The sequence below is a fragment of the Meles meles genome, chromosome 3 (assembly GCF_922984935.1).
Source record: "Meles meles chromosome 3, mMelMel3.1 paternal haplotype, whole genome shotgun sequence".
In the NCBI taxonomy this organism is placed as follows: Eukaryota; Metazoa; Chordata; class Mammalia; order Carnivora; family Mustelidae; genus Meles; species Meles meles.
In genome coordinates, this window is record NC_060068.1 from 107,168,758 (window position 1) to 107,310,268 (window position 141,511).

At 44.1% G+C, this 141,511-nt stretch overlaps 5 protein-coding genes and 1 pseudogene across 19 annotated transcripts in view; 1 reads left to right on the top strand and 5 right to left on the bottom strand.

Annotated features, from left to right (window-relative positions):
• Positions 1-605: 605 nt before the first annotated feature.
• On the bottom strand, positions 606-4,449 carry EGR1 (early growth response 1). Its single transcript, XM_046000937.1, has 2 exons — positions 3,873-4,449; positions 606-3,174 (listed from the first exon to the last, which is right to left on the bottom strand). The coding sequence occupies exons 1-2, from the start codon at positions 4,180-4,182 to the stop codon at positions 1,847-1,849; spliced, it is 1,638 nt and encodes a 545-aa protein (XP_045856893.1). The 5' UTR covers positions 4,183-4,449; the 3' UTR covers positions 606-1,846.
• Positions 4,450-17,850: 13,401 nt separating this feature from the next.
• On the bottom strand, positions 17,851-23,855 carry REEP2 (receptor accessory protein 2). Of its 5 annotated transcripts, none has more exons than XM_045999033.1 (8): positions 23,695-23,855; positions 21,757-21,908; positions 21,391-21,467; positions 20,152-20,272; positions 19,802-19,915; positions 19,339-19,486; positions 19,113-19,246; positions 17,851-19,038 (listed from the first exon to the last, which is right to left on the bottom strand). In XM_045999033.1, the coding sequence occupies exons 3-8, from the start codon at positions 21,456-21,458 to the stop codon at positions 18,970-18,972; spliced, it is 654 nt and encodes a 217-aa protein (XP_045854989.1). In that variant the 5' UTR covers positions 21,459-21,467; positions 21,757-21,908; positions 23,695-23,855; the 3' UTR covers positions 17,851-18,969. The 5 variants fall into 5 exon arrangements, with proteins under 5 accessions (XP_045854989.1, XP_045854987.1, XP_045854985.1 ...); XM_045999031.1 differs by having other exon boundaries at positions 19,339-19,480; positions 21,757-21,829; positions 23,695-23,854; XM_045999029.1 differs by having other exon boundaries at positions 21,757-21,829; positions 23,695-23,850.
• Positions 23,856-25,685: 1,830 nt separating this feature from the next.
• KDM3B (lysine demethylase 3B) lies at positions 25,686-94,664 on the bottom strand. 2 transcript variants are annotated; one of them, XM_045999027.1, is made up of 24 exons: positions 94,380-94,664; positions 78,118-78,285; positions 73,325-73,438; positions 71,974-72,079; positions 70,166-70,290; positions 68,080-68,154; positions 65,140-65,739; positions 59,848-61,084; positions 58,757-58,958; positions 53,943-54,157; positions 53,105-53,257; positions 43,457-43,564; positions 41,537-41,664; positions 40,210-40,486; positions 39,233-39,489; positions 36,095-36,361; positions 35,132-35,303; positions 34,620-34,710; positions 34,359-34,489; positions 32,243-32,362; positions 31,093-31,232; positions 30,412-30,588; positions 29,134-29,268; positions 25,686-27,113 (listed from the first exon to the last, which is right to left on the bottom strand). In XM_045999027.1, exons 1-24 carry the CDS (start codon positions 94,566-94,568, stop codon positions 27,033-27,035), a joined length of 5,268 nt encoding a protein of 1,755 aa, XP_045854983.1. In that variant the 5' UTR covers positions 94,569-94,664; the 3' UTR covers positions 25,686-27,032. The 2 variants fall into 2 exon arrangements, with proteins under 2 accessions (XP_045854983.1, XP_045854984.1); XM_045999028.1 differs by lacking the exon at positions 65,140-65,739.
• Positions 94,665-99,847: 5,183 nt separating this feature from the next.
• On the bottom strand, positions 99,848-108,234 carry FAM53C (family with sequence similarity 53 member C). Of its 3 annotated transcripts, none has more exons than XM_046000350.1 (5): positions 108,213-108,234; positions 104,630-104,859; positions 104,182-104,239; positions 102,178-102,962; positions 99,848-100,745 (listed from the first exon to the last, which is right to left on the bottom strand). In XM_046000350.1, exons 2-5 carry the CDS (start codon positions 104,705-104,707, stop codon positions 100,485-100,487), a joined length of 1,182 nt encoding a protein of 393 aa, XP_045856306.1. In that variant the 5' UTR covers positions 104,708-104,859; positions 108,213-108,234; the 3' UTR covers positions 99,848-100,484. The 3 variants fall into 3 exon arrangements, with proteins under 3 accessions (XP_045856306.1, XP_045856305.1, XP_045856304.1); XM_046000349.1 differs by lacking the exon at positions 108,213-108,234 and adding an exon at positions 107,760-107,897; XM_046000348.1 differs by lacking the exon at positions 108,213-108,234 and adding an exon at positions 105,935-106,026.
• Positions 108,235-109,016: 782 nt separating this feature from the next.
• LOC123939262 lies at positions 109,017-113,074 on the bottom strand (annotated as a pseudogene).
• A 533-nt stretch (positions 113,075-113,607) lies between these two features.
• The window catches only part of CDC25C (cell division cycle 25C), a 32,639-nt gene continuing 4,735 nt past the window's right edge, over positions 113,608-141,511 (top strand). For 3 of the 8 annotated variants that reach the window (XM_046000339.1, XM_046000347.1, XM_046000343.1), the window contains exons 1-10: positions 113,608-113,772; positions 114,350-114,554; positions 115,278-115,375; positions 116,476-116,521; positions 117,380-117,413; positions 117,528-117,617; positions 119,275-119,373; positions 122,074-122,232; positions 138,606-138,758; positions 140,114-140,215. In XM_046000339.1, coding sequence (XP_045856295.1) covers positions 114,361-114,554; positions 115,278-115,375; positions 116,476-116,521; positions 117,380-117,413; positions 117,528-117,617; positions 119,275-119,373; positions 122,074-122,232; positions 138,606-138,758; positions 140,114-140,215 — 975 coding nt within the window. In that variant the 5' untranslated portion in view covers positions 113,608-113,772; positions 114,350-114,360. Of the gene's footprint in view, positions 113,773-114,109; positions 114,220-114,345; positions 114,555-115,277; positions 115,376-116,475; positions 116,522-117,379; positions 117,414-117,527; positions 117,618-119,274; positions 119,374-122,073; positions 122,233-138,605; positions 138,759-140,113; positions 140,216-141,511 lie in introns of all 8 variants that reach the window. The other 5 variants (XM_046000342.1, XM_046000340.1, XM_046000341.1 and 2 more) reach the window with 5 other exon arrangements.

A 141,511-nucleotide genomic window follows, 5' to 3' on the forward strand; every position in this document is an offset into this window, starting at 1 on the left:
GGGGAGCCTGCTTCCCCCTCTCTCTCTGCCTGCCTCGCTGTCTGCTTGTGATCTCTCTCTCTGTCAAATGGATGAATAAAATCTAAAAAAAAAAAAAAAAAGGAATTTCCCTTTCTCAGTAAAAGCCCTTCAAAGCCTTCAATAAAGATGGAAAAAGTGGGGTCCTGGGTGGCACAGTCGGCAAAGCAACTGACTGTCCATTTCAGCTTAGGTCCTGATCTCCCATGGTGAGATGGAGCCCCAACTCAAACCCTGGCTCCAGCCCCACGTGGAGCCTCCCAGAGGGCTCTGCTTAACACTCGCCTTCCCTGGGGTGCCTGGGTGGCTCAGTCATTAACCTGGGGCCCTGAGCCGGGCATGGGCATCACATCGGGCTCCGCTCAGCGGGAAGCCTGCTTCTCCCTTTCTAACTCCCCACCCCCCTTGTGCTTCCTCTCACTGAGTCTCTGTCAAATAAATAAATAAAATCTTTAAAAAGCCCTTTTTTCCCTGCCCCTACTCCCATGCTCTCTCTTCTTCCTCCCTCAATAAATAAATCTTAAAATAAAAAAAAAAATAGCAAAAGGCCCCCACCCCAGCCCAGGAAACACGCACCCAACCGCAGCTATTTTATTTTCCTTTTAATTTTTCTGAAGGATATACACCACATATCCCATAGGCAATAAAGCGCATTCAATGTGTTTATAAGCCAGTCACTTTGTTTAAGCAAACACAAGTACAAAGTAAAATAAAACCACAAAATAATGAACTGCATGTTCATAACATACAAAAATCGCTGCCTACTCAGTAGGTAACTACAACATTCCAACTCCTGAATATATTTATAAATTTACATCTTCAGTTAAAAAAATAGACTTTTGAGAGTTCAGATTTTGTTTTAGATTTTGTTTTCTTACATTCTGGAGGACCGAGGCTTAGCTCAGCCCTCTTCCTTATTTTGCTCCCAAAGCCTCCCCCGAATCATCACTCCCTGCCCCCCTTAAGGCTAGAGGTAAGCACATCCCTCACAATTGCACATGTCAGGCTGTCAGCAAGGCGCATCACACAAAAGGCACCAAGACGTGAAACTTTTTAAACCAAAAGGACAAAAAGGAAGGAACACTTTCAAAAAAAAGGAAGAAAAACCAAACCGTATTTTGTCACATGTGAGAGTACAGTCGGGCAATATTTACAAAAAGGTTAACGGAACGTCACTCTGACACATGCTCTGATTAATACCAAGGACTGCTGTTTCAAAAAAAGCTTCAAACTTAATCATCACAGCATCATCACAAAATAAAGGATCACCGTTGGTTTGCTTGGCTTTTCTTCCCCCCGCCCCCCAAAGTGAGGACCTAACTCCAAATAATACAATAGAATATGCAAATTATCTTCACATCAAGAGTACCCCAAGAAAAACAAAATCCATGGCACAGACACTGTACAAGGATGCAGGGCTGGGCTCTGAGAGGCCCAAGCCCCATTTTTGCCAACTTGATTTTCTAGCATTGAAGGGAGCAGGGGGTCAGGCATACGATGGAGATGATACTGAAATGATATATCCAAAACCCATGCAAATCAAGTTCTTTGGATAGAGGTGAAGAACTTGGACATGGCTGTTTCAGGCAGCTGAAGTCAAAGGGCGTAGGAACTGGGGAGGAAGGACAAGTGGGCAGAAAGGACTGCAGGCCAACAGACCTTCCACGCCAACCTTGGGGTGGAGTAGAGGGGGAGGATTTGGCTCTGAGAACCTCCATCTCACTTAAGAGGAACCCCCTCCTGTGGCCATCTCCTCCTCCTGGCCATTAAGGTTAAGTCTCTTGTGTGTTTTTTTTTTTCTCCCCTTTCCCTTCTTTCCACTTTCCCTTTAGCAAATTTCAATTGTCCTGGGAGAAAAGGTTGTCGTCATGTCCGAAAGCCCTGTGGAGGCGCTGAAGGAGTTGGTGACAGCTGAGGAAGGGAAGCTGCTGACTTGGGCCGGGAAAGCAGGGGGAACAGAGGAGTATGTGGTGGCCACTGAGGGTGAGGGGAAGCCGCTGTGCACAGGGGATGGGTAGGTTGAGGACCCGGGAGAGGAGTAGGAGGTGGGCACAGGGGATGGATATGAGGTGGTGGCTGGGGATGGGTAAGAGGTAGTAACTGGGGATGTGTAGGAGGTAGCCACCTGGGAGGGGTAGGAAGAGAGGGAGGTGGCGGCAGAAGAGGCCACAACACCTTTGTCTGCTTTTTTGTCCTTCTGCCTTAAGTGGATCTTGGTATGCCTCTTGCGTTCATCGCTCCTGGCAAACTTTCTCCCACAGATGTCGCAGGCGAAGGGCTTCTCGCCTGTGTGGGTGCGGATGTGGGTGGTGAGATGGTCACTGCGGCTGAAGTTGCGCATGCAGATGCGACACTGGAAGGGCTTCTGGCCGGTATGGATGCGGATGTGGCGGGTGAGCTCATCAGAGCGGGAGAAACGGCGGTCACAGGACTCCACCGGGCACGCATACGGGCGTTCATGAGGGGGCGTCTTGCTGGGCCGGTTGGGGTACTTGCGCATGCGGCTGGGTTTGATGAGCTGGGACTGGTAGGTGGTGTTGAGGGCCTTCAAGTCCTGGGAGCCCGACTGTGTGGCAAAGGCCTTGATGGTAGACAGTGGAGTGAGTGAAGGCTGCTGGGTACGGCTCTCCAGGCCCTGGAAGGGCTTCTGGTCTGGGGTGCCCAGGCCCAAGTCCCCCTGCTGTTGTGGAAACAGATAGTCAGGGATCATGGGGACTTGGAAGCCACCCTTGGCAGCAGGGTAGGCAGGAGGCGGGTACTGGAGTGAGGTGCCCGCAGAGCCGGGAAAGGCCTGGCTTTGTGGCTCAGGGAAGATGTCAGTGTTAGGTGTGGGGAACGTTGGTGCCGCTGAGTAAATGGGGCTGCTGTCACTGGACTGGACTGCACAACTCAGGGGTGGGCTCTGAGAGGCGGAGGAGGAGGAGGACGCTGCCGGAGATGGTGCTGAAGACGAGGTGGCCGGTGGGTTGGTCATGCTCACGAGGCCGCTGACCAGGCTGAAGAGGGGCTCAGGCCACAAGGTGTTGCCACTGTTGGGTGCAGGCTCCAGAGAGAAGCGGCCAGTATAGGTGATGGGGGGCAGCCGGGTGGTTTGGCTGGGGTAACTTGTCTCCACCAGAACCTTCTCGTTATTCAGAGAGATATCAGGAAAAGACTCTGGCAGGAGAGAGAGAAGGGGGAGGCCTGGTTATTGGAGAGCAATTACTGGAGGACAAGAAGGACCCAAGCTGCCAGGCAGGAGGTCGGGCTGGCTACCATTGACTCCTGAGCTGGTTAATAATTGATAGCAGCAGATTGCAATGTTCCTGGACCCGCTCCAGCGGCAGAGCCCATTTCAACAACAGCTGACGCAAATACGGAGAATCCCCCTCCACTGCAGCTCCCAGCGCTCCGCAGCGGCGGCTGCGCCACGGAGGGATTCCCGCCAGCACCCTTTCCGGCGCTGCTAGTGCGCGCCCCCTACCCCCAGCTGCCAGGACATCCCTGGGCACGGATCGCGGCCCTTCCTTGGGGACAGGCGGCTGGCAAAGCAAGCCGTCTGGATAAAGGGGGGCACAGCTCTGCTTTTCAAAACAAGTCCTCCCCCCTCTCCACCCACCCACGCAGCCCGAGCGCTCCATCCAAAACAGAAGCTAGCTCCTCTGGGCACCGCTAGGGACCAGGCGGGTGAGGGTGGATGTCCCCAGGCATCCCTCTAACACATGACCCTGAGGAAGGGAAGGGAAATCCCACTTGCATCCCTGAGGTCCAGAACACTGCTGCTGCGGTGAAGAGGGCGCTGCAAGGCGGTGGGGAAGGACTGTTCGCCAGGATCCTGGCGAAGGGGCTAATCCTCGGCGTAGGCCACCGCTTACCTGCGGTCAGGTGCTCGTAGGGCTGCTCGCCCGCCTCCCCCTGAGGGTTGAAAGCGCCGCTGCCGCTACCGCTGCTGCCGCCCCCTCCACCTCCACCGCCCCCGCTGCTGCTGCTGCTGCTGCTGCTGTTACCGCCGCTGCCCTCCGAGGCCCCGGCGGCACCGAGGAACTGGGGAGCCCCGTTGCTCAGTAGCATCATCTCCTCCAGCTTGGGATAGTTGTCCATGGTGGGCGAGTGAGGAAAGGAGCCGAACGGGTCGGAGATCTGCAGCGGGGACATCAGCTGCATCTCGGCCTTGGCTGCGGCCATCCCGGACGGGCGGGCTGGAGAGCTGGTGTTGGGGCGGGCGGGCGCAGCCCGGAGCCGTGGCTGAGGGGGACACACTCTCGGGGGGCCTGGCCGGGTCACATGCGGGACGCGGGGGACACTGTGGCAAGAGCAGGTGGGGCCTCCAGGCTCGCCCTCGCCGCCGGCCGGTGTGGACGCTGCGCTGCTACCGAGGCTGGGGCAGGGGCCGGTCCTGCGGCGGCGGAAGCTGGCGGCGACGGTAGCTGGCGGCGGCGGCGGCTCCCCAAGTTCTGCGCGCTGGGATCTCTCGCGACTCCCCGGATCCGCCTCTATTTGAAGGGTCTGGAACGCCACGGGCCAGCCTCCGTCGTGACGTACATGGCCATATATGGGAAGCAGGAAGCCCTAATATGGCAAGACCGGCCGGGAGGACCCGGAGTGACGTGAAGCCCCCTATCCCAGAGCTGTGGGCACCGCCGTCCAGCACTCTGGCCCCCGAGCCGACTCCCGCACCCTGGGCGCCCAGGCCTCGAGAGAGCTTAGGACCCAAGCCTCAGCAGAGGACTCCCGGACCCAGGCTGCTCCGGAGTTCCCAGCGTTACCCCCGCCTCTTCCCTCCGCCTTCTTCCCTCCTCCCGGAGCCGGAAGCGGCCGGGCCATATCAGGCCGTTCCAAATAAGGTGCTGCCCAAATAAGGGTTGTTCCGGCGGGGGATCCTTCCTGCTCCTTATATGGCATTTCCGGGTCGTTGCTTGCTGCTCCCTGGCTCCCTCCCTCCTCCCCGGTTCCAAGCCGGGAGCCCGAACGTGCGCAAGAGCTGGGGACGCCCAGGTGGAGGTCTCGGGGCGCGTAGAGCTAGGCGCACCGCGGCTCAGGCGGCTCCCGGGCGAGGACTGGACTGGGGAAGCCCGGGGCGGGGGCGAGGGCGAGTCGGGCCAGGGTTCTGCCACCGTCATCCAGGGCCCTCCCGCCCAGCTCTGGGACCGTGGGAGCCGGGCGGGAGCTAAGGGGAGGAGTGACTGGGCTGGCCAGGGCAGAGGCCGCCCAGGAGAGGCGGAGCGTTGACCCTCCGGCCTTGACCAATGACACTATGGCTTTCCAGATGCCTTTGGGGAAACTGAGGCTAGGAAATAACCGCTAGATCATCCGCAACGTCCCTTAGGGTTGTGGTGGGCCACCTGCTTCTCAACCAGGAGCTGGTGGTCCTTGTGGTGGTGGAAGACTTTCCCACCTTTATCCAGAACAAATGGAAGTGGGGCGGGCAGTACGGCAGTCTTAAAAGGGGGCTTCCCTATGGGTTGTCTGGAGACCCCCTAGGCTGGCACAGAGAGGACGTGCTTAGCGGCCCGGTGCTGCCCCCTGGAGGTCCCCTCTCCAGCTCGGTTCCCCGGGCCCGGGGCCGAGTGGGCTCTTCCGCCGCCTTCCTGCTCCCCCTCCCTGCTCCGGTGCTGGGCTTGGAGCCAGAGAGGGGGAGCCTTAGACGCAGTGAGCACAAACTGAGCAGGCGCCGCAGCCTGGGCGCTCCCTGCAGTCCCTGGGGAGCCGCCACCGCCGAGGCGCCCAGACTCTGGGCGGGATAACACTCCCCTCCCGGAGCCAGGCTAAGGGCGGTGGTGGAGGGGGGCCGGGGGGAGTAGACGGGAACGATTTCCGCAGGTCTCCTGGGAGCCGGACGTGAACGGGGAAGCCCTCTCGGTGCCATTACTACCCCCAGCTTCAAGTGCGCACCCCAAAGTAAATAGGGATTCCGAGAGAGGAAGGTTCTTGCTCTAACTCTGAACCCAGGGGAGGTGCTCTTTTTCTGAATTTAAAAAGAAAGCAGAAAGTATGTATGTGAAAGGAGGGTGCTGAGGACACCGGGACAGAAGGGAGAGGGGCTGGGGTCTCTGAACCCAAACAGGTCGGAGTCAGGGGGTTTAAAGGGGGGGCATAGCTCTCTGGGGCTTCATCCGCCTATATCTCTTACACACACACACACACACACACACACACACACACACACACACATTTTCTGATAAAAATCTATTTAAGGAATCCCGCGATGAACGCTGTCTCTGTGCTCTGAGTTCCCCAACCCAAAAACCTAGGGTGGGGTGGAGGGCCCACTCCCACCCTCTACCCGTGTTTTTCATTAGAGGCATGAGTGATGCACCTCTCTGAGGCCTCCTGCTAGTCAGGATCAGATGGTCTTGTGTCTCAATGCCCATTTTGCCACTCCCTGGTGGGGTACGTTGGCCAGGCTTTTCAAATCTCGCTTTCTTCAACTGTAAAATGGAGCTAATGTTAATGATACCCACGTGGAAGGATTGTTTGTGAAAAAACTGAAACTTACAGGGACTGAGTCTCTGAAGTCCCAAAGCACAGTGCCTGCCTTGAGGTTGCCATTCAATAAACAGTGGCTATTGTTATTTTCAGGGGCTTTTGACCCTTGGGATCACCCACAATTCACCCACCCATCTTCAGCCTCTGAGCAAACTCCAATGACCCTTTTCAGAAAAGTTGTACAGAGAGGGAGAAACATTCCAATTCTAACACAGGGGACGTTGTCCTGAAGCGCTAATCTGAATCTTTCTTGCTACAGTAGAGCATCATTTCCCAGAGCAGAATTTTCCAACCTTGCTGATATAACAGAGTCACCTGTGGAACTCTGAAAAAAAAAGAAAAATGTTTTAACCTTAGAACAACTGAGTCACAATTTTTCTGAGCTTGTAAGTGCCAGAACTGAGTCAGTTCCTCATCCTAGGATCCTCCTTATGTCCCTGGGCTGCTGTCCAGACCCCAAGAGCACATCTCCCAAACCCAGCCAGAGCAAAACAATTCCCCTATGAGTCTAATGCTCAAGATGACCTATGGTATCTTCAGGTCCTTGCTGAAGGTGGACACTGGAAATCCTTATAGTCTGCATCTTTTGCTTTGCATATGCAATAGCAATTCCCCTTTATTTTTTGTTTTAAGATTTTATTTATTTATTTGGCAGAGAGAGAGAGATCACAAGTAGGCAGAGCAGGCAGAGAGAGATGGGGGAGCAGGCTTCCTGCTGAGCAGGGAGCCTGATGTGGGGCTGGATCCCAGGACCCTGAGATTATGACCTGAGCTGAAGGCAGAGGCTTAACCCACTGAGCCACCCAGGTGCCCCTAGCAATTCCCCTTTCTTTTCATAATAGCTCCTAGCTAGTAATTTCCTTTGGGAAACCAATCCAGTCTATGCGGTTGGAAGTAGATAACCCCATCCAAGATCTAGGAGTGGGTATGTCACCCATACCTAGCCATCCATCTAGGATGCTCCAGCGGTTGAGTCAGGATGGGCACATGACCCAAACCAGGCCAGTGAGAAGCACCTCCAGGATTTTTTCTGGAACCCTTGAAAAAGTTCCCTCCCTAGTGGTACTAGGCCAATGGAAGGTAAGCCTGGAGGCCATCTTGCCATGAGGACTGGAAAGCCTTACCTGAAAATGAAGCCAATGCAGAGGGAAACAGAAGGTATCTACAGGCAGAAAGTGAGTGTTTGATACAATCTGGACTTCTAAGTTACGCAGGCCAATACATCCCTTTTTGATTTAATAAAATAGGCTCACTTCAGTTTCTGTTCTCACAACCCAGCAGTTTCTGATTAATACACCCATCATCCACAACAACAAAGAATTTTTCTGAAGACTCTATGGGCAAGGCCCGGGAAGGCCTACAGAGGCCCTGCCCCCTAAGGAACTTCCACTTGGGTGGAAGGAAGACTGCATTCCATGTTGTAAGAGAATTAAGAATGGGAAGCTGTTAGCCACCAAATGTCAGTTATGCTGAAGAACACAGAAGATAAGAGGAGGGAAAGATTCCAGGGAAAGGGGCAGGAATGACGAAGAGATCTTGGAGGAAAGAGAGCATGAGAAGGACAGAACTTTGTGGTGAGGAAGTGAGGCAGTTGCAGGTCAAGGTTGAGAGTAGGGTGGCCGGGACAGTCCTTGTGTGCTCTGTCTGGAAGAAATGGACTGGGAGAGAGAGGGTTCCAACTGGGAGATACAGTAAGGGGTAAGGTTGAGTAAAACATTCATTTTTTTAAAAAACAGGTTAATTGGCCACTGCTTACAACTGAGGTAGTGCTAAGTCTTAGGGATTCTGCAATGAAGGAGGCAGATGTAGTTTTACCCTCCTGGAAATTGCCATTCAGTGGGTTACTTGTATCCAAGTTAAACAGCTACATAACTTAAAAGGATGATTTCAGATTATGGTAAGTATAACATACTGGAGAGGTGAGGGAGGACTTCTCAGAGGAGGTGACATTTATTCAGAGACATGAAGGATGACAGGAAACCAACTCTGCATAGAGGAGGGTGGAGGGGGAGGGTGTTCCAGGCAAAGGAGACCACTGGGCAAAGGCCTCAGCAGGGGGAAGGCCTTGATCAGTCTAGGACCTCCAGCTAAGGTGTGGGCTATGAGATGGGATAAACTATATCCCCCCACCCTCATCTCCCTCATTCTGCCCTCTACAGCTCCTACAGAGGAGGAGGTGGCCTTCTCAGCCCTGCTCTGCCTTCAAGGTTGTGTGGCCCTGGGAAGACAGCTTCCACAGAAATAGTGAGAGGTGCTGGCTCAAAGCCCCTACACACCCCCCAGACCTTAGCCACAGGGAAACCGATGAGAAGAAGGGCCCGAGACGCTTCTCCCTGGATAGGGTTATGCTTCAGGCCTGACTTCTCAGCGATAGGGCTGAAGGAATCTAGGTTATCCCCATTCTAGTATGGTCTGTCTTTTGGCCAATGGCACATTCCCGTTTGCTCTGACTGGGGGCACTGAAAGGGGAGGAGACAGAGAAAAAAGACGCCTCCCAAGGAGCAAAATCTCATTTGGGGGTTCGAGTACCTAACTTGCGACCAACAACCCTCATTGGTCAACCAGCCTGGAGCCTAAAGGGAAAGACTTTTAAGGAAGGTTGGGGGAAAGACAGACTCAGAACCACTCCTGCAGTCTGGCCCGGGTATCCACAAGACTTAAAGAAGCATTAGGGATGAGGCTGGGACTCACACTTCACCCCTGGGGTGACTGGTGCCAGAAGTCCAGGGAAAGAGGAGAGGCTCTCAGAGGGTGTGCAGGTTTGAGCTGCCCTCTACACTCTGACTTTCCTTGCAAACAAGAGGAGTAGGGGGCAGAGTCTGAGAGCAGGATGGAACTTGTCCACGGCAGCTGAGGCTCTAGGCGAAGGCCAGTGGGAACCATCACGTCTCAGAAACTCGAGCCATGGCTGAGCAGGCTGCCGCTCTCAGAGGAAAGCAAGCCCCTTTTTCCATTGCCACTTCCTCCTCCCCAGCCCTGGACTACGTCAGCACCCACATGTGCTGCTCAGTTCGTGGTTTGCCACGGTGGTGGCCCAGCCGGGGGCTCAGGAAGTGACTCTCCCTTCGGTTCTATATGGGGTGCCTGTCACTCTTTCCGATAGCTGATGGGCTCTGCCGGAAACATGGAGGGCCTGGCCTTCAGCAGGTCTGGGGGCATCTCTGCTCCCACCCTGTGAAGGACTGTGAAGGGTGAGGAGAAACCTGAAGAGGCCAGGTCTGGCGGGGGGGCGGGGGGGGCGGGGGGGGTTGGGGGGGGGAGGCCGAAGGTGAACTGACGGAAGAGAACGCTTGGAGACATGAAGAAGGACCAGGGGAGATGAAAAATCACCCTGGAGTGTTCGGGTGTGAAGCCATCTCCTGCGCTCCTATTACAGATGGGGAAACTGGGTGCCAGAGGAGAACCCTGAGTCCTAGGACAGGTGGAGAAGCGCAAGTTCTGAGAAGGGCTGATGCAGAGTGATGCTGAGGCCTAAGGCGGAGGGGGCCCCTGGCTCTGAAGAGGGGACCTGGCAAACTCCGATGGAATCCAGGAGCTGCAGGAAGAGACCGTGGAGGATTTGGCCAAGGTTGGGGGATCTGCCCAAGAGAGTTGGGGTTTGGGTTGCTGTCCTTAGAGTCTGCCTAAGGAGTCACGGGTCAGACATTGTTAGGTTGGGCCTGAAGGGGAGAACCCCGAGGTATAATAATTTGGGGAGGTGGTACAGAGAATCCGTTAAGGGCAGAGAGTGGGTGAACACTCAGGTGGGGCTCTCCGGGTCCTTTCCACCCCAGAGTTAATGAGCAGATGCTAGAAAAGGGGACATTAGTCCCTTTACCCTGTGCTGTGTGGCCCCTGTCCCAGGCCTGGCGCTGTCAGGACCCTGGGCTTAGAGGACAATCTGGCCTATGGTAACTTCTTTGCTTCCCCCCACTCCCAGCTGAGTGTGCAGCAAAGCTGGCTGCAGAAATCTCTGGAAGCTCGTTGGGCAGGCAGAGGGAGGGGAGCGTTACATAAGAGCCCACTGATGTGCAGGAAGTCTAGAGCAGCCTTTAGATGAGAGAGGCAGCGTTCCCATCCAGCCTAGAAAAGCAGGAATAGCAACCATGGTTATTTCTGGCCCCTCACCACCGCCCAGCCCAGCTCCGGGGCTGCTCAGCTTCATGGTGGGTGAGCTTGGACTCTGCCGACCTGGTGGGAGGGGGAGGGAAGGTGGGGACGGGCAGCCCCTGGGGTTACCCCACTGTGGCACTGGCTTCACTCCCCCTACCCCAAAACACCAGGACGCAGCAATCAGTGGTGGGTGCTTGTTTCTTCTGATTTTCCTTAATCTCTAAATGGAGTCTCTACCCCCAGCTCACCCCCAAGATACATTGACTATGTGACAGGCTCTGTGCTGAACAACTGGACAGGCATTGGCCTTCACAATGCCTTGTGAAATAGGTATGATTCTCACCCCCATTTCATTAATGAGGAAGGGGGCTCAGAGAGGGCAGGTGACTTGATTAAGGTGAGAGAGCTGGGGAGTCGGGGAGCCAGGAGTTCAATCCACATAGTCTGGCTTCTGAACCTCTGGATGAAACCTGCCTTATGCCAAGAACCACAGGTTCTCTGGGGGCCCAGAACGAACTGGACAGAGCTTTTACCCTCTAAGGGTGAGGTTACGCAGGGCAGAGAGACTTGTGAACAAGTCATTTCAACAGTTACTTATCAAACATCTGCTCCTCTAGGCATTAAAGATACAAAAAGAGGGCGCTTGGGTGGCTCAGTGGGTTGGGCCTCTGCCTTCGGCTCGGGTCATGATCTCAGGTCCTGGGATCGAGCCCCACATCGGGCTCTCTGCTCAGCGGGAAGCCTGCTTCCTCCTCTCTCTCTCTCTGCCTGCCTCTCTGCCTACTTGTGGTCTGTCTCTGTCCGTCAAATAAAGAAAATAAAATAAATCTCTAAAAATTAAAAAAAAAAAGATACAAAAAGAAGTAAAAAGGTGACTCCCTCTTTTGTAGTTCACGACCGGTGGGGGAGACAGACAAACAGGCAATCATAACAGTGTGAAATGTGCTATCGTGGGGAACACACAGTGATTGTGGGAGCCCCTTATCTGGTTCCTATCCACTGAAGTTCTTCTGAGCAGTCAGAGAGCCAACGGGCCATTCTGCAGGAGGCTGGGTGTGGAGTGCCGGTGTGAGACTAGCCAGGGACTCATGTGGTCGTCCAGGAGAGAGGGTAAGGTCTGCAGGCCTCAGCATCGGCTATCACACACTCCTTTCAGGGGCCTCCCAGCCAGAGGCAGAGAGCAAGAATACTGGACACCCAAATTTACTGACAGGCAGCTCAGTCTAAAGGCGCTTCCCTTCCCCTCGGTACAGTGGCAATAGGGTAGTTGGAGAGACTGGAGGGAAGGGTCTTCTCTTTTTTCCTTATCTAACCAGCCCCTTATCTACTTCACCCTTAAGGCAACTCTGTTTTGGGCGAAGTTAAAATGAGTGACTGAAGAGGAACCTGGAATACAGAACCAGGAAGAAGAGCTTCCCTCCAGATAATCATACTGATAAGAGGAGATAAGAGGTAGGAAGCCTTAGCTCCATCCTGCAGAATGGGGGCCCCTGGGTGGCTCAGTCAATAGCACATCTGAGTCTTCACTTCTGCTCAGGTAATGATCTCAGGGTTGTGAGACTGAGCCCCACATTGAGTCGTTCAGCGGGGAGTCTGCTTAAAGATCCTCTCTCTGCTCCACCCACCCCTACTCTCCAGTGCGCTCTCTCAAGTGAATAAATAAACTTTATCCTCAGAAATGTCCCCAGAGGAGTGTTCCTTGCACTCCAGGCAGAAGTGGCACTTCTGTTCCTATCAGCAAAGGGAGGGATCTTTGGAAATTCTAGGACTAGATTTGCCTGATTTCCCTCGTCAAGCCTTAGAAAGGGCCGTCCTGGCAGGACGACCTAGTCTTCAAGCTGACATTAGACTCAGTGTCTTCTTTTTTTTTCTTTTTTCTTTTTTAAAGATTTTTATTTATTTATTTGACAGAAAGAGGGAACACAAGCAGGGGGAGCAGCAGGCAGAGGGAGAAGCAGGCTCCTACAGAGCAGAGAGCCCGATGTGGGGTTCGAGCCCAGGACTCTGGGATCATGACCTGAGCCAAAGACAGACACTTAACCGAATGAGCCACCTAGGCGCCCCCAGACTTTGTTTTTATTCATCATCCATCAGCTATTGCAAGAGGGATTAAAGTTAGATTTAAGAAGGACTTCCTGATTTTGTACTACCAGTGACCAAAGCAGCAGCATCTCCCTCTTTTCATAGTTTTAATAACCACAATTTTCTCAGCTCCCCTCATCCTATCCCTGGACTGGGGTAATGCCCCGAATGGCTGCACTTGTATGGGAAAGAGGCTTAACAGGGGTCACTCTGGGGTGACAGGATAAACCATAGGATGGTTTATTTTTAGGAGCTGGGTGGTAAGGGTTTCATTGTCTTCCCTTGGGCTCTGGGTATGTTTGCCCCCACTCCCCCACCCCACACCCAGCTTTTCTCCTTTCTTTGGCAAATCCAGGCTGTCTCCCTTTTTCTCTCCCAGGCTAAATTGGGAGTGTGAAGCTGTTCTTCTTCCCAATTTAGCTTTTGAATTAAAGTGAGAACTGAATGTGGCTGGGAAGCTGACTCCCATCTGTGTGTGTGAGAGAGAGAAAGGAGAGCAAGTGAGCATGAGCACAAGCAGGGGGAGTCAGAGCAAGGGAGGCTGATCTGGGCTGCTGCTGTTTAGTTTGGACATCTATTCTCAGGTGCAGGCAGACAGTTCAGCAAAGAGACACCGAGGTTTGACGGTTGGCGTTTTCTCAGGAGTGGAAGAATGCTAGAGGGACAGCATTCGAACATTCCACAAAAATGTGCCGAGGGCTTATTGTGTGCTAGATGCTGGGGAAACGGTGAGCCAGGTAGTCACATCATCTATACTCTGGCTTTCAGTCTGGTGGGGAAATAGGCAATGACCACCAGGGGGAAGTGTTGGGAAGAGGAGCAGGATGCCACAGGAACCCATGGGATGAGGTGGGGACATGGCATCCAAGCTGAGACTTAATGTGCAGGCAGGAGCTGACCAAGTGGAGCAGAACAAGAGTGCCTGGACAGAAGGCACTGTGCACACAGAGATCTGAGTGTGCCTGGCTTCTGCCACGGAGGGCGCTGGCACCAGGTGAATTGGGCTCAAGAAGGCTCAAGAGTTTCCACCTGCTCCTCTTCTCTTCTCCCCTTCTTCCAGGGACAACAAAACCAGATGACAGTGATGTGGGCCAGAGAAGTCTGGGAGGCTGTGAATCCTTGCTGCTCATGCTCTAAACAGTCAACCTAAGGGACAGGGAATGTGCAGTTCTCCTTCTGAGTCATCACTCAGGTCCAAGGTGGATGTGGAACACAGGAAATGGGATCTCTTTGTCTTGAGGCAAAAGTATCATGAAGGGTCTCTGCTTGGTTTAGCTTACCTGATTCTTGCCAGGTTGGAGGTTGCTGCCTGAGTCTCTGGGGGACCGTCCCTCTTCTTACTTGATGGGAGTGAGTCATGATTCTGGCTGAGATGGGAACAGGTTGAAATCTTGGCAAAGATAGACCCTCTGTTGGCAGAGAGAGGAGAGAGCTCTCTGGGGGGTCATGCAGTTCTCTGTCAGCTCTCGAGTTCCCCAATGACAGGCACAGCTGAAGGATGCTTGTGTAAAACTTGCCATCAATATTTCAAGCAGCATTATTTATTGATCACTCATCTGGCTGGGACAAAAGGAGAGGGTAATTCATTAGGGATGCAGGGCTGGTGGGGTCATTTTGGGGAAGAGGTCAGAGAAAGGTAGGTCACTAAGGAGCCCCAGCCTTGGTTCTTGCAAAAGTACCTTGGGATCCCAGCGTTTGGAAATTAGGGTCTTTTCTCTCCTTTTTTAATCCTGTAGTGCCCCAGATGAAAATAAGGGAAGCGGCAGGGAATAGGAAAACCTGGGGCGGCCTGGAACTGCCACTGTGGCCAGCAGAGAAATCATATCCAGAGAATCCTGCGGCCAAGTGTGCTTCCTTCCCTCTGGGCCTAACCTGCCCTCCCAAGTTCCCTACCCTTTGCCACAGTTTGGGTCCCTCTCCTCACCTGACCTTGAAATTAGCTCCAGCAGTCCCTCTAGATGTCATTTCAGAAACCATGTTGGGTCCCTTGGGCTGCAGAGCCCTTCCAGAGTCAGCTTGGCAACTCCCCTGATCCCAGGAGGGTGCCTGATCCTCACCCAAGGGGAGTACCTGCCCTTTGGGTCTGACCATCCGCTGGTGAGAATACTGGGTGTAGGCACACAGGCTGGGCTTGGGAAGTGATGGCTTGAGAATCCATCTCTGTTTCATGCACCTGTAAGGATGTTTTCTTCATGAATCTCCAACTCCACGGAGTGGGGCATGAGGCGCCCTGCTCACCAGACCTTAGGCAGACTGATTGCATGAAGAGTCTCCCCTGCAGGGGTGGGGAATCCCACACTGAGAGTGAGCTGCGCCACCTAGTGGGCTTCTCCATCCTTGCAGGTATCCCTCTGATCCCTCCCCGCCTCCAGCCTAGATACGGGACAAGTTCTCAGGCAGAACCCAAATGGCTTTAATACTTGAGGTACCCTCCTCCACCATGAAGGCCTGACTCAGCGCAGAGAGGAAAAAACTAGATAAACTGGGGAGGGAAATGACCACGAACTGGCTGAAATTTACGGCTGTGAGGAAGCCAGCTGTGGCTTTAGCCTGCCTCTCCCTATTACTGTCTCTCCCTACTATCATGGATTGCACTGATATGGGGACCATGATCCAGAGCCCTCAGAAACCCTCCCTCCTCTGCTAACCCTCTTTCCTCCAGGCTGAGCAAGGATCGGCTCAGCTCTGCTGATCAAGGAAGAGCGGGCACAGGCTGGAGCTGCTGCTGGCTTTCCTCTGACGTCACAGCCTGGAAATCCCATTTTAAGCAGGTTCTCAGGGTGTGGGACACACACAAGAAAGGGAGGGGGAGCCAGCTAAAGCAGCTCCATCCCTGAGGACATTCTATCCAGGGATCTCAGGTCTGGAGGGCTGCCCAGTGTCCCCAAGATGGGGCACAGGGCTAGACAGACCTCAGCTCCCACCCAAAAGCTAATATCCCTCAATGCCCCCTGGTGACCCAGGCAGTGATCAAGAATCCTCCACAGAGCTCTAGCCTCTGTTCTGACATCTCTTCCCCACTGCTCAGGCCTAGAGGTCTACTGAGGCAGACGGGAGAGGGTGGTCCCAAGGAATGAGATAGCAAGATGTCACCTCGACCCAAATGTGTCCCACCAGCCCCTCCCAGAAGCCTTTCCCTGCATCTCGTTGTCACCCTCCACCTCTCCTCTCCTCCCCTGCACCACAGGGGCCAGGCCCAGTGCCGAGTTCTAGGAGACTGACTGAATGTTCCCATGGCAACAGACTAAGGAGCTTGGAAATCTGAGCATGTTCCTGTTGACACACAGAAACCCAGATGTGCACAGAGAGCCTGGCATGGGGAAACTGGCAGTGACCTCCTTAGCCACCGGTCATTGCAGGGGTGTGTCTCTGTGTGTGTGTGTGCGTGTGTGCGCGCGCGCGTGTGCATGTTATGCAGCAAATGGGATTTAGGTTAGAGAGGGCCTAACCTGATTTCTTCACCATATGGTAGCTGCTAGCTTGAGACTGCAGCATCTTACTCTCTGGAGATCTTTCTAGAACAAGCAAGTCTCTCCCCTGAATTCTACCCTGACACGTCCTCTCCTTTCAGAGAGAGAAAAGGGCCAATTTGCCCAGAGGCCAGTGGTAAAAGGAATAACCTTCCAAGGTCTGTTGACCGGAGGACTCTAGGGAAGATGAAAAGGACCGTTCTGGGCGCCTGGGTGGCTCAGTGGGTTAAGCCGCTGCCTTCGGCTCAGGTCATGATCTCGGGGTCCTGGGATCGAGTCCTGCATGGGGCTCTCTGCTCAGCAGGGAGCCTGCTTCCCTCTCTCTCTCTGCCTGCCTCTCTATCTACTTGTGATCTCTCTCTGTCAAATAAATAAATAAAATCTAAAAATAAGAAAAAGAAAAAGAAAAGGACTGTTCTCGCCTCACCTCCACTGTGACCTCAGTTCGGGAGGTTCTTGGCCAGTTGAGCACAAGTGTGGCAGGAGGACATACCTCTGTGATGCTGGGGAAGGGACAGGAAAGTCGGTAGACTTTCTGCAGACCTGGGGCCAAGCCCCCACACATGCTGTGCCCCACCCTGTGCTCTGCCTCCGTTTTCCTTCCACAAGGCTGTGCATACGACTGTTTCTCTGCTCCCTCCTCCCTTCCTCCTCCTTGCCTTGCTCTCTCTCCCCCCTCCCTCTCCACTCTTTTCCTTTGTTTTTCTCCTCCCATGCTGCCTCTGCTCCTGTGCCATCCTTTCCCTTCCCCTGGGCACGGCCTTGCAGGTCTCACTCCCAGCCGGCTGTGCCCCTTGGCCCCTGGTGGCCTTGGCTTTAGCTCCAAGGACTCAGACCCCATACTCTCACCCTCCCTCCCTTTCTCCTCCAACCCAGCCCAGCAGCCCAGGGCTAAAGGCTCCCCTCCAGGTGCCCCAGGGGACGGCCTCTCTGGCCCCAGCCTTTGGTCCCCTGTCCTCCTTCTGTCCCCAGGGTCAGACATACACCATGAGGCTGGTTCCCCATTACCCCGTCTTCCCTCAGCCTACCTGTTTCTTCCTTTCAGAGTCTCTGGCTCACAGCCCCCTCTCCAACATTCTTTAGCCTTTCTGGGCCCTGTGGCCATCCAATCCCCCCGCCCTGCCCAGCAGCCCCCAAGTCCTGTCCCTCCTTCCCTGGGAGCCTTATGAAGGTCTTCGTCCTTAGAGCTTACACTGGCACTTTCTATGAGGTACCGGAAGGTCCACTGGGGCAGGAGGTCTCTGTGCAAGTCTCTGTGCCTCAAGGTTGGGGCCCCCAGCCCTCAAGTCCTGATCCCTCCTACTGTCCTGGCTGTATCTTTTTTTTTTTTTTTAAGATTTATTTATTTATTTGAAAGAGAGAACAGCAAGCAAGCAGGGGGGAAGAGCAGAGGAGAGAGAGAAAAAAAAATCCTGAAGCAGGCTCCCCGCTGAGCACGGCTTGATCCCAGGATCCTGAGATTAGAGCCTGAGCGGAAATCAGGAGTCGCTGCTTAACTGACTTAGCCACCCAGGCCCCCTCCCCTGGCTGTACCTTGAGCTTCCAAACCATCTCCCCAGATGGAACCAGCTGAAGCCCATCTCATATCTTGGAGAATGGAACTCCTGGGGTCCACAGTCCCACCTCTTCCCCCGCCCCCCACAGCTGGGCCCTGCTTTTCACTTGAGGTCCTTCTCACCTGTGGACGGGAGGGGTGAGAACAAAGCACAGAGGCTGAAATGCGTGAGGTGCCAGAATTCGGTTTATTGGCTCATTCAGGGCCAAAGGTCCAACGGGCACCCTCTTTCCACAGAATTGGAAGCCTTTTGGCTCCTAAATTTTTTTTTTTCTTCACACACTCCTCCTGGCCCTGACTGAAGCCACGGCAGAAGCGGGGGTAGAGTGTGGGGGCAAAGGCTGGGCTCCTAAGAGTCTGCTCACGTGGGGCCCAGTTTGCTTGGCACAGGAAGAGGGCTCTGGGGGAAGGAAGATGAGCCCCCAGGTGAAGAGGAAAGGAGCTGGCTCAGCAGGGGCCTCTACAGTGGGCCCTGAGGCAGAGGAGCCCAGCACAGGGGCAGGGCAGGAAGGGGAGGAGGCGAAAGGCTATCAAGGGCAGAGGAGGTGAGAGGCCCTCAGAATCCCATCCTCTCAGCGTTGTCTGAGAGTAGAAAGGAAGGCCCACAGCAGGGAGGGGCTTGTGGTGGGGGGTGGTAGCTGCTGGCAGGAAAGTCCTTTACCCAACCCCCCCCAGCCCTAGACCCAGAAATACACACACACACACACACACACACACACTCTCACACGCACACCCCCAGAACCCCACTTCTTTTTAGTGGAGACATATAGCACACAGCCCTACCCAGTACCCCTAACTGCAGCTCTGGCCTGGCCATACTGGTCCTTCAAACACACATTAAGGCCTGAGCTCTTGCCCAGGTTCTCTGAAGCCTTCTCCACTCCCTCCTGGTCTCCCAGGTGCCTTCGGGCCCATCTCTGGTCATTCTGGGCTGTGAGTAACCCCCACCCCCACCCCAGAGAGAGCAGTGGGGGCATGTTAGGACCTCAGAAAAGGGAATGGCCATGGTCTTCAGCAAGGCACTGGGCGGGTGGGGACAGGACTGGAGCAGGGAGAATAGCAATTTGGCTCTATGGAGCCCCCACCTCCTTGGGTGGCTCAGTCCTCAGCAACTCCTCCAGCCGCTACCCTCCACCCCCACAGCAGGGCCTCCCTCCTCTTTTCCAAGCCCCTCCAGAGGAGTGGTCACTGGGCAGGCAGCCATCAGAGGGGACCTGGGGCCTGAGACACATGGGCTACTGGCACAGTGTGGAGCAGGGGCTCTGCAGCCTGTGGGGCATCAGGACCTCAAGCCAAGTCACCCCCACCAGAGGTCTTCTTCTTGGGCCGGGTCTTCAGTGTCTTGGAAGCCAGTGGCTGTAGGAGGGAGAGAGGATGTCAGAGGGCTCAGCCTGGGCTCACATCCCCTCCCCATGTCCGCAAGCTCTCACCTCAGCTTTGGGCACTTTTTTGATGGGTTTGACCCGCTTAGGGGCCTTGTCTCCCATATCATCTTCAGAGGTCTCTGTCCGGGGATCTGTCTGGTTCGTGCTAGACCTTAAACTCAGTGCAGGGTCATCTCCTGCTTTGGGGGAGCAAAGGAGAACAGAGGTCTGGCGGCTCTCCCACCTGGCCTCCATGCCCTCTAGCCCTCCCAGCCTGGAGCCCTGCCTGTACCTAAGTCCTCGATAGTGTCCAGGAGGCTGCCGGGGCTGGATCGGAGCCGGCTGTCAGGCCCCTGCAGGGGCAGCGCATCATCATCCCGAATCAGGGTCAGGTCTTGCATGCTGAAGCTCCGGAGCTTCTCTGATAGCACCCCCTGGCCCTAGGGTGACCACCACGCACCGGGAGAACCGGAGGAAGGGGCGGGGTGGAGAGAGAGGTCACCATGGAGCACGAGCAGCCCCCGAGCTCAGTGTTTTCCCCACACTGTCCTCACCCTGTCCTACAGCAACACGGACAGGCTGGCGTCGCCACACACTATCCCTTTGGACAGATGAGAAATCTGGCCCGGGGAGTGGAAATCACACAGCCTGGGGCTGGCAGAGCCCCAAGGACATGGTAAACAAAAAGGGGCTTGGCCAGGGGCATGAAGCAGGCAAGGTGGAGTCCTGGGAGCCTGGGTCTGCCCCCATCTCACCTTGGCAGCGGCTGTGACCGCGGCATTGGCAGCCAGGTTCAGGCCCCTCTTGCCCACCCTCATCATGGTCTCATAGCTCTTGTCTCGGGCCTGAGTGATGTACTCGTCGATCTCCTGAGGGGTTGGAGGGAAAGAAGCGGGAGGTGAGGGGTGGGCCCCACTGGCCAGGCCCTGCCCTGCCCTTGTTCACACCCGGACAAAAGCACAGCCTGCTCCAGGAGGCCAGGGCCCTGGCAGATCACTTCAGGTTCTGGGCACCCACAGGGAGAGCCACAAATGTACACAGCTACAGGCACTAGGCTGCCCCGGCCTGGGGCAGGCAAGGAAGTCAGCTGAGAGTGGGGGCAAACCTTCTCCTTGTTGGACAGTGTCGGGTGCACGAACTTGCGGTAGAGCACACTGGAGCCCTTGGTGTAAGGGGACAGCAGCCATATCACAAAGGCGATCTTGAGCTCAAAGTAGAAGGGGAACCTGTTGGTGGGAGAGAGGTTAGTGGTAGAGCCTGGGATAGGGACTCAGGGGGTGAGCTGATCCCCTGCGAGACCTTGGCTAGCACCCCACCCCTTAGTGCACTGGAGTCCCCACGTGGCTCGGGTGACTGGGAATTTTCCATGTCCAGGAGAGTGGGAGGCTCAGCTGAGACTCCAAGTGGGTTGGTGAGAAGTGCCCCCAGCAGGAATTAACCACCCCCCGCTCAGCCCCCGGCAGTGGCTCTCTGCACACTTCACTCTTAGAGTTCCAGGCATCTTACTCGGACAGAAGACTCCTACTCTTCTGTCCTGGGTCTGCTCCTGGGTCCTCACCCCTTGTCTTCCTGACCTCCCCCGTCATGAGGAAGACTCCCGTCCCTTGCTGTCATGACTTGCCTCTTGCTTTTAAGGATTGTCGTCCATTCCCTTGATCCTTTTCCTTGGGCCACAGACTCCTTCACATCTCCTACATCCTCACAAAGCTTTTTGCTTTGTTTGTGTCGAGAAGCATATACGCTCACTGTCCTTAATTTCTAACCCATTATTCTTTCCTAATCTGACCCCACTCAATTTCTGCTAAAACTGTTTTTCTCAAAGGCCACTGGTCCTTACAATCTGCAAAGGCAGTCATCTTTTTTCCTCTACCTCTCCATAAAACTCTCTTCTCTTTGTCTTACAATATTCTGTGCTGTTAGTCCTCTCTTCCAAGAGGCATGTGCTCACCTGATGAACATTTTTTGAGCTCTTGCTGTGAATATACATATAGGCAATTAAGACATTCTCTGTGCTCCAAGTGCTTGTAACATAGTCTCGTAGTGCTTTGAAATACCAGCATTGGAACTTAACAAGACTGAATCCTATTTTACAAACAGGGAAACTGAGACCTACAAAGCACAATCTGCATTCTATGGGGGTGCTTTGGCTGCCACCAGAAAGAAAGGTGGGGGCTCTGTCTCTCATTCTACTGATCAAGCCAGGCCTATGTCAGGGAGGGTGGATATTCAGGACCCCATGGGACTGTCGGGGGCTCCACCCCGGCTCTCAATCTTCGGTTGGCTGGGGGGGTAGAGAGTCTAAACCCTGACCTTGGGGTACAGGGGTGGGGATGCTGGACCTCACCAGGAAAGCACAATATCCGTGAGTGTCTCAGCCGTGGTGAAGAAGGCAAAGACGATCCAGTACATCATCCATTTCACCTGAAGGCACAGAGGGTAGTGTCAGCTGGGGTATCAGGGGAACACCCAGGAGCCCGTGTCTGATGCCAACTATGCTGGAGGTGTGGTAGGGAAGGGACACTCAGGATCTCAACTTTGCCTGTGGATCCCACCAGGCCTGGGGGAAAGGAACACAAAGGAAACTTCTGAAAGCAGGGTCTCCTTAGTGCTGAGGCATTGGTACAAAGTCACCCTGTCTGTAATGTGACCCATGGTCCTCCCGTATCTCTGCCACGTGGGTTGGATGGGAGATGAAGTGTCACAAACTCACATATTCCTTCACGTTTTTTGTCTTCACGGCCTTGTAGGAAGAATAGGCTGGGTACAAGGTGCCAAAGATGAGCCTAGGGAGGCAGGCAGGGTTACTGGTCCCCTCGGCCAAGAGCAGTGGCCTCTCCCTCCCAGCTCTGCATCAGTCAGTCCCTGGGTAGGTAAGGGGAGAAGGACAGAACTCCAGAGTGCCACATCGGCTGGACTGATGAATTCAGATCAGTGGTTATGGTCAAAGTAGTTCAGCCTTGGATAATACACAAGCGTAGAGGCCTCCGGGTGGTTAGGGTGATGCCTTTTCCCCTTTATTGTTCAGGTTTTCTCCAACCCCTTAGGTGAAGAAAGACCCAGAGGCCAGAGGGTCCCATGTGGTCTCTTTAGCCATGATTGCTGGTTATGCATAAACATATGGAGGGGGGGGCGCGTCCGGTCACCACCACAGGTGTCTTCCTTCTCCAGATATGGTGCTCACTCATACCCATCTGCCCTTAACCTCTACTTCCCTGTCTCAGAGCCAGGCTGGGAAGGGCCAGGTCTGTAAGGGAATGTGATACCACCTAACAGGGCCCTCTATGTGGCAGTCAGAGGCACCGCTGTGGCCCTGGGGACCTGGGGAGCAGAAGGCACAGGGGCAGGAGGCCCTAGAGGAGCAAAAAGGTTATTACCTCATGTAAGCAGCCTTGGAACCAAGTTCAAGGGGGTGGGAGGGCTGGGCTGGAGACTCTCTGGCTGGAGTACAACCTGGTAGTGACCCCACTGGAGACCACATAAAGGGCACAGGTGAGGGAATAAGAGGAATGATGCTCCCAGGGAGCTCATCCAGGTAAGAGAGAAGCAGCCACTCTGAAGGCCACAGGGAGGCACAAGGCCCCAAGATTCCCTCTGGGGTGGGATAGGGGAGGAATAAGGGAGATCCTGGTAGGTCTAGAGGGAGCCAGAACACAAGCATCTAACAGAACTGAACAGGAACAAGGCAAGAGGGAGGGAACCCTGGGCTGTCAGTTCCCCACAGTGGAGGCTGAGGGACAGGGTCCTGAGCCCGGACAGGGGTTAGCTGAGGCCCAGGCAGAGCCCCTCCCAGGCCCAGCTCCTTGACAATGTGCGGGTAGTGCCTGTTCTCACAGGAACCTGCCTCATAGAACAGGACACTTCCGAACTGACCTGTGGAGATAGGGTGGCGGTGGACTCCTCAAGGACAAAGTGTGGGGTGTGGGAGCAGGCTTCCCTCCTGGGGCCCGGGGGGAGGAGGGAGGGACGTAGCTCCACACTGTGGCTGGCCTGGAATGAAGGCCACCTAACACAGTCCCCTCTGTGGCTTTCACAAATCCAGGCTGAACACACATATCCTCTCCCGGTTCCCTCCCACACTTTGTTCTCCGGGGATCTCTGCTTCCCAATACCCAGATGTCCTCCCTGGGGGGCTGCCAGCCCAAGTGCCCTCATATCCAGTGTCCTGATAGTGGAAGAGGGTGGAGGCCAAGGCTGCTAGCTATGGCCCCAAGCTATGGACTGAAGAGGCCCTGCTTTGCTCTCCACTCTGCCATTAGCTCTCTCCCTGCAGGGAGATGAGGGCCCAGGTCTGAGTTACCCCTCCAGTGGACATCTGCTAGGTGGGGGAGGGGGCATGCCACCTCCCCTCATAAATCAGGCCATGCTGCCCAGCCCTAGGATGAGGGAGGGCAAAGGAGCAAGAAAATTAAAAATAAAAGGGATGAGAAGCCGGGCGTGCTATGGCTCCTCTAATATGCCCCGCTCCGGTCCTAGGTCCTACACCCCATGTTTTGTCTCCGGGGATCCCAAATAAGGACGATGTGCCTTTAGGTGACTGTTGTATGAAGCCACGGAGCGGTCCATCCAGGTCTTCAACACACCCCTCACCCCCCAACCCTATTCCCCCTCCCCCTCCCAACCGGCCGCGCCCCGCCACCGCCGCACTCACACCACCAGGCGGGAGATGATCCAGGACACCATGGCGGGGCCGGGTGGGGCGAGGGCCAGGGGAACCCGCCCGGGCTGAGGATGCAGGTGCTGGAGGTCGGGCGGCAGCGGCGACAGCAGGAGCCGCAGTAGCAGCAGCAGCCGCAGCCGCAGCAGCCGCCGCGGGGGCCGCGGAGCGCCGAGCAGCCGCGGTTAAAGGGGAGGTCCCTGCCGCAGCGGCGGGCCGTGGGCGGTGGCGGCTCTTAAAGGGGAGGCCCTGGCGGCAGTGGCGGCAGCGCGCCCCCCTGCACCTGCCACCACCGGGCATGCGCCTTTGACCCTAGCACCCTGCCTTCCTCTAATCACTTGTTCCTTTCTCGGATTCCAAGCCCTGGTTTGAGGTCCTCACAGGCCTTCAGGTTCCATCCTGACATCCTAATCCCCAGATCTTAGCCCTCCTGCCTTGAACACGCCAGGCTGAAATGCTTAAACAGCCCCTGAGGAATGACTTACTGAGTGCTTACTAACGGCCAGGCCCTGAGGTAAGAGCTTTACCTGCATTATTTCACGGAATCCTCACTATCATTCCACACGACAGAGGTTAGAATTATCCTCATTTTGAAGATAAGGAAATGGGATGCTTAGGGAAGTTCAATAATTTGCCAAGGTCACAAAACCACTAAGTCATGCTGCTAAGATGTAACCCATAAAATCTACTTTAGTCAGGCCACTTCTCCCAACTGCTGACCAGCAAACTGTCCTCCCCCATTACAGGCCCTGAAGACACCTGCCCAGCAACTCCTGAAGTCAAGTATGGCTGCACCTGTCCACCTTACCCCTTCTTGGCCATCACCAATCACCCCAGTTGGAGAAGGACCCCCCCCATCTGCTTTTTTTAGGTTGTCATTTGCTCAGCTTTGCAGGGTAATGAGTCCATGCTCTCAAGGGGAATACCCCAAGGCAGACCCTCTTTAACCAGAAGGGCTGGAGGCCTGATGTCTAGGTTGGAGATGGATCCAGGAGCTCCAGTTCCACCCCCATCAGCAAACACTGGCAGCAGTGTATGCCCTAATTCTGAAGACATTTATATCCAGAATGTAGGCTAGCCCGCCTCCTGATTTTCACCAAAGCAACAAAGCTCCAACCTCTGCAACCCCCTTTTCTCCCCAAAGCTTTCCTTTCCTGTCCCATTTCAAAGCTTCTGCATTCTTTAAGTGGAGGTGTAAGTCTTCTGGTGATCACAGCCTCGACCCGTGCCCACCCAGGCTGAAAGGACATGCTCAGAGTTCTGTATTTCAGTTATGGTCCTATTCAAACTCAGTATCCTTGAACCACACAATGGTCTATTTCCACCCTGATAATTGTATTTCCAGGCTCAAACACTTTGGAAGATGTTTTCCAACAGGGTCTGGAGAAGCAGCCTCTGATGACCCCTCTTGCTATTCTTTACAACTTCCTTTTCAAAAGGCCTTTTCTAATGGGAATGTAGTCTGTCCTCACTCTTCAAGCCATTTTAATTACTGCTCAATTAAAAACAAACAAACAAACACAAAACCCATTTGAGTTTTTTCCCATCAACTCTGAGGTAGATCCAGGGCCGTAAGTTTCCTATGTGGGCAACCAGGCCTCCTGCTTTGAGGAACCGTTATTAATTGCCCAAAACCTTGCTCATGCCACCCCCCATTCCCCTCACTCCTGACTGCTGCAGGAAGGTCAAGACCTCACCTTTCCCATTCCATTCACACAGCATAAACTGTGGAAAACCCATCTTTTCTCCCACCTTCTAACTCAAGTAACCTTTTCCCTTCACACCCCCCACCCCTCAGCCCACAGACCACAATGACCTGGCACTTTCCGCTCTCAAAAAGGCACAAATTCAGGAAGCAAAGGGTAATCGGAAGCAGCAATGTAATGAAGATATGAAAATGAACCATCCTCCATCTTCAACCCACACTCAACCTGCCTTCACTTTTTAGAATGGCTGGCACATGAAGAATTTAGTCCACTCCAAACAGATTTGTTAGATTTTTAATAAGAACATGGAAATCCCAATCAGCCCTTCAACAAATTAAAATACAGAAAGTGAAATTAAAAGTATTCTACAGTAAATGACTTTTATTAAAAAAAAAAAAAGTAACTGTGAACATATAAACAAGCCTGCAGGGCACTACAGTACAGCTGAAAAGAAGATAGATACATTTTCCAATGTATCTATGGGCCAATGAATTCCATAATTTTCAAATAAATTCTTAATAAAACTCCACAGAGTTGGAAAGTTTTGCTTAAAATATTTCTGGACAAAAAACCCAAAAACCAAAAGCCTCAGGTAGGAAATCAAACTTTCCTTCGCATTTGGAAGTGTAAGAGGAGTCCCAAGGGAACGCTGGTAATAGGTGAAAATGGTTCCTGTGTCATGAGTGTGCATATTTGTAAAACACACCACAGCTCAGACACGACAAAGTTCTTTCTCAATTGGCTGTTCCCTCAAGATACGACTGAGATGGGAGGGGAAGAAAACTAAAAGAATCCTAAAAAGCCAATTCTTTTAAATTCTGCTTTGGCTGATTTTGTGCTATAATGGGCAGTTGATTTCTAAAAATCATATTTTTTCAAAGATTTTTATCGAAAGGAAGACTAAATGTAATGTGCCTTTCCTCATAATCCAGGAAAACAACTGTGGTATTTCAAAAATTCTAAAAATATCTACTTTCATGAAATAGTAACTATTTCACTACAAACCTATTTTTCACTAAATACACACATTTCCTAATCCTGGAGCCTCCTGGGAAAAGCAGTGGGTTCTCCCTAGGTCCTGTAAGACTCCAGTGTTCATGGGACAGATTGTGGGGAATGGCTTCACCCCGTCTCCTGGGATGGGCTGTATCAGAGGTCACGTGCAGAGACACTGTCAGGATTCCACCAGGCATGTTTAAGCAGTTAGCCCCTACTTGTACCAGTTATGGGATTCCCCCTACCTCCAAACACATTCCCACTTCACTAGGCACGAGAGAAAAAAGAAAAGAAAGGTGTGCCCACATTCCCAGTTTCCATGGATCTCAAGTCACGAGAATGTGCAGGAAAGCCCAGCAACGTTCAGGCAATTCAGAGTCCCAAAAGACCACAGGATGGGGACGCGGCACCCTTGGCTTGGAGTCTGAAACTGTGTGTGTGAACAGTGCGACTTTCCTGTGTCAACCTTCAGTGTTGAGGCAGCGTAGAAAAGAGTGGCTGGAGAGTTTAATACTGACCACACTGGCTCCAAGTGAAGGGCCTCTGCTCCAGCAGAGAAGCCCCACCGTTCCCTGTACGTGTTATGAGTGAAAGACCTGCTTCACAGGGGAGTCTGGAGTTTCTCCGTGCCTAAGACCTTGCCAGTTTGGATTCATGAGCCTTGAGGGTGCCAACAGCATCTTTCACTGCGTGATAAATGATGTTCTTCACCTGGAGAGAGCAATCAGCAGTCAGTTCATGGTGGTCCCATATTATATTCTCAAACAAAAATGTATGTTGTGTTTTTTTCTTTAATATTTTATTTATTTGACACAGAGAGAGAGAGTGAGCGAGCACACACTCTTGAGAGCACATGCTGGGGAAGCAGTAGGCAGAGGGAGAGGGAGAAGCAGAGTCCCTAGTGAGCAAGGAGCTTGATCTCAGGCCCCTGGGATCATGACTTAAGCCGAAGGCAGACGCTGAACTGACTGAGCCACCCTGGAGCCCCACAAAAGCATATGTTTTACACAGCCTATAAAGACTAATTAATGAGGAAACCTGTCAGCAAGCACCGCATACTTCCCAAATCAATTCCAAAGAGGATTCACAAATCACAGAGGCTAAAAGGTCTATAATCAAAAAAGAACGATGAATCCAACTGAAAAGCTATATAGTCACTTTCATCTAAGTGCTAAGTTAAGTGCTGGACACTACTGGTAAGCTTTTTTTTTTTTTTTTTTTAAAGATTTTATTTATTTGACAGAGAGAGATCGCAAGTAGGCAGAGAGACAGGGGAAAGCAGGCTCCGAGCTGAGCAGAGAGCCTGATGTGGGACTCGATCCTAGGACCCTGAGATCATGACCTGAGCCAAAGGTACAGGCTTAACCCACTGAGCCACCCACGTGCCCTACTGGTAAGCTTTTTACACGAACTTTCATTTCATCCTTTCCACATCTTATGAGGTCGATTCTCCTATATCCCCATTTTTACCCTGAGAATCTGAGGGAACCAAGGTCTGGTGGTCAAGAACCTTGCCTAAGGTCGTAAAACTAACAGGAATGCACTAAAACAACAGTGGGCAGGTCAGATTATTGGAAATTTTTTCCCTTTGTGCTTGTACGTATTTTCTAATTGTCTAAGAGGGACACAATCTACACATCAAGCAGGAAGAACAGTTACTAAATAATAGGCTGAAAAGAGTTTTAAACCAAGATAGTGATGATTTCTGGGGAGGGAAAGTAAGGAGACAGGATGGGAAAGGGTACATGGAACCTTCAATAATGCAGTTGTTCTGTGTGTTAATATTGTTTGTCTGTATGTATAGGATGCTCTAATTCTTAACCTGAGTGATGGGCACACAGCCCCCTTTTGCTATTCTTTATTAAATTTTTGTACTAATTCAACAAATATTTACTGTGTACCTAGTATGTATCAGATATTGTGCTATGGAAAGGCAGTGAATAAAACAGTAAAATCCCTGCCTTCATGGAGTTTAAATAGCTTACATTCTAGTAGGGATAGAAACAAACAGATAAAATGCATGTTAGTGAAAACTACTACAGAAAAAAATTAGGCAGTGACAGAGGACCGGGAGTGCTGGAGGTGACACATCCCAAGTAGACCTGATGGCAGTGAGGTCTGCACACGTATGCATTTTATCTGTAGGGTCAGTGTTACCTACTCCACCCATGCGAACGGACTTTGTCTAACAACTTTTATGGCTGAGATGTAAATTTTAAAAAAGGAATAGCAAAAAAGATCAGATCAGGGTTGAAGGTGACTGAATCTACTGGCCGGTGGCGGAGAGACTGCACATCTGCCCGGGGAATCTTGCTTCCTTATTCTGTTCTTTAAATGCCACGGCAGCACCCAGTAATTCTCAGGGACCTGAACTGCAGTCCTAGCAGGGCTTTAGGGAATTGAATATGTACCAAACGTACTGTGAGAAGCAGCTCTGGGGAGGTGCCCTTCTTGGAAACATGCTTGTAACACACTGCCACAGTGCTTTTGCCACCTGACTGGAAAAGTCAGTCCAGTCAGTTATCAGAGAGAGATACTCTAAATACTAAATACTCTATCTCCCAGAGAGAAAGAGGCGGCGATGGCAGAAATGATTATTTTGAAAGATGAGTATTCTCTAAAAGCAAAATGTGACAAGGACTGATGTAGAATGTACGTTTTTCATATGTAGCCAAGTAGGAGATGAGGAGACCTGGGGTGGGGGGTGAGGGGTGATGGAGGAGTTATTTACCTGCAGTTTATCCTCATGGTTTGTATGAGTGTTAGAGAGATGCCTGAATTCCTGTGTCAGGCGGAAACAGTGCTTTACATGTTCTGGAGATACAAAGTCTTCTGCTACTTTTATGCAACTGTATAGATTATGCACCTGGGAGGGGAGAAGTACAGAGGGAGAAGAGCCACAGAGAGTCAGCAACACCTGGAAAATGTCTATGATACGGTTTAAAATACAAACAAAAAAATCCCCAAACTTGGGGGATAGGAGAAGAATAAATGAAACAAGATGGGATTGGGAGGGAGACAAACCATAAATGACTCTTAATCTCATAAAACAAACTGGGGGTTGCTGGGGGGAGGTGGGGTTGGGAGAAGGGGAGGGGGTTATGGACATTGGGGAGGGTATGTGCTATCATGAGTGCTGTGAAGTGTGTAAACCTGGCGATTCACAGACCTGTACCCCTGGGGATAAAAATACATTATATGTTTATAAAAAAAAAAAAATTGGAAGGGGAGGCGAACCATAAGAGACTATGGACTCTGAAAAACAACCTGAGGGTTTTGAAGGGTCGGGGGTGGGAGGTTGGGGGAACAGGTGGTGGGTAATAGGGAGGGCACATATTGCATGGAGCACTGGGTGTTGTGCAAAAACAATGAATACTGTTACGCTGAAAAAATAAATAAATTAAAGAAAAAAAAATCCCCAAACTTAAGAAATACTTCCAATATTCCATTTTCATAAAAACAAATGCAGAAAAATTGTGAGTATAAATTTATAAATGAAAATGTTAGCAATTGTACAGAAAAAGATCTGGAGAAATACACACCAAACGGTTAACCACCGGCTACCTCTGGAGAAGGCAGGATGAAGGGACCGAATAGGGGTATGGCACAGGGAGGTGAGCTGCGACTTTCACTTTTTAAAAAATGGTCTCCCTTCTTCAAAAAAATCTTAAATGTGCATTTAAAATTACACAGAAGGAAACTAAAAGCAAAAAATAAGCTGCAGTTTAAGAACAGCCAGTCCTTCAGTGGGGAGGGGGTAGGAGGATGGGGTAGCCAGGTGACAGATATTAAGGAGGGCACCTATTGTCATGAGCACTGGATGTTATACGCAACTAATGAATCGCTGATTTCTATATCAAGACTGATGATGTACTATATGGTGGCTAACTGAACATATGAAAAAAATAAAATAAAAAGAACAGCCAGTCCAATCCAGCCACTTATACCTCTTGCTAGATTACTAACAAAATCAGAAATACAGAAGCCCATGGAACCAAGTAGAACCTACCTGGTGTGGGGCTCCAGCAGGTATGAAGACAGCATCTCCCAGGAACTGAACAATGGCCCAGCCTTGCACACCATACTCTTCATAGAGTCGCTTACGGAGGGTCTGGTCCAGGTACCAACTTTGGTCGTGAATTGGGTCGTGATCAGGGGGATTCTCTTGGCCTTGCTCTTCTCCAACCTGAAGCCATAACCAAACCCAAAGATGGAAAAATCAATACATAAATATTACTAACAGCATAAATCCCGCTTATAGAGGCAATGTCCCTAGTGGGCCAAATCTGCTTTGTTCTCTTCAGCATCCTCCAGGTGTGGATTCACACCATCAGGGAATTTTTTTTTTTTTTAAAGAGGACTTTTTTAAGGAGTTTATTTATTTGAGAGAGAGAGAGAGTGAGAAAGTGAGAGAGAGCATGAGAGGGGAGAAGGTCAGAGGGAGAAACAGACTCCCCAGAGAGCTGTAAGCCTGATGCAGGACTCGATCCCGGAACTTCGGGATCATGACCTGAGCCAAAGTCAGTTGCTTAACCAACTGAGCCACCCAGGCATCCCACCTTCAGGGAATTTTGACAAAAGGTACAGGTCTTTAAAGCAAAGAGAATGGACAGGAGAAACCCAAAGCAAGCTGTGTCAGCAGCATCCCAGACCCTTAATCTGGGAGCTGAGAGTCAACCCAGGGGCATACCTTTCGGAGCAATTCCCGGATCTTTTCTGCATCCTTGGCTGCATAGATGTGCCACAAAGCACCAGGCTTCTCCTTTCCATCATGAATTCTCTGCTTTGTCACCTCATCAGCATCCCCCTCATCAATGGTCTTGAGTACCTCTGAAAATAGCAAAATTACTTTTCAGTGTAACCAGCTATTTCAGTACCTGAGTCAAGTGAAATGTCCAACTCAAAGAAGTTTAGTCTCTACAATTCTCCATCTCTCTGGAGTAATATAAAATAGAATCAAAGAATCAAAACTCAAATTTGTCTAAGCTTCCTATACACAGGAAGAACAACCCTAAATCTTCTTAAGAGAAACTCAGCATTTTGGGGGGTAGAGTTTTCTTTTAAAACTATTTCCTGCTCAAACTGTGTAGCCACATCTTATGTTCAAATTGCAGGTCGTTTCCCACTGTAAGTAGAGAGACTCATACACTTCCTCAAGACCTCTTCAAACTCAAGGGTTCTATGGATTTAAAGCCATGAAATGTAAAGCATCTCTGACAAGTTAAGAGGATCGGCTTCTAATGCTTGTCTACTTTAATCCCTTAAGGACAACATCATGGAAAGATCTGCAGGTGTGTAGCATTAAAAGCAAAATCGTGGCAGCAAATATACCATAATGATGACACTGATAATCCCTGAACCGTGAGACTCTGAGTTAACTTATTTTTCTTCAAAATTTTCTGTTTTCTAAAATGTCCATAATTAACACATACTAAAGTTTACACTGAGATGAAGGGAGTGCAAATGCAGCAAAATATCACTGTGATGCTTCAATTCTGTGCCAGTGAGCTGGCCTTATCATCTGTCACCTCATAGGTGATCTGGCTGATGGACCAAGTGAGCCAGGTGATCCTTCCTCCTTCGTTCATCTTTCTGATGCTATACACTTAGTGGGAAAGGGAGCATTCCCATAAAGAGGATGACTGGTCAAAGATACATAAGTACCACTCCTCTCTCCTAGAACCTCCTTTCATCTAGCAACATCCACTGGGTGCCTACTATGCATCAAGTCTGGAAGAGAGTTAAGAAGAAACCACTGGCTCTAAGTGAGGAGGAAGATTCTGATTCTACTCCTGAGGCCAAGCCTCACCATCCTGAAGTATGGCTTCTAGAAATCATACCTTCATCATGGGCACCCTCCCCGATGGGGATCCCAACATACACCATCACATTAACTGCATCAGACACATCTAAATGAAGGTTTGTTGTGCCAACTCTTCTATCTTCCGCAGTTATCAAGCCTGAGAGAAAAGGAGGATATGAAGGGTGAAAGGGCAATACTGAAAAATCCAGAGACCCTACAAGTGCAAACATACTCAAAGATGTTCTTAAATGGGTAACAGTGGGAGAATGAAGTCTGTTTATTAAGAAATCATTCTTTTCTTCTCTTTTTTAGTGTTTTAAGATTGATTTCTAGCTTGGCTGACACTATCATTAGATTTGGGCACTGAACTGACTCACCCCCCCCCCCCACAACAATCTCTCCTTAAAAAGCAAAACTGATATGGGCATTACTGACATTCAGTAGAAGCTTGGCTTTCACAGTGATTTATGGCCCTATGCTGACTCCACAAAGAACAGGCCGGGTAGCATGGTACTCAGATCTCTTCAGTTTTTTTTATCAAGTCTCTTAAAAACTAAGAATCATGTCTTCTTGCACAGAATATTTGATAGGAAAATTTCCAATTATTGGAAATAGACAAGTTATAGATGTGACATAAATCAATATGACAAAATCATATTGACAAATCAATATGACATTATGACAAAAGATGCGGCAAACACATCCAAAACCATCCTGGGGTGCCTGGCTGCCTCAGCTGATAAGAACATGTGACTCCTGATCTCAGGGTTTTAAGGTTAGCCCCAGGTGTAAAGATTACCTCAAAGTAAAAAAAATCTTTAAAATAAACAAACAATAGGGGCGCCTGGGTGGCTCAGTGGGTTGAGCCTCTGCCTTCAGCTCAGGTCATGATCTCAGGGTCCTGGGATCGAGTCCCACATCGGGCTCTCTGCTCAGCGGGGAGCCTGCTTCCTCCTCTCTCTCTGCCTGCCTCTCTGCCTACTTGTGATCTCTCTCTCTGTCAAATAAATAAATAAATAAATCTTTAAAAAAAAAATAAACAAACAATAAGTAAAATCTTAAAGAGATGGAAAGAAAACAGAAAAGAAAAGAAAAAGGGGTGCCTGAGTGGCTCAGTCAGTTAAGTGTCTGCCTTCAGCTCAGGTCATGATCCCATGATCATGTGGGATGAAGCCCCATACTGGGCTCCCTGCTCAGCAGGGAGCTGGCCTCTCCCTCTCCACCCTACTTGTGTTCTCGCTGACTCTCTCTCGCTTAAATAAATTAAAATTAAAATTAAAAAAAAGAAAGAAAAGGAAAGGAAAGGAAAGAGAGAAGAACCTGGGTGGCTCAGTTGGTCAAGCAACTGCCTTTAGCTCAGGTCACAATCTCAGGATCCTGGGATTGAGCCCCAAGTCAGGCTCCCAGCTCAGTGGGGAATCTGCTTCTCCCTCTCCCTCTGCCTCTTCCCCTCCCACGCCCCCCAATCATGCTCTATCTCTGTCTCTCTCAAACAAATAAATAAACTCATAAAACAAACAAAAAAGCAACAAATAGGAGCGCCCATGTGGCATAGTCAGCTAAATATCCAACTCTTGGATTCAGCTCAGGTCATAATCTCAGGGTTGTGAGATCCAGCCTGGGTCAGGTTCCATGCTCAGAACGGAGTCTGCTTGAGATTCTTTCCCCCTCCCTCCCCTTCCCCTCTGCACCTTGCCCTGCTCATGTTCTCTCTAAAATCAATCAATCTATCTTCTTAAAAACAAACAAATAAATAATTAAAAAAGAAAGGGAAAAAAAACCAGCGCTTGTGCGCGTGCACACACACACAAACACGGTCGCCTCGATGGCTTAGTTGGTTAAGCAACAGACTCCTGATTTCAGGTCAGGTCATGATCTCAGGGGCATGAAATCAAGCCCTGCGACAGACTCAATGCTGGGCGTGGAACCTGCTTAAGATTCTCTCTCCCTTTCCCTGTGCCACTCCCCCTCTAAAACAAAACAAAACAATTCAAAACAAAACCCCAAACCATCCTGGACACTGTTAACTTTTCTATCATCTGTCACTTTGCCCTCCATTAGCTCTACAAATGACCTTGCCTAAATATCTCCCTCCATAGGTGAAATGGGGAATGGCAATGTCCAAAAAGGGCAATATGGCTTCTCACTCATACCGTAGGCATTGTACATCTTGGGGCCCAGATCCGGCCTTACAAAGTAGCTGGGTAGCCTAGAAGCCAGATTGAGCCTGCCATCTCGTTTGGTATACTCTGGCAAGGGAAGGTTCTCCATTAGATCTTCAAACCTACAAAAGATCAGGAAAGATGACTTAACTTGTTACGGGGGAAAAAAGCACAAAGTCCCCTTTTTTATAATTACTTTGAGATGCTCCAGCAAGGCCAGTGTCTCAAGATGACCCACTGTGGTTCACTAACCTTGTTGGCATCATGTCCCGAAAATCTTCCCCAGGAGGCCAGTCCTTGAGTTTAAGCACCATTGGCTGCCCATCTTCTGATCTTAATCGCTCTGGAAGATAGAAAGCACTCCCATAATCTGCTAGTTTGGCTGCTGCCTGATTTTTCCCATGACCAAAAGTTTTAACTTCTTATTTGCAGACTTGTAACCTGTCATAATGGACTATGTGGACTTTGTTTTCCTCACCTACTGCTTTAGCACATGCTATATTTTTTTCCATCTCACAGGGATTCCACCCCGTTCCTCAGTGAAAGTAATCCACACAACCCAAGGGAGCATGGGCTTATGCCCAGGTGTGCTCTGGGAGCCATGTGATTGCCATAAGAGTTGCCTGGTTGGCACCAGGATAGAATGTGCTCCACCAACACCTCCCCCCCCACCTCCACTGCCACATGCCAAGAAGATTTATTTTGAGTCCAGGGGTAGTGCTGGGTGTATAGATGCTCAGTCAGCCATTACCAAAGCTACTTACTGCATATGATCTCGAAGCCATCCCAGAAATCCCGAACTTTCACATCAGAAATTATAGCACAGTTCCTGCAGTTCACCAAGTCCACATCCTGGTCCCCAAATTCCTGGCTAAAGGCTTCTGGCTTCCAGAGTTCAGACTTGAGCTTTTTATGTACCCCTGAAACCAGCACTGGCTGTGGAAAGAAAAATATCCCAATCAGAACCATTTAGGAATACCTTTAGCTCAGGGCTAAGGGACAGAATAGGTTTCTTGGGACAACGTAGTCTTCCACACCATGTTCTTTCCCAGTTTCAGAATCTAAAGATTTGAACATGGCAGTTGCAGGAAATGGAGACTACTTCTACCCTATCATTATTCTCGATTCTCACCCTGGGAGGCAGGCCACAGAAATCACTTCTGTTGCTCTGGTATCTACCACTATTCTGGGGTGAGAGAACAAAAAGCTGACAAATCCACCTTTGAGAATACTTCCTCACATCTAGAATGAAAAACTATCCAGACAATTCTATAACCTCCCCCTTTCTCAAGCACCTGCTGAAGTATAAAAATTAGTAAGTGTTATCACACTATCCTTCAAATTTGTGTGGCCTTGAAATATTTACCTTGAAAAGTACCATTCACTTCCACCCATCTTTGCCTTACCCCTATGTCACACTTAAGGATTTTCCTCTAAAGGTGTCATTAATGGCAGTCACCACTTCACAGAAATTTCAACTGTCCTTTTAAGAACACAGAGCTACATACTATATCGAATTATAGAAATACAAGGAAACATGATATGTTTAGGAATCTTTTGATTTTTTTTAAATCTAAGAAAACCTGAAGTAGTAAGGTTGTCTAAAATGAACTTACTATGTCTTACTCTCCCCGGCAAAAAGGCTCCCAGACAGAACTGAAACTGCCCTGGCAGCTGTGGTGGATAAGCAGCCAACCGGCCTGGCTAACTGCTTATTTCTTACTTACCTGCCCTTGCTTCCAACACTCCCGGAAGATCTTCCAATTATTTTTGTTGCTGGGGTCATGAAGACACAGAAGTCTGCCATCACAGAGCCAGGAATGAGAGGTATGGGGGTCCAGCACGTTTAACCCCATCACCATCTCCTTCACTTCCTTTTGGGTATCAGTCAAGTTGCAGGCCCGCTTTGCAGCATCTGAGGTTTTCTTATTTTCTACCACCGAGGCAATGATGTGGTCAAGGAAGTTGGGTAGGCTGGCCTTGTTCTTCACTCCCTGCCACATACAATTCCATTGGGTAAGTGTGACTGAGGCGCCATGAGAAGAGCATTCACAAAACTGTTTCCCAGTTGTCTTCACAAGAAGGAGTTCTGATTTACCTCATTAAGTTTCACAAAACTTACTGAAACACCTTTGTAATTGAAGGGCAGGATCTGTTAAGTCAAGATCTTAAATCTTCCTGTCCTTCAGATCATGCTTTACGTTTATAGAAGTACAGAAAGATCCCCTCTGCCTCAGGAGACTGGAGTTCTAAGAAATATCTCTGGCATCCAAGCATTCCAAGCAATGGAAGAATGGTATTAAGGATTTGCATGGAGACCACAGGGATCACAAAATACTGTAGCTGAGTGGAAAAGATCATTGACTTTGAAGGTTATAAATGTTTTTTTCTCGCCAGCATGCCCAAGGGATACAATACTTCAGTTAAGTAATAAAGTGACTTATCAAGGCAGTGCTTTTTTTTAATCAGGGAGTATACCCCAATAGAGGGGTAAACCAAAGTATTCAATTGGAAACATATATTCTGAAAGAAGTCTCCTAATCCCAATTCTACCCCCACTTCTCACCACAGTGAGAATCTCTCACGTGCTTCAGGTGATGGGAAAGCTCAGGTTCAGAAATCAAGGTGACATCTGTAATGCCACAGAACTCAGAAGGCTTTTTTTTTTTTTTTTAAATTTTATTTATTTGACAGACAGAGATCACAAGCAGGCAGAGAGGCAGGCAGAGAGAGGGGGTAAGCAGGCTCCCTGACGAGCAGGAAGCCTGATGTGGGGCTCGATCCCAGAACCCCGAGATCGTGACCTGAGCTGAAGGCAGAGGCTTAACCCACTAAGCCACCAAGGCACCCCTCTCAGAGGGCTTTTGTACACCTGATATTCCTATGCCTGAAATATCACTACTCATTATCAGTACAGAGTACATGTAATCATGTAACTTCCTGGGAACACTAAAAAAGGAAAAGGAGAACTGACAGAGCACGTACAAATAAAGCAAAGCCAAAAGTGACTTTTTTAAAACTCATGAATCTAAAAGAGAAACAAATATTCACATCATACAGGGCTCAACAACCCACAATTCATTGAATTTCAGCCATTAATCACAAAAAAGAATGACAAGCATGTTTATGTACTTACTTGAAATGATCTCAAAGATAATACAGACTGAAAGCAGAAGAACAAGGTGTACAACATGTGTGTAAAAAGAGGGAGAAGAAACTATATATATATATATATATATATATAGTAAAGCCCCTGAAACAATGATGACTGACCTACAGAAAGGAAAACAGGTGGCTGGGAGACAATGAGAGGAAGGAGACTTCTCACTCTATCTTTTAAATTTTCTATCTTGTGAATTCCTTCATTCAGTAAATGCTTACCAAACACCTATTATGTATCAAACTCTGGCACTAGTGATTTAAAAGTAACAATTAAAAATTCCTTAAGGAGAGGTAAGACAGAAAAGAAATTAAACACGGTTGTGAATGCTATGGAAAAAATATCAAGTGCAGGGAAAAGAGTTATGAAGGATGGGAGTGTGATGGACTTTAGAAAGGGTGATTTAAAGGGGTGTGTCTGGGTGGTTTAGTCAGTTAAAAAGGGTGATTTAAGAAGAAGGCTTACAGGATGTGACATTTTAGGAGGGAGGAGACAAAAGTGATGAAGCAAGCCTGTGGTTACATGGGAAAGTTCATTCCAGGTAGAAGGACAAATGCTACGGCTCTGAAGAGGGAGCCTGCCTGGTCACATTCAAAGAATACGAAGGTGGGTATGGTCAGAGCAGCTTGCACAAGGAGAGTGGTAACTGAAGTCAGAGAACTGTGGGGAAGACACACAGACAGGGCTGGAGCCTTACCATCCACAGAAAGAACTCTGCTTATACTAGGAGTGTAGCCCCTGAAGGAGTTTAGGCAGAACTGACATAAATCATGGCTAGGAGATCACTTATATTTTAAAAGAATCACTCTAGTTGCTGTGTTGACAACAGACTATATAGAGTGGAAAAGGGAAGAAATAAAGGGGACCTGTAAGGAGTTTACTCCAAATATGCAAGAAAGAGAGGATGCTGGCTCAGACCAGATAGGAAATGGTGAAGCCAATGAGAAATGAGTGGACTCTGAATACGTTTTAAAGATCAAACTGAGGGGCACCTGGGTGGCTCAGTGGGTTAAAGCCTCTGCCTTCAGCTCAGGTCATGATCTCGGGGTCCAGGGATCGAGTCCTGCATTGGGCTCTCTGCTCGGCGGGGAGCCTGCTTCCTCTTCTCTCTCTGCCTGCCTCTCTGCCTACTTGTGATTGCTGTCTGTCAAATAAATAAATCTTAAAAAAAAAAAAATCAAACTGAAAGAATGTGCTGGCAGATTAGATATGAAATGTGAGAGATGGGAATCCTCAATGACTCCAAGGTTTTGGCCAAGGAATGGAAGAATGCAAATGCCCATGACCAAGAGAGGAAACTAAGGGAGAAGCAGGCTTACGGGAAGAAGATGAGGCAGGAATGTGGTCTTACATGTGTTATATGGTTACATGGTTTGAGGTGTCTATTAGATATCCAAGAGAAGATAGCATGGATGTACTGCCTAGGTTAAAAAAAAAAAATTAATGCCCATTATTGTCAAGAAAATAGTAAATTCTGCTGAGTGAAAATTTCAATGTCTCAATTTTACTGACTTCTTGACAGGGCAAAAAATTTTCATGATTTAAAAGGATCTCAAACATTCCCCAAACTCAATGTAAGGAAAGATTTTGTTAACTGGACAGACAATGTAGAGAATACAAGTCACCCATTCATACTCTAACCCAGTTATCAGATCTCTAACAGCTCTTCACTGGAAAAGGCTAGAGTTATAGAAAGGACACTTACTGCTGAGGATGCAGAGAAGACGGGGGGGAAGGGTATGCCTGTGTCCAAGGGGGTTTGAGGAAGCTTTCCAGGCCCGGAGTGAAGGAGGTCTCGAAGGCTAGAGCCTTCGGTTTTGTTGTTGGAGGCAGTGGGACCCAGTAACAAACTGTTGAAAAGCTTTGGAGTCAACGGAGAGACCTTTGCAGTGGAGTTGAATGAGTCTAGCCCAAAGGGTGAATGAGACTCTTTACTGAGCACCGACCTCAGGGACCCTGCTTCTGTAAGGACATAACCGGGAACAGTATTAGGCATGATATGGAACATCCAACAGGCAACTGACTCCTAAAAATCAGCGAAGTGGGAAGGAGCAGATTTTCCCCACTCCTGCCCCCCAAACTACATATGGTTTAGTACGGACCAAGCCTGACCAGGTATGACTATAGCAGGATCATGGCCAAGGAGAAGCTCTCCTACTACTTTCTTCCTTTCCCAGATCTGAATTTCAAACTTCCTCTTGTTCCCATCCATCTTTCATCTCCTTCATTTGCTAAGACAGTGTCTTTACAAGGTGGTCTCCAGAAGACCTGTAGTGGAATCACCTGGAGTGATCAGGAGAAATGGAGATTCTTGATAGTTCTCTAAGAGTTTGTCACTTAATAGTTCTGGTGAGGCATAGGAATCTGCGTTTTTAACAATTCCCCAGGTGATTCTGTGCCCACTGAAAACCTGGCTGCATAACAGAACCACCTGGAAGCTTATTAAAACTCTATGATTAATTCTGACTAAAGAGGTCTGGGGTAGAGCCCAGGAATGTGCTTTTTTAAAAAAACTCCACTTCTAGAAAGAAAATGAAGGAGATTCCCTCTTTTTCTGTGATTAGCAAGAAAAAGCAAGCTGCACACTTTGTAAATGTGGATGGTAATGTGTGAGTTTGAAGAATCCCTGAATAACTCAAGTGTTCCACCCGAGGGCAGGGCAAAGGTTTGTGTTTATCTCACCTTTTGTTTCCTCTTTAGCCTTCTGAGTTGCTAAATCTGCCAACCAGTGCAGGGCAGAAGAGGGGGGAGCTGTGTCGGGGCAAGGGGGCCTGATGGCTTTTAGCTCACTATTGCTATTTGAAGCTGAACTCTCTGCTTTCAGAGAGTCATCAGGTCTGATATCAGTGCTGTCGGCTTTCGGAACATGGTCGGTCTCTGATGTTACTGCTGCAGTTCCTCCTCCGCCTGAGAAGGTGGTTTCACTTCCAGAAGAGGCACTAGGGTTTATGCTAGGAAGCTAAAGCATAGAAGGCCAACATGGTTAGAGTGCTGTCCTTGCACAGGAAAACAACAACAACAACACAGTAAGGGCTGCTGACACTGAAAAAGTCTGGGAAAACAATGTGAAACTGTCCCATAAGCTGCTATTTCATTCATTCATTAATTTACCATACATTTAAGGAGTTCTGCAATGTGTCAGAAACTTGGTTCTGTGGAAAGAACAGTTGAACATAACAAATATTTTAAAATGTTATTAAAATACATTTATTTAGCATGCCTGAAGCAGCTCAATTTCTGCACTGGCAAACTGGTGATTAGAAAGTAATCTCATTAAGCTGTTCTGAGGATTAAATGAGATAGTATACCCAAAGAGTCTGGAATAGTGTTTGGCACACATAAATAATCCATAAATGTTTACTGTTCTATTACTGAATTTTCCAGATGATTAGCCTTAATTCCTGCAGCTCCTCCTGACCACGTGTTGGCTGTGTTCTTGGAAAGCAGGAAGGGGTATGTGTGTGGGTGTGCATGTGTGTTTTAAAAACAGCCTCTCGTTCAAAACAGTTACCATCAAACCGGAATGACCTCCACCTCTGACAGAGCAATGAGCAAACCACTGCCTCTCTGGAGGCCTGGCATTGTGTTCAGGGTAGAATGATCCCAGCTCAGCAGGCCAGTCTTCACATTTCTGTCCTCAGTACCTAACATGACAAGGACAGGGACCATGCACACAGATAGGACTGCCTTCCTAGTAACATTTTCTATACTTCTCACCTATATAAGGACTCTAAAGTGTAAATCTTGACAAGATGCAGAGAATTTCTTTGTGCTATTTATCAACCCAGCCTGAAATGGTTTTAAAAATGACTGAAGAGAAACTCATACCAGGCAGAGGGAATCAAATCCCCTGAGTAACATTTTTGGGGCTCTCTCTAGAAACACTTCTCCATCCCCTAATTCCTCAGGTATCCTACAGTCGCCTAGGACAACACAGGCGAAAATGGGGGCACTTCCCAGTACTAAGAGGTGGAGTTTCTCTCACTTATACCCGCACATACCACTTTACCTGTGACATCCCATTGGTGACAGCAGGTCTCAGCACAGATTTGTTCTGCCGACTAATACAAGGGCAGTTTGCTTTTATTCCCCATTTGCCCCGGGCAGCGTGTACCATGTCTCCAATATTGTAAAGAGCTGGAAGACAGACAGCAACAACGAAAGCCGCAGAATGTTTATGTGCCAGGTATTGTGCTAAGGATCTCATTTACATTATTCTCCTCGACCCTTACCCCATTTCAGTGAGGTGGTAGCCTTTACCCTCAATTTTTTTGAAAAAGTTTTTACTTATGATTTTATTTATTTGACAGAGAGATAGAGTACACAAGCAGGGGGAGCAGAAGGCAGAGGGAAGGGGAGAAGCAGGCTCCCGGCTGAGCACAGAGGCTGACGTGGGACTAGATCTCAGGACCTGAAGGCAGATGCTTAACTGACCAAGCCACCCAGGCACCCCTAAATTTATTTAAGCAGGCTCCACACCCAGATCTCAAGACCCTAAGATTAAGAGTTGTATGTTTGGGGCGCCTGGGTGACTCAGTGGGTTGAGCCTCTGCCTTCGGCTCAGGTCATGGTCTCAGGGTCCTGGGATCGAGTCATGCATTGGTCTCTCTGCTCGGCAGGGAGCATGCTTCCCCCTGTCTCTCGGCCTGTCTCTCTGCCTACTTGTGATCTCTCTCTGCCAAATAAATAAGTAAAATCTTAAAAAAAAAAAAAAAAGAAAAGAGTCGCATATTCTACCAACTGAACACCAGCCAGGAACCCCTAAAGATTATATATTTTTAAAGTGATCATTACACCCAATATAGGGCTCGAACTCACAACCCCGAGATCAAGCATTGCACTCCACTGACTGAGCTAGCCAGGTGCCCCACACTCTCAATTTCTGATGATGAAACTGATACTCAGAGTAGTTTATGTCATTTGCTCAAGCACACATAGTTGGTAAATGGAAGTTCTAACAGTTTAGCCGAGGTATACTTAGCCCTAAAGTTCCGTGCACTCTTAACTACTAAGCTACACCTCCTCTTCTAGTAAACATTAGCAAGCTGACCTGTAGGAGAAACTCTAGGGATAGATTCCTTAATGTTCGAAAGCATGGTAAACATTTTGAATTGTATACTTGAGATTTGTATACTTTAAGTTATACCTAACAAAAAAAAAATGTAGAGAAAAAAACCAGACCAGTGCAAACTTAACATGAACATTTAACCAATGCTTAGATCAGCAGGGAGCAGCCATCCTACCAGTGCACTGAGGGAACCCTTCTGCTTGGAGGCACTGGGTTGTAAGGTTCCAGAGTGCCCTGCCACAGCAGAAGAGAATACACACAGTAGACTGGCCATCTTCAATGTCTATGTGTTATCAGAAGTATGGGAGCTGGAAACTTTTTGGAGGAATCACTGAAGTAAGCTGGGACTGTGACATAAACAGGATCACTCATTCCTACTGTTAAGCTGCCTTCTTCAGGGATTCAAGAAGTTTGATTAGCTTCAGGTGGATTTTTACAAACCTAAAATCAAAAGTCTTTCTAGAAGCATTTGGGACGATTTCTATTCTGATCCTACCAACCACAGGAATGTAAAATGTTATGCGGAAAAGTAACCAATGTCTCCAACCAGAAAGGTGGGCAAAGTGTGTGCACTGGCTACATAAAATCTAACAGTCAGAAAAATCTGGGGAGGCTAAACAAAATCTGGCTAGGATAAACCACCTCACCAGATTTTATGGTATGTGAGTTATACCTAAATTAACGTAAAAACACTTTTTTCCCCTCAAATGTTTTTTTAGTATTTTTTTGAAGTTTACTTAAGTAATTTCTACACTCAATATGGGGCTCAAACACACAACCCCGAAATCAAGAACCACCACCACTCCGACTGAGCTAGCCAGGAGCCCTTCTTTCACCAAAATTTGAAAAGAACTCCCTTACCTGTGCCAGGGATGATCTGTGTGGGCATGAGATTCTCTGGTTCATGGGACTGCCCCTTTGCACACTTCAGCCAGGAGAAAACCTCTTCATCACCCATCTCTTCTGTCTCTGAAACAGAAATGAAAGGACTTCACTTATTTTATGAGGGTCACAAGATGTATCCTTCTCAGTAAGTCAGAGTTTCAGATCCTATAGGCCAACTTTCTCATGGGCCAGAGAAGATAACATCTAACTTTCAAAGAATCTGCTTCATTGTTTTATTATTTATTGTATATACATACAAAAAATTTAACAATTTAAAAAGTGTGCACTTCAATGTAATTTTGACAAATGTACACAATTGTATGAACACCACCACCTTCATGATATAGAAGTTTCCATCTCCTTTCCTGATGTTCCCTCAAGTCCTATGCTTGTGGTCAAAAACTTTTCTTAATGTCTGGCCACCACTGATCAACTTTCTAATACTAATGTTTTGCTTTTTCTAGAATTTCATATAACTGGAAGCATACAGTATAGAGTCATTTGTGTCAGGTTTCTTTCAGATAGCATGATTTGAGATTTATACATACTGTTCATGTATCAGTAATTCATTCCTTTTTAATGACTGAATACTCTTCCATCGTACGGATATACTTTTTTTTTTTTTTTAATATAATCATTCACCAGCTGGTGAACAGTTGGCTTGTTTCCAATTTTGGGCTATTATGAATAAAGTTGCTATAAACATCCAAGTACAATCTTTTATGTGGACATGTTTTCATTTCTCTCATAAATCCCTAGAAGTGGGATGCTGTGTCATATGGAATGTTTATAAGAAATGGCCATACATGTTTTCCAAAGTGAGGTTATCAGTGGGCATTCCTACCAGCAATTTTAAGAGTTCTAGTTCTTCCACATCCTTGGCAACACTTGGTATTATCAGTCACTAAAATTCTAGCCTTCCAAGTGGATACAGGGGTTGTTCATTATGGTTCTAATTTTCTATTGATCTATCTTCTTTGGTAAAGTATCTGTTCAAATATTTTGCTCACTTAAAAACTGGGTTGTCTGTAATATTATGCAGCCATCAAAAATATGAAATCTTGGCATCTGCAATAACATGGATGGAACTAGAGGGTATAATGCTAAGTGAAATAAGTCAATCAGAGAGGAACATCTCTCACTGATTATCATTATGATCTCACTGATACGTGGAATTTAAGAAACAAGGCAGAGGGTCATAGGGGAAGAGAGGGAAAAAAATGAAACAAGACGAAACCAGAGAGGGAGACAAACCATGAGCGACTCTTAATCTCAGGAAACAAATTGAGGGTTGCTGGAGTGGAGAGGGGTTGGAGGGATTGGTTAGCTGGATGATGGACACTGGGGAGGATATGTGCTGTGGTGAGTGCTGTGAATTGTGTAAGGATGAATCACACACCTGTACCCATGAAACAAATACATTATATGTTAATTTAAAAAAATTCAGTTGTCTTATTTTAGAGTTCTAAGACGTCTTTATGGTGGATTCAAGTCCTTTAACAAATATGGGATTAGTCAATCTCTTCTCCCAATCTGTGGCTTACCTTTTTATTTGAGACTGTTTTTTTGAACAGCGAAAGCTTTCTAATTTGATAATATTTTTTTTGCTTTTTGTGTCCTATCTAAAAAATATTTACCCAACCCAAGGACACAAACATCTTCTATTTTTTCTTCTGGAAGTTTTATAGTTTTAGCTTTTATGTTTAGGCCCATGATTTACTTAAGAGTTAACTTTTAATATATGACAGGAGTAAAAATTAAGTTTGAGTATGGATACACAATTATTCCAGTACCATTTGTTGAAAGAACTATCTTTTCCCCACTGAATTATTATGGCACCTTTGTTAACTAATCAGCTGATTATATGTGTGTTTTTCTGTTTTATTGTATTACCACGATGCCTTGATTCCTGTAGATTTATTGTAACTCTTAAAATGTAGTAGTATAGGGGCACCTGGGTGGCTTAGTGGGTTGGGCCTCTGCCTTCGGCCTGGGTCAAGATCTCGGGGTCCTGGAATCAAGCCCCACACTGGGCTTTCCGCTCCTCGGGGAGCCTGCTTCCTCCTCTCTCTCTGCCTGCCTCTCTGCCTACTTGTGATCTCTGTCAAATAAATAAATAAAATCTTTTAAAAAAATGTAGTAGTATAAATCCTCCAACTGCCTTCTTCTTTTTCAAAATTGTTTTCATTATTCTAGTCCTTTGGTTTCATGTAAATTTTAGAACCACCTTGTCAATTTCTACAAAAAGGTCTAATGGGATTTTGATTTGAATTACATGTAATAGATTAATTTGGAAGAAGTGACATCTTAGTACACCATCTTCTTTCCATGAATATCACACATCTCTGCATTTATTTTGTCTTTTCTCATTTTTCTCAGCAATTTAGTTTTCACTGTATGCTTTTTTGTATTTTGACTAAATTTATCCCTACACAATTCATGTTTTTTTGATGCTGCCATAAAGGATACTGATTTAAAAATTCAAATTCTAATTGTTCATTGACAACATATAGAAATAGAATTGATTTTTCATGTGTTTTGTCCTGCAATCTTGCTAAATGCACATTTTAGTTCTTGTAGCTTTTTTGTAGATTTCTTAGGCTTTTTTTCTTTTTCTTCTTTGAATTTTTTTTTTTTTTAAATAATCACTACATCTGGGGTGCTTGGCTGGCTCAGTCCGTAGAACACATGACTCCTGAAGTTGACTCTTGGGTTGTGAGTGCAAGCCCCACAGTAGGTATAGAGATTACCTAAAAATAAAATCTAAAAAAGACTACAAAGTTAAAAAAAATAAATCTCTACACCCATCATGGGGCATGAACCCATGACCCTGAGATCAAGAGTCACACCATCTTCCTACTGGGCCAGCCAGGCACTCTACTTGGTATTTACTACATAGATGATCACGTCACCTGGAAATAAAAAAAAACATTTTACTTCGTTCCAGTCTATATGCCTTTTGTGGAGGCGCAGGCACGGGAAGGGTATGCTTTTATTTCTTGATGTGTAGAAATGTGTAGTAACTCCAGCTTAGTGTTGAGCTGTGAAAAGTAGACACCTTGCTTTGCTCCTGATCTCAGGGAGAAAAGGTCAGTCCTTTGAATTATATTAAGATGCTCCTACCTGTACCTAGGTTCAGTTCTTTTCAACCTTAATTTATCACTCCCTCAAAGACCCTTATGAACAGGTTTTTTGGTTGTTGTTGTTTTTGTAACAGTGCTACCCACCCCAAGAAAACTGAATACAAGATATACTATATATCTGTTTACTTGTCCTGTCTTTTAAACTAGCTGCTTTTATAATTTGATTTTCTCTCTACTTTTGGCTTATTAGCTATATATACCTCTTTGTTACTATTGGCCCTAGGGTTTGTAGTGTCCCTAACTTAACACGGTCTATTTTCAAATATTATACCACTCTTTACACATAGTGTGAGACCCCTGTAAAACTGAACTAATTCCATTTCCCTTCTTTTGTGCTATTAATACATATTTTAATTTTACATGTATTATCAACCCTTCATTACATTGCTACTTTTCCTTTAAACAACTATCTTTTAGAAAGATTAAAAATCAGAAAGCCTTTCTATCTACTTATATATTTTTCACATAGGAAGTTTTCATTCCTTTGTGTAAATCTGAATTCACTTACTGTATCAATATTTTCCCTGAATAACTATCTTTGAGTGTGAATCTGCTGGGGATGATTTCTATCAGCTTTTCATGGTCTGAAAAACTATTTCATTCTCATCTTTGAAAGATATTTTCAGTAGGTATGAATTTCAGGTCAAAAGGTTTGTTTTTAGGGGCGCCTGGGTGGCTCAGTGGATTAAGCCGCTGCCTTCGGCTCAGGTCATGATCTCAGGGTCCTAGGATGGAGCCCCGCATCGGGCTCTCTGCTCCGCAGGGAGCCTGCTTCCTCCTCTCTCTCTGCCTGCCTCTCTGCCTATTTGTGATCTCTCTGTCAAATAAATAAATAAAATCTTTAAAAAAAAAAAAAAAAAAAAAGGTTTGTTTTTAGCACTTGAAGTTCCATTGTCCTGGGAGGAACAGGCTTTCTGACAAGTTGGCTGTCATTCTTATCTTCGTTACTTTGTATTTAATTTGTTTTTTTACCCTCCTGTGATTATCAGATTTTCTCTTTCTCTTACCTCTTTCCAGTAAGGTGGGTTTTGATGTGTTTTGGGTGGTTTTCTTTTCTTTAAAAGATTTTATTTGTCAGAGAGAGTGAGCACAGGCAGACAGAGTGGCAGGCAGAGACAGAGGGAGAAGCAGGCTCCCTGCTGAGCAAGGAGCCCGATGTGGGACTTGATCCCAGGACGCTGGGATCATGATGAGTCGAAGGCAGCCGCTCAACAACTGAGCCACCCAGGTGTCCCTTGGGTGGTTTTCTTAATGCTACTTCTGTCTGAGATTAATTGCTGGATTTGTGGTTTTATAGCTTTTTCATCAAATTTAGAAAATTTGTGGATTTGTTCAGGTATTTTTTTATATCTGTCCTCCCACTGTTGCTCTTTCTGGAACGCGCAACAATTTTGTTTCATAGACTGCCTGATACTTCCTATACTTCAACAAGGCACTCTTCAATTTGTAAGTTTAAGTCTTTCTTCTCTCTGTCCTCAGTGTTGGTTTCTATTGTTATGTCCAACTTCAGTTTCTTCTGCAGTGTCTAATTTCCATTATCCCACCTAGCATAAATTTTTTTAAAGATATTTTTCATACCTAGATGATTCACTTGGGTCTCTTATGTATTCTGCTTCTCTAGTCATCATGTTCATGTCTCCCTTTATGTCTTTCAATATATTTATACCATTTATAATAGCAGCTTTAAGGTCCTTTTACAGTAATTCTATCATCACTGTCATTTCTGGATTTGTTTCTATTGATGGTTTCTTTCCCACAGATTATTGGTTATATTATCCTGTTTTTGCAAACATGATTATTCTTTTACTTTAAAAATTTTTATTACTGAAGCATCGTTGACATATAGTTGATACTCTGAAGTAGTTTCACGTTTACAACATAATGATTTGATTCTATACGTTACTCCGTGCTCCCCAAGACAAATGTAGGTGCCATCTGCCACCATACAATATTATTGCAACATTAATGACTAGATTCCCTGTGCCATAATTTTCATCCCTGTGATGACTTTATCACTGGAGCTCTGTACCTCTTAACCCCTCTCACCTATTTTGCTCACCTCCAATTGCTTCCCCTCAGGCAATCACTATTCTGTTGTCTGCATTTATTTATGAGTTTATTTGTTCATTTTGTTTTATTTTTATTTTTTTTAGAGAGAGAGCAAGCAAGCAAGAGCATGTGGGTGGGGGTGGCAAAAGGAGAGGGAAAGAATCTTTTTTAAAGATTTTATTCGTCAGAGAGAGAGCAAGAGTGAGCATGAGAGTACAAGCAGGGGAAGCCTCAGGCAGAGGGAGAAGCAGGCTTCCCACTGAGCAAGGAGCTCAATGTGGGACTCGATCCCAGGACCCTGGGGTCATGACCTTAGCCAAAGGCAGACACTTAACCAACTGAGCCACTCAGGTACCCCCCCGCCTTTTTTAATTTAATTTTATTTTTTTTAAAGATTTTATTTATTTATTTGACAGAGCAAGATCACAAGGAGACAGAGAGGCAGGCAGAGAGAGAGAGAGGGAAGCAGGCTCGCTGCTGAGCAGAGAGCCCGATGCGGGACTCGATCCCAGGACCCTGAGATCATGACCTGAGCCGAAGGCAACGGCTTAACCCACTGAGCCACCCAGGCGCCCCCCCTTTTTTTAAAAATATTTTATTTATTTGACAGACAGAGATCACAAGTAGGCAGAGAGGCAGGCAGTGAGAGAGGAAGGGAAGCAGGTTCCCTGCTGAGCAGAAAGCCCGATGCGGGGCTCGATCCCAGGACCTTGGGATCATGATCTGAGCCGAAGGCAGAGGCTTTAACCCACTGAGCCACCCAGGCGCCCCTACTCCCCCCCTTTTTAAAAGATTTTATTTATTGGAGAGAATCTTAAGCAGACTCCAAGCCCAGTGCAGGGCCTGACATGGGTCTCAATCTCATGGTCCTTAAATCATGACCTGAGCTGAAATCAAGAGTTGGACACTTAACTGACTGAGCCACCCAGGCACCCTTTTATTATTTTTTTAATTTAAAAATTTTTTAAAAAGTAGTCTCTATGCCCAATATGGGGCTTGAACTTGTCCCCGAGATCAAGTCTTGCATGGTCTGATTGAGCCAGCCAGCCAGGTGTCCCTGTTTTGTTTTTGAGATTTCACACACACGTGAAAAATACAGTATCTATATTTGTCTGATTTATTTCACTTAGTGCAATACTCTTTAAGTACATCCATGTTGTTCCAAGTGGCAAGATGTCCTTCTTATTTATGGCAGAGTAGTATTTCATCATGTGTATGGAGATAAATATGTGTATACCCTCCCCTCCCATTTTCTGTATCCATTCATCAACAGATGGACACTTGGGTTGCTTCCATATCTTGCCTATTGTAAACAGCAATGCAGTAAACATTGTGGTACATTTTTTTGAATCAGCATATCCATTTTCTTTGGGGGACCTCCATACTGTTTTCCACAGTGACTACACCAATTTAAATTCCCAACAGCGCATGAGGGTTCCTTTTTCTCCATTCTCCCCAACAGTTGTTATTTCTTGTCTTTTTGATACTTGCCATTCTGACATGTGTAACATAGGATCTCACCGTGGCTTTGGTCTGCATTTACCTGATGGGAATGTGGAACATGTCTTCATGTGTCTGCTGACCATCTGTATGCCTTCTTTGAAAAAATGTCTAGGCAGGTCCTCTGCCCATTTTTTAACCAGACAGGTTTTTGTTTTGTTTTGGTTTTGGGGGGACATTGATATACGTTATCTATACAGTTTGGATATTAACCCTTTATTGGATGTATCACTTACAAATATCTTCTTCCATTCAGAAGGCTGTCTTTTTGCTTTGTTGATGATTTCCTAGGCTGTGGAAAAGCTTTTTATTTTGGTACAGTCCCAACAGTTTATTTTTCTTTTGTTTCCCTTGCCTGAGGAGACATATTCAGAAAAATGTTGCTACGGCCAATACCCAAGGGATTACTGCCTATGTTCTCCTACATGTGTTTTATGGTTTTGGGTCTCACATTTAGTTATTTAATCCATTTTGAGTTTATTTTTGTGTATGGTGTTAAGACAGTGGTCTGGTTCATTCCTTTGCAAGTAGTTGTCCAGTACCAAAGAGACTCATACCTGCTCCTTCCTCCCTCCCGCCTTCTTCCTTCCTTCCTTCCCTTTCTTTCCTTCTTTCTTTCTCTTTCATTCTCTCTTTCTTTCTCAAGTCAACTCTATCCCCAGTGTGGGGCTCAAATTCATGACCCTGAGATCAAGAGTTGCATGCTCTACTGAGCCAGCCAGTTGCCCCCTGATTTTTCATGACTGAATGCAGAGTTTTTTTACTTTCATGTTTCAGAATGCTGGATTTTGTTGTAATCCTTTCAAGAATGTTTGGTTTTAGTCTGGTGCATAGTTAAGTAGCCTGCAGATCAGGTGGACCCAGTGTCTTTCTGGTAGCATACAAATGGTAAGTTATGGAAATTATTACGTCAACTGGTTTCTAAAGGTTCCTTTTTGGGCCTCGTATATGTGCAGATCACTATACAGTCAAAAACTGAGGTGATCGCTCTGCAGCCTCTGCTGTCCTCTCTGTGCAGCTCTAAGGTCTTTAGCACACTGCCTTACTCTTCTCAGACTCTGATCTCTATCTCAGCTCAGTGAGACTGCCAGATGGTTTTAGTTGCTCTTCCCTCTACTGCAGCCTGGAAACTGCCTACAGGCAGTAAACTGGAGAAACTGGAGGATTTGACTTGATTCTTCCCTTCTTTTACAGATCACAGACTCATGCTGCCTGCTGTCCAAAGTCTAAAACCGTGGATTCATACATTTAGTCTGGTTTTCTTGTTTATGGCAGGAGGGCAATTCCTGTGGAAGTTAATCTTTCATGGGCAGAAGTGGAAGTTCTAATAACTATATAACACACAGTAAGTAGTGGATGTTAGGCCCTGGGCTAACCACTTAAATATCTCGTTCAATCCTCACAACAATGCCGAGAGAGAAGTACTCATGTCACCGTTGTTTTATAGATAAGGAAACTGAGATTCTAGTGATTAATAGCCCAAGATACCACAGTCGGCATTAATAAGCTGTGAAAGGAGGTTTCAAATCCCAGTAGCATAAGCTCTAAACCACTGTGTTCCAATGGTTGCACAGTATCTCTGAAGAGGGAAGAATGAGGAGGTCAAGGGGCAAGAAGGTTTTCAGATAAGTAGTAAGATAAAGCAAGGACAAAAGGAAGCAAAAGATCTGAATATTCATTTTTCCAAAGATAAATAGCCAATAAGCACTGAAAAGAAGCTCAATACCAACAATCATCAGGAAAATGCAAATCAAAATCACACAATATGATAGGGACTCTTTCCTATAACCAAAAAGGCAGACAACAGGGGCACCTGAGTGGCGCAGTGGGTAAAGCCTCTGCCTTTGGCTCAGGTCATGATCTCAGCGTCCTGGGATCCAGCCCTGCATTAGGCTCTCTGCTTGGCAGGGAGCCTGCTTCCCCCTCTCTCTGCCTGCCTCTTTGCCTACTTGTGATCTCTCTCCAGAGATCAAATAAATAAATAAAATCTTGAAAAAAAAATTAAAAAAAAAAAAGGCAGACAATATTAAGTGTTTGAAAGAGGGGAAAAACTGGAACCCTTGTGCATTGCTGGTGGGATTATAAAATGATGTAGCTACTCTGGAATACAATTTTGGACAGTTCCTTGAAAGGGTTAAATGTAGAACCTCCATATAGCCCATCAATTCCACTCTAAGCATATACTCAAAAGAAATGAAAACCTATGTTCACACAAAAAACCTGTGCACAAATGTTCATAGTGGTACTTTTCATAATAGCTCAGAATGGAAACAACCTACATGTCCATCAGAACGGATAAACAAAATGTAGTATATCCATACAATGGAATATTATTTGGCAAAACAAAATAATAAGTTAATGATACGTGCTATAGCATGGATGAAACTTTAAAACAGTGTGCTGAAGTGCAAGGTCAAAGGCGGCCAAATATTGTATGATTCCATTTATAAGACAGGTACACAACAGGTAATTCTATAGAGATGAGACAATAAGTAGATTAATGGTTACCAAGGGCTGAGCAGAGAGAGAATACAGTTATTGCTAATATGTACAAAATTTCTTTTTGGAGCAACTAGAGTGAAATTTGGTAGTGGAAATGGTTGCACAACCTTGAGAATATACTAAAAACTTTTGAATTGTACACCTTAAAAGGGTGAATTTTAGAGCATGTGAGTTATATAGTAACATCAATAAAGATGTTATTTAAAAAAAAGAGAGAAAGGAAACAACAGAAGGTAAAGAATAACCCTTCTTGGCTTCTTTTAGCCTACCCAGTCAGGTTGGAATATTGGCAACTGTTAAGGCCTCACAATGCAACAAAAATGAGGGAAGCAAAGCAGTTCAAGATGGGGCACAAACCCATTCTGGCTTCAAGTCCCATACCTCCAATGACAGGTTACCTTTAGAACTGAACAGGACAATATTTGCTCACCACTGCGTGGACGGCTTTTTCTGAGCCTGTAACAGTCAAGGCAGACCCCAAATCCACATTTGCGACAAACCCAGTGGATGTTGAAGAGAGTTGTTTCACATACATCACACATTTCCCGTACACCACGCACTGCTCGCTTCCATGCCACTTTCTCTGGTGGAAAGAGGAAGAGGAATATTGTTGGCGTTGATCATCGTGAATAACAGCAAAAGACCCCAGATCCACTGACTGCTACTTGAACTGTTTTGTCCAGCAATAAAACTCAAAGATGTAAGAAGTTAGTGTTTCTATAAATGTTAAGAGAAAGAAAATAGATGCTACTGCTAATAGTTGTGAGCAAGTGTCAATGAAAATAAATGCCACATGTTTTTACTTAAGATAATGTAAAAATTTCAATTTGGGGGAGTTTGAAGTAAGAGGATTCTTCACTTGAAATGTAGGGGAAAATTTCATCAGAGAATTTTCCTTGGGTATAGTATCTCACAGACATGAAATATCAAAAATACCTGAACAATGGTGGAGTCTAGGTGTGAAACACGGTACGCAGTAGCACTTCATCTATTCACAAACCATGTATCACTTAGTAATACAAACTGGTTCAAAGCAAACTGAAAATATTCAGGGTGACCCAAACCCAGAGAGGGATCAAGGAAGGAATGAGGTCTGCTGGATACAGTTAGGGCCTCAGCTACTTAATTTGCTACAAAGAAAAGTCTTATCAGTCTTAGCTTATCCACAGAAAATGCCACCTGCCACTCCTGCCACTCCTCCTTTAAGAAACACAAAATTAAAGTTCTTAAGCAGGAGTGCCGGGAAAACAAGCAAGAGGGTGTCTTACGGTGTGGCTCCACCATCATCATTGCCTCCTTCTCGGACATCACGAGCTGGCAGAACTGGTCCCCAACGTTAGCCAGGATGTACTTTGAGGTCTCTAGGTCTATCCCTTCTGCTAGGGAGGAAGAGGGAATCCACAGGTTCATGGCATCAGGGTCACTTTGCTGGGGACTCAGAAATCCTTCCACACGGAGCACCCCCTTCCGAGTGAAGATCAATCTGAGAAAGGAAGGCAGATAATCAAATACATGGTAAACAGCAGCAGCCATGCAAACTGATACACACCTAAAACTCTAGGAGCTAAAAACATTAGGTAGGACTTAAGAGCAATCAGTATGCATTAAATATTTTCACCCTGGAGGGCATCTGGCTGGCTCATCTGGAAGGGCATCCAACTCTCTACCTTAGGGTTGCAAGTTCAATGCCCAAACTGCATGCAGACATACTTAAAGAAAAAAAAAATTCCACTGTATGTGATCAACACTGTATGCATTCTCTTCACTAGCAGGAAGACCTGTGAACATTTACTATGTCTGCGTTCTTTAAAAAACTTATCTCAGGGGCGCCTGGGTGGCTCAGTGGGTTAAAGCCTCTGCCTTTAGCTTGGGTCATGATCCCAGGGTCCTGGGATTGAGCCCCACCTTGGGCTCTCTGCTCAGCAGGGAGCCTGCTTCCTCCTCTCTCTCTGCCTACTTGTGATCTCTATCTGTCAAATAAATAAATAAATAAATAAAATCTTAAAAAAAAAACAAAAAAACAAAAACCAACAACTGATCTCAGGGGTGCCTGGGTGGCTCAGTCATTAAGCGTCTGCCTTCGGCTCAGGTCATGATCCCCGGGTTCTGGGATCGAGCCCCGCACTGGGCTCCCTGCTCAGTGGGAAGCCTGCTTCTCCCTCCCCCACTTCCCTTGCTTGTGTTCCTTCTTTCACTGTCAAATAAATAAAATCTTAAAAAGAGAAATAAGTAAGTTCATAAAGCAGGGTACTTTAAAAAATAAAACGAAATAAAAATAAAAATAAAAAGCTGTCCTCAGGTGTGTAAACCTAGCGATTCACAAACCTGTACCCCTGGGAATAAAAATACATTATATGTTTATAAAAAAATAAGAAATTTAAAAAAAAAAAAAAAAAAAAAAGCTGTCCTCAGGGGACACCTGGGTGGCTCAGTCAGTCAAGCATCTGCCTTCTTCGGCTCAGGTCATGACTGGGATCCAGTCCTGCATCTGGCTCCTTGCTCAGCTAGGAAACTGCTTCTTCCTCTGCCTACTGCTCTCTCTGCTTGTGCTCACTCTTGCTCTGACTTTCTCTCTCTGACAAATAAGTAAATAAAACCTTTATTTAAAAAAAAAAAAAAAAAAAAAGCTGCCCTCATAAATGCCCTGCAGTTTCTCTGTCTATCTGCCTGTTTGACATGTGCACCCACACCACTGACCATGACCAGAGGAAAACAGCCATGCTCACTGTCACACTTGAAATTCATGTCTACCTAAGTCAGGTGAGCCCTTCATGTTGCCTCCCACTCACAACAGTTTCCTGGTACACACTCTCCTAGATGCCTGTTTCATATCCTCACCTTTCTTTTCTAATCTCTAGTATAATTTCCCCCATGAGGACCCTGCTACGTATTCCACTGAGAAAATACAAAGAACCTAAAATAAATAAATTAAAATGAAAATTCAAAAAAAAAAAAAAAAGAAAATACAAAGAACCAGAAGAGATGTCCCACAAGTTCCCCTCACCATACTACCAGGCCTTCTTGCAACTGTGCTCATGTTCCTCTATCTGACCTGCAGCTGCTAGGCTGCTGCTAGGAATGAACTAGGTCCCAGCCAAGACTCATCTCTCCACCTATGCTCTATAACCTATCCTCTTGCATAGGCATCACATCACATACTCCCTTGTCTACATCATCTAGTTTCCTCCCTACTGAATCACTCTGGTATTTAAACTTGCTATCTCAAAAATCCTCTCAATCCCACACCCTCCTCTATTTATCTGTTTGTAAGAGCAACATTTTTTTAGAGTTGTCTAAACTGTCAACAGTTCCTCTTCCCTTTTATTTTCTCTTCATCCCCTCCTATCAGGCTTCCCCTCACTGTGACATACCAAAACTGTTTTTGACAAGGTCATTTGCCCCCTTAAATCCAATGGTCATTTTCAGTCCTTATCTGACCTAACTCAATCCCCGTTATTTGCCACAGTTCATTATTCCTTCCTGGAAATATTTTCTTTACTTGCCTTCCAGGACACCTTACTGACTTCTTTCTCAACCTCCCTTACCAGCTCCTCCTCATCTTTCTAGTCTCTCAATATTGCAGAATTCCAGGATTGGTCCTAGGAATGCCGCCCCCCCCCCCCCCTTTTAAGATTTTATTTATTTATTTATTTATTTGACAGAGCACAAGCAGGAGGAGTGGAAGAGGGAGAAGGAGGCTCCCCACACCAAGCAGGGAGCCCGATGCAGGGCTCAATCCCAGGACCTTGGGATCATGACCTGAGCTGAAGGCAGATGCTTAACCAACTGAGCCACCCAGGTGCCCAGACACACAGCTTTAAATACCTAGTGACATTAAAATTTTTAACCTCCTGTCTGGACTTTTCCCCTCAATTCAGGAGTTAAGGTTCCAGCTGCTCTTTCAATATCTTCATCTAGAAATCTAACAGGCATCTCAAATTTAAAAAGCCCAAATTAAAGTTCTCATTTTCTTCCCCAAACCTGCTTTTCCCTGAGAAATCTCCTTATCAGTAAATGACAATCCCATTCTTCCAGTTTTTAGGTCAAAAGCTGTAGAATCATCTTTGACTTCATTCCTTCTTCCATACTCATCTAACCCATCAGAAAATCATATGAGTTCTCCCTCCAAAATATATTCTTTTTTTTTTTTTTTTTAAGGATTTTACTTATTTATTTTACAAACAGAGCAAAAGCAGGGGGGAGCAGCAGGCAGAGGGAGAGGAAGAACCGACTGAGCCACCCAGGGACCCACTCAAGATATATCCTTAATCCAACCAGACTCCTCACTTTCATCAGCAGGCCACCATCATTTCTCACCTGGATAATTTCAACAGCCTCCTTACTTCTCCGTGTTTCTGCCTTTGCCTCAACATAATCTATTCTCAAGAGGCAATTACAGTGATCCTTTAAAACATTCCTCAGTGTCACTCATCAGCTCAAAACCTTCAATGACTTTTCTTTCAAAACGAAAGCCAAGGCCCTTAGAGTATTCCTTTAAAATATGGACAGATGGGGTGCCTGGGTCGCTCAGTTGTTAAGTGTCTGCCTTCAGCTCAGGTCAAGTCCCTGATCAGGCTCCCTGCTCAGCAGGAAGCCTGCTTCTCCCTCCGCCACGCCCTTCCTTGTGTTCCCTCTCTCGCTGTCACTCTCTCTGTCAAATAAATAAATAAAATCTTAAAGAAAAAGAAAATATAGACCCATTGTTAACTCTATGACCTCAAATCTATCTTTTCCCCCCACTCTATCTTTTCGCCACCCTGGCTCCACAAACATACCAGGAATATTCCAGCCTTAGGACAGTTGCTCTTGTGCCTTCTACCTGGAATACTTGTCTCCCAGGAAAATGTGCAAACTACCCCTTCGCCTCCTCAAGGTCTTTACTCAAATCTCAGTTTCTAAAATCATCCTATTTAAACTATAGCGTCTCTTAACCCCCCTTTACTTCAGTCCTCTTCTGTCTTTATTTTTCTCATAGTTACTATCAGCTAACATACCTTATATTTATTTATTAATTAACTATTATTATTATTAAATATTTAATTAATCTGCCTCCTCAGCAACCTCCTAAGGTCTGGATCTTTATGGTTTTATATGCTGTTTAACCCTCAGTGCCCACAACAATGTCTGGCACATAGTTAAGTGCTCAGTAAATATTTGCTGAGTGAATCCATACTATGTGGATAAATCATTTGGATCTATTTTAAAAATGAAGAATTCCTGAAAGATCATTTAGATGAAATTCTTCTGCCTTTGGCTTAGGTCATCATCCCAGGGTCCTCGGATGGAGGCTTGCATGGGGCTCCCTGCTCAGCGGGGAGTCTGCTTCTCCCTCCCCCACGCCCCCTGCTTGTGTTCCCTCTCTCTCTGTCTCTCTCTGTCAAATAAATAAATAAAATCTTCAGAAGAAATTAGAAGAAGAATTTCTAAGTTTATCAAGCAGAAAAAAAGTGACGAAAAGCATTTGTTCGGTAAAAGCAGGGGACATTCCCAGGATTTGTCAGTTATCTCTATTTCAAGGACACTTCCCATTATCTCCAAATCTTCCTTCTTCCTCTCTCAGAGAGTGAAGTTATTTTTTTTTTTTAAGATTTTATTTATTTATTTGACAGAGAGAGGAATCACAAGTAGGCAGAGAGAAGGGGAAGCAGGCTCCCTGCTGCGCAGAGAGCCCGATTCGGGGCTCAATCCCATGACCGTGAGATCATGACCAGAGCGAAAGGCAGAGGCTTAACCCACTGAGCCACCCAGGCGCCCCTCAAGTTACTTTAGTACCAAAAAGGAGTAAGTGGTCAGGCACATATATACCACAACACGCATCCTTCTGCTTATACCACTGGTTTCAAATGGAACCCAAGTTAGGAATAATGTCACGAAGCTCAGGGGCCAGCAGCTCAGACTGTTCAGCTTCAATTCCCTTGGGACAAAGCCACCAGTCACTTCACAGTCCAAGCACCTGAGTGGCTCCTGTGTCAGAGCAAAGACCCCAGAGCCAAGGGGTTAAGGAAAACAAAGAAAAGATGTGAGATTCAGAGAAAGAGTGGGAAATGGAAACGGGGAAGGAGACAGAGATGGGTTTGGGTACCTCCGGAAGTGAAAGAAGCGGCAGGCCACAGTGGAATCATCTTGCTCCTGTTCTTTAAACTTCCGATACCGCTCCAGGCGGCACTCCCGACACTTGTGCAGGTGAGGGGCTACATTGATGCAGGACCCATCCTGCAGGAAGGGCTCTCCAGACTGCTTCAGCTTCTTCACTTTGCTCACATCTTTCAGCACTGATTGGCCAACTGTAGAAAGGGAAGGGGGAGAAACAGCTGGTCATGATTGGTATTAATGAGACCCAGTAACATGATCCTCCTGGTGCTGCATTCTTGTCCTGACCTGGCTCATTCTTCCTTGCCGTGGCTTGGCTTGTGCCTACCAGACCCATCCCTGACAGAAAAGGAGGGAGCAAAGAGGCTTAACTGGAAGCTAAGGACCATGGAGAGAATCTGTGGGCAGTGTCCAATTACAAGGAAACAGCTCTGGCATGGGCGAGGAAAACCCAAGAAAGCAGAAAGTAGCCACTTGCCTCTAGCCTCTGGGGATACAACTATTCTACTAACAACAACTCTTGTACCCCCATTAGGATACCAATTCCTAATGACAACAGTTACTTTTCACCATTCGACTTTCTTAGATACTTGCCCGTATGTAATTCTGGACCATAACCTCACAGCATCGGAATTAATGGCTTTTGGAAGAGGTGTTAAAACCTTATATGTGTAACAGAGAGAAGCAAATTTGAGGGGTGATTCTTTTTGCTAAAGTAATTCTATGAAAGGCTGTACTCAGTATCTCCTCTAAATTAAAGAGGATGGGCCAAAGAGAAGAAAGAGATGAGAAAAACACCAGGAAAGAGCTCCTGAGCAAAAGGAGTATCAAGGGTCCTCTTCTGTGGGATTATCATTACACAGGTAGATATCCCTCTTTAGTAACGCTGCTGGGTTAGATGCAATCCTGCCCTAAACCATAAGGTTGGATGAGGGGCCTCTACTCGGCCCTTCTGGCTATTTTATTCCACGTGACTACAGAACTTCCCATCGAAGGAAGGGCTTCTGCTGCCCAGGAGCACAACAGGCGGGCATTCGAGGCCAGTACCAGAGCCCAGGCAATGGATAACCCCAGCAAGATCACCTTTCAGGGGCGCGGTCCGCGGTCGGCCCTTTGGGGCCTGCTTCCCTTTGCCTTTGCCCAGCAATAGCTCAGCACTTCGCTCCCCATTGGGGCCCAACTTCCCCATTAGGTGCTCTGGAATCCCCTTCATGCCAGTCTTGGCCTGCAGCTGCTCCTCAGAATCGCTCAAATCTGACAGGTCACTGTTGGTACTGGAGTCCGAGTCCTGTCTGCAAGCCAAGCTTCGCTCATCCAGTGAGAACCTTTTCACAGCTTCAAAAGGAGCTTTGTTCTCCTGTGAAAAATCTGCTGGGGAGGACAGAAAGCTGCCTGAGTGCCTGCCAAAGACGTTACTAAAGGTTTTGAGGAGGGGATTGTCCTGCTGCCCAGGCCCCACAGTTGGCCTCTCCTCTGTGGGGCTGGAGGAGAGAGTAGGCATCTCAATGGGCTGGGTGAGGCTGCTGGTGGGCGAGCTGGAGCGGCCGTTCCCCATGGAAGAGAGGCTTGGACCTCCGGTGGTAAGAGCTGAGCCCAGAACACCAGACACCAGTTTAGAGGAGTCAGTTGTGATGAAGAGGGTTTTCTTCTTTGCTAAGGATGCCGAATCTGCAGAGGCGTGAGCCTCGGGCCAGCTGGCTGCCGCTTTAGAGGTGACCGTGGTAGCAGAGGAAGAGCTACCTGATGCCTGAGATGCAAAGCTGCTGAAAGGGCTATGTTCAACTTTCTCCACAAATGCAAGGAAAGGGTTAGAGGGCTCTTCTCGGGATAGTTTAGGGGGCTGTAAAAATAGATTTTCATGACTCTCTGGGGTGCGGGGATTTAGGAGGCTCCGTGGGAAGGCTGGCGTGAGGGTGGGCATGGACTCTGCAGGCATCTTCCGATCCACAGAGCTGCCAGCCTTAGAGCCTGATTTAGTGTCTACTCCAAGAGTGGATCTGCCTTTACACAGGCTCTCAAGGCTTTGTTTGAATGAGTCTCGACTGGAGGAATCATCAGCCAAACTCTCTGAAACGGTAGTGAAGTAGTTACTGGTGGGTAAGGTTTGGGACATGCACTGAAAAAACAAGTTTTTGGAGAGATCAGAGTCTTTCTGAGACTCTGGTGCAGAGCTACAGCCAAAAGAGAAGCCCAAAGGTTTGTTTTCTGTGGCTAGAACCCCATTGGACTGGCTCCTTCCACTTCCAAAAGTCAAAGGTTGTGATGAACTTGGGAGAGATGCTCCAAATCCAGAAGAAGCCAGAATGGTATTTCTTGAATTCTGAAAAGAAGATAGCCAGAGTTAGTGATGCTGCTTTCTCTTGACAACCCTGTTATCTCTTTTCTGGACTTAGGCAAATGTTTCTTGTGGGTCCAATCAACTTTTCTCTCTTACAATTCCATGAAAACTGCTCTTAAAACTAAATCTCATCAGCATTAAGGAAGAAACCTGCCACAGACCACATAGAGGGCATCTTTAACACAGAGAGCTCTTAGAGGTAGCAGGATGTCATTCATCCTACCACTCCCTTGACTGTTAGCCAACTGGCTGTCATAGCACCAGGGGGCTGTGTAAGCTTCTTAGTTTCTATTTGGAAATGAAAACTCTACCAGGAGCAGGAGAAAAGGGTTCCTGAACAGACAGACAGAGCTTTTACTATGAAATGAATTTAGGGGCCCTGCAATATTAATCCACTTCAGTGACCTCAGCTATTGTCAAAGTTTTGATTTATTTAAAAGTTTTGATTCATTTAAACTACCTGCCCATCTTACAAAAGTGACTTCCATCCCATGACAAGCCCACTGCACATTAAGGAAAAAAAATCTCTTTATTAGTCTGAAACTCCCCAAGATGGATTGTTTTAGAATCTGGCCATTTATTTATGAGTCCAAATCAACCTAAAATTTGAGTATCTGTTTCAATTAAAGTTAGACCTAAAGACATTAAATTATAGAAAGCACATTCATGGGGAGCCTCCGTGACTCAGTCAGTTAGCCATCCCACTCTTGATCTTGGCTCAGGTCTTGATCTCAGGGTTGTAAGTTCAAGCCCTGCACTGGGCTCCATGCTGGGCATGGAGTCTACATTAAAAACTTAAAAAAAAAAAAAAAAAAAAAAAAAAAGCACACTCGTCACTAAACCCTTTTGTTATCATTAGGATCTAACAAGCCTCCAAACAGAAGAAGCACAGATACTCATACACCCACCAAACATTAAGTACTCAGCCTAACAAACTGAAGAATGAAAAAACACTCTGTTTTTTTACCTTGAAAATGTTAACTTCTACATGTGAATAAAAGGTGTGTGTGTAAATAAAGAAGGGCAGGATCCCTTTCATATACATATCCAGGTCTAAACACTTAAAATCAACTTTCAGATAGTAGAGGATGCTATCTCTAGACATTCATTTTAAAACACTGGTAACAAAAATTATTCCAGGACTGCTTAACGGGTATCAGGCTGGCTTCTGGGATGATGAAAATTTTTGGAACTAGAAAGTGCTATCAGTTGCATGACACTGTGGATGTACTAAATACCACGTATTATAACACTTTAAATAGTTAAAATGGTAAATTTTTAAAAAAATAGATTTTATTTATTTATTTATTTGACAGAGAGAGAGAGAGACCACAAGTAGGCAAAGAGGCAGGCAGAGAGAGAGGAGGAAGCAGGCTCCTCACTGAGCAGAGAGCCCGATGCGGGGCTTGATCCCAGGACCCTGAGATCATGACCCGAACTGAAGGCAGAGGCTTAACCCACTGAGCCACCAGGGCGCCCCTAAAATGGTAAATTTAATGGTTACTTTTCCACAATTCAAAAAATTATTCCAGATAAAGGAAATGGCTATTGTCCAAAGGGGGGGGGTGTTTACTTAAGGTATTCTTAAAACATGCAAGAGAGTCTATGTTAGGACTTTGAGGGTGGCAAAGATACATGAGAACCATGCAGGCTACCTGTGGCTTGCCTCCAGTTCACAACTGCTACAGAGACTGCTTCATGGCATTTCTGAGTTAAAAACCTGAAGTTTGTTTGTTTATTGATTTATTTAAAGGTAAACCTGACACCCAATGTGTGGCTGGGAGATCAAGACTCACTCTACTGACTGAGCCAGACAGGCGCCCCATTATTCTTTTTCTTTTCCTTCCCACCAATCAACAACTACTGCCTTAAACGTCCTCCCAATAAAAAAGAAGAGAATAGAAAGACACACCCCTAATGACCGGCTTTTGTTTATTTCTCTTTCTTTTTTTAGACTTTATTTATTTACCTCATAGAAAGTGAGAAAGAGAGAGAGCACACAAGTGTGGGGAGGGCAGAGGGAGAGGGAGAAGCAGACTCTTGGGTAAGCAGGGAGTAGGATGCAGGCCCTGATTCCGGGACCCCAGAATCATTACCTGAGCCAAAGGCAGACACTTAACCGACTGAGCCACCCACCCTGGCTGTAATTTCATTAGCAGCATTTGGCCAGGAGCCTTGACACCTGCATGACTCCAGCAATCCAGCACGGGTAGCTCAGGTTTCACTACTAAAGTTACTCTTTAAAAATAAATATACATGGGCGCCTGGGTGGCTCAGTGGGTTAAGGCCTCTGCCTCTGGCTCAGGTCATGATCCCAGGGTCCTGGGATCCAGCCCTGCATCTGGCTCTCTGCTCAGTGGGGAGCCTGCTTCTCCTCCTCTTTCTCTCTGTCTGCCTCTCTGCCTACTTGTGATCTCCGTCTATCAGATAAATAAATAAATATACCAAAAAGATAAAATAAAAAATAATTATACACATGAATGAAAAATAATTTGGATGGCCTTTCATTTTCCTTCAAATTATTAAATTTTAAATCCTTTTCTTGTCAGAAAGTGATCAAACTGATTTCAACTTAATTTTTAGGGCAAGAAGTTTCCTGGGGGCTGTATCCCTATTTTAGATTTGACTTCACAGTGGAAACTTCCATTTCTGTACTTTTAAATCAGATCCCAGGACAATACTTAGGCTGACACATTACCAAAATCACTGATACAGTCACAGAAACTTCTCCAACCTGTTTGGAAAATGCCCTTTGACTCTACATTTCCTCTATTCAGCTTTGCTACCCCAAGAATAACAGCATTCAGTGTGTCTCCTCCTGCAGCATATAAAATGTGGTCTACTTTGTAATCCCCTTTATATCTACATCACCTTTGACATGAACTGGATTTTAACTAATTTGAGCAATATGATGACTTACACACAGTGGAAATCCACATAAGATCCTTACCTAGTTATCTTGGGAATCCTAGTCAATAAAGGACAAATCAAGAATAGTGTGAAATTTCCATTTTATAGGCCTTCTCCTCTTCTGCCTGGACCTTTCGCCTCTCTCCCCATCCCTGCACACTAAGGATTCACAAACTGCATCTCTCAGGAGAGGAAGCAGTCGGATGAAATATATATGCCATGTTTTACTGGGCACTGTTATACCTAAAATGATTCCATCTTAAGATGTGAGCTCCTTCAAACAGGGATTTCAATTCTTTGTTTGTAATACACAGTACTTAGCACACAGTAGTTTCCTATACGTAATTTAAAAAATCATTTAGTATTTTGTCTATTTCATATTCCAACTTGAGGAAACAGCCAGTCTGAAAAAAAAAATGACTAGCATCATGTAAGAAATGATTTTGATAGTGTTTCAAATTTGATTGGGTAGCCAACTTGATACTAGGTTGTATTTAACAGAAGTTCCATTTCAGAAAGGAACATTGTGTACTGGAAAAAGAACATAGTAAGTTGGATACTACTGTGATTAATTCCATCAAATTTTCCAGGTAAGGCTTAAAAAGAGTAAGTTAGGAAAAAAAAAAGAAACTTTTATGGCCATATCAAATCATGGAAAGAAGCCTAGCCTCAAAGGAAAATATCACAGAAAATGATGAACTAAAAACAGGGGATAGTAATAGTTGCTTTCACATAGCCTTAATTATAGTGTTCACTGTTACCAACACTATAATTCATTAACCTTGCCTCTCATAGGCCTGGTAGAGGCTCAACCACTATGTGAACTAAATAGATAATTGAATTAAAAAATATTCCCCACCAGATCTATTTGAGCATCTCATTAAATTGGGTTTTATAATCAGTTTTTGATTCGTGCAATTGTTCAGGTGACTTTTAAGAGCTAATAAAGTTATTAAAATATACACATTTGCCCAACGAGCAGTAAAGGACTATTCAGAGTACAATTTAAGCACACCTCAGAAATCCTCCTTCCCTGTGGCATTTTAGATGCTATTTAATGTGTTAACATTAAAGTAGGGTAAGAAAATGAAACCAAATCTTGCAAATCTGCCCCTGAAACAACTCACCTCTCCTGGGGCCTGTAACCGGCTGCCTTTCTGTTTGTCCGGCCCAGTCCCTGCTGCAAGGCCAGTGTCTGAGATCCTCACCGTGGTTGGGGTGGAGCTGGCGGTAGTGACCACAGCTGCTGAAGCCACAATGCCCTGGCCACCTTGTTCCAGTGTTTTTCCTGCCTCTTTGTTTTCGGCTCCACCCACCTCTGGGGCCAAAGGTGTTTGACCTGTGGCTGGAGAATATGGAGTGAAAGGTACAGGTGTGTCCCCACCTACAGGCTCATCCTGTACCACCAGAGTCCTGCCGTTTTCTTTGGTGTAAGTGGCAAAGCGAATGTTGCGGTTAATCTGGGGGACAAATGTAGTCGGTGGCTGCTTGGCTCTCTGATCCAGCCCTGGCTCTCCACTGGCATTCCCTCCTTTCCAGGGCCCTCGGCTCGCCTCACCTCCATCGCTCCCATTACTGTCTACTTCACCCCTGTCTCCTTTTAATTTCTTTGATGCAGGGTCACACCCAGAGTCCGAAGCACTTTTTCTCCTCCGGCCATCTTTCCCCTCTATGCTCTCTCTCTTCTTCTTTCCTTTGGAAGATTTTACTGCTTTTAACGTACCCCCCTACAAAACAAAATTCAAAAAAGATTTATTATAAGGAACCTTCCATCCTGTGAAAACCATAAACCATTAGCTCTTTCCCATCTCTAGAAGCAGACAATCAAAGCAGGCAGATTGCTCCATTCCAAAGCCAGCTCTAAGATATCCCCTTAGTCAGAAAGCTCCAATCTTCCTATGACTCAATTTACACATGTATTCAAGATAATGGTTAGGAGAGATTAACTCACTTGGCCAACTTTCCCTTAAATAAAAGTCTTCCTCAAATGGACTTTTTTTGAGGGTTTGAAAGATTTGCGGAATTTACTTTACAAAAGAAGACCGTTAGTGCTAGGATGGGAGCTCATTTGCCCCTTGATGTAAAAAGAAATCTGCTTTATTTTGTATTTTTATCCTTGTTTGAATGAAACTGGCATTTTAAGTACTGAAATATAAAATCTCTTCTATCCAGAAGTCACTAAAAAAACTGGTGACAACTTAACAATAGGAAGACCGACATTTGTGAGTCTGTGACCAAAGGAAAAGTGTGTCCAATACAGGCAGGTTTGGATTGCTCTTGTGGGCACTATAAATACACAAACAATCTCCAGAACTTATTTCAAAGTATTAGACAAAGGAAAGCAAAATAGGCGGGCTACCATAGACCAAACAGCCAAACCCCTTAGCTCTTCCAATAATTTCGGCCTATGAAATCTAACTTGTGCCTTAATTGAGAGGCCAAGCAACCTTGAAAAATAGAAGAAGACACCATTCCTATCTCTAAATAAACTCCTCCCCTGGCAAGAACAAGGGGAAGTTGGCTTAGAACACTCAAGCAATCTTTGTGCTGTAAGAACTTTTATCTAGAACATTATTAGAATAGTATCCTACTATGAGGGAATGCTTTTTTTTTTAAGCTTCATTCAGGTAATTTTCGGATAGTTTTACTCCGATAATATGTGTTGGAGTGTCAATAAGCTAGGGAGACACAGTTATTTAGCCATTAATGTTCACCAACTTCATTAAACTAATCTTGGTGTACTTGAATATTTATAGCTTCTTTGTACAGATCTGTATTTTTGTTGTAGCATTATAGCTTTGACAGCTGCAACTTCCTCAAATTTTATACTTCTTGCCAGTTCTAGTTTTTCTATTCTTTTTTTCCCCTGCTGCCTTCATTTCCATCTTTTCTCCCTTAATTTCCTTCTATAGTTCTTAACAAAGCTTAAGATTTACTTCTGTTTCCCCCATACTTTTGGCAATCTACTCCTGAAAACCACAGATCTCACCTCTTATCCATCCAGCCAAGTTGCTAATCCCGGCTCACTGCAACCTCCCTGAGCACTAACTTGTATGTATATCCTACTTCCGGTGAGCTACTCACATGTGAGTACACAGCATAAAATATGGAGACCAGTACTCTCTAGATATATCTGACCAGTGGAACAGTGCATGGCAAATGAAAGGTACTTAATGAATGAAAGAAATAAGAAAGGGAATAAAAATGGGCCCAACACCCATTAAAGTAAAAGATATTTTTAGTCATGTAAACAGTCAAGAAACATAGCCTAGTTGTAGCAATATAATACATAGTAAAGAGCTATTAAATTTAACCCTGATTCTTCTTTTCCTAACTTGATTCTGTTTTATCAAGTCAAGAATGACTGGATAAAGATGAGAACCAGACACTTAGCAGGAGTGGCCAAGATGACAATATTAGAGAACTGCTAAGAGACTATGAGGAACATGTGGCTAGATGGCTATCTTGTCATTGTCTTAATGAAAGCAATTCACATGGCATTCCTTGATTGGTTTAGGCACAGGCTTATTACGTATCTTTTTTTGGGTTATGATAATTCTGAATGAACCAAGAGCTGGCCTGAATCACAGGAGTAATCCACTGTGTGCTGAGCACTGAACTAGCTAGGCACCTGTTTGATTTATTTCTTCTTGGGATACAAAATTTCAGACTTCTTGGAGCTCACCATCACTTAATGGAAAGAAAAAGGATGCAACTTCTCCATTTCTTATTAGGCAGGTTATAGATATTACTACTGCTTATTACAGCTTTAACTGTCTACTGTATCTTTCAAATATACCAAATATATCTGTCCTGAACGAATAGTAAGGCTATAGAATCCTAAAATGGTTAGGCAACACAGCCATGATTAGAAGGGTTTGCTCCAACTATACTTCTTCTTGACACTATATTCCCTTAACCAGACAAGACTTGGAGAGAGCAAGAAATGTACAGTGGCCAGAGTGGAAGCCCAAAGCACATCCATAGGTAACACACTCACGAGGAATCTGCGTAACAAGATAAAGAAAGATCATGAGTCTGATCAGAGACTCAGTCGACTACTATACCTCGTTCTGAGTAGTTGAATTATCCATCAGCATCACATGGATCAGTCTGGGATCTACGGACTTGATCTCACCACTCTAGAGTAGGAGAAGGATAGCAGAAAATATGAAAAAGGGGGAAAAAAGATTTAGGCATTGTCCAAAGACATAATTATGTATTCTTCTAATCCATGTAATTATCTCTTTGTTTCTACTCCCCTAATAGGATGAAAGCTCCACGAAAGCAGGGTTCTCTACTATCTCATTCACTGCAAGAATAACAACATCCAAAACAAGGTCAGGAATATTATGAGCACTCAAATATTTGTTAAATTAATGAATGAATTGAGTTCAAGGCCCAAGTGTCTCTTTCAGGGACATTAATTGCAAATTCTACATCTCTAAAATCTTCCTATTCTGCACATATCACAAAGTAAAAAATCTACAAAACCAAAAATCATTAAAAGAACCACTCTATCAATAAACACTAAAAATACTGGGGAGCAGCTGAAAGGATACCCGGTCAGACTTAATATGTATATCCTTTGATCTAGCAATTATATACTTAGAAATTTATTCCAATAAGTAATGCGAAATAGTATATAATAATATATGTTCGAGGACATTCACCACATTATTTGATTATTGAAAATACTGGTAACGATTTAAATGTCCATCAATTTTAGATTAAACTAGTTATAATATACGAATTCAGTGGAACAGCATGCATCTATTTTAAAAGAATGAGGAAAATTTCTATGTATATTTACATAGATGTTGATAATCTACAGCTAAATAAAAAAGGTAAATTATAGAACTTTATGTATGGTATAATCTCATTTATTAATAAAGTATGGCTCATATGCTTATCACATAAATTTGTAACATGCAAATATTACAACACACAAATGCAAGGTATTTCAAAGAATATGGAATACATACCAAATTATTAATGGTGGTTACCAATGAGGGGAGTGATATTTGCCTAGGGGAAAGGGTTTTCCAATATCTACTTTATTTATATGTATTTCTGACATTTTATTTATTTATTTATAAAATATTTTATTTACTTATTTAACAGAGAGACACAGCAAAAGAGGGAACACAAAGCTGGGGGAGTGGAAGAGGGAGAAGTAGGCTTCCCCTGAGCAGGGAGCCCGATGCAGGGCTCAATTCCAGGACCCTGGGATCATGACCTAAGGCAAAGCAGACACTTAACGACTAAGCCACCCAGGTGCCCCTATTTCTCATATTTTATTTTTTTAAAGATTTTATTTATTTGACACAGAGAGAGATCACAAGCAGGCAGGCAGAGAGAGAGGGAAGGCAGGCAGAGAGAGGGAAGCAGGCTCCCTGCTGAGCAGAGAGCCCGATGTGGGGCTCAGTCCCAGGACCCCGAGATCATGAACTGAGCCGAAGGCAGAGGCTTAACCCACTGAGCCACCCAGGCACCCCTATTTCTCACATTTTAAAATGAAGATTAATTAGTGATATTTTTGAAAACTCAATAAGGAATTAAGCAAAATTATTTACGCTTATATTACACATGACTGCTAAGGGCAAATCTGAAACCAATTCAAAGACAGCATAAATATATTTCTGTTTGCCTCAAAACACTCATCTGTTGTTTTTCCTAGACAATTCTCCAGGTAGCTCTAGATGCTGTGCTTTATTTTTATTTACTTCATTAGAAACAATTAACTTTTTTTTAGCATCTAAATGGGAGTGGTGTAAGTATTACAGAAGCAAATCCTCACTGACTGAATTTTAAACTACTAACCTTTACGGATATGATAAACTAAGGCCAATACCACTTCACATTTTTACGTTAATGTTTTACAGATTTCAAAGCACTTTCCGATATATTATCTCAGTTCCCAAAACAGTGCTGAAGTGGGGCTGGGGGAGTACCTAATTATCTCTTAATTTACAGATGAGAACAATGAGGTTTAGAAAGTTGAACAGCCTTTCTCAAGGTCACACAGTCATTAAGTGAAAGAGCCAGAGACAGAATCTGAGTCTTCTAATACAAAGTCAAATGCTCCCTTCCTCTTCACCACCCTCCGTAAGGGGATGGATGAATCTTAGAGGAAATTAATCAAAACCTCACCTCTGTTACAGAGACCTCCATAAGACGGGTGATGGAGTCCTGATGGCTTACAACACCATAGAGCCAACTTTCTTCCCCCTCTGGCTGGTATACTTTGACCCTGTGACCTTGGACACTGTAGGGACCTAGAGGAGAGATCAGTCAGTACTGAATATGTTTGGCTAAGCTATAGTTCATGACTGTTTCTAAAAGCATAAGGAAAACTATATGGTGTAAATATTTAGCATTTTCAGTTCTCTCTTACTCAGCAATTTAAAAATAAAAACACAGTTTTTCCCAGTGATCTTTGTAAATTCTGTTTTTTGGAGATTTCTTAGCATCTCCCAGATCTGATTTCACCTTATCCTAATCTTCCCATTGTAGAAGTAATATAGGGAAGAGAAAGAAAACTTAGAAACAAAAACTACAGGTAGTAAGAAAATCTATCAGACATATTTGATCTGACATATACATATAAAAAAATGGAAGGCCAGTAAGTTGAGTATACTAACATGTTAAGCGACCGTAGTAATAGATAATCATTTACACTCTGCTGACTTTCAGTAACAGTAGGTGGAGAGTTCAATTTATGAAGTTTCCAGGCTCTGCACTAATAATAGTCTAAACAAATATAGCACTTGTCTTCCTAGGAACACGGAGTTTTAAAAGCTATTACTTTATCAGCAGGTAATGTTATCCTGCAATTTCAGCTGGCCCTCCAAGAAGAACAGTTTCTCTCGAAGGACAGTTTCTCTTATCTCCGTATCTCATATATTTGAGACTATATAGCTAAATTATTACTGATTTTAAATTATTATTATCTCTCAGAACAATAATTAAGTTTCCTCAGTTTTTCTATACGTACTCTCATACATCTCAACCTCTCATTCTGTCCACTCAACTTTCTTCTCTCTGCTGTCCATTTTTTCCTCACATTCTTTCTGCCTCCCTATTTTTCCTTGATTATTTACCATCACTTTATCCTGATACTCTCCTTCCCCCAATAAACCAGTTTTCCTACCTTTACCCATTCAGACACAGTTTGACAAAAGAGAACCAAAAACCCTATTTCACTGAAAATCATGATTTTCAAGAGGCTCAGAAAGAAGAGGAGTAGATGTGCAATATGAAGGAAAGGATCGTCTATTCTTTATGTGGAATCTCGGGCAAAATCTGTATCTGAACTGGAAAAAGCTAATAATTCTTTTCTTTGCATTCTTTAAAAAATAACAAGTTGTTAAGGTGAATGAGTCTGTGAATACCTTCTTTTACAAACATACCTTGCAGTCTAAGTTGTTATTTGTGTTACAGTCTTCACTCCTTGAGAACCTCACAGATAATGAGCTCAATAACAGCAGAGATTCTCTAGCTCTACTACCCTAACACTGTGTCTAGTACAAGGTTTGTCCTTTTTTTCTCCCCCCAAGTAGACTCCATGCCCAGTAAGGAGCCCAGTGCAGGACCTGAGCTCATGACCCAAGATCAAGACCTGAGCTGAGAACAAGAGTCAGATGCTTAAGCAATTGAGCCACCCAGGCGCTCCCAAAGTTTGTCCTTAATAAATATTTTTAAAATGGGAGAAAAAAACAACAACAGAACAAAACTCACAACAAAACTGGATACTATGTCTTAATTTAAAGAGGAAACAGTGGTCTGAGATCTTATTTTTCCAAACTGTTCTAGAAATCTAGCTAATTGGATACTCTTGACTCTCCTCACAAAAAAGCAGCACAAATGTTTAGACAACACAAATGTCCCCATTCTATCACTTTCAACAATGATCACATACCTGATTCAGGATTCAGGGATAGAAGAATACCTGTTCTTACCTCGGCTGAATATCTCTTGCAGCTTCTGGTCACTAATCAAAGCATTAACTGTATCTCTCAGTGCAGCATGTTCCAAAAGAATCTGGTTTTGGCTATCTGTTCCCATCTGGTAAAGATAAAAGAAGAAAACAACCAAATATTAAAATGAATAGCAATAGTATCTAACCAGATTAGAAAAATCATACCCTTGAGGAGCTCTATGCCAGTGTGGCCAAAGAATGTTCTATAAAACCCTAATCTCATGAGATGTTCTGCAAAAAATAATGAGGCTAGTATCAGTCAGGTTTAGGAAATATGATATACTCTATCTTTCTATACACAATAGTGTATTAAAGGCTCTGAGAAGGCATGGAAGAAAAATCTTTGTTTTGGTCAGTGTTTCTCATACATATCTGACCACAAAATATCTTATTCCATGTAAATCTTTTGGCATATTTTGGTATTTATCCAACATTTACTGAGTGCCTACTCACAGAAGCACTAGTACTGCACAGATGAATAAAGCAAGGGTGGCGAGAGGGAGTGAAGTCTGAAGAGGGAGGAATACATATCAACAAAGAAATCATCATCAATATTTCACACAACACAGTTAAGGAAAAACTGTCCTTGGCTGCTTCAATAAGACAGCAAAACTCTTAGAAGTCTCCTAATTTTTAATCTTCAGACAGTAAATCTTACAAGTAAGAAATAAATATTACCATCCATAAATTCTGAAACTCTAACTTGGATGCTAGTTTGTTTAAACTACTAACTTACCCCTTTCTTTGTAAGCAGAGATAAACTTAAGCTCTTCAATATTTAATGCTGCTTGGAATCAGCCTAAACTCCCAGCTTCTTTGCCAATGACCCAAGTATCCTTAAGTTATACAAGCAGCCACCTCTGGGAAGCCACCTTTTGAGAAGACCCTTAGGACTGTGGTCTTAAGTGGTTTCAGGGTAGGGTGGGGTCTGCAGGAGAGGAAACAAGCCTCAGCTAGTGAATAAACTTTCAAGGTAGCACAGAAACTTGGTACAGGGAGGGATGCCTGGGTAGCTCAGTCAGTTAAGCATCTGCCTTCAGTTCAGGTCAGGATCCCAGGGTCTTGGATTGAGTGCCACACTGGGTTCCCTGCTCAACATGCAGTATGCTTTTTCCTCTGCCTGCGGCTCCCCCTGCCTGCACTCTCTTTCTCTCTCTAGCAAATAAATAAATAAAATCTTAAAAAAAAAGAAAAAGGCACAGGGAATTATCGGGAGGAAGTACTTCTTTCAATGCTAAAACAAAAGGGACAACACATTTATAATCAACAACAACAACAAAAAAAACCAGCAAGGAGAAAAATAAGTTTAAGACTAGAGCAAGTGTAAGTACCTGAAACAGATGTAATCCATTAGCATCTGACAGGAAACGCAGCTCTCGATCCAGAAGGTATTCAACTGGAACCACAGAACCCAAACCAAGTTTATCTACTAGGGGAGTGAAAGTCTGTGAAAGAGAAATGACAAGAAATGGATTAGAGCTTGCACAAGAAAATAGAAAACAATTCAGCCACATATCTAACTTCAGAGAAAATACCCCAAATTAATATATTTCACCCCCAGTAAATGCAGATAAGCTAAAGCATAAGTCCTTAAAAACATTCCCAACACAGCATCTACCCCACAAATAATTAGAGGAAGCAATCGAGAAGCACAAAAGTCAGCTCAATACTCTTATTTACAGCTAAAAAGGACACCAAGAATGAGGAATTCCTCAATCCCTTTAGGGATCTGACTAATCTTGTCAGGCTTCAAGAGGGCTAAATTACAATAAATTCCCAGAATAAACACTTACACCATTATTTTCTCTAGAACTCCTGAAATCTTAGTGAGACTTGTAAAATAATCACTGATATAAATGTTCATGGGTAAATTCATATTGCTGTTTCATAAACAGCCTACAAAAGTCAACCAACAGCTCATGTCCATTTGAGCTTCTTCTAAAAGTTCAATTGAAAATGGCCTTAAAAACGAAGAGACAGTACAGTAAAAATGATATGTATAATCAATATGTAATATATATTTCTTTAGAATATTATGGACTCTGGTTAACCATAGGAGAATTAGATTTTTCTAAAAAGTAAACATTTATGTCTTTACTAATAGGATATGAACAAATGGATACTCTCAGAATTAAACTTAACAGCACTATTTTTTTTTAAAGATTTTATTTATTCATTTGACACAGAGAGAGAGAGATCACAAGTAGGCAGAGAGGCAGGCAGAGAGAGAGGGGGAAGCAGGATCCCCACTGAGCAGAGTGCCCATGTGGGCCTCAATCCCAGGACCCTAAGATCATGACCTGAGCTGAAGGCAGAGGCTTAACCCACTGACCCACCGTGGCACCCAACAGCACTATTTTGTCAGACTTCAGAAAACAAAACTTACTTAGGAAAAAAAAAACAAAACAAAACAAAACTAAGCACAAACAACAAAAGCAAAAATAAACAAGCAAAACCATAACAAACTAAATAACTTACACACAGCAAAAGAAATGACGAACAAAATGAAAAGGCAATATAAGGAATGGGAGAAATCATATATTTGGTAAAGCATTCACATCCAAAATATATAAGGAACTCATACAATTCAAAGGAAAAATATAAATAATCTAATTTTTAAAATGGGGAAATCACCCAAATAGACATTTTTCTTAAAAAAATATACAAATGGCCAAAAGGTATATAAAAAAGGGCTGAATTGGGGCTCCTGCGAGGCTCAGTCAGTTAAGTGTCTGACTCTTGATTTCCACTGAAGTCATAATCTCAGGGTCCTGACATCAAGCACTGCGCTGAGCATGAAACATGCTTGAGATTCTCTCTCTCCTTCTCCCTCTGTCCATCCCCCCAATTTCCAAGAGCACTCTCTCTAAAAAAGTGGGGAGGAGGACTGCCAATCACTAATCATTAGGGAAATGCAAATAAATACCACCAGGAGACATCACTTCACACCTGTTAGAAGGGCTATTATCAAAGACAAAAAAATAACAAAGGAGGAGCGCCTGGGTGGCTCAGTGGATTAGGCTGCTGCCTTTGGCTCGGTCATGATCTCAGGGTCCTGGGATAGAGCCCCGCTTCGGGCTCTCTGCTTGGTGGGGGGCCTGCTTCCCCCTCTCTCTCTGCCTACTTGTGATCTCTGTCTCTGTCAAATAAATAAATAAAATTTTAAAAAAAAAATAACAAAGGATGGCAAGGAGGCAGAGAAAAGAAAACCCCTGTGCACAGTCAAGGGGAATGTAAATTGGTGCAGTCACTGTGGAAAACAGCATGGAGGATCCTCCAAAAATTAAAAACAGAACTATCATATGATGCTGCAGTCATCATATACTTCTGGGTATATATCTAAAAAAATGAAATTTCAAAACACCTGCACCCCCATATTCACTGCATCATTATTCACTACAGCCAAGGCATGTAAATGACCTAAGCATCCAGTGACAGATGAACAGATAAGAAAAATGACACGGTGAGTGCACACATAGGAATACTATTCAGCCATAAAAAGGAGGAAAGCCCACCGCTTACAACAATAGTGATGAGGGGCGCCTGGGTGGCTCAGCGGGTTAAGCCGCTGCTTTCGGCTCAGGTCATGATCTCAGGATCCTGGGATCGAGTCCCGAATCAGGCTCTCTGCTCAGCAGGGAGCCTGCTTTCCTCTCACTCTCTCTGCCTGCCTCTCTGCCTACTTGTGAGCTCTCTCTGTCAAATAAATAAATCTTAAAAAAAAAAAAAAAATAGGGATGAAACTTCAAGGTATTATACTAAGTGAAATAAATCAGAGAATGACAAATAAGATATGATTTCATTTACATGTGGAAGCTACAAAAAAAAAAAAAGGTACTCAGGGATATAGTGGAGACTGGTGATTCCCATGGGTCAGAGGGAATGTGAAATGGGTAAAGGTGGTAAAAGGGTACAAACTTCAGTTATAAATTCTGGGTGGCCTAATGTAAAGGATAGTAACTAACGTTAACAATAACGTATACCTGAGAGTGGTTAAGAAAGTAAATCTTTAAAGTTCTGACCACAAATACACCAAATACTAACTATGTGAACCAGTGGATATATTAACTGACCTTACTGTGCAGCAATCATCTCACAATATATACGTTTATATATATATTGTATATCAAATTATCATGTTTTTCATAAACTTGTATAATGTTGTATGACAATTTTATCTAGCTGGTGGAAAATAATGAGTTCTTATGGAAAGAAAAGACTTTAAGGATTACAATGTTTCATAACCTTACTAGGAGAAGGCACTAAAGGTGAAAAAATTCTTTAGAGACAAAAGTATCAAATATCTAATACAGAAAGTTTCAGTACTGGCACAAAATGAGACACAAAGATCAACTGAACAGAATAAAGAGCCCAGAAATAAACCCATGTTTACAGCTCATATGATCAATTAATCTGTGACAAAGGACATGAGAATATACAATAAGGAAAACACAGTCTCTTCAACAAATACTGTTCGGAAAACTGCACAGCTACATGCAAAAGAATAAAACTGGACCATTCCCTTACACCAATACAAAAATAAACTCAAAGTGGATTAAACAGCTACATGTTATGTATGACCTGAAACCATAAAAGAAAACATAGGCAGTTATTTCATTGACACTGGCCATAGAAACATTTTTCTTGGTATGTCTCCTCAGGAAAGGGAAAAACAAAAGCAAAAAGAAACTACCAACACTACACCAAAATAAAAAGCCTTTGCACAGCAAAGGAAACCATAAACAAAATGATATGGCAACCTACTCTATGGGACTAGGTATCTGCAGAATGATGTATTACATAAGGGGTCAATATCCAAAATACATAACACCATAAAAATGCTCAAATAATCCAATTAAAAATGGGCAGAGGACCTGAACAGGCAATCTTCCAAAGAAGACATATAGATGCTCAACAGATATGAGAAGATGCTCAACATCACTCCTCATCAGGGAAATGCAGACCAAACCACAATGAGATACCATCTCAGACCTGTCAGAATGGATAGTATCAAAAAGACCAGAATTAACAGGTCTTGGTGAGGATGTGGAAAAAAAGGAACCCTCCTGCCCTGTCAGTGAGAATGTAAACTGGTACAGCTACTGTGGGAAACAGTGTGGAAGGTCCTCAAAAAATTAAAAATACAATCACCAGATGATCCATTAATTCCACTACTATGCATTAATCAGAGAAAACATAAATACTAATTTGAAAAGATACAGGCACTCCTATGGTTCTTGCAGTGTCATTTACAATAGGCAAGATATAGAAGCAATCTAAATGTCCATCCACAGATAAATGATTAAGAACACACACAGACAGGGGCGCCTGGGTGGCTCAGTGGGTTAAACCTCTGCCTTCGGCTCAGGTCATGATCCCAGGGTCCTGGGATCGAGCCCCACATCAGGCTTTCTGCTCGGCAGGGAGCCTGCTTCCCTTCCTCTCTCTCTGCCTGCTTGTGATCTCTGTCTGTCAAATAAATAAAAAAAATAAAAGAATGAATGCTTAAAAAAAAAAAAAAAAAAGAACACACACAGACATAAAATGGAGTATTATTCATCCATAAAAAAGAACGAGATCTTGTCATTTGCAACAGCATGAATGGACTCAGTGGGTATAATTAATGCTAAGTAAAACAAGTCAAAGAAAAGCAAATATGATTTCACACATATGTGGAATTTAAGAAACAAAATGAACGAACAAAGAAAAAAAGAGATAAAAAACCCAGACTCTTTAATACAGAGAACAAATTGGTGGTTGCCAAAGGGGAGGGAGGTCGGGGACAGGGGTAAAATAAAGAGGATTGAGAGTATACTTACCATGAGTATGATGAGTATGATGAGTACTGAGTAATATGCAGAAATGCTTATATTATACAGCTAAAACTAATATAAACACTGTATGTTAATTATACTTCAACAAAACAAAGTAAGTTTCAGAAGAGAAAGGAGAAAAGATCTCCCAGTTTTGCTTTAGTAACTTCAGAATAAAAGTGTGTTAGGGATAAGCCTGGAGTTTTGGGAATTCTAAAGAGTTCAGCTATTGGATAAATACTACAGTTACAGTTATAAATAAAATCTTAGGAGTAAAGCCCAAATATGTTCCAAGCCCGTAAGTCACTCACCAGGGCTGGCCACTGTGCGATTGAGACTCGAGTACCCTGGACAAGGACCGGGTCCTTCCGGGGTGCCCATACCAGAGATCCTTCCAGCAGAAGCACAATAACTTCTTCAGCATGAACTTTAACCCAGGAGTGTTGCTTCCAGTTACAGCCATCAAATTCCACAAAGATCTGCAAAAAGAGATGAAAAGGAGTTTGGAGGTCACATATGGAAAAATCCCACACTGTAATAATTAAACCGTGACCAGGAAAAATTCTAAGTCGTTGGTTTTTTCAAAAAGAGTGTTTATTTATTTATTTATTTATTTATTTATTTATTTATTTATTACACACACAGCAAGAGCGGGAACACAAGCAGGGGGAGTGGGAGAGGGAGAAGCAGGCTTCCCACTGAGCAGGGAGCCTGATTCGGGGCTCGATCCCAGGACCCTGAGATCATGACCTGAGCCAAAGGCAGATGCTTAATGACTGAGCCACCCAGGCCCCCCTCTACTAAGTTGTTTTTAAGTTCTTTTTTTTTTTTTTTTAAGATTTTATTTATTTATTTGACAGAGTGATACATCGGGAGAGGGAACACAAACAGGGGGAGTGGGAGAGGGAGAAGCAGGCTTCCTGCGGATCAGGGAGCCCAATGGGGGACTCTAATCCCAGGACCCTGGGATCATGACCAGAGCTGAGGGCAGACGCTTAACCGACTGAGCCACCCAGGCGCCCCATTTTTAAGTTCTTTTAATGAATTTCAATAAAAAAAAATCTTGTTTCACAGTAAGGAAGCTGCGCTCAGCTATACTCTAAAAAGGTAGCAGACTAAGAGGCACATCCACAGTTAACAATTTTTCGCCATGATCCTACTGAAATTTTAACTCTTGACTTCCAATTTACATCTAATGCACACCAGCTGGGGGCTTACTATGTATAAAGCACCGCACTAGGTTCAGAAATGAGAAATCTAGCACATTTCCTGGTCTCAAGGAGCTCATGGTCTAATAGGCTGGAGAAAAATTTTTTACACTTCTATTGAAAATGACTGTGAACTTCGATAAATTTTTTTGAATAGGTGATATACGCACATGGTACAAAACTCAAAAGGATAAACAGTGGGGAAAAAAAAGTTGCCCTCCCAGTCCTGTGTGTGAATTTTTAAAATTACCCCTGCCTGAAGTGATCTCATACCTGTTCGGAGAGGCATGCTATTACCAACAACAAGGCTTTGCTTCCACAAGAGACACTCCACTTGTTGACATATGATTAAGCAGACAGTGTTAGAAGTTTAGGAAAGTGATTCATATTAAATGAATCTACATTTTTCTAATAAATAGCATGCTTAGGTTTGGCTTTTCCATACAAATTGTGACTTCTAAGCACGTTTCACATGCAGCATATAGAGCAAGACCTATGCAAACAGGTATCAGTACTTAGAACAGATACACCCAGGACCCAAGATATAGCAGGTCATAGAAGGGCTAGAGTGTTCATTCATTTTCACAGAGTTTTAGTTGCCTTTTGGGAAACACAAGCAATAAGATGATAAAATATAAATGAAAAAAATCAAGATCAAGAAAACTACAAGAGAAGTCACTATCAAAGTATAAAACAGAAAACTTAAGCTGGCCCTAAGGATCTATATGGCTATGTGACTGAGTGATGTTTTTGGCTCTAAGCTTCTTAAAGGCCAATTTGAAAATGGGAAGTCAGCTGCATAGGTCCCACCTTCTATATCTTTTTCTTTTTCTTTAAAAAGATTTTATTTATTTATTTGTCAGAGAGAGAGAGAGAGAATGCACAAGCAGGCAGAGTGGCAGGCAGAGGCGGAGAGAGAAGCAGGCTCCCTGCTGAGCAAAGAGCCTGATGCGGGACTTGATCCCAGGACACTTGGATCATGACTTGAGCCAAAGGCAGCAGCTTAACCGACTGAGCCACCCAGGTGTCCCTCTTTAGCTTCTTTAAATTAAACTCTACTCTCAACATGGGGCTTAAACCTACAACCTGGAGATCAAGAGTCACATATTCTAACCACTGAGCCAGCCAAGCGCCCTTCCCACTGTCTAAAAGGAAAACAAAGCAATTACTCAGGGAAGCAATGCTTTTCCAACCCTTTGGCACTGTAGGACATTTCTCACAAGAAGCTTCCTAAGGCAACAATGAGTGATGTAGGACAAACTCAAAAATCCGTATAGTAGTGACTCCCAACTAGGAAACACGAAGTTACCAAGATTTTAAGTACTAGGGGCACCAAGCATTTCCTATAGTGAGTACTACATGTGTTCTATACGTATGCACTATTATTTTTAAAATATATGTTGACAAGGGCACCTGGGTGGCTCAGTTGGTTAAGCGTCTACCTTCAGTTCAGGCCAGTTCAGGCCATGATCTCAGGGTCGTGGGATTAAGCCCCACATCAGGCTCTCTGCTTAACAGGGAGTCTGCTTCTCTCCCTCTGTGCTCTCCTCCCCCACGCAAATAAATAAATAAAATATTTTTAAAAATGTTGATGATAGAATGAATAAAATTTGAATCCATTAAAACCGTTGCTGAATTCATATCAGCTTTTGCTGGTATACATGTTCTCATCCAGTCAATATACAAAATTATAGGTACAATTATATGAAATTTCAGGATACTTATACTTGAAAAGTGTGAAATCACTTCACAGTAGCTTAGCATTAGGCTTAATCTCTTTACAGGCAATGCATACTTGTGGATGTGGAATGTACTGCTGAAAAGTTATCCCAGAAATTAAATTCATTATATAAAGCTCTAGTTTATTATAATAAGTAAGCTCACTTCTACTTACACACACACACACAAAGGGGAAACAAGGCTCAGAAAGCAGAAGAATGATTTTTTAAAGAGAAAGAGAACACCGAATTGCAACGTATTTAATATATGAATGGGCTCACTCATATATACATATATGTTCCAAGGGAATAAAACACAACTTCAAATAACTTGCAGACAACTGGAAAGAGATAATCAAATGTACACTTATGGGCAAACTCAGACACCAAGAAAGGTAGGTAGTAGCAGCATAATAAACAAAGGCTGGAGTTAAGTTCTAGGAGGCTTAGATTTGAGCATTAGCCCCACTCTATGAACTGCAAAACTGGACAAGCCACTCTTCCCTCCTCAAGCATTAGCTTTCTGCCTTGTGTTAAGACCCACTTGTCTTACTTCTCTCACACACAGGTTGAGAAATTTAAATAAAGTAATGGATTCAAAAGCACTTTGGTCAATTGCAAAGCACTACTTAGGCAATATAAAGAGAAATAAAGTAAAATAAAGTATGAGGGATGTTCAGAGGCAGGAGAGATCACCTCAGGGTCCTGAGGGACTTACATGATCTGAGGCAAAAAAAAAAGTCCCAATCAAGTTCTAGGATGGCCAGGACTATACAAGCAGACTGTGGAGGAAGGCAGTAGGAGATGAGGCTAAAAAAACTAAGAATCAAGGTGGAAGACCCTGAATACTGGGATAAAAATCTGGGGCCTCATCCAGCCGCCAGAGAGAGGCATGAGGGTGTTTCTGCGTATGTGTGTGTGTGTGCGTGTGTGTGTGCGCACGCGTGCGCATGAATGTACACAGGTGCCATTAAAAGGTTTCTAACTGAGGTCAAGATATGAACAGAGCAGTTGGTTTTAAGGAAATTCACCTACTTACCAGTGGATATAGATGGACTGGAGTTGGGGGAAGATAACAGGGAGTGTTGTCCATGACCCAGAGTGGGAACAATGAGACTAGGAAAAAAATGACTTGTGCTTATTAGAATCCATGAGTTCTATCACCAAGCTTGATGACTGGCTGGATAAAAGGGTAAAGGAAAATGCAAAAATAACTTGGATTTTGAACAAGAGTGGTACCATTACATAACTGATGGCAGGAGGAGGAGGTGGCTACACACAAGATCTTGCATGACATGTAGAAGTATTAATGCCCTGGCTGTGTGTGACTGGGAGTGACACAGCCCTGTACTGGGCATCACTCAGAAAAACAGGCTGAGGCTCCATGGTGAGTGATGGCCAGGCACCACACTGCAGTTCTAATCCGCCAACCATATAAAAAGAAATCAACCCATAAGGCACAAAATATAGCAACTCACAAATACAAGAACAACGCTGAAAGAAGTCATTGTACTACAGCTGTAATAATTTTTACTCTTAGTACAAAAGAACGTCAACATTCATAAAGTTAAGATTCAGGAATCCTGTCATCACTTATCTGAAAACATCAGGGAAAAGTTCAGTTATTGGAAAGCCAGATCTCACTTAAGGGAAATTATCTCTCAATCCAGCTGGGCAAAGGGCATATATGGAATAAAGTATTTACTTTGAAAAGAATAGCAGTGCTCTATGCTCTGGGATCAAGCTATACCTCACAGCTAACAAAATGAATTTGTTCTAAGAGCAATATGGGGTGGCGCAGTCGGTTAAGCATCCAATTCTTGGTTTGACCTCAGGTCCTGATCTCAGGGTCCTGAGATGGAGCCCCCTGTGGTGAGACAGGGCTCTGTGGTCAGTGCAGAGTCTGCTAAGGATTTCCTCTTCTTCTGCCCCTCCCCACTGCTCGCTTGATTGCTCTCTCTCCAAAGTTAAGTCTTTAGAAAAAGGAAAATAAAGAGCAATATGGAATGTAAACATGTTCTCTTAACAGGGAGGCTTATTTTTGGCCCTAGCGCTGTGCTTTACTTCCTACCCAGAGTAATGGAAGAAGTTAAAACATATAAAGTAAATAATCATTTCAGATCAAAGTACCTAGGATATGAACTCTTTAAGTGGTAGTGGCTAGGCCACAGAACAGGGGGAAGGGATATAAACTAACAAAAATCAATGATTGTGGTTGGATTGAGTCAGAGATGACTGAGGCAGGTTGATTAACTGAACAGAACAAGACTAAGACAGTTTGAGTTGATTAAAGTCTTTTAAAAATTTTTACTATTAGAAGTAGCAAATAGAGCTACACATGCTACAGCTAAAATCCAAGGACTAGATGTAAAATATTTCATTAGTTAAGGAAAGTTAGTGGTAACACTCTTGTTTTTATTTTGAAATTCCTTTTATGGTATCTAAGTGATTTACATTTATTTTAGTGACATTAAAATAAAAGAAATTCTTTAATAAAATCAATTAATTTGGGGGCACCTGGGTCTATCAATGGGTTGGGCCTCTGCCTTTGTCTCAGGTCATGATCTCAGTGTCCCAGGATGGAGCCCCCACATTGGGCTCTCTGCTCAGCAGGGAGCCTGCTCCACCCCCTCCACCCCCGCCTGCCTCTCTGCCTGCTTGTGATCTCTGTCAAATAAATAAATATAATCTTTTTAAAAAAATCAATTAATTTCTCCTAAGATTGATAACATCAATAGTAGTAACCTGAGTAATATAAGCTTTCATGTTTATTGTTTAATCATCAATTTGGATTCTGTTTCTCCCTAAGGCCATTCTTCCTACAATTAATAAAATTTATTTACTTTCAACAGAAACAGAACACCTCTTATGTGTTGTTGTTTTTTTTTTAAACATTTTATTTATTTGACAGAGAGAGATCACAAGTAGGCAGAGAGGCAGGCAGAGAGAGAGGAGGAAGCAGGCTCCCTGCGGAGCAGAGAGCCCGATGTGGGGCTCGATCCCAGGACCCTGGGATTATGACCTGAGCCGAATGCAGAGGCTTTAACCCACTGAGCCACCCAGGCGCCCCAGAACACCTCTTTTTTTTTTTTTTTTTAAAGATTTTATTTATTCATTTGACAGAGAGATCACAAGTAGGCAGAGAGGCAGGCAGAGAGAGAGGAGGAAGCAGGCTCCTTGCGGAGCAGAGAGCCCGATGTGGGACTCGATCCCAGGACCCTGAGATCATGACCTGAGCCGAAGGCAGCGGCTTAATCCACTGAGCCACCCAGGCGCCCCCCCCAGAACACCTCTTATGTTAATGTATAGCATTTACTGGGGCCAAGAATATCAAGGTGAATAAAGCTAGCAACTGACAGGAGGGACTCATCTGTTAACTCAGATGAGTTAACAGAGAGATACAGAAATGATTACAGAGGGGCGCCTGGGTGGCTCAATCGTTAAGTATCTGCCTTCCACTCGGGTAATGATTTTAGGGTCCTGGGATCGAGCCCCACATTGGGCTTTCTGCTCAGCAGGAACCCTGCTTCTCCCTCTTCCGCTGCCCCTGTTTGTGTTCCCTCTCTACCTGTGTCTGTTTCTGTCAAATAAATAAATTAAATCTTAAAAAAAAAAAACAAAACCTGAAATGATTACAGAGCAGGACACCTGCGTGGCTCAGTCTGTTAAGCTTCTGCCTTCAGCTCATGTCATGATCCCAGGGTCCTGAGATAAAGTCCCACATTGGGGTCAACATGGAGCCTGCTTCTCCCTCTGCCCCTCCCCACTGCTATACTCACTTGCTCGCTCTCGCTCGCTCGCTCTCTCTACCCTCTCTGACAAATAAATAAAACCTTAAATGAAAAAAAAAAAAAAGATTACAGAGCTATGTAACAAGGGCAGTAACAAAGATCCAAACATGATACATTAGGCCAGAAAAGGCAACTGCCTTGAGAAACTAGAATAGAAGAGGTAGTTTCACAGAAGAGGTAGTAGTACCCAAGCTGGGTCTTAAAGGACAAGCATTCTGGCAGAGAAAGGAGAGAAGACTTTCAGCAGGTACAAATGAAAAGAAACAAAAGTAGACTGAGTGTTCTAGGCAGCAGCCATAGGATTAGTAAGTCAGCTGTAAGGGCTCTGATTGGCATGTTAGTGCATGATGCATTGAAATCTGGTGGCAAAGGTGTCTTGTTTGGCCAGCAGAGTGGGATTTTTTTGTTGTTGGTTTGTTTTTAATGTGCACTGAACATCTTTAGGCAGTGTCTGCACTCTCTAGTTGCCAAACTCCACTATATCCTCTGGTCTGTCACCTAGCTATTTTCATAAGCCTGCTACCCTGGACACATGTGGGTTTATGTTCCCAGAAATAGGCTTTGGGGGAGTCACTGATAGTTTTAAAGGGGCAGGGGGAAGACATCGTAAAATGCTTTATAAGGATAATGCCATTTTGGGGAAAACCTTCTCAATGCTCAGTTTAAAATAGAAGATCAAAATAAAAATTACAAAGTATTTTATTATTAGATGAATGGCTAAACACACTTTACTCATACTATGAAACAGTACTGAGAAGTTTTTAAAAAATGAGATACATCTAAAACACTAATGAGGAAAGATCTCTAAGATGGATTATATGCAAAAAAGCTGGCTGCAGGGACATCTGGGTGACTCAGTAGAGTATCTGACTTCAGCGTGGGTAGTTCAGCGTGGGCAGTGGCCTTAGGGTCCTAGGATCAAGCCCTGCATCAGGCTCCCAGCTCAGCAGGGAGTCTGCTTATCCCTCTGCCCCTCCGATTGTTCTCCCTCTGTCAAATAAATATCTTAAAAAAAAAAAAAAAAAAGCTGGTTGCAGATTTGGGGGGGGTGGCAGTGAGGGAAGAGAAGGATTGGGACAAAAGGGATAATAGTATTTTAACCTTAATCAGTAAATGCTCCTTCTTAAAAAAAAAAGTATTCAGGTAATGCTAAAATAATACTTCTTTTGTTGTTGTTTCAGATTTTATTTATTTATTTGACAGAGAGAGACACAGTGAGAGAGGAAACACAAGCAGGGGGAATGGGAGAGGGTGAAGCAGGCTTCCTGTGGAGCAGGGAGCCCGACGTAGGGCTTGATCCCAGGACTCGGATCATGACCTGAGCCGTAAGGCAGCTCAATACTTTTTAAAAGGGAAAGAACTTTGGGAACAGGGTGGAAGATTAATTACAGAGAGAAGAAACTAAAGGCAGGGAGACCAATTACAAAGCCATGACAACACAGGAAAGAGATGAAAAAGGCCTAACCCCATAATGCTGTATGAAGGGAAAAGTTTATTTGAGAAGCCACAGAGATAAAAGTAACAGGATATGGTGATGAGTGAGAGTAAGGGAATTGGAAGCTAACTCAACTCCCAAGGTCCCTAAATTTTCTTTTCCAATTTCCTACCTACATTTTGTTCAAAAAGGACAACAGGTCCAAAATGGAGTCACCTGTGCTAAGCCCAGGTCATCAAACCACAACAAAACCTCTCTAGAGAATGGAATCTTAAACCAGTAAATCTAGAATTACCTGGTCAGTACTAGTGAGGTAATCAGCCTGATAGACCCCTACTGTCCCCACCTCAAGGAAAGTGGTCTTGTCTGAAACAATCAGCTCTTTGCTAGAATAACTTCTTTGTCCAACCTCCTTCTGCCTATAAAAGTCTTTCACTTTGCACAGCTCTCTGGAGTTCCTTTCTATTAGCCACAAAGATTGCTGCCTGATTCAGTTACTGTCGAGTAAAGCCAGTAAGATTTGTAAAATCTACCAGTTGAATTTTGTTTTCTTAACGATTCTAAACAAAATGTAAAGTCTGCTTCAAATGATTTTACAGGGGCACCTGGGTGGTTCAGTGGGCTAAGCCTCTGCCTTCGGCTTGGGCCCTGATCTCAGGGTCCTCCCTGATCTCAGGGCCCTCGGATGGAGTCCTGTCATGCTCTCTGCTCAGCAGGGGGTCTGCCTACCCCTACCCCCGCCTCTCTATTTGTGATCTCTCTCACTGTCAAAATAAATAAATAAAATCTTTTTTAAAAAATGACTTTACAAAAAAAAAATGACTTTACAAAACTGGGATATCTCAACAGCCAAGGTGGGGAATGATGCATGTCTAAAAGACAGCAGTTTTCAAACAAAAAGCAAATTTCTCTATATGGTTCCTTTGATCATGAGATAGCTTCCTAACAATTAACCCTATTCACCACCTCAAACCTCCCCCTACTTTCTAATATCCACAATAAATTAGATGCTAAGTACTTGAGTACTGTAGGTATAATGAGAATAAAAACTCAAGCATATACATATATAGTGTTTTTAGGGCCTGTGGAATCACAAAGATCTGGGTTTGCATCCCAACTTCCTCATTTCTTAGCTGTGTAGCCCAGGGCAAGTCACTTTAGCCTCTTTGTGCCTCACTTCCTTTGCCTATAAATAGGGAAAGTAAGTATCTCAAAGGATTGTCTGAGGATTAAATGAAATAAAAGCATAAAAGACCTAGCAGACTTTGGGCTCCTGATAAAGTTGCATTCCGTAAGAAATTCACACTACTGGTCTGATTATAACTGATAAAAGAAAAAAACGTTATCTATCAAGAATCTTAAATATGTGCACACTCTGTGTCTCCATAATAATACCTTCAGCAATAATCCTAAACACAGGATAGGCTTTAGTCACAAAAATGCTCAACACAGCATAATTGGTAAAGCCTAAAATCTGAAACAGTTTCAATATTCAATGAAAGAGGAACAGTTAAATAAATTATCCAGCCATTAAAATTATAAGAGTTTTCTTAGACAATTTTATTGTTTTCTTTCAGTTATGAGAACAATACATGTTACCTTTGGAAAATAAATAAGGGCACAAAGAAAATTAAAATCACAATATACAAGTTTTCAGTAACACAGGAAAATTACTACATTAAGTAAAAAAGCAAAACACAAAATTGAAAATACAGTATGAATTCGACTTTTAACAATTCTAAAAAAGAGGTTAGATGTCAAAACACAAACAGCAGTTTCTAATCAGTTGTGACGTACAGAAGCTACTTTTAAAATTACCCTCAAAATAATTTCTTCATTTTTGTATCATAGGCATGCATTACCTGAGAATCACAAAAATAAAACATCTAATGCTTCTACTCTAACAAGTCAGATGTAAGTCACAAAAACCAGGGGACAATGGACCTGGGACTGGAGTCCCAAGTAAGATTCTAATAATCTCAAGACAAAAAAATTAGCACTGAGTCCATATCAACAGAAATATGTAACATAAAAATTAAAGGTCAATTATAAACACCTTATAACAGAAGCCACAGAGTAGAAATTCCATAATAAATCAGATGTGAAAGTTAATTTAATACCAGCTTCTAAATATTATTTTTAAGATATGGTTGTCAGAGAAGGCCTCTTAAAATAATAACAGAAAAATGCATGTTCTGTTCTTGATGGAACTTACAATTTAGTAGGGGAGATGGGCTATATATCTTGTTATGTTATCTATAAGAAGAAAAACTGTGATTACTATTCCGAAGAGGCATATAACAAAGTACTAAAGGAGCAAAGAAAAAAAAATTAGCATGCTGGGGATTCAGACAGGCTTTACAGAACTAGTAGAACCTGGAATCAACAGGCTTTCTCTTCTCCTTATAGGATTTCAATGGTTAACATTAAGAGCAAAGGGGAGGGGGCCCTGAGTGTCTCAGTGGGTTAAGGCCTCTGCCTTCAGCTCAGGTCATGATCCCAGGGTCCTGGGAGCCCCGCATTGGGCTCTCTGCTCAGTAGGGAGCCTGCTCCCCCCGCCCCCCGCCTCTCTGCCTACTTGTCATCTCTGTCAAATAAATAAATAAAATCTTAAAAAAAAAAGAAAAGAAAAGAAAGCAAGCAGTAGAAGCCAGAAAGCCAGTGCAAGATCACTGAATCAGGGATGCTTGCTATAAATATCCTTTTGGCAACACCCAATTTCCCCCATTTGATTCTTTGCACACCAAGGGTCCTTCTTATCTGTAATCTGGTCTCTTGAGTAGACCAGGAGGGGGCTCTGTGCAGATCTCTGGATAGGTGTGTCTTCCACTGTAAATTAATAACCTTATATGACAATTTACGAATCAGTCTCCAGAGAATTTGGTTAGTGAGAAGCAGTTCCCTAGAGCCTGATTATCCCTGAACACACATACAAAAATGGAGTTTTTGCCCTTGCAAAACTGAGAGAGGTCATATTATATGAGTCACTACTGAACAATCAGGCAGGTTTTATCCATCTACAGAACAAGGGTAAAAGACACTTTGGCAGTTGGGGCAGTGGGGTAGGGAGGGCTTAAAAACCACCAACATGTCAAAGGGAGTGGAAAACTGAGATGCAGCAACAGGTGTTATATCCCCCAGGCCTTGTGAAAGCAAAGCCTACAAGAATCAACTCTGGCTGTTGAGAAAATCACTAACAACAGAAAAGGCCATGTTACCTACCCACCATTTAGGGGAAGGGAAGTGGGGAACTGAATCAGCCAGAACAAGCTGGAAATAAGAACTCGGCAAGTGAGTACTGAAGGAGGGAATGAGTCCTTGGCAGGTGGGGAATTAGTGAAGGAACTCTTAGAAATAAGTGGGTAATTAAGAGGAAAGATCTGATTGTGTAATAAAGGAAGAGGATGCTGGATGGACAAAATGACAAGTGTATGTGATCACTGGTGAATATACTACACAGCTCTAAAATAAACAGAATGCAAACACAAAGTAAGAGACAACTGTTAACAATTATACACACAAGACAAAGTTAAAAAGAAAAGAACAATATGAAGCACCTGAGTGCCTGAAAAACTCAAGGATGGCTCAATGTCTCAAAAATAGATCTCCTCCTTTAAGAGAATTAAGATGAAATGTGCGGTTAGAGGGGCTCACACTTAAACATTACATATTCATGTATACAATCTCACTTTTATTTAAAGTTCTCTAAAACCTTACACTGATCCACAAAACCATATACTATTTACTTTAATTAACAGCATATCATGTATCATGCAGATTTTTATTGAATTTCTGAAATTATAAGAAAAGGACACTTAAGGATAATCATTAACATCCATAAACTCCCATTTCAATTAGGGTTGGAGTTCTAGGTTTATGTGAACACAGGTTGAGACTGTGGAGTGGAAATATGGTATTGTCCTGGACCTGATTATAATCATTACATTACCTACAAACAAAGTAGGGAGGTATTTTAAAGTGCCTAACCTGAGACTAGGAGGAGGACATAAAACAGTAAGGCAGATCCAGATAAGCTTTCATTCCTCTTGGAAGACTCCCAGATAGAAGAAACATGGTACTAGCCTGGACACTGCTACAATTACTACATTATCTGGAATCAAAGGAAAGTAGTACTTTAGAGTCCACCTTTCCTCCAGATAAAGATGAAAGATTGAGGGATAAGGAAATAAGGCAGATATGCTTTCACTCCTCTTCCAAGTTCTGGATAGCTGTGATAGCTACGATCGACACATTCAAAACAAATCAGTGCTAATAAAGGCATCAATTAATTCTAAGAAACAGCAAGAAAAGGGCAGTTTACTTAATAAAATTGGTGCTGCCACCATTGGTTACTCAGTAGGAAGCAGGTTAGATCCCCCACGTCACATGCCATTTGCAAAAATATTCCAGGTGGACCACAGATCTCAAGGTAAAAATAAAGAAAAACTGAACAACATTTATATAGGCTCTAGATAGGGGAGCTATCCCCAAGCAAGTAACCCAGAAGTCATTAAGAAAAGTCCAAGAGATCTAATATAAACATTTTGTTTTTCTATATGGCAAGACAACTCATCAAGTCAAAAGATGAAGAAGAGAAAATAATTGCAATACACTTGTGAAGTAAAGGGGTTCCTATCCTGAAAATGCACAGAACTTGTACAGAGTGGTGAGACACCTCCTATTTTTTTTTTCAAATGGGCAAAAGATAGCCATAGACCTCATTTAAAAAAAAACACAAACAGCCAATAAACATAGAAAAAGACTAGTAGTCATGAAATTGCTGTATTATTCTTCACCCATTTGAATGCCAAAAATGACAAAGACTGATGATGGCAAAAGTGAAAGGGAAAGCAGCAATGCATGCACACAATGCTGGTGGGATTATGAAATGCTATCATCTTAATGGAAAATAACCTGGCATTACCGAATAAAATAAAATATGCATATACTCCTATAGCTCCTAACCCACTCCTGAATCGCTAACCTACAGAAATAAGCCCAAGTTTATTAACCACAGAATTATTTGTAGTACCAAAATTTTTTCCAATATCTTGAACAGCATAAGGAGAAATAACAGAACAAATGATGGTACATCTATTCTATAAAATACAATGTAGTTACCTAAAAGGACAAGTAAGATCTATAGGTATCGATGCCCATGGTATAATGTTGAATGGAAATAAAGACAGGGGCACCTGGCTAGCTCAGGTGGTAGAGCCTGCAACTCTTGACCTCAGGGGTTGTAAGCTTTAAGCCCATATTGGGTATAGAGATTATTTAAAAATAAAATTAAAAATAACAACAACAAAACAAAAACCAAAAAAACCCAGAGTCCTTACTTTAAAAAGTTGGGGGGGGCAGGGGGGGGCAGTCTGCAGATATCGTGCAGTGTGATACCATCTGATTAAAAAAAAGCAACCTTTTGTATATAGATGAATATTTCTATATTTTTGGTACTACTATTAAGTTGAGCAAAGCCTTCTTTTACAAGTGGAAGCCTGTGAGAGCTAGAGTGTTGGCTTTCTCCGTGTATACTTTTCGTTGTTTTACATTTGACAAACCAGAAGTCTTGATTTCTCTCTCTCTCTCTCTCTCTCACACACACACACACACACACACACACACACACGAAAAAAAAGGAAAACCCATGTTTTTTTGGTGTTTTATCTACCATCTCTACATATATGAAGGCCCCAAGGTCTCTGCAACTTATGTGAACCAATAATGATTTAAAACACAAAGGGGACAGACTTAAGAGTCAGAAAATAAATGCATAAAAATCCATTACACTAATCTTGCAACAAGACTATTTTTTTTAAACTAGCCTATTTAGAAACACAAATAAAGCTACTATTCCATGGAGGGCAGGGAGGCTTTTTCCCTCTTACATTTAAAAATCTCAGTAGTTACTTGTTAGCATAGCTTTGATGAAGATGGCCACTATAAAATCCTTATCAAGAAAACTCCCAATCAACAGGATCCTGACTTTTCGTTTTTCATATTTCATTTTAAGGTAGTACATGGCTTTGGTATTGTTTTCCAGAAAAGGGTTCATTAAATGGAGAAGGGCTACATTTTGAAACATTTCAGCATTAAAAAGTATTTAGAAAGAGGGTATTAATGGAGCCTAAAACTGAGAAGTGTTTTCAATCACTTCAAAAACTCATTCATCCAACCCTCAATTACTCATCCTTAACAGGGGGCGCCCTGCTATGCATTACTCAAAACCAAGCATGCCTGAAAACATCTTAAACTAACTGAATGAAAATCTACCCAATCACAGGCCAGCTGCTTGAAAACTCCACCCTTGAGTACAGGAAGAACACTTTTGATTGGAAGACGGTTGTGTTTACTACGGTGTGTGGTGCAAATTGGTAAGGCCCACATGTCTAGGGTCCAAAGGAAATCTCTTTAATGAAAAAGAAAAGCAAACGGCCAGTTCTCATCCTAGACTAGTCATTAACAGAACCTCAACATAGCACCTGCAATTCTTGAGCAATTTTGCAAACTGGTGAAAAATTCTAAAGGCTCTGAGTTTTGTTGTGGTTGTTTTCTCATCTATGTCCCTTGATGAATATAAAGAACAAGCTTGTTTATCCTCAAAACCCTAATCTGCCTTTGCTTCTATATGTATACCGTTCCATGCAAGACCTCAACAGTTCTAACTTAGGTTTGGCTTTAATTTCCAAGAATCACTGCAACTTTTTACTTGGTTTGAGAAACCAATTCAATGAGCCCAGTGGTAAAATTATTCAGTATTTAGCTTAGTAGGTGTCCAGCATTTCAGGGAGCTTCAAAAACCTCTGCCCTTAGGGAGCCCAGCAAACAACAAAGTGAATGGGTAGCCATTTCAGGTGCAGAGCTCATTAGCAATTCATCTGATGGTGGAAACAACTGGAATATAAAATTCCGACTGAAAAGATAGGGCTTGCTAGGCCTTAGGTCAAAGTATGCATATAATGGTGGACCTTCATTATGTTTTGCGTTTATGGGGGTGAATTACTGGCTCTCAGAGAGACATCTCTCCCCCACCTCAACCTGGAAAGCAGTCTTTTGAAGAAAGCACGGAGGAATTTAAATCCAAATCCCCTTCCTAATCATCATTCTCATTCCCTTATATTTCTGGTATCTTTTTACAAATTCGCCCCACTGAAGCCTCATAAATGTCCAAGCAGCCTTTTTTATTTAGCATGGAGAAAAGATCAAAGAATGTGAACTCAAGTAGCAGAAGCAAAGGCTAAGCCAGCCGCAAGCCAAACAACCCATAAAGCTTGATAAGGGGGAGAGGGAAAAGCCAAACACAACTAATCAATAAATAGAAAAATAGGTATGAGAAACCTACAATATTAATATCAAATCTCTCCAAATCATTCCAATTTACAGCAAATACAATATCTGCAGGAGCAAGTTCATCACGAAAATTTACCTTCTGCCTGCTGATGTATTACATTCCAAAAGAATCTCCCCATTTTAAGAGTATCTTAACAGAGAAGCTAGGGCCGCTACCAGAATGAGGAACTAAAGGGGCTTGCCAAAGCTCAAAGACAGTATTTTGCCGCCACATTAGCAAAAATAATACAACGCACCCAAATACTAGTTAAGTTGTATTTTTACTGAACAACTTTAATCACAAAATATACCAAGGCAAGTATTCAAAAGCGCCCAAGCTCCAACACAAAGTTTCAAAACAAAACCTCTCCCAGGGCGGAGCAGGGAGCAAAAAAGCACCACCTAGCAGCTCCATTCGGCTAAGACACAACTCAAACTTATCAAAAACAGCCACAACTGCAGCTCCTGTCACCCAGAAGCTCAAAGAGAAAGGAGCCCGAAGAGAATCCCAAGAGCTGGCCTTTCTGGAGACCGCCAGGCCAAGCCCGGCTCAGACAAGGAGGAAGTAACTGCCAGATAAAAAAGCCCCGAGCAGCTCCGACTGCAGCCTCTGTGCCTCCCACAATTGCCCATATTCCCGCCCCACTCGGGGCTCCGGGAGGAAGGGAACAGGGCGCAGGTTTCCAGGGAGGCTGGGAACTACAGGTCCGCGTCTTTCAGGACGCAGCTACAGCACCAGTCGAACTCTGAGGGGCCCGGGCTCCCAGGGTTCGGGAGCCTGCTCCCAAGGCGTGTTTGGGGGGGGGGGGCGCTGAGAAAGGGGTCCCTCAGGAGGCGGGGCCTCCCGCGTGGAGGCGGCAGCTCCTGGCGCCCTGGCCGCCCCCCCGGGGAAAACCGGGGCGCGCACCCCGACGCGGAAGCCATGCCGGCCAGAGCAAGGGGTTCTGAGGAGCCGGTGGGGGGCGCTAAGGAGATCTGGGGGCGCGGAACTGGGTCACCCCCACCCCACCGCCCCCTCACAAAGGCCCCCGGGGAGGCCGCCCGCAGGCCCAGCAGCCCCGGCCTCAAGTGCCCGCCTCGGCCGCCACTCACCGCTAGGTCCTGGGGCACCGCCCCGCTCATGGCCCGCACCGTGCCGGCCCTCCAGGCCCGAGTGCGCAGCGCAGGCCCCGGATCTCCGCCCGCCGCCGCCGCGGGGACCGAGGCCGAGGACGAGGCCGCGGTATCCGCGAACAGAAGCAGCAGCCGCTTGCCCACCGGGGAGGCCGCCGCGTCCGCCATCGCCAGGGCCGGCCAGACCCGCGCTCCCGCCCGCCACCTCCCACCACCTCTGCCGCTGAGCGCCCGATCCGCCCGCAAGGCCTCCCTCCGCACCACCCGCGGCCGCGGCTCCCCCCCACCCCCCCCAACAGCCACCACCAACCACCGGCGTCGCGCAGCGCCCCCCGTGGCCGGGAGCGGAGCCGCAGCCCGGGCCCCGCACAGCGCCCCCCGCGCTCCGGAGCGGGGCGGCAGCTCCGGGCCCCTCGCAGCGCTCCGCCCCAACCTCCCCGGGGCCTGCAGTGCCCCCTGCGGCAGGGAGGGGAATTGCAGTTTCGGCCGGGGTGGGGAAGTGGGCGGGTCCTTCAGTCTTCCATGGCACCATCCTGGTCCCAACCTTCCTTCTGGGGGGTACCATATGTGAGCAGGCTTTAGCTTACCCGCCTAGGACACCAAAGACTTTTATTGGGGGTGGGGGGTGTGGCTCAAGGGCAAGGCACCTAGGGTTGGTGTTTTGAGCCAAGCAGTTAGCGCCCTAATACCTACTGATTTCCTATCCTGAAAATAGGCCCTACCATTCCTGTCACTATCTCTTAGGAAACCTTCCCCATTGGTCCATGGGACACAATATCCTTCTTCTCACTGGCCCATAACATAGTACCATCCTATTCTATACTACCAGTACATCATGGGTTCCTTTCCAACTGACCAATGACCTACATCCTGTGGAGGTTATAATACCACTCTTCCCACTGGGTGAATGCCCATGTGCTTCCAACATCCTGGTATTTTGACCTAAAGCATGGAACTTCTTCCCTTTCCAAGTCTGCCAGTGTTATTAATTACAGGTATTTCTCAGTTAAACTTTGAGGGGAATTGGAATGAGACCAGCAATAAAGAGATTCTCTTCTCTGCTTCAGTAGCACCTCATCTTACCATGGAAGTAGTGGGAGTGGGGGCAAAGAAAACCCCATCATTCCCATCTCAATTCATTTAATATAGGTATGGGAGATTGATAACTCCTGACAGAAAAGGGACAGTAGAGAAGGGGAGATACTGAAATTTTGGCCCAGATGGTCTTGCACACCAGGCAATGGGAAACCGCAATCATTACCATTGGTAGTATCAGATTAGCATAGATTGCATAGTTTTATGGATGCAGAATGAGTATATATGGAAGTAGATACAAACCAGAAAGACAAAGGGTCTAGAAACAATCCTTGATTGTTATCCTAAAAGTGACCATTTCCTTCAATGATCTGCCCTACAGAAATAGTAGTAGCTGGTTCTTTCTCTAAGGCTTGTGTGCCTACACAGTTAACTCCTGTCCATACCTTTTCTTTACCCTTGACATACATTTCTTGCAGCAAATGTCCAGTGCTCCAAAAGGGAGCAGGCAGCAACTACTGACTTCAGAAAAAGTATGAAACCTCTTGGGAAGTCTTTCTAGAACTAACCCCGTGGAGCACTATGGAAACATTTCCTTGAATTTTTTCTCTCCCTATTCCTTGTAACTTCCATCTCACCTGAGGCCTAAATCAGAATGCTTTCCTGGGGGGAAAAAAAAAAAAAAGAATGCTTTCCTGGGCCAAGAGACATCTCTCAAAGCACATGGCTCACAAACTATAGTTGGTAAGAGGAGAACAAGGGTGAATTCCTAAGACCTGGTGGCTGCCCTTCAGGTTTTCTACCAAAATTCACTGTTGAGATTTTCTCCTGTATGGAGCTCTAATTATTGCCCCAGTGTTCAAAACTGGTTTCTCAGTTTTGTAATGTGCCTAAGTTCAGGGATGGGAAGGTAAAGATGAGAAATTCATTCAACAAATATGGCAGGCCTTTTCATGTGCCAGTAACTTTTCAATGTGCTGGGGATACAACATCAAACAAAACCCTTGTCCTCATGGAATTTATATTCTTTCCTATACTACCAGGACTTCAGGAATGAAAAATTAAATCTCACTTTGCCTTACAGAAAATAAACAGTATAAAAATCTAACAACAACAAAATGAACATAAAGGGAAAAAAAGCAAAGTCACTTTAGATGTTCAAACTTTACCCTTGCTCAAACAGTAGGTGAAATGAAAGAGCAACAGTTCTAAAGAAAGAGAAAAACTTCTAATACTGAGCCTCCTTTAAACACATGCCAAAGCCCCACCCTCCTCAAAACCCCTCCTTTGGGGGACAGATGACAACTGCCCCTCTTTTTGGAGTGTACTTTCAACCCCTCAAAAGTTCCTGCTCCAGGTTATCAAGCCAATCCTGTCCTCCTGCACACTTCATTGGTATTCAACAATGAGTGCCACAAATTTGAAGCAGGAAACTGGGACGGAGGCTAAGCAACTTGACTCTTCTTACGCCTGGCAAGTCAGCACCACAACTGGTAGTAAAGAAAGGCTATGCCTCAGGGACAGAGGCTCCTGCCTGGATCTCTAAGCAACTGCATTTCACCCACACAAACTGGAAGAATGCTAACACAGGGAAAAGGGTGGAATAGCAATGTCTAAAGAGAATGAACCACACAGCTTCCCTTAACACACGAACAACCCAAACTGAAGCATTATGGAAAATACCAAGTTCTAGAATAAAAGAGAAGCTCTGCTGTTAGGATAATTTTTAGAATAGAGAAATTGCCTAGGTCTTTAAAATCTGAATTCTGATGATGAAATCTCCATCTCTCTGGGGGTATGAGATGTGAAAACTCCTAGAAAAAGATTCCTGGTCAAGTCTCTCAGTCTGCTTTCTCTCCCTACTTCCTAAAGCCTACAAACCAACCTAGACAAGTTCCTGACTGGACCATCAAACATTTCTCAGGGAACTAGAATGTATAAATACTTGACTTCAACTTGTTGGAAGAGTGACCGTAGGGAAGAGATAGGTACCAGGGAGACAAAGACCAAAACAGACTGCCAGAAATAACGAAGGCCTAACATAAGCCTGGGCCCCAGGATATTACTGCCATGCCTTGAAGGGCCTAAGGATCAGATACTGTCCTCCAAGGGTGAAGGCCCAGACATGCACTAGAGGAAGGGGCTATTAGAGTTAAGTAGCCTTCTCCCTGCTTCCTCCTTGCCTTTTTTTTGTGGAGAAGGGAAGAAGACACTGCAGTACACAAGATTGCTTGGGAAAATGAATTATTCTAATAAAACTTTATTTTTTCAAACACAGCCACAGAGGCAAGACCTCATGTTTAACACACACAGACTTAATGGATTTTTTTAATATAAAACAAAGTTTACGAAAATTTTTTTTCCACTTTTTGTATTTGTAATCCCATTAGCACAGGGACTTTGGCAGCAGGTGGGAGTGAAGGGCAGCTGGAGCTGCCACTGGGCAGTCACCGGGCACAGGAGGAGAGCACCAGCCTGGGAGTGGCTTCACTCACACACGCAGGAATACTCACCTACCGGTCAGCCACACCACACACACAACACAGATGCAGATGTCTACCCAGCGTCAACCACAGCCCTGTAAAGGTGTGCTCCACTCTGGGTAAGCCCAATATGTGAAAATCCGAATAGTCAAAACAGCTAAAGTAGAGGGAGGTTGCTTGCTTTACAAAAGAAGCAATCACACAGGCTGCTTTTAAAATGGTCAGCAGTCCAAATGCATCGCAAAATAGCATCTGGCTTACACAGAACTGTTGGAACAGATCTACTGTGTAAAGCAAAATGAACCATTTCTTGAAAAGGCTTGTACCAGGGTCATGGGTGCTTAGACTGGGAAGCAAGATGACAGTTTCAACTAGTTTAACTTTCCAGATCTTAAAGTAATAGAATTCAAATATGGTATCTGTAGACCCTCTCCCCTAAGGATTGCACCCCTAGGGCTTTGGGGAAGCCAGAGGAGAGGCAGAAACTGCCCTCATTTCTTCAGCTTAGGGCTTGCAGAGACCCCACTGGCCTTGCCAGTGGCCTACTAGAAGCTAGCACAGCCAATATGCAGCAGAGAGCCCAGGGATAAGGATGCCCCAGGAGAAAAAGAAGCTGGCACCAGGGAAATTATGGCCTAAAAAAGGAGAGGAGCCAAGGGAGGGATGAAACCAAGGATGGGCAACTCCTGGGCTCCCAGTTTCCCTGGATTCTCCAGAGAGCCTATTTCAGGCCCCCACAGACCTGGTAGCTCACTGGTAATACCTGGTAACTAGCAGGAGAAGGGGAAGAGCCCTGGAAGGGTAGAACCTCTAGAGCCAGAGACTCAAGAAGAAATGGCCACCTCCTCAGGAGCAGAGGTGAGGAAACTGCAGTCTCAGTGACACTCCTATCCAATATGTGGGAAACCAAGAAAATGATAGGCTCAATTACATGAGGAAGAAAACATATGGGCTTTGGTCTTCTTCCCTAACATGAGGAACTGGATCCTAAGACACCCTGGAAATTGAAGAGAATCCCCTTCCCCCAATAAACTGGAAGGGCAGGTTCAATTCAGTTGTGCAGGGTCAACCGGAGCTGGATAAAGCCTCACAAGTTTTTTGGCAGGAGTTTCAGTATATATCCCCACTGATGCCAGGCCTACCAAGGGTCTGGCAGCCATTACACCCACTACTGCAGCCACTGGGACCTGCTGCCCTGGCTCAAGTTATGGGTGAGAAACAAAAAAAAAAAAAAAAAAAAAAAAAAAAAAAAGGAAATTCAATCCAACAACAACAAACTCCCAGCTGCTTCTCATAGCCTTTGCTTTACACATCCTCAGCCAACCCCTCAGTGAGCCCCAACCTCCCTGAGGTCTCTCAGGTCCAATTAGAGGCAAATAAACATTTCCTGGCAGGAATGGAAGACAAGCAAACTGGTAAATGCTGACATCCCCTTCCGCTTTCTCAAGCAGGTCAGAAAAGAGGTTAGGCCTGGATCTTCTAACAAGTTTCTCTACAGTCTGCTTACAAAGGGCAGTACTGGGATGGTTTTAGCCATGGTTAGTGGGCAGTGAATGCCACTTCTGCTGCAGATGGGCCTCAGATGATGGGGACCAATACAGAGCCCTCCCTCCATGTTCTCAACCCTCAAAGCTCAGAGAGTGTGGCGGGGGGGAGTCCCATCAGTAGACAGGGTAAGAAGAAGATGGACCCCCCCTCCAACTCTGCCTCAGTTGCCCATATGCGCTTACATCTACTTAGACACAAAGGCAGGTGGTATACAGCCTAGGCAATCTGATGAGAAAAAAAGGCCAGCTCAGAATCAATGTAAAGAGTCCTCTCCAGTCCTAATACTAGATCTACCTAGGGGAGGGAATGGGCCTAAGAAAAAGACCATTAGCTGGGGTCACAGCACTTTAAAGACCCTGCCATACCCCAAAGAGAATCCTCTGCAGAGCCAGTGGTGTTTATGGATTATAAGCCTGGTTCCAGAGCTACTCAGAAAAAAGAAAAATTTGGTGCCCTCCTCTTGACTCCTTGAATAAGCCTGCTATTCCGTGAAAATTCAAGATCCTGGGGGTATCATGACGCTCTGCTGTTAAGGAGCAACTGCCTTCCTTCCCTAAGGCTACACAAACACACCTTTCCCCAAGTACACTCCCACGCACACACACACTCTCACACATTTTCTCCAAGGAGGCTGAATGAACCCCCCACCCTGGCCAAATTCTAAGACACAAGTGCCCTTTGAAGCAAAGGGGCTAGTGAAATTCCCCGAGCTGGGGTCAGCAGACCCCTTCCTTCCCTGCCCATTGCTTTCTCGGTGGCAGGGATACTCACACTCAGGGCCGCCATGGGAAGGGTCTGCTCTGGGGCTGTCCCTCCCGCCACCAGCTCCGTTTATCTTGTCCCGGCCAGTCTCTTGGCATGGTCGAGCTTCCTGGAGCGAGAAGATTTCCGGCTGCCCTGAGTCGGAGCCCTCCACTCACCCCCATTCCCAGGCTGGGCCCCTGGCCTTGGGGCCTTGACACTTGTTAGTAGCCATAGAGAGTCAGTCTGTGTGGCCCCAGGAAGTAGCCTCTCAGTTTTAGTTCTCCTCAATTAGATTCAAGTCCAGGTCCCCAAAGTCCTGCTGGCACAGTGTCCGCTTGCTCAGTGCCTGCCGCCCCCACCGCACGGCCCCCTCCTCCTCCTCCTCTTCGCTTTCACTCAGCACCTGGGAGGAACCCCCAATGGGGCTGCAGGAAGCAGAGAGGGGTGGGGGGCTACAGGCCATGAACCACGGTGGAGAGATGCTGCTGCCTTCCCGGGCTGCTTCTTGGAGACAGAGACCTCCTGAGTATGGTTTCTGTCAAATAAACAACAAAGTTAAGACTGCAAAAAAAGATACCAACTTCCACAAAACCCTGGGTCCAAGCTATTTCCAAGTGTCCCTCTTGGTTACTCTTGCAGGCAGTAGTCCTAGGTTTGGGGCACCTGGGTGGCTCAGTTGGTTAAGTGTCTGCCTCCGGCTCAGGTCATGATTCCAGATTCCTGGAATCAAGCCCCGCACTGGGCTCCTTGCTCTGCGGGGAGCCTGCTTCTTCCTCTCCCTCTGCCTGCTTCTCCCCCTCCCTGTCTATTGCTCTCCCGTTTGTGCTCTGTCAAATAAATAAGATCTTTAAGAGAAAAAAAAAAAAAAAGAATTAAAAAAAAAAAAAGGAGTCCTAGGCTTGAGGATGAAATATGTGAACTACATATTATAATCTATAAATTTATTTTATAAAGTTATTGTTTATAATTTTATAAAATTATATAAATTATAATTTATATATAAATTATATATAATGTATATTTATATATATATATAAATAAATTTTATGAATTTATTATTTATAATTTCTCCAAATTCTTTTAGAAATGAGCCCATAGTTTCTATCAGATTCAAGATTAGGACCTCATTTATAAGCTTCCTGTGGGCAGGAATATTATCTGTATGTTTCATAATATTGCAAGTGCCTAGTCACAGCCTGGTTACATAGCAGGTATTCAGTAACATCTGCTGACTCGCTGGAGGAATGACTCTATGAATAAGCATGTAGATTCTCAAAGAGGTTTGTGAGCTGGTGGACTAAAAGGAAGGGTATGAAAAAAGTGGGCACATGCATACAACAGCTGTACCACACCAGCAAGTCAAAATACATCTGCTAAATGTGAATGATAGCAGCAACCCATTTTGCTTAGGCCGTTGACCGAAGAGAAGCAATGAAGGACAAGTGGCAAAATGAGCCCTGACGTCAAGAAGGGGCAGGGCACTGCTGATGGGACTTTTACCGCTTATGCATCCATAGAATGGAGGGGGAAATGCCTTTAACAGAACAACTGGGAATTCCTGTTAGAAGATTTAACATGGGTCTCACCTTAGTTTTTCTCGACATGAAGTGGCACAGGACACGGACTTTGAGTGCTAAAATGCGTACAGTCCTGGGCAACCAGGATGGTAAATCACCCTAGCAAAAGCTCAAACAGAAAAGAACCTGCCAGGGGTGCCTGGGTGGCTCAGTCAGTTAAACGTCCGACTCTCGACCTCACCTCAGGTCTTGATCTCAGAGTGCTGAGTTCAAGCCCAGTGTTGGGCTCTATGCTGGGTGTGGAGCCTACTTAAAAACTAAAGAAAAATTTTTTTAAAATAAAAAAGAAAGGAAGCTTCCAGGAGTGCATGGAACTAGAGGACAGCTCTCAGGGAAAATGGAATAGTCTCCCTCCTCCCAACCAAGCTTCCCTAGTCCTACTGGTCCTACCTGATTCATCTTGTCAAAGTCCAAAGAAGGCCGCAGCCGCCGGGGGTCCTCCTCGTGGCGCCGCTTGACTCCAGCTTTGCGGGCATCCAGATCACAGGGTTGTGAGCGGCTTCGGGGAAGATTGCGGAGGCCTCGAGGTCGCCAGGGCAGCTCTGGGGAGGATGCAGGGGAGCTCCGGGCAGAGGGCAAGAAGCGGCTTGCCTGTGGGCCCAGGCTGGGTGACAAAGAGAAGCGGCGCTGGGGAGGGCAAGGTGACAGGGACTCAGCATCACTCTCCCAGGAGCCACTTTGCGGGGAGGTGGCACAGGGTCGAGAGGAATCTTGGGCCAGGGCCAGGCTGAAGAAAGGGGGACTGTAGGGTCTGTGGGCTGGGGCACATTGAGAAGAGGCACTGGGAGCTTGGAGGAACCTGAGGCTGGAGACCCGCTTTGGGGGGCTCTGGTGAGGCACCTGCGGCCCACCCCCTCCACCACTGCCCCGGTGCTTGATGGGAGTCCACAGCTTGGAGGGGGCGGGCCGCCACACCGGCTGCCAGCGAGACAGGTCCACGGGCACTGAGAGTGAGCGGCAGTGCCTCTTGGATGGAGGGGCAGGGGGCACAGGAAGCTTCTCTGGGTCTGGGGGCTCAGGGCTTAGGACTTGGGAGAGGGGCTGCTCCTGTGGGGAACTTCCCGGGCTGGGTGGTCTGAGGTGCAGGCTCAAGCCTGAGGGGTGGTAGCTGAGGTTGAGGCTGTCCTGGAACTCGGCACAGGAACAGTGGGGCAGGCCCCTCCAGGAAGCACCTTCTGGAAAGCATTCACAATAAAAATAGTATTAAAGAGAGCTAACATATTTTTAAGGGCTATTTGCCACACCATGTAATGAGCACTTTATGGGAGGTTTCTCCCAAACCTCATGAGGTAGGTATTATTATCCCTATTTCACAGATGACAGAAGTCCAGTAACTTGTCCAAAGTCACGTAGGAATGAAATGACCAAAGGACGATTCAAACCCAGGTCTGTCTGATACTAAGGGTAGGTCTCTTAATCACTATATGATACTGCCTCCATTATGAGGAACCACCTGAAATTGGCAACAGTCTCATATACTGCCTGCCACTCCCTCTCAAAGGTAGACCAATTAAAGAGAAGCAAATGCATGTCTGCCCTGCTCATCCCTCACTCCACCTAACCATATTCTGCTCCCCTACCCACCAGCCCCAAGTTGTAAAAAGCAGGCCCATGCTCCCCTTCCTTAGTCTTTCCCCTTCCCATGTGTCACCAGCACCAAGACAGGAGTTAGGGCTGCCAAGGAGTAAGAGGTAATCCCGCAGGTAAAAAATCATTTTAATTTCCAGAGAGTGCAAACAGTGTAGGAAAGGCCTTTGACGTGGAACCTGTGCTTGGGAAACCCTAAGACTATTCATGTTCCTTTGTGTCTGGCCACCCACAAAGAAACACTCAAATTAACACATTGATATGGAAAGATCTTCTGGCTATATTATAGTTAAGTTTACAAAAAAGTGTAAATAATAAATATAATATGCAACCTTTTGCATAAAAAATACATTTATATTTGCTTCTATCTCTATAAACAAACTCTAGATGGATAGACAGAGTAATAACAAGAGCTGCTTTTAGGAAGATGGTGGGAGATGGATGGAGAAAGACTTTTTCTCACTATAACTTATAAACTTTTATTATTTAAAAATTTTTGAACTAAATGAACATACTACCTATTTAAAAAAAAAACAGACTGGGGGGGGGGCCAAAAAAAATAAAATAAACAAACAACCAAATAAATAAAACCAGATTGTAAGTCCCATCAAGGCCCGATTAAGAGCCAACTAAACAAGTAAGTTCCATGCTGGCGCAGTAAAATGGAAATAAGCATCAATCTCAGCAGGCCACCCTGGCCAGAAAGTTGTGGAGGTAGGCTAGCTAGCCGGGGTCACTGGAAACCAGTGCAAGAAAGGTGTGGATGGAAGCACAGGCATACACACAGACACACACACAATGCCTTACCAGACACAAGCTGGAAAGGGTTCCCACAGTTGGAGATGTCTGCATGATCAGGCAGAGGCTAAGAGAGAGAGAATATCCATCGTGATTCAGGTTTAGGACACAGATTTCCAGGAAGGCCTCTTGAGCTCACCCCTAATTCATGGGCTATAGGGATGTGAGGGACTCCTAAATGTTCTCTTCTTCTTGTCTTCCCAAAGTTAGTGAGTAAAATAATCTGTATCTTCCAGTATCTCAAACCCTTCTCCACCCAAGTTTTGGTGTCCCTTCTCTATCAATGGAAGAATACCTGCCCCCTTCCTTTTGGGCTGGGTTTTGAGTCTTTAGTAGGCTCTTCCAGTATAAGTACCATGACTCATATGGCACAGGACATGGGCAAAGTAGTAGCAACAAACAGCCTCAGAAAAAAGGGGGAGGGGGTTGTAGAGAAGCAGGAAGACTGGTCTTTTACCAGACTGATGCTGAAGCGTGTGCATTTCAGCTCATCCAGAGTCTGCTTCTGTAGCTGCTCAGTGATCAGGGTTATCATGATTCTCCCCAGGATTTGACTTGCACACTTTGGAGCAAATGATGGATGTCTTCCCTGTCGTTCTTCCAGACCTCACTCGTGAGCCGTCTTCTGCCACTGCAGCACCATTCTAGCACCATTGGGACTTCCCTCTCCAGTCATGCCTGCTGAGTCTGCCAATTACAGAGGGACCAGCCCCAAGTGATATTAGAGATGTACCTGGCCCAGAGGTGGAAAATGCATGGCACACATACCACAACATCCCTATGCCAGGCCTCTGGCAGACATCATTAATTTGATCATAGCTCTTTCCTGCTAAGCCTCAATACAGTCTCAGAAACACTCTGAACCTGGCAATCCAGTTAACCAGTAAAATGAATTGGAGTTAGCAAGCAAGTTGAAACCTATTTGCCAGTCTTAACCTGGTTCATGCTATGCTTTGTCTACCCAATGTACCAGCACCACTTAAAAACAGCTCATGTGAAAAAGGGATGCCCAAATGGTTACTTCCATCCTCATTACCCCAATATTTTATCTTCCAATCAGAAACAGAGAAGTACCCTTTTCCTAAACTACAGAAATAGTAACAGGGAACAGGGAGGGGTACTGGTTGTAGGAATGACTTTTTGATTCAGACCAAAGTGAAAAAGGTTTTATGTTCTCCCCTAGCTTGAATGTTTGATTTATTATTGTTTTCCAACACATACTGCATGTATACACTTACAAAATGGTAAGAAGATAGAGAAATGGTACCAGGATTATTCCAATTACATTACTTTATACACGTGAAAAATAACAACTGTATGACTTCATTCAACTAAGTTTTTAGCTTGATCTTACTCAAAGACCATGCATTCAATTAATCAAGACTCCTTCTCATGGTCAATTTCAGTATAAGCAAACTAATTCCATCAGAGAACAGGCTTCAAGCCCACACAATCGCCTGAGGGACCTTGCTCAATGGAGGAGGGGAGGATAACCTCGTGTTTCCATATGGTTCTGCCTATTCCCAGAAATGACCAGCAGGCAGACAGCTCATCAGAGAGTGTATGCAGCATTTTCTAGTAGAAACAACAAACATTCAAGAAATCTAAGTCTTGATCCAATTTGCTCTGACAGTTCTGGGAGATAATTTTACTTTTCTTGGCCTTAGTTAACCTATGTGTAAAATGGGCAGAAAAAAAATCTGTCTTATTAATTTGTCACAGGTACACTATAACACAAAATATCAAAATGTAAAAAGCATACCATCCAGCCTGTACAAATCAGGAGTCCACATAGACTGCTGCTTCTCAGACCCTCCTGTTTGTTGCTCTACACAGCCTAAGAATGCCACAAGTGATAATATCATTAAGATGAAGAAGGCAATTGGGTTTATCGATTTGGCTGGATGCCAACCTCCCTCACCTGAACACCTAGGGAAGCCCAAAACGGCTCTCTTGTGACCTTGGAGGCAGATCACTTTCTACTTTGCAAAAAGAGGGAATCATCTCTACCACATTCCCACCTCAGAGAGAAGTAGGTAAGGAAGAGCAAAGAACTACATGTAGATGTATCTGTAGTTTTTTGGAAGCTGTGGGAGAAGTCAATCATCATTACAGTTAACTATCATTTTCATGCATAATTATTATTACCACCCTGAACGAAGTTCCAGCTTCCTGAGAGCTCCCTTAGGTGGCTTCCCCTATGTTCTTGTAGGAAAAACTAAAGCTTGTATTACTTCCCTCTTGGTTTCTTAACTCTGCTCCCAAAGATCAACTAGACAGGGAGCCTAATTGCAAGCTTTTACCCCAGAGATCCCAGGCCTCAGGCTGACCAGCCATGAAGAGCAGGGAGTGAAGCAAACTCTTTCAAGCTTTTCATGAGGCATTTGGCCAAACAGCAAACTCCCAGCCCTCTCTGGGATCAAGTGAAGAGAGTGATTTTGTGTTTTTCTGCATTTTAATTGTTGGGATGTGGCCACACACGGCGGTAATTGGAACAATGCAACTACCACCACGCAACTGATACTCTCAGCCTGAGTTTCCTAAAACAGGCCAGGCTGAGAGGGGGAACAGAACGGAAGCCATAAGGAATCAAACCAGGACACAAAAGAAGGCAAACCAGCTCCGCCAGGGGCCTCCTCTTTCTCAGGCAGGCATAGAAAAAAGTGTAAGAAACCCTCTCTTGCCGCCTTCCTTCCCTTCCATTTTGTATATCTGAGGGGCAGAGGCAGCCCTGAACGTTCACTAAACAAGTTAAAACTTCTCAGCTTAACAACTGGCACAGAGCTCAGCCCTTCACAGAACAGCAGGCCGCTAGGCCCTCCCCACAACCCCACCAGGCCCAACTCTCAATCCAGGCTTTCCCTCCACCATCAGCCCCCTAAAAAAAAGACTGGACCCCCACCCCATCGCCTATTGGATGGTAGGAGCCCCTGACATTCGGGTTTTAGGGATGCTGAAGCTGTGCTGAAACCTTGAGAACCTAGGATCAAGTCAGACCAAGGGGGAGGAGAGTCACAAACCCCTGGGAACCTTCCCCCCAAGTCCCAGACCCACACCTCTGGGGGACACTAAAGGATAACATGAGGGAGGCAAGGAGGTGCATGAACAGGTAAGTGGGGACCTGACTGCTCTTCCTCCATATGGCTCTGGCGGTGATAGGGGTGACAAGTGGGGAGCAGCCCTCCCCCCACCCGGATGAAGAAGCAAAAGGGGTAGGCCCCCCCCTCCAGTCTTCAACCTCTCCCTCGGTTGCCCTGCCTGTCCCTGCGGGGTGGGGCATGGGGCGTCCGCTAGCCCCTAGAGGGGGCACCAGGGCTCGCTCAGGGGGGCTGTCTTTCGCCTCTTCCCAATCAGCTTCCATCATCTGGCCGCGGGAAGCGAACTCAGGACGCAGGGGATGTAGAGGGTCTGGGACTTAGCACTCCGCCAACCCCTCCCCCACCAGGTCCCGTGCTCTCCCCGCGGAGGCGTCCAGAGAGGCCGTGCAGCGCGCGCGACCGGGCTGGGGGAAGGGAAAGAGGGAAGGAGGGAGGGACGGTCGAGGTGCCCGCCCCGAGGCCCCAGCGCCACCTGCCCTCGCCACCTACCGCGGCTCCTTCAGCTCCCAGGGCCGCGGCCAGAGCAGCTCTGAGCGCTCCGTTCGCCCCACGGTGCCCTTAAAAGGCGCCGGCACGAACCAACGGGCCCCTAAGGAGCTTGGGGGATCGCTCTGGATCGCAGAATTGCCCTGAACCGTCCGCGGAGGCTCGAACCCGCGTCATTTTTCTCTCAAAGTCTTTTTTAGAAAGTGCTGCCGGGAATGAGCCAGGATCTTTGATTTAGGGATGAATGTGGTTTCCTCACTATCGAGTCACCCCCTCCAAAATATTGCAGAAGGTGGACGGGCCCAGTTGGCGGCACATCTCCAAACCCGCGGGGGAGACCGTGTCGGTCGAAGGTAAACAAAGCCATTCCCCTCGCCCTCGGTTCCGACATTGGCCCAAGTACGGCTCCCTACTCGATTCGGGCCGCGTAACAGAAATAGCCAAAGTTCCTCTTACCTGCTCTCCTGTCCCGCCCTCTACGGCCTCCTCTCAGAAGGAATCCCCCTTCCGCCAGCAGAGGACCCGTCCGCGGCGTGAAGGCTTCTGGGAAATGTAGTCCAAGAGCCGATTAAGGCCTGCTCTGAGTCCCAGGAGCCCCTCTTCCAGCTGCCCGATCGCCTCGAGCCGTATAAACCTCGGACTTGCAACGGTTGCGGGGCCGTTCCCAATTGGTTCAGTAATTAACCCTCACCCAAAACACTTTGTAAAGCCGAGGTGGGCCCAGGGCTGTTCACTCCTCCTCCTTCCTCTACGCACCCCCACCCCCCAGCAGGATGAGGTAATGGGGTTGTGATTATGACATCATAGGCGGTTCAGTTGCTTGCGGGGGTGGGGGGCGGGGGGAGTATGGTGGTTACAGCTGGACCACTTTCCTTAAGACAGAACGGGAGAGAGGAAGGAAAGAGGCAGCTTGTGTAAAAGATGTTGATAGCTTTGTATTTCCTCTTCAGGAAGAGGATGCCACCCTTTATTAAATTTTCACCACTACCACACCTCCCACCTCAGCCAAAGTTTAAGTCTTTTTTGAAAAGACTGAACGTAGACGTTAGTAGGGAATAGGTTGGGGAACAGCTAAATGGTTACTGGCTCGCTCTTACGTAAATTTGAGTCTCAGCTATCAAAGAAGGTTTAGAAAAGCAGGCAAAAATGGGAAAAGAAGTTTTAAACAATGCCTTCGTGTTGTGATCTCTTTGTAGGGCAGTTTAAGATTATTTTTTAATTGGGAAGTAGCAGTAATGCAAGTAATCTTCACTATTACACTTAGCAACATGTCCCTTGAAAGACATCTTTTTTTTTTTTTTTAATATTTTGTGCCCCACTCAAATCTGGGACAGATATATAACTGTGATGAGCTAGAAAGTAGAATCAGTGGTGGGGCTCTTCCTCACAGCGCCAGGGAAGGGAGTAGGCAGGAGCCACAGAATCTGCAAACTGAAAAAGAAGAGTAGAGGGAAAGTGAGCTATTTATCAAGAAAATGGGGGTGGAGGGAAGATGCACTGCACATTTCCTTTACTTGCACATTTCAAATCCCTTGGCAAAAGAGGCCATGAAGTATAGGAGACATGGTTTCCAATAATTGCTGTTGTGGAGCACTATGTGCCAGGCATTATACTACTTACTTTAAATATGTATTCTCATTTTTCGCTTAGAATCATCAAATGAGACAAATCTCCCTATTTGACAGATGAAATGGTCGGAGAGATTAAGTGATTGCCCATGTGGTGGGCCAAGGTAATATTACAGTGCAGTCCTTGAGGCTCTAAAGCCCTTGATTCTCACCACTTGGTGATACTCATTTTTATTATTAACCATACTTAATAAAGTTCAGTGACTGGGATGCCTGGGTGGCTCAGTCAGTTGGCAGCTGCCTTCAGCTCAGGTCATCATGATCCCAGGGTCCTCAGATTGAGCCCTGCATTGGACTCCCTGCTCTGTGGAGAGCCTGCTTCTCCCTCTCCCTCTGCCTGCCACTCTGCCTATTTGTGTTCTCTATCTCTCTGTCAAATAAATTTAAAAAAATCTTTTTTTAAAAGTTCAATAAAAAAAAATAAAATCTTTTTTTAAAAAAGTTCAATAATTGAGAATAAGAAGTAAAGTTAGTACTGGCTTATTCCGAAACACTGAAATAAATTGAGACACCTAAAAGAAAAATAAACACCCCAAGCCCTTCATGTCACCTTTCAAGTTCTCATTTCCAAGGAAGATTAATACACCTTTCATCAAGTATAAAATAACCTTCAATGCAACCCAACTTTCCCACCATTACCAACTACAGTTAAATCTCCTTATGTCACCTTTAGTTCTCAAATTTTTTATTTATGTCCTATTTTTTTCCTGCTGCCCCATTTTTCTTCGAATACTACCATGAACACCATCTAATGGTTACCTCACAGGCCAGACCCCATTTCTAAACCTGCTCCAATGGGTTTTAGAAGAGAATACTACCTGGGCTCCCTTCTGGCCTCCATCTGGATTTGGTGAGGGTTCCAGGGCCTGGAACCAGTCATTCAGGAGGTCATCCAAAGGGGTGGAACCCATTGGCTCTAAGAGTTCCTCCACTCTCTGCCTAGGAAGGTAGCAGAGTCAGAGGAACATACACCTCATTCAGACTCTCCCTTTTCAGCCTGTAAAAGCTAAACCTCTGCAAATTGAGGAGAGGTTGGGCTCGGTCCACCACTCAAACAACAAACCAAGAATAATGCACACACCCCTCAGACACCCTGCCCTGCAGAGGCTGGCTGGGGGGGGTCCCAGGAATGTAGGGCTCTTCTCCACTGCCTGATCTGGGCATCCCAGGAGCGACGGCTGTATCTCCTCTTCTTGTTTGGTGTTTGAGGGTGAAGTCCTGGCTGTCGCTTGGCCCTGGCAATGACAAATATGTCTCAGACTCAGGTCAAGATAAAGGGGCACAGCTCATTGTTTGTCACAGTGAATTTGGAGACTTTCCTGAGAGGTAGGTAGGACCAATGCCCTCAATTCAATCAGAAAAACTAAATCTTCAGATGGGATTAAGCACCTAACTTCTTAAATTCCTAGTATTCTTCTGGGAAAGATAATTTAGATATTTCAACTCTCTCAGAAGTCAAGGTAGATATAAAGATAATATCTGATGTCTCTTTAAAATACATGCTACCTTTTTATACACTTAGTATGCATGTATGCATGGAAACTTACATGTAATTAGGCAAGTATGTTGTAATTAGTGAAGTCAGCTGGAGGTATGAGGTAAAAATGGTTAGAAAGAAAAAACTTCATAGCAAACTAAATAGAACTTTAAAAATTCTCATTGGCCAAGTATGATTTGTTCTATTTGAAAAAAAACTTGAAAACTTATTTTTGAGGCTACAGTGCAAGAGAATTAGTTGTAGTAATGATGTAACTTTGTGAGAACACTCAGATTTAGTATCTTTCCATCACCCTACATTGAACCAAAGCCACTTGGATGATACTGTTGTTGTGACCACCCACAACTGCACTCACTTGGGGACCTGCTGCAGGAAACACTGGTAACCAGGTGTGCACTTGCCATAATCTATCTGTTTTTGCCGCCGCTGTAGAACAGTTTCATCTGTCTCCACCTCCCACCTGCGGGGGAAGTATACAGTGGCCCCATGAAGTGTGATTATGGTTATCAAAGCAGAAACCTTTGATGAGCAGAAACTCATCCCCCACATACTCCTTAACCCCCAGTCTGGTTTTCAAACTCACCTGGCATGGCAGGGCTCTGTGCTGACTCCCACACTCACCATCTCAATCCCAGAGAACAAAGACTCTTCACACACTTCCTTTCTGGGGAAGCAGATTCTGCAGATGAAAGAGTATTAGGATAAAACCTGGCTGACTACACTGTACCACCACAAAGATGTGGACACTAGATAAAGCTTGTATATCTGACTTAACTGTTTCTCAAAGATGAAGGTTGTATTTCTGATTTGTTTCTCAGACTGGCCTGCAAGCCAACAGCACGAGTAGCCCCTGGGAGCTTTGATAATTCCTAGATCCCACCCTCAACTTACTGAATCATCATTTTGGAGGCTTGCATTTTAAAGAGCTTCCAGGTTATTTTGAACTTTTTTTTATTATGGAAAATTTCAAAAATAGAAGAGCACAGCATAATGTTTTGCTACTCAAAGTAGGGTCACAGAACCGCAGCATCAGCATCAGCTGCAAGATTGTTACAAGTGCAGAATCTTGGGCCCATCTCAGACCTACTGAATCAGAACCTGTATTTTAAAATCCCCAGATGATTAGTATGTATGTTAAACGTTGAGAGTAGTGATCCCTAGTTACCCATCAGCTAATACTCATGGCAAATCTTGTTTTATCTATGCCCACCAGTACTCCCACAGGATTATTCAAATCTTCAACTTTAAGAATTAATTCTTGGGGCGCCTGGGTGGCTCAGTGGGTTAAAGCCTCTGCCTTCCGCTCAGGTTATGATCTCAAGGTCCTGGGATGGAGCCCCGTATAGGGCTCTGTGCGCAGCAGGGAGCCTGCTTCCTCCTCTCTCTCTCTGGCTGCCTCTCTGCCTACTTGTGATCTCTGTCTGTCAGATAAATAAATAAAATCTTTTAAAAAAAGAATTCTTGAGGGGCGTCTGGGTGGCTCAGTCGGTGAAAGCCTCTGCCTTCGGCTCAGGTCGTGGTCCTGGGATTCTGGGATCGAGCCCCGCCTTGGGATCTCTGCTCACTGGGGAGCCTGCTTCCCTTCCTCTCTCTCTCTCTGCCTACTTGTGATCTCTGTCTGTCAAATAAATAAAATATTTTAAAAAAGGAATTAATTCTTTTTTTTTTTAATATTTTATTTATTTATTTGACAGAGAGAGATCACAAGCAGGCAGAGAGGCAGGCAGAGAGAGAGGAGGAAGCAGGCTCCCTGCCGAGCAGAGGAGCCCGATGTGGGACTCGATCCCAGGACCCTGAGATCATGACCTGAGCCGAAGGCAGCGGCTTAACCCACTGAGCCACCCAGGCGCCCAGGAATTAATTCTTGAAAAAATACAAGAATAAATTTTGGGGCGCCTGCCTGGCTGAGTCAGAAGACCATGGGGCTCTTGATCTTGGGATCCTGAGTCTGAGCCCCACATTGGGTGTAGAGATTACAAAGACAAATTTGGGGGGGGGGGAGAATTTTTTTTTAACATCACCTCGTCAGTGTCCACATTTCCATAAACAACCCTCGAAAGAAATTTCCTTTATCCTACACAACCTAGCGTCTAGAAGATGCCGCGCTATAAAAGGAACACGGAACAAGGAACGCTGTCGGAAGCGGCCAGCGTTGCTCAGCTTAAGCACACACACCTGTCTCGTCTCAACATCTGCCATACCAGTAGAAAAGGCTCCATATCTCCAAGGGAAGTCAAGCAAAACGAAGAGGAAAAGACCCACGTAACCACACAAGAAAGAAGTAAGGAAAGAGAGACGTTTAAAACACCCTGCATTCAAACAAATCTCCCCAGATACTATCCTAAAGAGTGATAATTGCTCACGAAGTGCAATTTAAATCTCCCGGGGTTAGAGGGACAGAGGGAATGGAGAGCTCGGGAAGGCTGTGGCGATTGGCCAGAGAGAGAGCCAATGTTGTGCCAGGCACTCAGCGGGGCCGGGTTTACCTTGGGGCTCGCCGTACGCTGATGGGCCAATGGGCATCTTCCTCTGACGGCGGGGCGGGGCATATTGTGTTCCTTCCAAAGCAAGCTCACGCCTGGTGATGTAGAGCCAAACGATTGGCCATGGAGGCCTGTCGGGCGCGCGCAGATTGGCTGGCGCAGTTTTGAGGTGAACGGGATAGGTTTATGGGGAAGGCGGAAGGTTTGAACATCCGTGACCCGTGACTGTTGATATTCTTGCACCGAGGCTGTAACTTTGGCCCTCTCGTAAGAAAAATGCAGACCTCGACTCGAGCCTATCCTGTCTAGAAGCAGAATTGTAGTCTGGTTAATTGACTCCTTTCCTCAGATTTCATTCTACTCAAGGCTTCGCTTGTGACTGACTTCCCCCTTCCGTTTCTCCTGAGGTAAGCGCGGAGACTTCTCCACCGGAATCCGAGACACTAGCGTCCCCTCAGGGTCCGGTCGGGGTCTCACAAACAGAACTTCAGGGGACCTAATAGTCATTGTCGCGAATTAAGAGACCTGAATTCCTTCCTTGCCATGAGCCATGAGCTGTGTAGCCCCCGAACAAATAAAAGCCCTCTTTTCATTCCTTTTTTAAAGTCTTGGGTTTGAAGGGCCTGGCTGGCTCAGTCGATGGAACGTGGGACTGTTGATTTTGGGGTGATGAGTTCGAGTCCCACGTTAGGTTGCCGACCTGACTTGAAATTTTAAAAAAAAAAGTTCTTCGTTTGCCTCTAGTTAAGTCCAGTCTCGGAAGAAAAGGTCAAGCCGCTTGGAGCACGTGCGATTTCACCTTCAGGCGGACCTGTGTGTGATTCATCGGTTGGGATTGGGATGCCCCTCCTTCAGTAAGAGCTGCAGGGCCGCTGCTGGGAAGAGTGGAGGAGGTTGTGAACACTGGACAGTCTGTGGGGTACCTATGTAGATGAGGTTCACCCCTTAGCTAGGCTTTACTTATTTATTTTTTTCCTTAGTCAGATTTCAGAGCCATGTCTGCAGAATTCATTTCATCAGCAGGAGAGGAGGAATGCCCCAGCTCCGGAACCAGTTTTAGATCCAGTCGGAGGAAGATATTAAACCTGCTTCTGGAGAGAGACACTTCCTTTACCACCTGTCCAGATCTCCCTAGAACTCCGGTGAACAAACTCTTTGGTGATTCTGCAAACGGAAGCGTTTTGTCTGGGTAAATTCACTCTTCACACTTTTATCTCCTTTGCTTTCCTGAATAGCCTTTGGGTTTTTAAAAAAATTATCCTGACTCAAAGATCAGAGGTGAAGTTTTAAACCCTGCCCTTCATTAACCGTGTTACCCTTGAGTCTCAGGTTTCTTTTTTATGACATAGAAATAATAATCTCTTCCTATTTTACCACGATCTTGTGAGAATCAAATGATGTGATGTCTGGCACAAGTCTTTGAAAACTCTATTGCATTAAATGAGTTGGTTGTTTTATTAGTATTAATATTAGTGTTATTCTTTAAATTCTGGTCATGCCATGCTCTGATGCCTCAGCTAGCAAACAAAGTTCGAGAGTTATATACCTGAGAAGTACTAGAGACTCCACGGAGAAATCAAATCTGTTTGCTTACAGTGCTTAGGGGAGAGGTTGTGGGGTCAAGATTGATGTCAGCCAACAATCTTTGGTTCTCGAATTTAAAAAAATTACTTGTCTCACTCTGTTGGCGAGGAGGAAATGACATGCAAATTATTGGAGTAGAGAAAACTGGGAGATTTTTCTCAGCCTACTCTGAAGTATTGCCAAAAAGCAGCTAGATTTATTTGGACACTGTTCAGATGGTGTGAATGACTATTGAGGGGTGTTTCAGATGAAGAGGATAATGTGATCTTTGCCTTTTAAGGACACTACAGCCAAATAGGAATCTTGATGTACTATTGTGTCTCAATAGAGGTACCCCGAAATGCTGCCTTGATCTTTCGAATCTTAGCGATGGTGGAGAGATGTCTGCCAATCATCTTACCACTTCTGTAGACCTTGATGAAACTGGTAAGGAGAAAGGAGGTAAAGTCCTCAAGCGAAAGAACAGCTTTTAATGGAGAGGACAGTGTAGTTGGATAGAGATGGAAGGTGGTAAAAGTAGGTAGAGATCCTTGAAGTTGGAATTCTGTGAGTACTTAGTGGATTTTTTTTTTTAAGTTTTTATTTATTTATTTGACAGAGATCACAAGTAGGCAGAGAGGCAGGCAGAGAGAGAGAGAGAGAGGAGGAAGCAGGCTCCCTGCTAAGTAGCGAGCCCGATGTGGGGCTCAATCCCAGGACCCTGGGATCATGACCTGAGCTGAAGGCAGAGGCTTTATTTTATTTTATTTTATTTTTAAGATTTTATTTATTTATTTGACAGAGAGAGATCACAAGTTGACAGAGAGGCAGGCAGAGAGAGAGAGAGGGAAGCAGGCTCGCTGCTGAGTAGAGAGACTGATGTGGGACTCGATCCCAGGACCCTGAGATCATGACCCGAGCCGAAGGCAGCGGCTTAACCCACTGAGCCACCCAGGCGCCCCCGAAGGCAGAGGCTTTAACCCCCTGAGCCACCCAGGCGCCCAAGTACTTAGTGGATTTTTGAGAATGATAAGCCAAGAAGCTAAATGTAATATCGTTAATAAGAGTCACTTCGCATTTGAAAAATTTAGACAGAAAGGAATATTTTGTTGACTAACTGATGGTAGGAATGAAAGTAGTAATTAAAACGAGATGTCTTATGCTCTACTCTAATCTCAGCAAAGGCAAAGAAACAAACACAAATATTTGTTAACTAATTCTTTTGTTTTTGTAGAGTCTGAGTCCAAAAGGAGTAACTAGTCAACCATTTTAGTATTTGTTCTACTTTCAGATTGCCTGAGTGATAAGCATCATTTTCTACTCCTGAGAAAAAAAAATCTCTGTTGTTTAGGGTAGGGCCCTGTTTTTGCAGCTTTTTTTCTTAGCGACACACATAAATTCTTGTTTTCACGAACTTGTACCGTATACTTAGTACTTATCAAAAGCCTTTGTTTTCAAAACATCAGTTTTTGAAATTAAGAAATGAAGAAAACCAGAAGGAAAGATAGAATGCATGGACAAGAATAACTCTTCACATCTGATTACAGGTCACTTGGATTCTAAAGGACCTCAGGAAGTACATTTAGCTGGGATGTAAGTTCTTCTGCTAAATGAACCCCATGCTAAAACCTTTTCAGCAGTGGCACAGAGATTTTATCCTACGCAGACTCTATAGAATATAGAACATTTTGCTTTGGGTGTAAGTGGGCTTGAAAGCCCAGATCCTTTGAAAATTTTTTTAAGTTTCCCAGATCTAAATAGTTCATTTTAACCATTACATACAGTTTTTGTTGTATTTAAAAAATGAAAGAAAATGATATATTACGTTTAGGCATCGACTGTTACCTGCCTGTGAGTAGGGCTATGTTAGAGCATCTAGATTCCAGTGGTTTACTGTTTCACCAGCTGTGACTCTGAAAAGTTTCTGAAATTCTCTGGACCTCAGTTTATTCATTTGTAATAAATAACAATGGAAATATTACTAATACTTCCCATAACTGTTCCTGTAAGGATGAAATTTAGCACATGCCAAATATTTTATAATGTTTATTATTATTATTCATGGGGATTCTTTGTTGGAGATCTAACATGTTCAACTGGGGGAATTCTCAAGGAATGAAAATAGCCAAAGCTGGAGAATTAGTCAATTGTGTGTATGTAAGATGTAAGACAAACTCATCATCTTTGATGTGTGTATATGTATATACATATATATATATATATACACACACATATGATTATGCACATGAAATGAGGGCCTTATCCCCAGGATGTCACTCAACATCTTCATGTTTACCAGACAGCACCCTACATATTATTACTGAAAGTGACACGTCAACTAGGTATAGGGCTTCTAGCATGGAAGAAAGGAAAAGTTGGAATGCCCCAAGCCACTGAGAAATAACCAAACAGTATTTGGGGTTAACTGTCAGGTTTTTTTTTGGTCTGCAGGAATCAGCAGCAACACCTTACTAAATGTGGCCCGGTGAGTAGTGTCTCTTTCTTGAGTTTGGGTTTGTTTCTCAGTGGGAGACAGAGACTTTTCAGCTCACCTGTGGCTCAAGGATGCTGGATTTTCTCAGAAAACATTCTCTTGTAGGCACAGCTGCGTTGTAGCACTCCAAATGCTTTGGACCATGGCAACAGGAAGAAAGATGCAATTTGTAGCTCATCCACAAATAAAGAAAATGTGAGTGGTAAACCTAGATACAGTAGCACTTTTCTTCCTGTGAGGGGAGCAACTTATCAGTATTATTATGAGACTTAGAACCCTTATGCCTCATTGTGCAGACAAGCAAACTGCATCACTATAAGCAAAAAATTCTTTTTTTAAATATTTTTTTCTTTTGAAATTTTATTTATTTATTTGAGAGAGACCATGAGAGAGAGAGAGAGGGAATGAGCAGGGGGGAAGGGCAGAGGGGGAGGGAGAAGCAGACTCCCTGCTGAGCACAGAGTCCATTGCCCTTGTGGGGGTCCATTCCAGTACTCTTGAGATAATGACCTGAGCCAAAGGCAGAGGGTTAACCAACTGAGCCACCCAGGTGCCCCAGGCAAAAAATTCTTTATGGTTTGTTTTTTCTCTTTAAGGTTTGACCCTAGAATAGAAATCTAGCTCTGAGTCTTCCACAGCAGGTCGTCATTTTTACCCATATTCAGTTGATTAATTTAAGGACAAAAAAAATCTGTTACTGTAGTTTGGGAATTTAGAACTTTTTTTTAATGGATAAAGGTAATGTATATAAGTTGTTAACATACTCTTTGCATGGCTTCATATATGGGTCTACTTTATTTCTTATTTCTCCCTTAGTCCATCCTCTTTAGTCTGGATTCTGAGAAAGCCATGGGCCTTTTTTGGAGCCTCAGGCCCTCCATCAGTTCTTTTGGTTTGGTTTGGTTTGGGGTTTGTTTTTTTTTTTTTAAGATTTTAATTATTTATTTGACAGAGAGAGATTACAAGGAGGCAGAGAGGCAGGCAGAGAGAGAGAGGTGGAAGCAGGCTCCCTGCTGAGCAGAGAGCCTGATACGGGGCTAGATCCCAGGACCCTGAGATCATGACCTGAGCCGAAGGCAGCGGCTTAATCCACTGAGCCACCCAGGCGCCCCTTGGTTTGGTTTTTAAGTGTTTATTTTATAGAGAGAACGAGAATGAGAATGAGAACATGGGGTGGGGGGGTGGTGGAAGGCAGAGGGAAAGGGAGAGAATCCCCAAGCAGACTCCTTGCTGAATGGAGAGCCTGAGGCAGGGCTTGATCCCATGACTTTGAGATCCTGACCTGAGCTGAACCCAAGAGTCAGATGCTTATGGACTGAGTCACCCAGCTGTCCCCCTCCTTCAGTTCTAAATTTAAGTGGGCTCCACAGAGCCACCTAATCACTAAGATAATTGTCTAAATAATCCCTTCACCTAACTCTCTTTTCTAACCATCTTTTTCTATTTCCTGCCTCCTATCCTTTCCCCCAGGTCAGTATTTATAAAAGATAGCTGCTGTTCTTTTCTCACATTGACTAAGTTATACCCATGTTTTTGGCTGTTATAATCAGCTTTTTCTTGATTTGATACTCTCCTGATCACTTTTTGAAAATTTCACCATCCCCTCCCCAGTTGGACTCCCCTCTTCCTCCCATCCTTTGGCTTGTGATTATAAAGTTAGTATCCTCCAAAGCAAAGCTACATATCATACGTCAAATTCAAACCATAATTTGTATCATCAGGATATAAGATCAACCTTGATTACACTTAATGTGTTTTGTGAGGGTTATTCATGGCTTCATCTGATGAAATGTGTTTAGCAGGGCTTGCTGACACTTGTCTTCCTCCAGCCCATGTAGTTTTTCTTATGCAGGAGAACAACACTTTGAAGTCCTCAGAGTGGTGGGCACCCAGGAGCCTGAAGTTTCAAACGAGACAAGGGGGGTCTTACATATCTCCCCTTTCTCTACTGGTGAGTCACTAAACATCCTCATCAAGGGTCTGCTGAGGCATTGTGGAATGTAAGGTGGCAGATTTGCATTTACAACCCTTTGAATTTTTCTAAGCTAGCTTGGGTGAGAAAAGGGGTTGGAGAAGTAACTCCAGGAAAAGGAGGAGACTCATCCCCTGATCTTTATATTTGTTTCAATTTAAGGAGGGAAAAAATTTCTTGGGCATTAAAATTTTTCTGTTTTATTCTTTATTCTTTATTTGTCTTCCCCTACCCTAATTTTTCCCCCCTACCCTAATTTTTAAAAGTACTATGGGCCCATTGTGAAAATGGTTTTAAAATACAGGAATATAAAAAAGAAAATAGCTATCTCATAGAGGGAAATCTGCTATTAACATTTTACCTCATTTCTTTACAGTCTTTTAACTATGTGTATAGTTTTACAAAGTTGAAGTCATATTACATATATATAATTTTATATCCCATTTTTTTAACCTTAATATTGAAACTCCTAGTAAACATTATTTTTTTATGGATGTTTTTACTCTAACAAATGAACCATAATTTACAAAATTCCCTATTTTTGGACACAGTGGTATCCAAATGTTGCTTTTACAAATAATGCTATAATGTAATTCTTGAACATTCTTTACTGTATTTCAAAATATTTTCTTTAGGATTAGTACCAAGAATTATAATTATGAGGTTAAAGAGTATATATAAATATATTTTAAGATTTTATTTATTTATTTGATAGAGAGAGAGAGAGACAGTGAGAGAGGGAACACAAGTAGAGGGGAGTGGGAGAGGGAGAAGCAGGCTTCCCACTGAGCAGGGAGTTTGATGCAGGCCTTGATCCCAGGACCCTGGGATCATGACCTGAGCTGAAGGCAGATAGTTAAAAACTGAGCCACCAGGTGCCCCTAAAGAGTATATTTTTAAGATTTTTGATATATATATAGTCAGATTTCTTTCCAAAAAAGTCGTAGGAAAGTAAATATTCATTAACAATCTATAGGTCTTTGGATAAGTGATTTATTATTTTTAACTGCTAATTAGATTAATAAATGTTTTATTTTATGTTAAAAACAATTAGTAATGATTTCATGTGAATATTAGCCATGTACATTTTACCTAGTAAATGACCGTGCCCTTTGTCCATTTAGCTACTGGAGTCTTAAGGTACCAAGGCACTCAGTTGCTTTTATTTTGTTTTAATTTTGTTTTTTGTTTTTTGTTTTAATTTATTTGACAGAGAGAGAGAACACAAGTAGGCAGAGAGGCAGGCAGAGAGAGAGGAGGAAGCAGGCTCCCCGCGGAGCAGAGAGCCTGATGCGGGGCTCGATCCCAGGACCCTGAGATCATGACCTGAGCCGAAGGCAGTGGCTTAATCCACTGAGCCACCCAGGGGCCCCCACTCAGTTGCTTTTAATAGACAGTGGATTCAAGATACTCCAGGGATTTAGGATCTAATCTCAATCCTAGGATAAAGTCATTTTAACGTAGCCCATCATAAGTAGATTATATTGACCATATTTCAGGTTTTTGATTTCTTGGAGAAAGGAAGACTTAGAGCATGGTAAATTACTGATTAAGTCTCCTATGGGGTGTGTGTGTGTGTGTGTGTGTGTGTGTGTGTGTGTGTGTATCTTTTAATGTGATAATGTGATAAAGTATACATAAAGTGTACATTACATAAAATTTGCCATTTCAACCATTTTTAAGTGGCATTAAATATATTTACAATGTTGTGCAGCCATCACCACTATTCATTTCTAGTTTTTTTTCATCATTTAGAACAGAAACTTGCTACCCATTAAAAAAATAACTCCCCCATTCCTTCCTCCCTCCAGATCCTGGTAAACTCTAATCTATTTTCTGTCTCTGTGAATTTGACTTTTGGACAATTAGTGGTATAACATTCTGTTTATCTATTAATTTGTTATGGACATTGGGTTGTTTCTACCTTTTTCCATTGCAAATAGTGCTACCATGAATACTGGTATACAAATATCTGTTCAAATCCTTGCTTTCAAATCTTTGGGGTATATACCCAGAAAAGGAATTTGTGGATTATAAGATAATTCTGTATTTGAGGGGGAACCACAATACTATTTATCCATATCAGTGGCATATTTTTTTTAAGATTTTATTTATTTATTAGAAAGCACAAGTAGGCAGAGTGACAGGCAGAGGGAGAGGGAGAAGCAGGCGCTCCACTGAGCAGGGAGCCCCATGTGGGGCTCGATTTCAGGACTCTGGGATCATGACCTGAGTTGAAAGCAGCCACTTAACCTATTGAGCCACCAGGCACTCTCAACTGCACCTTTTTAAAAATCTTTGGTTTTTTGGTGTTGCACTGTATGAGTTTTTTATATATTCTGGATATTAATCCCTCATCAGATATATGGTTTGCCAATATTTTCTCCCATTTTTGTACATTGCCTTTTTACTTTCTTGGTGGTATTTTTTGATGCACAGAAATTTTTAATTTTATTAAATTCAATTCATTTTTTTCTTCGGTTGGCCCATGCTCTAGTGTCATGTTAATGAGATCATTGCCAAATCCGATGTTATGAACTTTTCCAAATGTTTTCTTCTAAGAGTTTTATAGTTTTAGCTTTTACATTTGGGTCTTTGATTCATTTTGAGTTAATTTTTATATATGGTATAATGTAAAGGGTCCTGAAGAGTTTTTAATGTTGTCCATATAATTGGCAGGACAATGGAAACTTTTTGGAAAGTGAAATGAAATATCTGGGCAGTCCCATTACTACATTTCCAAAATTGGATAAAAATCCAGAATTAAGAGAAGATCAGGCAGAGGAGACTTCTGTTGAATTGATGGAGTTTTCTCTGGAAGATCAAGAAGAGGCCAAGGTAAGATACTGTCTGATAGCTTTGTATTTCCCCTATTCCTTCATTCTTGAATAAACAATATTGTGAATCTCCTGGGTTTTAGCCACTGTACTAGGTCTACAGAGATCAAGAAGACATGGTCTCTGTACTCTAAGAGTTACCTGAATAATACAGTGTATTGGTAACCATGGGATTCTTTTTTTTTTTTTTAAGGCTTTTATTTTATTCATTTATTTATTTATAGGCATTTATTTATTTATTTATTATTTGGCAGCAAGAAACAGCAAGAGAGGGAATACAAGCAAGGGGAGTGGGAGAGGGAGAAGCAGGCTTCCTGCTGAGCAGGATGCCTGATGTGCTCAATCCCAGGACCCTGGGATCATGATCTGAGCTGAAGCAGATGCTCAACTACTGAGCCTTCCAGGTGTCCCCAGCTGTGTGATTCTTATTACTGCTGGGTGAGAAGGTTCCAGTTAGTAGTTTGAGTATATCACCCTCAAAGTAATTCGGTATAAGTGATGCCTCCAGAAGAACAGTAATGGATGGAACATACCTAGCATGCATGATTTTTAGCTATTTTACAATATATCCTCCCTGTGTCACTGGGAGGCATGCCTGAAACCTGTGGCTTATTGGCCATGTACTGATATGCCAAAGGTAGATTCTGAGGTATTTGGCTTTTCGAAATCAACTTCATTTCTGTGAAGCAAATATGTGTATGAGTGCGTGTGTTGTTTTTTTTTTTAAAGATTTTATTTATTTATTTGACAGACAGATCATAAGTAGGCAGAGAGGCAGGCAGTGAGAGAGAGAGGAAGAAGCAGGCTCCCTGCTAAGCAGAGAGCCTGATGCGGGGCCCAATCCCAGGACCCTGGAATCATGACCCAAGCCGAAGGCAGAGGCTCCAACCCACTGAGCCACCCAGGCGCCCCATGAGTGTGTTTTTTAAATTTATTGGTTAAATAGGCAAATGTCATATAGTTGAGCTCTTGGATTCTAGTCCTCATTCTCTTATTTAGTGTTATGAGCATGAGAAAGACACTTAACCAGTATAAAGCTTAGTTTCTCATTTTTTCTTTTTAAAGATTTCATTTATTTGTTTGACAGAGAGAGACAGTGAGAGAGGGAATACAAGCAGAGAGGCAGGAGAGGGAGAAGCACGCTTCCCGCTGAGCAGAGAGCCTGATGTGGGGCTCGATCCCAGGACCCTGGGATCATGACCTGAGTCGAAGGCAGACGCTTAACAACCGAGCCACACAGGCACCCCAGTTTCTCATTTATAAAACAGAGAACATAATAATGAGAACTAGTTCCTCAGTAGGATTGTTGTGAATATGATTAAGTATTAAACACTTTATAATACTTTATTGTTAATAAAAACAAATGTAAGCTGTAACAACATTGGTAAATATTTATTATGAGACTGATATGAGTTAGGTGCTATACCAGAACGGAGGACAGAGTTGGATTAAGATGGTCAAGATTCCTAACTTCCGTGGAGCTCGTATTTATATTTATTCTAGTCTAAAAGATAGACAATGGGGGTGCCTGGGTGGCTCAGTGGGCTAAAGCCTCTGCTTTTGGCTCAGGTCATGATCCCAGGGTTCTGGCATCGAGCCCCGCATTGGGCTCTCTGCTCTGCAGGGAGCCTGCTTCCTCCTCTCTCTCTGCCTGGCTCTCTGCCTACTTGTGTTCTCTCTGTCAAATAAAGAAATAAAATCTTAAAATAAATAAATAAATAAATAAAAGATAGACAATGTAAGTAAGCAAACCAATACCCGAGATAATGACAAGATTCTCAAAAGTGCTATGGATTTAAAAAAAAAAAAGTGCTATGGATGACAGAGTGGTATGAAAAAGGACCTAGAGGGCGCCTGGGTGGCTCAGTGGGTTAAAGCCTCTGCCTTTGGCTCAGGTCATGATCCCAAGGTCCTGGGATCAAGCCCCACATTGGGCTCTCTGCTCTGTGGGGATCCTGCTTCCTCCTCTCTCTCTCTCTTTCTCTCTCTGCCTGTCTCTCTGCCTTCTTGTGATCTCTGTCTGTCAAGTAAATAAATAAAGTCTTTAATAAAAAAAAGGGGGGGCGCCTGGGTGACTCAGTGGATTAGGCCTCTGCCTTCAGTTCAGGTCATGGTCTCAGGGTCCTGGGATCAAGCCCCATATCGGGCTCTCTGCTCATGGGAGCCTTCTTCCCCCTCTCTCTGCCTGACTCTCTGGCTACTTGTGATCTCTCTCTCTCTCTCTCTCTCTCTCTGTCTGTCAAATAAATGAATAAATAAATCTTTAAAAAAAAAGAAAAGAAAGAAAGGACCTAGAAGTTTAGTAGGGTGCTGCTTTTAACTTTAACTTGAGTAACTAGAGCAGTGCTGACACTACAATGAATTTGAAAAGAAGGAGGAATTCAAAGAGAGTAAGATATGTTCTCTTTTGGACATTGAGCACTCCCCCTTTTTGTATTCCTTCTCTTGCTGTTTCTGTCTGTAAAATAAATAAAATCTTTAAAAACAAAAAAAAAAAATTTATTTATTTATTTGCCAGAGAGAGAGAGAGAGAGAGAGAGAGTGCGTGCACGAACAGAGGGAGTGGCAGGCAGGGGGAGAAGCAGGTTCCCCAGTGAGCAAAGAGCCCAATGCAGGACTCAATCCCAGGACCCTGGGATCATGACCTGAGCTGAAGACAGATGCTTAACTAACTGAGCCATGCAGGCATCCCATATGCTTCACTTCCTTAATCTGCAAAAAGGAAAAGGCTCTGATAACTATTTCATAGCGTTGTTGTGATGATTAAATGAGTTAATTATACATAAGGCATTTAGAACAATACTTGCCAATTACTAATGTTTAATTATTATAATGTAGTGTAGTAAAAGTGCTTAATTACTGTTGTATAAGGTCCAAAATGCATGGAGTTATAAAGACTGGTAGAGAAAGGATGCTTGATGGCCTTGATGTCCTTAGCAAAGTGAAAGTTGCAGTAATCTGTGACTCAGAGGAAGAGCGTTAGGTGACAGTCTTGAAGAATTTAGAGAAAGTCATAATCAACTTTTGGAAACCTCAGAAAGGAATTATTAAAAAGCTAATAAGGTGCCTCGTTAGCGCAGTAGGTAGCGCGTCAGTCTCATAAAAAGCTAATAAAGTGACATTTGTAGGGTTTAATGTGATAGACCTGCATGGCATAATGTGCTGTTGCCTAGAAGCAAGATGAGAGATTTTGGAGCCCCAGAGATGATTGAATGTTAGAGGTTTCCACTGGCAGATGAAAACGTCAAATGGGGGCAACTGGGTGGCTCAGTTGGTTAAGCCAACTGCCTTCAGCTCAGGTCATGGTCCCAGAGTCCTGGAATCAAGTTCCACATTGGGCTCCCAGTTCCATGGGGCGTCTGCTTCTCTCTCTGACCTCCCCTCTCGTGCTCTCTCTCACTCTGTCTGTCTCTCTCTCTCTCTCTCAAAATAAATAAATAAATAAATAAATCTTAAAAAAAAAAGTCAAATGGGGTTGAGTTAGCAGAAGTGATTGTGAAAGTAGTAAAGAATGGGACACCTGGGTAGCTCAGTTGGTGAAACATCTGCCTTCAGCTCAGGTCATGATCCCAGGGTCCTGGCATTGAGTCCTACATTGGGCTCCTTGTTCAGTAGGGAGCCTGCTTCTCCCTCTGCCTGCTGCTCCTCCTGCTTGTGCTCTCTCTAACAAATTAAAAAAAAAAAAGTAGCGGAAAAGTAGATGATGATGAATCAAACAAAGCCTGGATAAGGAGCCAAATGTCTCACTGGGTAGACTCAGTAAGGTAAGAGCAACAATGTGGTTCAAAGTTGCCAAGGAGGAAGACGCCTCTGGTTTAGAAACTTTGAGAGCTAGCCCAAATTTTAGTTAGTTTGAGGATGTGACAAGTTTGAATTCTTGGTGGTAGAGGAAGTAGAGGGTTGCAGGATTTTGTTGTTGTTGTTGTTGTTGTTGTTGTTTTGTTTTGTTTTGTTTGTCCCTGCTCACTGAGAGGGAATGTGGAGTGCAGGAGAAGCTTGGTGCAAGTATTTAAGAAGTCGTGAAGTATGCATGTGGGGAAATAAGTAGTCTGGATTTTAGTGTTTTGAGTAGTGTCTTGGAAGACAAGAATGGAAAAGAAAAATGAGAGGCAGGTAATAAGAGTAGGTTCCATTTATTGACTGCTCATACTGGGTACTGTGTGCTGAGCTGTTTATATCCATCATTGCTTTTAATTTTCATGTCAATCCTGAAATAGGAGTATGATTCCCCTTTATTTTTTTTTCTTCTCTCCCTTTTGTTTTTTCTTTAATATTATCACATTTTAGGAGAAGAATATCAGACCATGGAATAAAGGTCACAAAGTTAGCCATTGGTAGAGTCTGGATTTAAGCTGAGAGATCAGCCTGACTCCCGAGCTGGTGTTTTTACCAGTATCAGGTGTCTTTTACTGAATATGCCTGGGAGGTAAAAATTGTCCCAGCAACATGTAATAATGACATTTGCTTTTATTTGTTTGTTTATATATTTATTTATTTATTTGAGAGAAAGAGAAAGAGGGAGCAAGCATGGGAGGGGCAGAGGGAGAGAGAATTCCAAGCAGACTCTGCACTGAGCTCAGAACCTGACACAGGGCTCAGTCCCAGGACTGCAAGATCACTATCATGACCTGAGCTAAAATCAGGAGTCAAATGCTTAACTGACTGAGCCACCCAGGCATCCTGCCATTTGCTTTTTGCATAGGATTGGTAAGGTCAAATACCCAGAGTTTGAATGGATTGAAGTGTTAGGAAGGGTGGTGAATCAATTATCTAGAACACTGCTGTTCTGTAAAACTTTCTGAGATGATGGAAATGCTTTATTTCTGTCCAATACAGTAACCACTACATGACTGTTAATCATTTAAAATGTGGCTTGTGCCACTGAGAAACTGAAGTTTTAATTTTTTTTGAGTTTTAACCAATGCAGATTACCATGTGTCATTAGTATTACTATAATGGCAAGTCAGATCTAGAACCCTCTAAAAAGTATGTCCCTGGAGCAGCACCATCATTATCAAGTAGGAATTTCCCAGCAGTGCAAATGACTGGGTCCTAACCCAGCCTTCTGAATCAGAAACTGAGGGTGGGGCCCAGCAGTCTGTTTTAACAGCCCCTCCAAGTGATTTCGATGCACCCTGCTGTATAATACAGTATTAAATCCTGTTTTGATTTAATGTCAGGGATTTGTGGGAAAACAACAGAACTAAGGTATAATTTGAAAGAGATAAGATGGATATTGGGAGAATTGATGGTGACCTTCCTGAAACAAACCTTTTTGAGGACTCACTGATGATGGAGTGTAGATCTGTGGAAAAACAAGTTTAGGGATAGTTAGCATGGGGAAAGATTGCTAGGCCTTCTGAGGGGGTGGGGGAAGCAATGTAAGGTGAACATTTAGTTGTGCTCTTACAAATATGTTAGTCTTCATATTTCTAAAATGTAGCTGATACAGTTGAGTCTCAACTAGTATTAGCTAGTAATTAGATTTAATGTTGATTAAAAAGAAAATTTTCTGTTTTCTTGTTGAAAATTTATCTAATGTATTTAATCTCTTCTATGAAACAATAAGTACAGTACAGAGGACATGATTGAATCTTTCCTTGATGAAGGTCTTTCCTCATCTTAGAAACATCATTCTGGGGAGTTGTATAATACAGTATAGAAAGGTAGGTTTAAAATAGACTGACCCGGGGGCGCCTGGGTGGCTCAGTGGTTTGGGCCGCTGCCTTCGGCTCAGGTCATGATCTCAGGGTCCTGGGATCGAGTCCCGCATCGGGCTCTCTGCTCCATAGGGAGCCTGCTTCCCTCTCACTCTCTCTGCCTGCCTCTCTGCCTACTTGTGATCTCTGTCTGTCAAATAAATAAATAAAATCTTTAAAAAAAATAAAATAAAATAAAATAGACTGACCCGGGCGCCTGGGTGGCTCAGTGGTTTAAGCTGCTGCCTTCGGCTCAGGTCATGATCTCAGGGTCCTGGGATCGAGTCCCGCATCAGGCTCTCTGCTCGGCAGGGAGCCTGCTTCCCTCTCACTCTCTTCTGCCTGCCTCTCTGCCTACTTGTGATCTCTCTCTGTCAAATAAATAAATAAAATCTTTTAAAAATAAATAAATAAATAAAATAGACTGACCCTAGCAAATAATCTGGAAATTTTGTTTGTTTATATAGAAGAATAGCTTCTGGCTGTGAGGTATTTTTTGAGGGTTCTTTTTGGTGTTTAAAAAATATTAAGTCCCCTTATTTGCACATTTTAATGCATTGTGACTCTTACAGCATTACTTTCAGTTGAGGGTATACTGTAGAGGAATATGCAGAGCAGTAGATTTTAGAATACAAAAAGAGTAGGGATTTTTGTTATTGGGTTTATCTCTTTGATGCTAAATGGAAATAGATACCTGAGAAAGCAAGGAGATTTGTATAACCTTAGTGATTTCTAATGTATTCATTTAAAAAATATTTACTGAGTACCTGTTAAGTGTCAGGCCCTTGACTGGCAGCGGTAATACAATGATGAACAATACAGACTAGGTTTATGCCCTCTTGGAGTTCATGTTCTTCTCAAGGAGACATCAACAACAAAAGTGTATACAGATTAATAGATGTTCTAGTTAGGTTCTTGGTAGCAAATAAAAGAAAATGATTTCTAGTTACCTCAGGCAGAAAAGGGATTTTCTGGAGGGTATTGAAGAACTCAGAATTACCAGGAAGGCTGGAAAATAGGGTAAGGCCAAGCGCTGCTGTGGGGTCTTTGTGCTTGGGATGTCACCACCTACTGGCTGGATACTCAGTGTTACCATTGCCAGCCCCCTGCCCCAGAAGGTCATCCAACCTGCTGCTGGACCATACTGCTCAGGACCATTTGCTGCCACCTACTAAATTCTCCACTGTGGTGCTACAGCCATAAAAAAGACTCAGCCAACCCTGTGCTTTTGTGTTATTCCTCAATCTTCAAAATCCAGTCAGGAATATCTGGTTGATTATAAGAGAATGGAAAAAGGAATATCTGTCCCCCTTTGGCCTCCTTATCAGGAGGCAGAGCTGCCTCCCCATTAAATTTGAGATAGTACTAAATGTCCAACTTTAGCCAAATTGCAAATGACTGCCAAAAGAGACAAGATAACTTAATCATTGCAAATTGTCCAAGTGTAATGAAGGAAACGAAAAGGGGACTGAGATAAACACTAATAGAAGGAGGCCTTTAAATGGGAATAAATAGGGACGCCTGGGTGGCTCAGTTGGTTAAGTGTCTGCCTTTGGCTCAAGTCATGATCCCAGGGTCTTGGATTGAGTCCCTCATTGGGCTCCTTGCTCAGTGGGGAGCGTGCTTCTCCCTCTGCTTGTACTGCCTGCTGCTCCCCCTGCTTGTGCACTCTCGCTGAAAAAATAAATAAAATCTTAAAAATAAATACATAAATGGGAATAAATAGGAAAGGACTCCTTGAGAAAGAAATATTTAGTTGAGAACAGATTGATAAATTGTCCCAGTTTGCTTGCCATTGAGGAGGTTCCTATGACCTGGGCCTTTTAGTGCTTAAACTGGGAAAGTCCCAGACAAATTTGGGTGAGCTGGTCACTCTAGTTGTGCAGGAACCATACATGACATGACTAGAGCCAGAGCATTCCATGAGGAGAGAATATTGTAGGTGCAAAGGTCCCAAGTTTGAGTAGATCTTGGTGTGTACAAGGTACTAAGAAGCCATTGTGAGGGAGGGGGAGAGTTGCCTGAGGTAGGACAGAAAAGGTAAGCAGGAGACAGATTAGGCAGGGCCTTGGGGCTATGGTGAGTATGTGGATCTTATTCTAAGTGCATTGGGAAGCCATTAGAGGATATTCAGTAGAGGAATAATAAGACCTGGTGTGTTTTATGAAGACCACTCTTGTTGCTGGATAAAGAAGAGTAGAGAGGATTAAGAGTTTGAAGGAGGGGGGATGTTGGAAGCAGGTAAGAGTAGGATGGAAAGCTATTACGGTAGTCTGAGGAAGAGTTGATTGTAGCCTGGGCTGCGGTGGTGGCTACAGAGACAGAAATGGATGAATTCAGAAGTGTTTTGGATACAGAACAGACAGACTATAAAAGAAGGATAGGATCATGGATGAGTTTAGACATGTTAAGTTCCAAGTGTTTTTATTTCAAAGGGAAAACATACGCAGTTAGAAGAAAACTACCTTCTCTCACCATATACAGCATCCTGTCTGCTCTCATATCCATATAACTGCCATCCCTCTTGTTATACTGCATAAGTATCCCTCCTCCTATCTGAAGCTCCCTCCCCCTCTGTACTTCCTCCTCTTCATTCATTCATTCAATCATTCCTTCATTCGGTAATGCTGGAGATACAGTACCGGTAATGCTGGAGATACAGTACCGAACACAATAACACAGTAAAGTTTGTTCTCTTGTAGAGCTTGCATCTTAGTCAGGAGGAAACAGATAAAGAAACAAATGCATTTATAATATGACAGATGGTAAAATACTACTGTAAAAAAGCAGGGTAAAGAGAATAGGGAGTACCTGGATTGAGCTGGAGTAGAGGGGGAGCTATTTTTGATAGGTTGCGTAGATTAGAGAAGACCTCACAGATCTTTGAGCAGACACCTGAAGCAGTGAGGCAGCCAAATAAGCAGTTAATAAGAAGGGATGAATTTTTCTAGACAGAAGAAAGATCAAATGTAATGGTTCTGAAGTGGGGGTGTGCTAGGCATGTTCCATGGAACAGCAAGAAGGCCAGAGTGGCTGGAGCAAAGTAAGCAGGTGCACAGTGGTATTTGAGGCTAGAGAGTAGGTAGCAGGACAAGTCATGCAGGGCCCAGTAGGTCATTGTAAACATTTTGCAAAACCCCTGAGTTACATGGAAACATCTCCTCTTGTCTGCTCCTGCAGGAATCGGCTCTCTTTTTCTCCCTCCTGGATTAATTTCTTAGATTAGTACTTCTCCAGTTCTTTGGTATCAGGACTCACTTGCAATCTTAAAACTTATTGAGAACACTTTGCCTTGTACCTGATCTTTCGGGAAAAGCATCCAGTTTTTCTCCATTGAGTATGATGTTAGTTATGAGGGTTTCTTTTTTAAAGATTTTATTTATTTGAGAGAGAGAAAGAAAGCAAAAGAGCACAAGTAGAGGGAGGAGCAGAGGAAGGGAAGAGGGAAAGAATCTCAAAGAGATGGGACACCTGGGTGGCTCAGTCAGTTAAGCATCTGCCTTTGGCTCAGGTCATGATCCCAGAATTCTGGGATTGAGTCCCAGTTTGGGCTCCTTGCTCACTGGGGAGCCTGCTTCTCCCTCTGCCTGCCACTTTTCCTGCTTGTGCTCTCTTTCTTTCTGACAAATAAATAAATAAAAATCTTTTTTTTTTAAAAATATTTTATTTATTTATTTGACAGAGAGAGATCACAAGTAGGCAGAGAGGCAGGCAGAGAGAGAGAGAGAGAGAGGGAAGCAGGCTCCCTGCCGAGCAGAAAGCCCGATGCGGGGCTCGATCCCAGGACCCTGAGATCATGACCTGAGCCGAAGGCAGCGGCTTAACCCACTGAGCCACCCAGGCGCCCCAATAAATAAAAATCTTAAAAAAAAAAATTTCAAGGAGACTCTGTGCTAAAGCAGGGAGCCCCACACAGGACCTGATCTCACAATCGTGAGATCATGGACCTGATCTCACAAACGTGAGATCATGACCTGAGCCAAAACCAAGAGCCAGATGCTCAACCAACTAATCCACCCAGGTACCCCTCTTCCCCCGCCCCCAAAGTAGACTCCACAACCAGCATGGAGCCCAACATAGGGCTCAAATTCATAACCCTGAGATGAAAACCTGAGCTGAGGTTGAGTCAGCTGCTTAACCAACTGAGCCACCCATGCACCTCTAGTGATAGCTTCCTTGAGATGCCCTTTGTCAGGCTGAAGAAGTTCCTTTCTATTCTCAGTTTGCTAAGAGATTTTAGTAGAAACAGGTAATAGATTTTTCCAGATTCCTTTTCTGCATCTATTGAGATGATCATGTGAGTTTTATTTTTTTAACCTATTAATGTGGCTAATTACATTGATCTTAGAATGTTAAAACAACCTCGCATTCCTGTGATAACATTGTTTGGTTATGATGTATTTTCCTTTTTATATGTTGTTGGATTTGATTTACTGAAATATTATTGAGGATTTTTATATTTCTGTTCATGAGAGATATTGATCTTTAGTGTTTTGTTTTTCTTGTAATGTCTTTCATCATTAGAAACAATTCTTTCTTTTTAAATTTTCTGGGAAAATTCTGTAGAATTGGTGTGGGGTTTTTTGTTTTTTTGTTTGTTTTTTGATTTATTTTATTTTATTTTATTTTTTTAAGATTTTATTTATTTATTTGACAGACAGAGATCACAAGTAGACAGAGAGGCAGGCAGAGAGAGAGGGAAGCAGGCTCGCCACCGAGCAGAGAGCCCGATGCGGGACTCGATCCCAGGACCCTGAGATCATGACCTGAGCCGAAGGCAGCGGCTTAACCCACTGAGCCACCCAGGTGCCCCTGTTTGTTTTTTTAGAGATTTTATTTATTTGATAGAGAGAGAGAGACAGCAAGAGAGTGAACCCAAGCCAGGGGAGAGGGAAAAGCAGGCTTCCTGCTGAGCAGGAAGACTGATGTGGGGCTTGATCCTAGGACCCTAGGATCATGAACTGAGCTGAAGGCAGATGCTTAACAACTGAACCACTCAGGCGCCCCTGTTTTTTGTTCTTTTAAAATGTTAGGCCAATTTCACCAGTAAAGCCAATGGGACCTAGGCTTTTCTTTGTGGGAAGTTTTAAAATTACTAATTCAATCTCTCCTTTTTTTTTTTTTTTTAAAGATTTTATTTATTTATTTGGCAGGAGAGAGATCACAAGTAGGCAGAGAGGCAGGCAGAGAGAGAGGAGGAAGCAGGCTCCCTGCGGAGCAGAGAGCCGGATGTGGGGCTCTATCCCAGGACCCCGAGATCATGACCTGAGCCGAAGGCAGCGGCTTAATCCAATCTCTACTTTTTATAGGTCTAGTCGGGTTTTCTGTTCCTTCTTGAGTCAGTGTCAGTGGTTTTTGTCATTTTAAGAATTTGCCCATTTAATCTGAGTTTTCTTATTCATTAATACATAGTTGTTCATAGTATCCCCCATGATCCTTTTTATTTCTGAAAAATTGCTAATAATGTTCCTTCTTTCTTTCCTAATTTCAGTAATTTGAGTCTTCTCTTCTTCATGGTTAGTCTAGCTAAAATTTATCAATTTTATTGATCTTTTCAGAGAATCAGCTTTTGGTTCTGTTGTTTTCTCTTTTTTCTGTTCTTTACTTCATTAAGTTTTTGCTTTAATCTTTATTTCCTTGATTTTGCTTGCTTTGGATTTAGTTTCTTTTTTGATGGAAGGTTAGGTCATTGTCTTGAGATCATTCTTTTTTCTATAATGGGCCTTTGCAGTTATAAATTGTCAATGAAACACTACTTTAGCTTTATCGTAACATGAATTTTGGTGTGTCATGTCTTCATTTTTATTTATCCAAAAGTATTTTCTAATTTCCCTTGAGATCTTTGTTGACCCAGTGGGTATTTAGGAGTGTGTTGTTTAATTTCCACTTAACCGAATTTTCCACATGTTTTTCTGTTTTTAATTTCTGATGGTCAGAGAACTTACTTTGTATGATTTCAGTCCTTCAAAATTTATTGAGGCTTGTTTATGACTTAGTGCATATGGTCTATCTTGGAGAATATTTCATGTATATTTGAGAAGGATGTACATTCTATTTGGGTACAGTGTTCTGTTGATGTCTGTTAGGTCTAGTTGGTTTATGGTATTGCTTCAGTTAGTTTTTGAGGTTTCTAAAAATGGTACTATACCAAATGTGACCATTACTGGCCTTGCTAGTCTCACCAGTGCCTTTGCATTTGTTATTCCTTCAGCCTGGAACATTCTTCCCCTAGGAAGAATTTAGTTTCATTTCTCCACATATGTCATTTTATCGGGAAGGCCTTTCCTGACAAGTTTTCCAACCCAAATTTATTTCCTGTCTTTTGATTCTCCTTTATTTTTTTACCTGTAAAACATGCTGCTACCTAAAAACACATAGTACATTTATTTATTTTTTCCACTCCCTTATTCACTGCTCTATCATCTAGTAGGTACTCAGAAATTATCAAGCAAGTATGTGGCTATGGAAATCTGGAAATGAGAGCAGAAGTTTTGATTGGAAACAGATTTTTTTTTAAAGATTTTATTTATTAGTTATTTGACAGAGAGAGAGATCACAAGTAGGCAGAGAGGGAGGCAGAGGGAGAGGAGGAAGCAGGCTCCCCGCGGAGCAGAGAGCCCGATGTGGGGCTCAATCCTAGGACCCTGAGATCATGACCTGAGCCGAAGGCAGCAGCGTAATCCACTGAGCCACCCAGGCGCCCCTGGAAACAGATATTTGAGAGTCATCTGTATAGAGGGAAAATTTGAACTCACAGGTAGAAAAAGTCATATAAGGCATAAGTGAAGGATAAAAAAGGACCAGGACCTAACCCTGATGAATCCAACATCTGTTAAAGTTTTGGTAGGTGAGGAGGCCCAACAAAGAAGACTGAAAAGGAGCAACAGAGAGGTAGAAACATCATGGTTCTTTTAGCTTAGGGATTGCCTGTACTAGCATTAAACTAAACTAGGAGGTGCCATTGAAGCCAAGGAAGATGGTCATAGCCAACCCAGTGGAAGCCACTATGAAGTTCAGAAAGATAGATATCTAAAAAAGTGAGTGTCAGATACGGTGACATGAAGATTGTTGAGAATCTTGACAAGAACAGTAGAGTAGTACAAACAGAAGCAAGTCTGTGTAAATTGAACAACGTGTAGGCTATGAGGAAATGGTGATACCTCTTCAGTTTACAAAACAGTGATTATTCATTTACACCTTTTTATAAAAATCTGTAGATAGAATCAAGCTTAGCAAGTTTCCTTTTCTTCTTCCTGGTCTTTTCAATGCTTAAAACTCCCAGATATTGAAAGTGTTCATTGATTCCTTAAAGAAAGAAAGTCTCTGAGATGTTGGAGGAAAAGGAAAGTTAAATGTTGAATGGAATCTAAGCCAGCTGGTCCTGGGTTCCCCCCACCCCTGCTTCTGAGAACTGGGAAACTTGTGACTAGACATAGCTACAGTACGCTCACTGTCATCATCCCTTCATGACCAAACATGTATGCTCTTTGCAGTAAGTTTCCATTTGTTTTTATATAAATGTTTTGGAAAGAATCTGTCAGAACAGTAGTGACTGTTTGTTAAGTAGTTTTCTCCTATCATTTATTTTGGGATTCTTGCCTTTAAACCATATGAAACTCAAGAAGATGTTTATTAGCTTTATTATCACCATGATAATAATAGCTACCAGAAAACTAAAGTGTTGATGCAAGAGAATAGAGATTTGAGAAATAGAGTCATGCATATATTGTCAATTGATAATTAGACCAAGATATAAAGAAATTAAATGGAGAAAACAGTCTTTTCAACAAATTGTGCTGGAGCAATTGAAAATCTAGATGAAAGACAAAACCTCAATCCATACCTTATACCTTATGTAGAAATTAGTACAATATGGATAGTAGACCTGAATATGAATTTTCAAACTATAAAACATCTGAAGGAAAAAACATAAGAGACAATTTCTGTGAACTTGGGTTAGGTAAAGATTTCTTAGATATAAAACAAAAAAATGGAAATATTTCTCTTAGTAGCTAATTCATTCTAAACTCTTAACAGTGAGCCTTTAGAGGAGCCTGGATGGCTCAGCTGGTTGAGTGTCTGACTCTTGGTTTTGGCTCAGGTTATAATCTCAGGGTAATGAGATCCAGCCCAGCATCTTGAGCCCCGTATCCGGCTCTGCACTCAGTGGGGAGTATGCTTGTGATCCTCTCTCTCCCTTTTCCTCTGACCCTCCCACCGCTAAAATAATAAATAAATCTTTTAAAAAATAATAAAATACAATAAGCCCTTAACTTAATAATTTGGTGTGTTCTAGAGAGGCTTTTTTGGTTAAAAGAAACAAAGGTTGCACTAAGGCCCTTAAATTTGAAATTCTGATCTGGCTTCTTCCTGCATTCTTCTCAGGGCAGAATTGAAGTTATATGAAGGGAAGTCTGTCAAGAAGTCTAGGTACCCCATTCCTGAATCTTTTACCACATCTCTTCTGCATTGTAACTTTGGTTCATCCATGCATTCATCATTGGCCTCATGGCTTTGACTGTATCTTTTGGCTTTTCCTTTCAAGCTTTGGCCTCTGTTGCTGCCCAATTATTTTGCCATTTTCTAAGTTTGACTCCCAGGAAAGGGAACCTAATTGGCCCAGATTATTTTTACATGTTCTAGGCCACTAAATGGATGTGTCAAAACAGCACTATGGGGGGCGCCTTGGTGGTTCAGTGGGTTAAAGCCTCTGCCTTAGGCTTATGATCCCAGGGTCCTGGGATCGAGCCCCGCATCATGCTTTCTGCTCAGCAGGGAGCCTGCTTCCCCCTCTCTCTATGCCTGCCTCTCTGCCTACTTGTGATCTCTGTCTGTCGAATAAAATCTTTAAAAAACAACAACAAATAGCACTATGGGCTGGTCAGTGGCTCTGGGTAGGTTTGTGGGGATATAGGGTGTTGACTCCCAGGGATCCAAGGGGACAGGTAGATGTAAAATACTGGTTCGTAAAATGTGAACTGTACCTTCAGCTGGTAACGGGAACAATGGAGTTTCCCTTAGATGGGACCACGGATGTGACAAACACTGTAATAGATATAGTTATTATAAAGTAAAATATTGATGTTTTTATTTTATCCTCCCAGAAACCATTGACCATCAACTTATTTTCTAGTTATGGTTCTCTTATTATCTAGCCCCCCTTCTAAATCAATCCATAGTTGTTAGTGAGGTGAGTGTATAAAGTAGGAACTTCTGGCTTTCATATTGGGCAGAGGGTATCTGGGAACAGAGGGTAAGAATCTTAGATTAGTTGAAGGGTCTCTGGCTGGCTCAGTCAATAGAGCATGGGACTCTTGATCTTGGGGTCATGAGCTCAAGCCCCACGTTGGATATAGAGATTACTAAAATTAAAATTTAAAAATGATCTTAGATTAATTGAAAGTTGTTATAAGAAGTCATTTAATACATCTCCCTGCTTCTGGTTATAACACTAAAATCGTGGTTTTCAAGGAGACAGTAGTCCATCTTCTTGTACTTTAGTCTGAGTTAGTAACTTCCAAGGCCAGTTCCTCATGGTATTTAATTCATTTTTTTCTTGATGGGCTTCATAGTATCAACCCTGTAATGGTCATCCTGATACTAGATTCTGGTGTTCCCTCTTCCCTTGCATGATGCTTATGTTGCTATTTTTTTTTTTTTAAGATTTTATTTATTTATTTTACAGGCAGAGATCACAAGTAGGCAGAGAGACAGGTAGAGAGAGAGAGGGGGAAGCAGGCTCCCCGCCGAGCAGAGAGCCCAATGTGGGGCCCGATCCCAGGATCCCGGGATCATGACCTGAGCGGAAGGCAGAGGCTTTAACCCACTGAGCCACCCAGGTGCCCCTATGTTGCTATGTTGCTATGTTTTCTTTCCCTTTAACAACCCGCTTTATAAGAAAGCCGAGTTATTTTTTTTCTCTCTCCCTCAAAGAAATTACTACCCCCCAAAAGTGACACATATTCTTGCTGCTTAGTACTTTTTTTTTTTTTTAAATATTTTATTTATTTATTTGACACAAAGAGAGAGAGATCACAAGTAGAGCAGCAGACAGAGAGAGAGGGGGAAGCAGGCTCCCTGTGGAGCAGAGAGCCCGATGCGGGACTCGATCCCAGGACCCTGAGACCATGACCTGAGCCGAAGGCAGCGGCTTAACCCACTGAGCCACCCAGGCGCCCCTAGTACTTTTTACATAGGCTGACCTTTTTGGTTTGTCATCTTCATTTTTGTTGGGGTCCTTAAATCTTGATTGTCAGTCTTAGGATCTCATAGAGAAACTGGTACTAGGTTGGTTTGTTTGATTTTCACTTGCTTGGAGGAACTGAGCTTGCATTTGCTTTCTTCTACAAGAATTGGTACATTTAAGATGGTTAGGTGGTGAATTTGGTTTGGCTAGATTTAATACATCTTGGGGAGATGGAACATCATGTACTCTGAGAAGAAAGATGCTAATGAGGAGGGGAAGAATGGTTGCTAACCTAGGGTTTTGCCTATCAAACTTGAGGGTTGCTAGAAATCACTGGGGTAGCTTGCTAAAATGCAGATTTTAATTCAGTAGGTCTGGGGTGAGGCCCAACATCTAGGATTCTTTAGTTCTAACAAGTTTGCAGAAGATGTTCATGCTACTGGCACACTTAGAGGAGTAAGAACATATGGGGTTGATATTCCCATACAGGCATCTCTGAACAGAAGCTCCTTGTATCGCTCCCCTTCATTGCCAGAGAATTTGAACAGGCCAAGACTGAAGCAGGTGGTAAAATTCAAGAACAACCCAATACCAGATAAAGAAAAAAAGGAGTATTGTTCTAACCAAAAAGAGCCCAGGAAGGTAAGAACTTTTTAAGATGAGAATCTGTTTAATCCTCTATCTCATTGTATTCTCTGCTTTTTTGGTATGAGGATTATTTTAGGATATCTCATCTTCTTTCCTCATTACTTCTACTTTTATTTCTTTGTTCTTTATGTTTTCCTTATCTTTTTTTACATTGTACCCATATATAAAATATTTAACAATAAATAGCTGTTATATTATACTTTTGAAAATAATGTTGGCATACTTCTTCCCAACCTTCTTTTATAAGATTTGAGAGGACACAAGGAAACCTGGAATGGTAAGGATATTTACTGCTGTTTTACCTGTATTCTGACAGAAACAGCATCATGAAGCACACTGGTTTGGTAGGAGGCAACTTTTGAAAAATTTAGTTGTCATTCCCTACCCCTCCTTTAAAAAAAAAATCTGAATACTATTTTATAAAATCAGCATATGATAGTATAGAAGTTATACATAAACAAAAGAAGCTGTTGTGAAATGCCCATAATCCCATAGGCCAGAGACAATTATTGTCAAAATGTGGTGTACATTCTTCGAGACTCCTTGATGCAGTTTTTTTTTTCCTTTATTGAAGTGGTATTACATAGAATCAAAAAAAAAAGGCAGAATGGGACACCTGGATGGTTAAGTCAGTTAAACGATTAACTTCTGCCCAGGTCGTGATCCTGGAATTCCAGGATTGAGTCCCACATCAGGCTCTCGGCTCAGCAGAGAGTCTGCTTTTCCCTCTGACCCTACACCCTCCCCGCCGTGCTCTCTCTCTCTCATTATCCCTCAAATAAATACAATCTAAAATAATAATAATAATAAAGTGGTATTACAAAGTATGAGTTTTCTCACTTTAAGAATATCGTGAATTGGGGCACCTGGGTGGCTCAGTGGGTTAAAGCCTCTGCCTTCCGCTCAGGTCGTGATCCCAGGGTCTTGGGATCGAGTCCCGCATCGGGCTCTCTGCTCAGTGGGGAGCCTGCTTCCTCCTCTCTCTCTCTGCCTGCCTCTCTGCCTACTTGTGATCTCTGTCTGTCAAATAAATAAATAAAATCTTAAAAAAAAAAAAAAAGAATATCATGAATTATTTTTGTGACAATGAAATTAATCTACAATATAACTTTTTAGTGCATAATAGTAATATAATGTGTGAAATATGATTTGCTTAAACAAGACTCTTATTTATTAGTAATCTTTCTCTATTATAAACCTGCTGGAATACTGATTTTTTTACAGCCAAATCTTTTTGCATTTTTTTTCAAAGAGTGTACATATTTTTTAATGTCTCCACTCTTTCCCTCTCCTGTTTTTTAAATCTTTAACATGAAAATTGGCGGTGGGGGGATTCTTGTCATCCTCAGGGCTTAGGTCTCAAGAAGACAGTTTCTCTCTGTGACATTAATGTCATTCAGATGCTGGAGGAAGATTCTAACCAGGGCTCTCTGATTGGTGATTTCTCCAAGGTGAGTTTGGTTATATTCATCATATATTCCATTGAGTCATTTTGGGTCTGAGTCTTTTTTTCTTTGCTTAAAGAGGACGCTAGGTGTAATTATGCATCCTCACCAAGGACTATATGATAAACTGAAGATGCTCTGGTGGTAGATTTAGACCCTAAGCCTTTCTAGTGAGAAGGTATTTCTTATTCATTCTGGGAAAATCCAGAGCAGTGGGGAAGCATGAGGCGTTTTACTTTTTTCCTTTTAAAAATATCTTTTAAAATTATGTAAATAATACTTGGTCATTACAGAAAAAGTAGAAAATGAAATATACCTCAAGTCTTATAAAAATATTATTTCTTTGGGGGCAGCTGGGTAGCTCAGTTGAGCATATGCCTTGGCCTTGGGTCATGATCCCAGAGTCCTGGGATTGTGTCCCCCATGGGGCTCCCTGCTCAGCAGGGAGTCTGCTTTTCCCTCTGCCTTTTCTCCTTCTCTCTCCTTCTCTCTCTTTCTGGCTTACTCTCTCTCAAACAAATATATAGAAGTTTTAAAAATTATATATATATATATATATATATATAATTGCTTCTAACATTTTGGTACATATTCCTCCAGACTTTTTTCTATGTGTTTTCACAAACACTTGCACATACCCAAATACATTTTTTTGTTCTTTCACAAAAAATAATTTATACTGTTTTGTGATCCACTGGGTTTTTTTCCTCATCATTTAGTGTATCAGGAATATCTTTTCATGTCAATAAACAGTTCAGCTTCATCATTTTGTATTTTTAATAGTACAGTATTTCATTTTTTTGGCTGCCCATAATTTTTTTATTTTTATTTTTTTAACATCTTAATTTTATTTTTTTTCATGTTCCAAGATTCATTGTTTATGCACCACACCCAGTGCTCCATGCAATATGTGCCCTCCTTAATACCCACCACCAGGCTTACCCATCCCCCCCACCATAACCCTCAGTTTGTTTCTCATATTTTTTTCTAATTACATTTAAAAAAAAAATATTTAAGTTAATCTCCACACCCATAAGGGGCTTGAACTCAAAACTCCACAATCAAGAGTTGCATGCTTTACCAACTGAGCCAGCCAGGCACCCTTGCTCATAATTTCTTGTAGGATATTTACTTGTATAATTTTTCCTTATGAAGTATACCAAGATGGGCATATTTGTAGCTAAATATTTTTTTTTTTTGGTAGCTAAATCTAAAACTTTGTGTGAGTCCTTAATTCATTCCTTAGAATCACTTCATAGAAATGGAATTGCTGCATATGTACATTATAGAGACTACTGATTC

Excerpts from the sequence above, each read along its gene's own strand:
- EGR1 (XM_046000937.1), bottom strand. The coding sequence starts at position 4,182 with ATGGCCGCAGCCAAGGCCGAGATGCAGCTGATGTCCCCGCTGCAGATC. Across the intron at positions 3,175-3,872 it reads CTACGAGCACCTGACCGCAG|AGTCTTTTCCTGATATCTCT; the intron begins GTAAGCGGTGGC and ends CTCTCCTGCCAG.
- REEP2 (XM_045999029.1), bottom strand. The coding sequence starts at position 23,726 with ATGGTGTCCTGGATCATCTCCCGCCTGGTGGT. Across the intron at positions 20,273-21,390 it reads ACGGATATTGTGCTTTCCTG|GTTCCCCTTCTACTTTGAGC; the intron begins GTGAGGTCCAGC and ends TCCCACCAACAG. Across the intron at positions 19,247-19,338 it reads GGACACTATCGAGGACTTAG|CAGGAGATGACCCTGCACTG; the intron begins GTACAGGCAGGG and ends GCTCCCCCAAAG.
- KDM3B (XM_045999027.1), bottom strand. The coding sequence starts at position 94,568 with ATGGCGGACGCGGCGGCCTCCCCGGTGGGCAAGCGGCTGCTGCTTCTG. Across the intron at positions 73,439-78,117 it reads TCGCACAGTGGCCAGCCCTG|ACTTTCACTCCCCTAGTAGA; the intron begins GTGAGTGACTTA and ends TCTCTTTCACAG. Across the intron at positions 70,291-71,973 it reads GCAAGAGATATTCAGCCGAG|GTCCCTACAGTGTCCAAGGT; the intron begins GTAAGAACAGGT and ends TCTCTCCTCTAG.
- FAM53C (XM_046000350.1), bottom strand. The coding sequence starts at position 104,707 with ATGATAACCCTGATCACTGAGCAGCTACAGAAGCAGACTCTGGATGAG. Across the intron at positions 102,963-104,181 it reads CCCTTTCCAGCTTGTGTCTG|AAGGTGCTTCCTGGAGGGGC; the intron begins GTAAGGCATTGT and ends AATGCTTTCCAG. Across the intron at positions 100,746-102,177 it reads ACTTTGACAAGATGAATCAG|AAACCATACTCAGGAGGTCT; the intron begins GTAGGACCAGTA and ends TTTATTTGACAG.